The sequence below is a fragment of the Pyrus communis genome, chromosome 3 (assembly GCF_963583255.1).
Source record: "Pyrus communis chromosome 3, drPyrComm1.1, whole genome shotgun sequence".
Lineage (NCBI taxonomy): Eukaryota > Viridiplantae > Streptophyta > Magnoliopsida > Rosales > Rosaceae > Pyrus > Pyrus communis.
Window position 1 is genome coordinate 23,404,902 of NC_084805.1, and position 138,408 is coordinate 23,543,309.

At 37.3% G+C, this 138,408-nt stretch overlaps 21 protein-coding genes, 2 long non-coding RNA genes and 1 pseudogene across 27 annotated transcripts in view; 11 read left to right on the forward strand and 13 right to left on the reverse strand.

The window, feature by feature from the left end:
- The first annotated feature begins 1,948 nt into the window (after positions 1–1,948).
- Positions 1,949–4,497, forward strand: LOC137729789 (uncharacterized). Its single transcript, XM_068468811.1, has 3 exons — positions 1,949–2,114; positions 2,227–2,364; positions 4,184–4,497. The coding sequence occupies exons 1-3, from the start codon at positions 2,024–2,026 to the stop codon at positions 4,198–4,200; spliced, it is 246 nt and encodes an 81-aa protein (XP_068324912.1). The 5' UTR covers positions 1,949–2,023; the 3' UTR covers positions 4,201–4,497.
- A 549-nt stretch (positions 4,498–5,046) lies between these two features.
- On the reverse strand, positions 5,047–8,931 carry LOC137727557 (LRR receptor-like serine/threonine-protein kinase GSO1). The gene is made up of 2 exons (XM_068466401.1): positions 5,526–8,931; positions 5,047–5,417 (listed from the first exon to the last, which is right to left on the reverse strand). The coding sequence occupies exons 1-2, from the start codon at positions 8,929–8,931 to the stop codon at positions 5,047–5,049; spliced, it is 3,777 nt and encodes a 1,258-aa protein (XP_068322502.1).
- Positions 8,932–15,630: 6,699 nt separating this feature from the next.
- On the forward strand, positions 15,631–17,410 carry LOC137727543 (peroxidase 7-like). Its single transcript, XM_068466391.1, has 3 exons — positions 15,631–16,005; positions 16,366–16,708; positions 17,004–17,410. The coding sequence occupies exons 1-3, from the start codon at positions 15,685–15,687 to the stop codon at positions 17,408–17,410; spliced, it is 1,071 nt and encodes a 356-aa protein (XP_068322492.1). The 5' UTR covers positions 15,631–15,684.
- A 9,410-nt stretch (positions 17,411–26,820) lies between these two features.
- LOC137727917 (uncharacterized) lies at positions 26,821–27,857 on the reverse strand. Its single transcript, XR_011067881.1, has 3 exons — positions 27,661–27,857; positions 27,009–27,129; positions 26,821–26,932 (listed from the first exon to the last, which is right to left on the reverse strand). It is a non-coding gene; the product is annotated as an uncharacterized lncRNA (long non-coding RNA).
- Positions 27,858–32,463: 4,606 nt separating this feature from the next.
- On the reverse strand, positions 32,464–33,639 carry LOC137728470 (transcription factor MYB86-like). The gene is made up of 2 exons (XM_068467250.1): positions 33,510–33,639; positions 32,464–33,335 (listed from the first exon to the last, which is right to left on the reverse strand). The coding sequence occupies exons 1-2, from the start codon at positions 33,637–33,639 to the stop codon at positions 32,464–32,466; spliced, it is 1,002 nt and encodes a 333-aa protein (XP_068323351.1).
- Positions 33,640–41,431: 7,792 nt separating this feature from the next.
- On the forward strand, positions 41,432–43,267 carry LOC137730345 (pentatricopeptide repeat-containing protein At5g66520-like). Its single transcript, XM_068469409.1, has 2 exons — positions 41,432–42,851; positions 43,002–43,267. The coding sequence occupies exon 1, from the start codon at positions 41,453–41,455 to the stop codon at positions 42,782–42,784; it is 1,332 nt and encodes a 443-aa protein (XP_068325510.1). The 5' UTR covers positions 41,432–41,452; the 3' UTR covers positions 42,785–42,851; positions 43,002–43,267.
- Positions 43,268–43,310: 43 nt separating this feature from the next.
- On the reverse strand, positions 43,311–45,404 carry LOC137730248 (uncharacterized). Its single transcript, XR_011068107.1, has 2 exons — positions 45,171–45,404; positions 43,311–44,985 (listed from the first exon to the last, which is right to left on the reverse strand). It is a non-coding gene; the product is annotated as an uncharacterized lncRNA (long non-coding RNA).
- A 1,951-nt stretch (positions 45,405–47,355) lies between these two features.
- LOC137729448 (uncharacterized) lies at positions 47,356–49,224 on the forward strand. The gene is made up of 2 exons (XM_068468397.1): positions 47,356–47,693; positions 48,839–49,224. Exons 1-2 carry the CDS (start codon positions 47,477–47,479, stop codon positions 48,979–48,981), a joined length of 360 nt encoding a protein of 119 aa, XP_068324498.1. The 5' UTR covers positions 47,356–47,476; the 3' UTR covers positions 48,982–49,224.
- Positions 49,225–54,613: 5,389 nt separating this feature from the next.
- On the forward strand, positions 54,614–59,448 carry LOC137728896 (vacuolar-sorting receptor 6-like). Its single transcript, XM_068467689.1, has 13 exons — positions 54,614–55,105; positions 55,924–56,616; positions 56,704–56,792; positions 56,932–57,001; positions 57,188–57,271; positions 57,401–57,477; positions 57,584–57,665; positions 57,770–57,852; positions 58,006–58,069; positions 58,212–58,340; positions 58,469–58,572; positions 58,673–58,790; positions 58,870–59,448. The coding sequence occupies exons 1-12, from the start codon at positions 54,808–54,810 to the stop codon at positions 58,787–58,789; spliced, it is 1,890 nt and encodes a 629-aa protein (XP_068323790.1). The 5' UTR covers positions 54,614–54,807; the 3' UTR covers position 58,790; positions 58,870–59,448.
- Positions 59,449–60,167: 719 nt separating this feature from the next.
- LOC137729243 (protein PLASTID TRANSCRIPTIONALLY ACTIVE 14) lies at positions 60,168–64,666 on the forward strand. 3 transcript variants are annotated; one of them, XM_068468107.1, is made up of 13 exons: positions 60,168–60,395; positions 60,493–60,663; positions 60,996–61,133; positions 61,305–61,430; positions 61,582–61,710; positions 61,957–62,046; positions 62,177–62,327; positions 62,611–62,720; positions 63,069–63,140; positions 63,695–63,800; positions 63,901–64,101; positions 64,209–64,251; positions 64,355–64,666. In XM_068468107.1, the coding sequence occupies exons 1-13, from the start codon at positions 60,339–60,341 to the stop codon at positions 64,431–64,433; spliced, it is 1,473 nt and encodes a 490-aa protein (XP_068324208.1). In that variant the 5' UTR covers positions 60,168–60,338; the 3' UTR covers positions 64,434–64,666. The 3 variants fall into 3 exon arrangements, with proteins under 3 accessions (XP_068324208.1, XP_068324211.1, XP_068324210.1); XM_068468110.1 differs by having other exon boundaries at positions 60,176–60,395; positions 60,499–60,663; XM_068468109.1 differs by having other exon boundaries at positions 60,178–60,395; positions 63,904–64,101.
- A 1,588-nt stretch (positions 64,667–66,254) lies between these two features.
- On the forward strand, positions 66,255–67,648 carry LOC137729446 (small ribosomal subunit protein mS33). Of its 2 annotated transcripts, none has more exons than XM_068468394.1 (3): positions 66,255–66,326; positions 66,849–67,078; positions 67,371–67,648. In XM_068468394.1, the coding sequence occupies exons 2-3, from the start codon at positions 66,861–66,863 to the stop codon at positions 67,462–67,464; spliced, it is 312 nt and encodes a 103-aa protein (XP_068324495.1). In that variant the 5' UTR covers positions 66,255–66,326; positions 66,849–66,860; the 3' UTR covers positions 67,465–67,648. The 2 variants fall into 2 exon arrangements, with proteins under 2 accessions (XP_068324495.1, XP_068324496.1); XM_068468395.1 differs by having other exon boundaries at positions 66,857–67,078.
- Positions 67,649–67,842: 194 nt separating this feature from the next.
- Positions 67,843–70,759, reverse strand: LOC137729890 (pentatricopeptide repeat-containing protein At3g57430, chloroplastic). The gene has a single exon (XM_068468940.1). It carries the CDS (start codon positions 70,694–70,696, stop codon positions 67,982–67,984), a length of 2,715 nt encoding a protein of 904 aa, XP_068325041.1. The 5' UTR covers positions 70,697–70,759; the 3' UTR covers positions 67,843–67,981.
- Positions 70,760–74,114: 3,355 nt separating this feature from the next.
- Positions 74,115–76,239, forward strand: LOC137728471 (protein FAR1-RELATED SEQUENCE 5-like; annotated as a pseudogene).
- Positions 76,240–77,816: 1,577 nt separating this feature from the next.
- On the forward strand, positions 77,817–80,991 carry LOC137729173 (uncharacterized). Its single transcript, XM_068468022.1, has 8 exons — positions 77,817–77,984; positions 78,796–78,945; positions 79,428–79,604; positions 79,804–79,892; positions 79,980–80,044; positions 80,232–80,334; positions 80,505–80,615; positions 80,702–80,991. Exons 1-8 carry the CDS (start codon positions 77,873–77,875, stop codon positions 80,825–80,827), a joined length of 933 nt encoding a protein of 310 aa, XP_068324123.1. The 5' UTR covers positions 77,817–77,872; the 3' UTR covers positions 80,828–80,991.
- Positions 80,992–82,493: 1,502 nt separating this feature from the next.
- LOC137728909 (pentatricopeptide repeat-containing protein At4g20090-like) lies at positions 82,494–85,751 on the forward strand. 2 transcript variants are annotated; one of them, XM_068467708.1, is made up of 4 exons: positions 82,494–84,775; positions 85,162–85,254; positions 85,363–85,464; positions 85,580–85,751. In XM_068467708.1, the coding sequence occupies exon 1, from the start codon at positions 82,768–82,770 to the stop codon at positions 84,766–84,768; it is 2,001 nt and encodes a 666-aa protein (XP_068323809.1). In that variant the 5' UTR covers positions 82,494–82,767; the 3' UTR covers positions 84,769–84,775; positions 85,162–85,254; positions 85,363–85,464; positions 85,580–85,751. The 2 variants fall into 2 exon arrangements, with proteins under 2 accessions (XP_068323809.1, XP_068323810.1); XM_068467709.1 differs by having other exon boundaries at positions 85,589–85,751.
- Positions 85,752–86,166: 415 nt separating this feature from the next.
- LOC137727303 (cationic amino acid transporter 5-like) lies at positions 86,167–88,292 on the reverse strand. Its single transcript, XM_068466167.1, has one exon. It carries the CDS (start codon positions 88,125–88,127, stop codon positions 86,355–86,357), a length of 1,773 nt encoding a protein of 590 aa, XP_068322268.1. The 5' UTR covers positions 88,128–88,292; the 3' UTR covers positions 86,167–86,354.
- Positions 88,293–91,483: 3,191 nt separating this feature from the next.
- LOC137728472 (uncharacterized) lies at positions 91,484–93,775 on the reverse strand. The gene has a single exon (XM_068467251.1). The coding sequence runs from the start codon at positions 93,773–93,775 to the stop codon at positions 91,484–91,486; it is 2,292 nt and encodes a 763-aa protein (XP_068323352.1).
- Positions 93,776–95,133: 1,358 nt separating this feature from the next.
- Positions 95,134–97,876, reverse strand: LOC137729400 (uncharacterized). Its single transcript, XM_068468343.1, has 4 exons — positions 97,718–97,876; positions 96,188–96,579; positions 95,740–95,946; positions 95,134–95,617 (listed from the first exon to the last, which is right to left on the reverse strand). Exons 2-4 carry the CDS (start codon positions 96,443–96,445, stop codon positions 95,321–95,323), a joined length of 762 nt encoding a protein of 253 aa, XP_068324444.1. The 5' UTR covers positions 96,446–96,579; positions 97,718–97,876; the 3' UTR covers positions 95,134–95,320.
- A 1,622-nt stretch (positions 97,877–99,498) lies between these two features.
- Positions 99,499–102,361, reverse strand: LOC137728663 (proteasome subunit alpha type-4-like). The gene is made up of 2 exons (XM_068467388.1): positions 102,227–102,361; positions 99,499–100,388 (listed from the first exon to the last, which is right to left on the reverse strand). Exon 2 carries the CDS (start codon positions 100,375–100,377, stop codon positions 99,625–99,627), a length of 753 nt encoding a protein of 250 aa, XP_068323489.1. The 5' UTR covers positions 100,378–100,388; positions 102,227–102,361; the 3' UTR covers positions 99,499–99,624.
- Positions 102,362–102,577: 216 nt separating this feature from the next.
- Positions 102,578–108,902, reverse strand: LOC137728661 (DNA polymerase eta). Its single transcript, XM_068467387.1, has 16 exons — positions 108,783–108,902; positions 108,001–108,121; positions 107,796–107,907; positions 107,529–107,699; positions 106,726–106,890; positions 106,486–106,589; positions 106,172–106,291; positions 105,962–106,085; positions 105,329–105,442; positions 104,981–105,196; positions 104,526–104,634; positions 104,299–104,429; positions 103,780–103,852; positions 103,557–103,690; positions 103,234–103,342; positions 102,578–103,142 (listed from the first exon to the last, which is right to left on the reverse strand). Exons 1-16 carry the CDS (start codon positions 108,856–108,858, stop codon positions 102,850–102,852), a joined length of 2,172 nt encoding a protein of 723 aa, XP_068323488.1. The 5' UTR covers positions 108,859–108,902; the 3' UTR covers positions 102,578–102,849.
- Positions 108,903–119,016: 10,114 nt separating this feature from the next.
- On the forward strand, positions 119,017–120,985 carry LOC137730305 (protein UNUSUAL FLORAL ORGANS-like). The gene has a single exon (XM_068469373.1). It carries the CDS (start codon positions 119,483–119,485, stop codon positions 120,803–120,805), a length of 1,323 nt encoding a protein of 440 aa, XP_068325474.1. The 5' UTR covers positions 119,017–119,482; the 3' UTR covers positions 120,806–120,985.
- A 576-nt stretch (positions 120,986–121,561) lies between these two features.
- On the reverse strand, positions 121,562–125,707 carry LOC137729872 (GTP-binding protein ERG-like). Its single transcript, XM_068468922.1, has 8 exons — positions 125,105–125,707; positions 124,166–124,255; positions 123,596–123,741; positions 123,027–123,185; positions 122,860–122,926; positions 122,532–122,639; positions 122,269–122,408; positions 121,562–122,180 (listed from the first exon to the last, which is right to left on the reverse strand). Exons 1-8 carry the CDS (start codon positions 125,597–125,599, stop codon positions 122,096–122,098), a joined length of 1,290 nt encoding a protein of 429 aa, XP_068325023.1. The 5' UTR covers positions 125,600–125,707; the 3' UTR covers positions 121,562–122,095.
- An 851-nt stretch (positions 125,708–126,558) lies between these two features.
- On the reverse strand, positions 126,559–131,408 carry LOC137728047 (protein SUPPRESSOR OF FRI 4-like). The gene is made up of 7 exons (XM_068466925.1): positions 131,055–131,408; positions 129,912–130,012; positions 129,146–129,272; positions 128,630–129,006; positions 127,850–127,995; positions 127,671–127,724; positions 126,559–126,975 (listed from the first exon to the last, which is right to left on the reverse strand). The coding sequence occupies exons 1-7, from the start codon at positions 131,246–131,248 to the stop codon at positions 126,904–126,906; spliced, it is 1,071 nt and encodes a 356-aa protein (XP_068323026.1). The 5' UTR covers positions 131,249–131,408; the 3' UTR covers positions 126,559–126,903.
- Positions 131,409–136,476: 5,068 nt separating this feature from the next.
- The window catches only part of LOC137729622 (uncharacterized), a 2,193-nt gene continuing 261 nt past the window's right edge, over positions 136,477–138,408 (reverse strand). Inside the window, exons 2-3 of the mRNA XM_068468602.1 lie at positions 137,709–137,818; positions 136,477–136,937 (exon numbers count right to left, since the gene is read on the reverse strand). Coding sequence (XP_068324703.1) covers positions 136,717–136,937; positions 137,709–137,805 — 318 coding nt within the window. The 5' untranslated portion in view covers positions 137,806–137,818 and the 3' untranslated portion in view covers positions 136,477–136,716. The remainder of the gene's footprint in view (positions 136,938–137,708; positions 137,819–138,408) is intronic.

Below are 138,408 nucleotides of genomic sequence, written 5' to 3' on the forward strand. Positions count from 1 at the left end.
TATAAATGGGGTTTAAAACGAGATAAAGAACAAGAAAGAACAAAAAAAAAAAATAATAATAATAATCAAAGAGATAATTAGGAAGAAATTTTATTTTTATAATAAATCTTATCATTGAAGAGATAATTATTGATAATAAAATAATAAGATTTAAGGAATTGGACTTATTTTAATAAATTGGACTATTTCTACTATTGGCTCCAAAAATTGGACCTATATCAAGTTTTCCCTAAAAACATTTTCATAAAAAACGTTTTTTGTCATTTTAAAAGCATATACAAATGAGCCATATGTTAATATCAAGTAATCAAACAACTAATACCCATTGTTTAGTTCCCATTTTACTTTTAGGCTAATATTGATGTTTGATTATAATTTTTAGGGGAAATTACTTTTCCATCCTTCTTTTTTTTAATTTCATTGATTGAAACCTTATTCCTTTTTAATTTTTAATCAAGGTTCCTTAGTTTTAATAAACATCATTAATTATTTCAATAATAAAATATTTTACATATCAAGATAATTAAATTTTATTTCTAAATTATTCATTTAGTGTTAGAAACGTTGCATTTATGGCTAAATTTTGTATCATATATTTTTATTTTTAGTTTGTACCCATTTTAATTTGCAACCTTTTTTATTAAATTGTGCCAATTTTCTATTCAGTTTTAGTTTGTGCCCATATATTAATTGTTTTTTTGTGTCCATATTTTTTTAACCTTTTATTTGTATTAATAATGTACCCATTTGTGTCACATCCCGGCCCAGGCCCCACCACATCTCGGGCTTGACTCCACCGTAACACGATATTATCCGCTTTGAGCCCCGACCACACCCTCAAGGTTTTGTTTCTGGGAACTCACACGAGAACTTCCCAGTGGGTCACCCATCATGAGATTGCTCTCGCTCGCTACTCTCTTAACTTCGGAGTTCCGATGGAACCCGAAGCCAATGAGCTCCCAAAAGGCCTCGTGCTAGGTAGAGATGAGAATATACATATAAGACTTTCAGGATCCACTCCCCTGAACGATGTGGGATGTTACAATTTGTCTTTAAAAATGTACCACTTTGTTATATGTAAAATGTACCAATTTTTTTTTAATGTAAGTACCATCTCTTTTGTGTAAAATGTACCTGTTATTTTTTTTTTATATGAAATGTACCCATTATATAAATCGTATCACCTTTTTTTGTATAAAATATACCAACTTTTTGTATGTAAAATGTATTGTATAAAATTACCAATTTTTTGTATGTAAAATGTCATTAATATAAGTAATGACAAATCATGGGTTTTATTTAAGTATAATTTTTTTTTAATATTTTCAACAAATCATGGATTTTATTTAAAATCTCATTAATATAAATAACTACAAATATCAAATTTTAATTTATAAATTATAATAACCTACATAGAACTGCATTAATTTCAGGGACTTCAATAAACAACCGAAAACCAACAAGGTTTTAATAAAAAAACGTTGATGAATAAGGATCGCATTCAAAATCACCCTAATTTTTATTAATTTTGAGCGAAATTATCTTATTAAAGTTTCACAAGAAAGTTTTAACAATAAAACAATATGGTAACTACTTACTATTTTGGTCTTAGTGATAATTTATATTGTTTATTCTGAATCCCTTTCTACCAAATCCACCTAGTTCGGGATTTGGGTTGTTGAAATTTGTTCCAACAACTACAAACATGAGACCCCTTTCAAAGTTATAATAACTGTGACCGTTGAATTTCTGGACTAAGTGAATTTAGTGGAAATGGATCGAGAGTTTACTGTCTAGAGGACGAAGTATCCAGATTGAAACGGGCGCTAACATGCTATTTGGTGAAAAATTTAAGTTGCTAAATTGAAATTAATTCTCAAAAGGGGCGTTTCGATAGATTTTCTCATTTTTAGGTGACAAATGTAATTTGGCAAGAGGTCAGGTGACAATTTAAAAGTATTCATATATTTTAGCCTCGCACAGAGTGAGAGAGAGAGTGAGCAGTGAAAGAAAAGTTTTGAAGATGCCGATAACTTCAACGATGGTCGGAGCCCTATTGGGTTTGGGCACCCAGATGTACTCCAACGCCCTCCGCAAGCTCCCTTACATGCGCCGTAAATTTTATCTCTCTCTCTCTCTCTCTCTCTCAATTTCTCGTTTCATTTCTCAGGTGATTGAATTGACTTATGAACCCTAACCCCCAAATTGTCGAATGATCCGATTCAGATCCTTGGGAGCACGTTCTGGGCATGGGATTAGGCGCAGTTTTTGTTAACCAGCTCGTCAAATGGGACGAACAGCTCAAAGTGGACCTCGATAAGATGCTCGACAAGGCCAAAGCCGCCAACGAACGCCGTTACATAGGTAAACATTTCCGACCCAATTTGACAATTGGTTCATTTCTCAATTTCTCATGATTCAAGATTGTATCTTTCGACAACCCAACAATCCCATTTGTGTTTTGGCGTCTCAATTTTTGAGCTTGATTTTGATAAGTTCATTTTTTAGATGATTTGCTAAATTTCGAAACACGCTATGATTAATCTTAGAACCCCATGTCTCGTTTGATGGATCAGAATACTGTTTTCAGATGGTATTTGCCTGTAATTGTGGTATGGATATTGTGGGAATGCTGAATTAAAACTTTTTAGGTGAAATTTTGTTGGATATAAACTTATTGTCACTCTTTCTTTTTTCTTTTCCTGTCCCTCCTTGCTCTCTAGCTCAAGGTTGGTTCATTAAAAATGTGGGATCTTTATAGAAATGTGAATTAAGAAGACAATTTTGATATTCCTAATCAGGAAATCCCAGTCCTTGTGATACAGGGCTACCTAATCTCTGAACGTGATGCCAAGGTCATATTGGCCTATCAGTCTACCAGATAATCTTACTGTTTATAAATTCTGTAGTATTTTTTTCTTTCTTTAAATGAGCTTTACTTACTTTTGTTTTATGGTAAGGATGATTGAGAAGAAACATTTTTTTTCTTCCTTTTATTACAGTCATCTAATCGATCGTGTGTCTTGTTATATGCTTTAAAGGCAAAGACTAAAGAATTTGTGCATGCAGTCCCTAATTAGTTTGTCATCTTATTGTTTGGCGTCCCTCTTAATTTCCTATATTATATGGTGAGCTGAAAAATTCGGATCATTTTGAATCATCGAACTGAAATTAGATCTGAAATATTGTCAGTGAATCATTTTCCATTTGTTGACCCCCACATTTACCCCGCCCCTAACTGACAAAACCATGAAGAAGGATACTATTAATAAGCAATTTTTTTTTTTTTTTTCTGAATTGTTAAAATGATTATGGCTCAAAACAAACTTTTGTGAGGGAATGTACTGATCCTTGGGATTATTTATCTATTAGGAGTTCTTCTTTTGCTAATCGTTTGGATTCTGGTTTTGTCCTTACTTTAAGCTGTGTTGTGCTCGACTAGACTATGGTTGAATGCTTTGAATTTACTTTATGCCCTCGTGCTACCCCTGCTTTCAACTCCCTTCATCCCTTCTACCCATCAAATGATTTTTCTTCCACATCTTTTGTCTGTCAGATCCCTTCATCCTTTATGTTTCAGTATATCTTAAGCTTAAAGTTCTGAATTATATCCCTATGCCTCCAGACTTACTAAGCACCCCTAGGATTACTTGCTTTTGGAAGTATAAAAGATATTCCTTTTTGGTCAATATAAAAGATAATCTACTCATCACTGAATAAATGGTACAGTGTACAGTTCTACATGTGGAAGTGATCCGGCATGGAAAACTTGGTAGCAAGTTTTTTCTCCAATTGAGCCCTTACGGTTTGTGGATTTTGTTGGGACACACATTCATTCTTGTATCTTTTGCTTTGTAAAAATATGAGGAAATGCCAAGGGCGTGTAACTTATTGCATACTTGGTGTTACACTAGAATTTGAATTGCTTTAGCAGTTTTGTGTGTTTTTTTTTGGGTGCATAAGTAGTCTCTAGCATTAACAGTTCTCCTTGGTTGGTCCACTACAATTTTTTTTTCCATTAATTGACTTTTATGATGGAACTAATTTGATTGGTATTCTTTTCGTTTTATCATTTCTGTATAATTCAGGAAGTAAGACGAAGACAGTTTTATTGTGATTTAATCTGTGCAAGCATATCGTTACGTTTTTTTTCCCCTTCTTAATATTTCTCGTCTATCTGCAGATGAAGATGATGATTAGCTCGCGTGTCAATGTGTTGTGGCATTTTCAGAAAGGTTCCATCTTCTACGAGACGGTTCGGCCTTAATGTCTTTGGCACTTTTTGTTTTGAAATTAATGCTGATATGTTTGCAAGGCTGCTGAAAAACTTTCCCAATTTTCTGATCTTTTTGTGATGCATAAGCTTTGAAATACTTTCATATTGCAAAGCTGAACGGCGTTTCTTTAATAACAAACGGAATGAATTCAGTTGTTCTCCTAGCTGCAAGTACAAATCCGTCTTTTGCGGATCCTTCGAAATGGTTGCAACAGTTCTCTTTCTTGTTTGTAAAGTGGTTTGGTTATATATTTCCTTTGTGAAGTTGTTTGATCACGCACAAACCTGAATGAATCCGTCTTTTAGTTAGAGTTTTTAGGAACAGTTGGACCAACTCCTGTTTGTTTCTAGGTTTTTTTTCTAATGCGTCAACTGTGACGAAAAGATACTAGTTCCATAAGCATTCACTTTCCGTTTTGATAAGGCTATATTTTAAATTGCTCTAATCTACGAGATTCGGGAGTAGAAGTTCTGTACAAAGGGACGGGTACGCTGCCCTGCCCAACCGGGGGATTCAAACTCGACGGTTGATTCACAGGTGATAATATAAACTTTCACAAAACAATCTTATATAATTGCCCCAAGCAAAAGCCCCATTCGCATCAGTGGCACCCTGTAACAAAATGCTGCATTACAGTTACTAGCCCAAACCAAACCAAACCAAATGAATGGAAACACGACTGAATTGGTCCTAGTTACTCTCTGAGACGGAGTGGTATATTTATTTTAACAACAAATTTTCATCAATCTTCCGAAATATGATTCACTACTTATGTGTAAGAATCTAAATTCGTCTTCTCAAACTCCACTGACCGATGATTATACACATGTAGTAGTTGTTCACACGCTTGTCGTGACGAAGGCCTCTCTGCCGGGCTGGTTTTTGTGCACTGCAGTGCAATTTCAAGAACCTGGAACGTGGCGTTTTCTTCTCCGGACAAGAGTGGTTTCAGTGCAGGGTCTATCAACTCTTCACGAGTAGAATCCTGCATTTCAATATGCATCTCGACCCATCTCACCATGTCCATCTCCACGCCGAAAGATGAATCTGTCGGCATTCTCCCGCTTACAAGCTCCATTAGCACAATCCCCATGCTGTAGACATCACTCTTTTCTGATGCCTTGAGTGAATAAGCATACTCTGAAATCATATGAAATTACAGTTAGAATCAAACGCATAGATCATTCATGTCAAAATCAAACTCTAAATTCGGTATCCGAAGTAATTCAAAGCATAACTGATTAATACCTGGTGCTATGTACCCGTAGGATCCAGCGAACCATGTATTAGATTCTGTATTAGACTCGTAGTTCTCACTAAGTGTCTTGGCAAGGCCGAAATCCCCAAGATGTGCCTCCATATTTGAATCTAGCAAAATATTGCTCGACTTAATGTCCCTATGGATGATCTTTGGCGCGCAGTCATGGTGGAGATACTCCACTCCTTGAGCTAATCCAACCGCAATCTTTAGCCGTGCCTCCCAATCAAGGCTTTTCTTCTTCTTGTTACTTTGCTCCTGGTGTATCCAATCATACACACTTCCGTTCTCCATGTACTCGTATATTAACAGATTGGATCCTGCTCCTTTGTTGCTGCAGTACCCCATTAACTTCACCAGATGCCGGTGTCTTATCCTCCCAAGTGTCTTAATCTCCCTCGTGAAGGTTTTGTTCGCCATAAGATCATCTTTATACAAAATCTTCTTGACTGCCACAGTTTCTCTGGTTCGCAGTTCAGCTTTGTAGATTACTCCCGACCCTCCTGAGCCAATTACAAACTCGTTGCTCAGATTCTTTGTGGCGTCCATGATGTCTTTCCATTTGATATCTGGCTTGACAGAACCATTTGAGAAAAGCAGTCTTCGCTGAGCATGGGAAGAACTGGACGAGTACAAGAAGTTCATTTCACTGGCTTTTCGAAAAGCTTCTCGCTTGTGTTTCAGGAGAGAAGTAGCTCCTAATATCAGTAGAGCAATTGCAGATAGAGTACATATTGCAGCAATGGCTACCACTGCCAATTCTGTTGGATCGGACTGCTGCTTTCTGCCAATGCAGCTTCCAAGAGGGCTTCCACAAAGATGCAAGTTTCCCGCAAAAGCCTCAGCCGGCCAGTGCGAGAGTTGCTTGCTCAACTTTCCTTGCAGATTGTTGTAAGACAGATTAAGCTTTCCCAAGCTAATCATACCACCAACTGGGGAAGGGACTTCGCCAATTAGTTGATTGTGAGATAGATCAAGCACTTCAAGTTTTGACAGAGTCCCAATAGATGCCGGAATCTGACCACTCAAATTGTTGTAACTGAGGTCTAAAATGCTCTGAAGATTTTGGAGTTGTCCAAGCTCATAAGGTAAGTCACCATCAAATCTGTTCTGCGAGAGCCGAAGCTCATACAGCTTGCCTAGTTTCCCAATGGCAGGAGGGATTGGACCTGAAAAATGGTTGTGGTCGAGGCTTAGGACATTAAGTGATTCCAGGTTACCAATCTCAGCAGGGAGGATTCCATTGAGAGAATTCTCACTCATAGAAAGCACTAGCAGTTTAGAACAATTGAACAATTCACTCGGAAGAGACCCGGTGAAGCGATTTGAGGACAGCTTCAGCTCTCCTAACTGAGGTAAACCTCCAAACCACCGCGGAACTGTGCCTGAAAGAAGGTTGTCGTTCAAGTCAATGTGGGACAGTTTCTTGCACGATGAAAGCTCGTCCGGTATTGATCCTGTGAGCGAATTTCCCGACACATCTAGCAGTGATAGCTCACTGATATTCCCCAATGTGTGTGGGATTTTACCAGTAAACTGATTGTTCCCTAATCTCAACCTCTGGAGAGATTTCGAATTTCCGAGCTGGGAAGGAATCTCATGATCAAATGCATTGTCAGTGACATCAAACGAAAGAAACGAACTCGAGCTACACAATGCAGCAATGCTTCCATTCAACTTGTTTCCCGATAAATTCACTCTAGTCAAATTCACCATATTAGCCAATGTATCAGGAAGATTACCTTCAAGTGAGTTGTTGTACAGCATGAACTGCTCCATAGCTCCAAGGGACCCGAAAGTTATCGGTATCCCGCCAGATAAACGGTTATCCGCCAAATCAAGAATAGTTAGCTTGTGACAGTTCCCCAGTGTAGCGGGAATCTCACCCACCAACTCATTTTGCCTGATATGAAGTAAGTTCAAATCTTTGAGCCTCCCAATAGTAACCGGGATCTTCCCGCTGAACCGGTTTCCGAAAAAATCGATCATCTGCAAGCTCGAACAGTTGCCAATCTCCATTGGGATTTCTCCAGAGAGCTGATTGTCGTAGAGATACAGAATCTCGAGCTCCCCAAGCATTCCAATCTCGCTCGGCAGAGGGCCCACCAAGTTGTTATGGTACAGAATAAGTGACTGCAGATTGCTGAGGTTTGATATCAGCGGAGAAATCGAACCCACCAAGCTGTTGTTGTGGAGCAACAGATCGGTCAACTCTACTAGTCCATAAATCTCATCTGGGATTGACCCGTTGATCAAGTTATTGGACAAGTCGAGCTGCTTCATTGATCGGCATTGGCTTAATTCTGCTGGGATTTCGCCAAAAATTCCGGAACTCGAAATCATTAAGAGCTCCAAACTTGTTGTGTTGGAACATAGATTTCTTGGTATGACACCGGAAAGACTGTTGTTTGATAAAACTAAGGTTGCCAGCTGAGACATGGTGCCAAATTCGGCCGGAATACCTCCTGTGAGCTTGTTCACGGATAAATCAAGACTCTGAAGATTTCCCAGTTGAGATATGGACTTTGGCATTGGACCTTCAAGTTGGTTCCCCATGAGATTCATGTATCCGAGTTGACTCAATTCACCGAGTTGACTCGGGATTTGGCCTGTGAGGCTGTTGTTTCCCAAGTTCAGGAGCTGGAGGTTACCGAGACGGCCGAGCTCCGTGGGGATTGTTCCGTTGAGGGTATTGTTGGCAGCTGTGAAGATAGTGAGGCTGGAGCAGTTCCCCAACTCAGCAGGAATCAGACCTTCGAGTTGATTGAGCTGCAGGATTAAGTTCTCGAGTAGGCCGAGTTGGCCGAGTTGGGAAGGTATTGGACCGTTGAGGCTGCATGAGGCCAAACCAAGCGTGACCAAATTGACAAGATTGCCAAAAGTGGCGGGAATGGATCCAGTGAGCCCATTGTCGCCGATTCTCATCACTCGGAGACTCGTCAGCGAGCCGAGATGAGTCGAGATGTCCCCAATGAGCTGGTTTGAAAAGAGAAGCAAAGATTCCAAGGACGTGAGGTTAGAGAGGGTTGGTGGGATGGGACCCGAGAGGCGGTTAGAAGAGAGATCAAGGTGGAGCAGGTTTTGCAAACTACCGAGTGAGGGCGATATCGACCCGGCGAGTGACGAGCCGGAAAGGTTGAGCCCTACCACTTGGACCGAGTTGTCCAGCGAGTCAAGCGCACAAGTCACACCTCTCCAAGTACAGAAATTTGGGTCGCTTTCGGACCAGCCATGCAAAACATTTTCTGGGTCTCCCACAATTGCCCTCTTCACCTTCAAAAGCACACTCAAAGTTGTATTGCCATCGAGCTTCCCCTCGCAGAACATAAACCCTAATGAAAGATGCAGAAACAGAGCAAGAAAAAGTGTCAAAATTGCATCTCTTACTAAAGCCATTTTTCTCAGAACCAAAACAGAGCAGCTCGAAGCTAGATGATGAACTGGTTGGAATCTACTGTTTCACTGATGGATAAGTGTAAAGCTTGCATCTTTAGTTTGGGTGGTTGAAAGTTGGTCTTGGAGTTTGAGTGCTTGCACGTGCAAATGTGCATGGAAGATTGAATTGGGCGGTAATTGCATGCACTGGAAAATTGAGTTTTCTTTTTTCTTGCAGGAGTAGGTTTATGATGGAGGCCTAAAAATGAGTGCAAATCTAGAGAGAGAAAGAGATGGGAGAGAGAGAATAAATGAGGCTACAAGTGTCTTATCAGCTGTACTGCAACTGCAAGCTGCAAATTCCTATCAATGTGAAAACAACACAAGTCTTAAATAATGGGAAAAAGTTGGATTTAGAATTGAGAAGGTCAAACTAGGTCAGAGAAACACCAAGAGAATATTTTTATATTTAAGAAAAATGGTTTTATTATCCAATATAAATGTGACTAGGCACACAAAGGTCAGAGTGTTTATGCAATTTGCAGTGAAAGAAAAAGAAAACAGAAGAAAAGACAGATTGACGGTGCAGATATGGGCTTACACGGGAGGAGATACGGTAGTTGGGTGACCGACAGAGGACGATTTTTGTGGGTTTGACAAACTGGTGTATTAGCTCAAAAATGACTGAGTCCCTACTCCGAAAGTGAGCGGTTGAATTTCTAAATTTTAATCAACCAAACTATGAAGAATATATAATATTTATGCACTTGAAAATTGCAAGCTTTAGAAAGTCAACAGAGTTCCCCCAAACCCTAGTCATTCCCTACGTAACCCAATTAACTTATAGTTCCATCCTCCTCTTTATATATATAATTTAATAATTAATTAATCATGTTTTGGTAGCTTAAGGCTTAGATGTATGATAGAAATGTAATACCATATACTTTATGTCATGCTTATTGGGTTTGAGATACCAAATCCTCATGTCCTTTTGTCCATTCAATAATCATAGTTGTTTGATATACAAGCTTGATTGGTTGTATGCAATATACTAAACCCTATTTTTACTCCAATTTGTGTGTATTATTTGTTTTGTTTGCCCACTCAATAATCATAGTTGTTTGATAATGATTTCTCAATTCTTGTACTTATCATTGATACGGATTTTTATAAATTTGGAAAGAAATTATTATGTGGTACCTGAACAAAGCTACATGGCGTAACCAACGAAGAAAGTTAAGGTTTTATCTTAAAATTAATTGTTGATACTAAGGTAGCCTACATAAGCACATATAAGGTTCTTTAACTTTTTTTATATGAGACGATACTATGCATCCTCAAAATCAATTCATGTGTTATAGTATGAGTGAACGACGAGTTTATAAATACTTTACAAAGATTAACCACATATTCGTGTTTCTAGCTTTCGCGACTCTTTGGAGAAAACCTCTTTCAGAACATTATCTTAATTATTAGTTAATCAGTATAGCGTCATGAATAGTCTTCTTCATATAGTAGGCCATGCTCTTCCAGACTTCCATGCACATTTACATCAATAATTTCATCAAGTTGAAAATAAAACCAAAAACGCAGTTGTCAGTTTATACGAAAGTGTATATTACTTAGAAGTTGATAAGATGTGTTTATTTGGTCAGCATGCAATGACTCAATACACATTCTTCTTCCAGCCACAAAAGCTGCTGATATCTTTTGTATAACTGACACGGTGTTTTGGTCTATTGTGCAGCGTTTGCGATTATTTATCTGTCTGCGATAAAGTCTGATTCAAAGCAAGCTCACATTTTTTTGTTTTCACCTTAACCTCCAATAACTCATAGTAATTGATAACATTCAAACTCCATTCATTAAATATATTTACTGATGTATAAAATATTCAAGCAAGAATACCATGCATGTGAACTTTTTCCCCTCTGTTACCTCCATCAACCTCTTAAAAGATCGAGTGCTATTTTATTGACATGTATACAACTGATCGTTGTTGCATGCATGGAGTCACCTACGTGGTAATTAAGTTCGTGTTCTATCAGACAGTTCATTTCTTATATATTAATCTAAATGAGAGAATATTACTTTCTAATATATTCTTATAAAATGAGATTTTATAGTATACTCCAAGGTATCTTAAACTTTAGAGTTTTAGGCCGTAAATTCTTTGCCAATAATACAACAATATTTAACGACTAAAAACTCAAATTATAGGATACCTCAAAGCGTAATATAATTTTTTTTTTTTTCTAGTAAAAGCATTGCTAGTTTTGTTGTTAACTTGCCAGGCTGATTGTTACCGTTGATGCTGACGGACTGTTGCTGCATGGTGTGAGCCTCAAACAGCATCTCCTCTTAACTATGTTGGAAAATTTAGCAATTGGTGTGTATTGTAGGTCAGGATATTTTTTGGTATTTTATGTCATAAGATTTTCTAGTAAGATATATAATCAGTGTTACGTTGCTTTCTTATTATTTATTAAGGTTTACAATTGATTTCCCCTTTCTTAATAAAAAAAATACACTCTGTAATAAAAGAATGAAATCTTGATAAGATTTTGTTGTTTGGATATGTAGACATCTTGAAATATAGAAACTCGGAAAAGATATATTATTATTATTATTGTCAAATGATAAATTTTATTCAATCAAGTCAAATTAATAAGTTTACATCCTCAGCAAGAATATTAAAAAAAAAAAAAAATTTGAGACCAATAGAATCCCAAATGGTCCTGGACTGATCACTGATAAAAAAGTCTAGCTTGAGTTTCACAACAAGTATGTTGTCCTGGCTTCACTAAATTAAGAGAAAATGATCGTTTTGCTTATCAATCAAATGTTAAATTTTAAACCCGTGATCGCATGCTGAGGTAATACATACAAAAAAATAGGCTTAATTACTATATCTGCAATGGACTATAAATTACGTAAAGATCAGAAGAATATTAACTTTTCACTCGATTAATTATTATTTCTAAATTAAGCAAGCCTGGATCTGCATGCCAATATTCTTCACAGATTAGTATTAATTATAAAGTATTCTATATTGTATTTGTGCATACGCTAGAACCTTGACTAGGAGGGCGAAAGCTTGGACGAATTAACGAGTGGTTAGACAATTACAAAATGGTCTTGTACAATTATATGCTTATATTCTTTGTCCAAGAGAAAACGACAGAGACGATGATACTTAATAGACTACTTAAACCCATGATCACCTGATTCACAATATATCTTCTTTGTTGACTCGTAATATTATATGATCAATATTTGATTAATATCCGATTGCAAAATTTGTACACTATTGCAAAATATGGGTTAGGCCAATTGGCTCAAGCAGTGTAATCTATCTTTCATACTAAGTTGAAATTCTCATTTCGTGTAAATTTTAGAACAGGTATGTGTCGATTCCCCCTTTCTCCCAAAAAACTTGTAAGAAGCTGACAATTTCCCTATGAACTTTAATTTTAGCCATTTACTCTCATGAACTTTATAATTGGCCAATTTATGCCTGAACTTTAATTTTAGTCGATTGCTCCTGAACTTTTATAATTGCCAATTTTCCCACTTAACTTTATAATTGGCCAATTTCTCCATGAACTTTAATTTTAGCCGATTACCTCCTAAACTTTTATAATTGGCAATTTCCCCCGAACTTTAATTTTATAATTGCAAAAAGGTAATTTCATCGCTAATGTGGACAACATATTGTTTCTCTTTTTCTCTTCTCTTTTGTTGGTTCACTCCTTACACTTTTTGTTTGAATTTTAGGGTTTAAGGGGAAATTATAGTTGAGGGGAAAAATTGGTCAATTATAAAAGTTCAAAGGGGTAATCGGCTAAAACTAAAATTGAAGAAGAAATTGGCCAATTATAAAAGTTTAAGAGGATAGAATTAAAGTTCATGGAGAAATTGGCAGCTCCTTGCAAGTTCAGAGAAAAAAAATGCGCCTATACCTCATTTTAGAATGCTGTATTGCCAAAATCGTGCATTGCTTCATTGCTTGTATAATTGCAAGCATCTGTTGAAGTTTACTTTCTGGTAACATGATTCAAACTTTCAAGCCTTTTGCAAATTTATGTGAAAATATTTGACATGCAAATTAAATGTCAAATGATGAGGATGGAACAAATGAGGGGTAAGTATGAACATGCACGATGAAGGGACTTATATCATTATTTTAAGGATTTGAAGTAGACGAGCTTAGCTTTGTCTGATTGAGCTTAGTTTTTGTTCTACTTCAAACGTACATAAATCCGGGATTGAGATTCTCTGGATCATACTCTGGAGCCCAATTGACTAATCTGGATCGTTTAATTTAAATTTTGTGGTTTTTATTAGCTCATCTCATTGACTCACTTCACAAACAATCTCTCTTTCCAAAACCTATATATCTTTCTTTTAAACAGTCTGTATTGCTCAATCTGTAGGCTCTAAAGTGTAAAATCTGGAGAGAATCTCAATCCATAAATCCTGACATCACTCCACACTTTGGAGCGTTCCATATTGGATTGGATCTATCTTACTTATACCTCAACAATTGAACAGTTTTTTTCTGCAACTTTTGTATGATATTAGTGGCAATATATTTGGATAATTTAACCATAAACAATGTGATTTTAACATGATCAAAAGCATTTAATGAATTGTGCTGCCTGCACCTCACACACAATCTCTCTTCAACGCCCAAATATCTCTCTCTTGAACGATCCATATTGCTAAGTCCATAAACTCCACAATGTGAGATTCGAAGAGAATCTCAACACCACTTGAAACTTTTCGAGCATTCAATATTGGATTTGATCTTTCTCAATTTTATCTCAACAAATGAACAGTTTTTTCTGCAACTCTTTTATGCTATTAGTGCCAATATATTTGGTTAATTTAACCATAAACAATGGGATTTTAACATCATTAGCAATTCATGAATTGTGCTCGGTAACTGTGATACTCACCAACTTAAGAAATTTGGGGTCACAGCAGAGCAAAACAAAAAGTGATTTGGACGAGGGGTTGGGCCGAACGCCAAGGTCGCCACCCTGTGGAATTAGGGTCTTCTTCACCTACAAGGTCAATTTATTATAAGGAAAATTAATGAAAATGATTGGAAAACTTTGAGTTTTAACGATAAGGACAAAATAAAAGGTAAAATGAATAGTATCGGGTTTGACTTTTTAGTGTAAAAATGTGGTTTTTCATTAAAGTAAACAGTACCATGGGCTTTTCGTTAAAACTCCCTTTATATGTCGATTTTGTTTTTTTGTTGCCACCTACCCATAGTGGATGGGGCGTTAACAAAAATGTTCATTCCGAGTTAAGAGTAAGTTGGCCTACCCATAGCGTAACATTTCGAGTTAAGAGTTCAAGATATGCAAAGTTTTGGATTCCACGGTGATTTTCCGGGCATTGGTCTTCGTCTGCAAGCTAAATTCATCTCAATTGATCATAGTGATTTGCCTACCTACACATAGTTGGTAGTGTGCCCTTACATTACCTTCAAAGCTTGGGTTTTGGCTTAATCTCATCATACAATCAATCACTTTAATGCCCAACTTAATCATAAGCTCACGCCACTGGACTTGGCAATCATAAAGTTTAATGTAACTCCTATAAAGTTGGGTGTCATCACACTATTCCCCGATGTGGGGCTCCAACCACTTAATATGTAAACAGTGTAAAACAGGTTTAATGTGTAAACGGTGCAAAAAAAGTAATTAGACAAACCCAAGTTTTAACCCTTTGCCTCTGCGATTTGTGAGTAATATGGAGACGACGGACCAAAAACATGATCCCTGCCCTTCAAGAAAGAGCTAACTGGAGCACTTTAGCTAACATTAACTTTAGTTTTTATCTTATCTTTTCTTGTCAAATCTTTTCTATCAATATTTTTTTTCTTTGCTTTCAAACTCATTTTTAATATTTTTTTTATTTTTAATTTTGACAGAAATGGATCTGAAAATTTTGTCGTTGGAGCACAATGATTCTTGGACCTTGGTTTGAACGGGTTTGGCCCTAAAAACTTTGAGTTAATTCATTTGAAGCCGTAATTGGGCTGAGGTTTTGTGACCCAACTTACTCTATGTGCAGGCCAACTTTCTTTTCAGCCTGAAGTGCAAACCGATTTTCTACCTATTTGTGCAGGCTTTATTTTATTTAATCTTAAGAGTACATAACTTTGCAGATATGAGTGATGATAATGTTTCCATCCCGTTACATTCATGTTCAAATTCTTTTATTTTACTTTTTATAAATCATACTAGTTTAGAATATTGGTTTGTGAAAGAGTTACCGAATTTTTCCTTATTTTGAAAGAAAACATCTAGTAAAAATGAAAATTCTAATTGTAGTTAAAAATTGTCTCAAAATCCAATAAAAATCATATGTATCAGGATGAAACCATACACGCGGCATCACATTAGTTCATTGAACAATGAAGAAATATTATTGCATTAGGTTTTGTGAAAGTCAATGTTTTTCAAACTAAATAATTAAAGCAATCATTGTCAAGCTCTACATACATGCTAGCATGTCATCTCCATTTGCAGGGGGTGTTTCCCACGTAGTCCTCAACTAATTAATGATTAACCTAATTGTTGTTCCAATTAGATCCTCTAATCACCAATACCATATGCAATATATATATATATATATATATATATATATATATATATACACAAAGTTTGTCAGCACGCTTTCATTGGAAGGCAAAGCAGCTAGCGTAGTTTTTCAATCTTGGGCATTTAGTCTGTACACTTCTGCAAAAGAAATATGAATTCCATAGTTTCCTTGCTCTTAGTTCTTCTTCTTGTTGTTCAATTAAATGCTTCTTCATCTTACCCAGAACACGATCACGATCGCCATGATGAAGAAACAGATGAGTCCTGGGAGGGAGCCACAACTCTAACTCTAACACTTCCAACAATATCAGACGACTTGCCCTTTGGAGAGTTTCTTTCCAATTCCTACTATCACAAGAGTTGTCCAGACCTTGAAGGTATTATCAGTAGGAAGGTGAAGCAATGGCTTAAGGAGGATTACAGCCTAGCAGCTGCCGTCATGAGGTTGCACTTCCATGACTGTGCCATCAGGGTAAGAATATGACTTAACCTTCATATTATATATTAATTATCAACTAATTCTACTTAGACACAGAAAACTAACCACATTATTGATCATCGCCTTTAATAGAGGTTGGCACCCCAACATTTTATGTATGTATATGTTGTACATGACTCATAATATTTATTTGAAGAATGGATTAGTAATGTAGTCAATTTGTGTCTCTAAATTATTACATTAGTTTTTTGAAGCTTGATGGACCAATAGTAGTTAGAAAAGAGTTGGCCGATCGACTTCCATACATCCATCTGAAAACTAGAATTTTATTTATTTATTGCTTGGTATTTGATTTCTTTTAATCATAATTATAATGAATTGAAACACATGTAGGGATGTGATGCCTCCATCTTATTAAACCATGAAGGAAGTGAGAGGGAAGGCAAGGCCAGCAAGACACTGAGAGGGTTTGAAGTGATTGATGATATCAAGGCAAAGGTTGAGAAGAAGTGCCCAAAAACAGTTTCTTGTGCAGACATTTTGACTGCGGCTGCAAGAGATGCTACTGTTCAAGTTGGAGGTCCATATTGGGCAGTCCCCTATGGGAGGAAAGATGGAAAAGTTTCGATTGCTAAGGAAACTGAGATAGTTCCCATGGGTCACGAAGACATAACTAGTTTACTTGAGATTTTTCAATCACAGGGCTTGAATGTGGTTGACTTGGTTGTTCTCTCAGGTGAACCATCTAGTCCGCTTGCATTTCAATCGCATATGTATTTTCATTCAATTAATTTAACATGTTATGTTGTCACATTGTCAATTTAGACCTCACATTACGTACATGTTTTATTGCCACACTATTACTTTGGACAACACATTAAAACATGAACCAAACCTAATACTAAGAATTTAGATTGACAGTCTGACAACATAATATTCAAATCTGTGTGATAACAAAAAATGTTAAGTTTTCCTACAACTCGAACAAAAATCTGGTTGCTTTTATTGACATAAAAGGTTTTCATCTGTAGGGGCACACACCATAGGAAGGTCTTCATGTGAATCCGTACAACACAGGCTCTTTAACTTCAGTGGAACTGGCAAGCCTGATCCATCCCTTGATGCGCAGTACTTGAGCTACTTGGAAAGAAAATGTAGATGGGCATCAGACTATGCTGATCTTGATGCTGTAACTCCACATAAATTTGACACTGCATACTACATGAATCTGCAGAAGAATATGGGACTTTTATCCACAGATCAAATGTTGTATTCTGATCCAAGGACTAAATCTCTTGTCAGTGCTTTTGCTTCCCAGCCGTCAGTCTTCCACTACCAGTTTGGAATATCCATGGCCAAACTAGGGAATGTTCAAGTCCTCACCGGTCAAAATGAAGGCGAAATTCGAACCAATTGCAACTTTGTCAACTCTTATTAAGACCTTTAATTATAATAAGAAACAGTCTCAAATGCTTACCATGTTTTGCTTAATTAACCATATGATATAAATGAATTTAATCACTTGTTTGCTCATGTTCAACGTTCTTTCTTCTCTCTCTACGAGATATTGTGCTTAGCATATCTCAAGAAAGAAGAACTTAATTAAGTGTATTTGGTTTGTTTTATATCTCTAGTTACTCGATCATATATTTAGAAAGATTGATATATAGGTAGATAACTATACACAAGCGGTTATAGGTAAAATCTTCTCATGCATTAAAAGACTAAAATAAAACAACCTCATTTGATATATTTGGCTGATAAGCCCGGTCAGCAGCCAAGCCAGTTTCAAATGTTGTCTTCCCGCTCTCCTCGATTGCAACACACTTCGATTACAACTCAAAATCCTCAACAAATTGAGTCTGCGAGATAATCCAACCTTCTATCATTATCACATGTAGCTTACAAGACGACCCAAACCCTAATTTGATGGACAAACAATGGGTTTATGAGAAAGAGGCTCTTTAGTCTCGCAAGGCCTGCTTTTTATTTTCCTTTTTTCCTTCTCCTATTGGCTGGGTAGTGGTCACAGTATGAGAAACTTTATATGGTTCTTGAAAAAAAATGCAATAAAAGAAAAGAAAAGAAGGGCTCTGTATTAATTGAATCATCCTCGACCTAAATGACAAGCAATCTTTGACACCTTTATCCTCTAGGGTTAAGCAAGCATCTCTGAGTCTCTGACTCATGCTCTGTGGGCTCTATTTTGTCCTCTTCCCAAGGAACTATATATGGGGTTGTTTGCAGGCGCGCCCTCACTGTGTCAGAAAGGTCAAACCAAGCAAACTGTCCCTTTATCAGGCAAATAAAAGAAAAAGCAAACTGTCCCGTTAATAACATCTTACATCTAATCCAAATTCATTTTTAATTTATCTTAAACTTCATAACTATGAGTTAAATCATACTTTTAGTTATCTATATATATGTATAATATATATTGAAATGAATATGTTGTAATGCAGAAGCCAGAAAGATTACATTTGATGTTTTGTTTTGTTTATTTGTTCATTTCTTAAAGAAATGAATCATCCTCAAAGACATGGGAAAGTAGTCCACAAACATCTTGCTTTCCCCTTTTTATTTTGGACGGTGCTATTCACATACCTCTCTTTACTTTCCACACATTCTATGTTAATTTATATTATTTTATCATCTTCAATTTATTCAACTCGATAGTAAAAAATTAAGAGGTGTGTGTGGAAGATAAAAAGAAGTGTGTGGATACACCATCCTTTATTTGTTAGGTCTCTCTCTCATTTAAACTTTCACAGATATAAACCCTACAAGGATTTCAAATCTTGTACCATTTCTTTTTCTTTTCCATCTTGAGCTATGAGCAGCATTAGTCTACAAATCCAAACCTTCATTTCATCACCAACCTAGAAGCTGCCAAGTCTAGAACTTGCTGAATGATTTGAATACAAGCAAAAAAATCGTCTTGCATGGCTAGTAATGCAAAATCATCTACCACCACTTTTACAACCCTCCTCTTCTTTCTTCTCATCACATTTCAAATCACCGTGGCTCAAAAGAAGCATAGCTTGCCAATCCCAACTATCAGTAGTACTTCCTCGAGATCACTTGGAGTTGGAGTCATCACTAAGAAAAATGCTATCGTGGAATCTTCTACAAGAAGACCGTCACACGGCATCATCAATTCAAAGGATGATCACGAGTTTACAGGCGAATCGGGACGAAGGAGAGGACTAGAGTTTCGGATTCGTCGTGGGAGGCAGCCAATCCCATGGAAAGAAAATATGTTCAGAGCCGGTGCACATGAAGTTCCAAGTGGTCCGAATCCCATTTCAAATAGGTGAGGAGTAATATTGAGGAAGCTAGCATAACAAACGTGATCAAAGTAGATATATATGATCAAGAGAAAGAAATTTAATAAAAACAAAGAACATATAGTCTGTGATTTTCTCCTTCTTTGTGGCCTGTCTTTTCTGCCATTTAATTTATATGTCGCTGCTGTAATGTCACTATAGCTTAATGATCATATGTTATTTTTAATTTATTCCATAGCATATCCTAGATATTTGGAACTTTCAGACAATCATTTTGCCATTATAAGTAGGATGTATATGATCATATTCAAGTAGTAATGGTCTTCATGGTCATCATCATTAAGCTATTTTTGTTTTCTGCACAATTGTCTTCTCTCTTGTCACCCACATTCCCTATTCTTTTGGATGTACATAATAAAAGAAATGTGGTTGATTAATTATTGTTCAAAAACGTAATCTAGCGTTGCCTATCAAACAATTATTAGTATTTTGCTCTTTTCCCGCTTCGAATGGATTCATGCATATAATAATAAATAACACTAGGATGAAGCAACCATCATCGATTACTAATTGGAAGAATGAATATGGAATGAACTACATAGGACTAGGACAAAATGTTTCTTATTTGAAGAATTTTTTCTTGGTTTTTCACTTTTCTTTTTTGAAAAAAAACCAAGCATGTTTGTAGTTGAGGCAGCTGATGTGGGGTTTGCTTTTTTGCTTTGTATCAGTTGTCAAAAGAGAAAAAAGGTAAGAAAAAATAATTGGTTTTTGCCTTTTGAGAATGCTTATGTGAGTGGATTATGTGTCATTTTATTTGCTAGAGCTAGCTACACATAACTATTTTGTTCCCCTGTTGTGGATAAACACAGAGGAGGGACATAATGATTCACAAATTGCGATGGGGTTTGAAGCTTTTATTTGGGAGACTAGACTTCACTGCAAATATATGCAATAATTAAAGGGAAATTTAAAGGTCCTCAAAACCTCAGATCCTCTTTGTGGGGATTTTAGAAATCCTCTGATTACATCCGTTTGTCGTACATTATGCGATTATAAATTACTGTAAATTTTTTTTATTTAAAATTGAATATAAACACTATCTGACAAAAACTGATCACACATTTTACAATAAACGGATGTGATTGAAAGATTATCAGATCCTCACAAAGAGAGGATTGGCGAAGATCCTCACTTCCCAAAACCCCCATTGTTTTGCGTGTAAAGTTACACAGACCTGGCATCCAAAGCAATGGTGAAGAACGAAGTAGGGTTTCTCCTTAAATTTAGGGTAATATCCCTAAATAACCCCTGTTGCTTTATTGGAACTACATCGATACCCTTTATTAGTCTTTGATAGTCTTTTCCTTTTAAAAGCTGAAACTGCTGAACCAAAACCATGAAAGGGTGGTTTTCATCGTCGCGCACCTCATGCAGTTCTCCTCTTCTACTTGCTCTCGTTTGCTTAGAGCAGCTCCACCGTGTGGAGTAGCCCCAACGACAAGCCCCAAAACAATGGGCAGTAGCCTGAGCAACACCCTCCAGGATATCTGGGCTATGGCACACGAGCGGGCCCAAGCAACAGGCCCCGCGAGAGTCACTGGCCCGAGAGTCCGAGGTGGGTATGATGCAATGCTGGCGACAGGGCGACGCCAACCCCGTTTTAATATTCTTTTAATCAGGCACGTGCATTACAAGCGCGCCGGGGGGCATGTCCTCAACAAGTTTTAGATGCTGGGGCCGACGGCTCAGGCTTGCACAATGTTACCGTTGGATGACACGTGGCAGATCCTTGTCCGTTGGATTTCCAACGGAAAAAAAAAAATTCAAACTATCATTAATTTCAACCGTTGGATCTGAGATCAACGGTCCACGTTATTCGGCTTTATAAATTAAAAAAAAAGTTTAAATTTCTAAAATATTACTGTTGTGCCATGTGGCACAATCTGGAGTGTTGGAATTCAAAATTTTTTTAATCCAATGGCAGAGATTAATTATGTGAATAAAAAGTTTTAAAAAAATGTAAAAAATTAATAAAAATCAGAAGAAAAAAATTTGAAAAATTAAAAAAAATGATTTTACTTTTCTATAAATACCTTCTCATTATCTTTTACTTTACACCATAATTTCATATTTTCGCAACTACTTTCAACCACATTCCTATTTTTCTCTCAAAGTTTCAATCCAATTTTTTTCAACAAAATGACTACTGATGCAGGTACGAATTGGACACTTGTTGAAGATGTTGCGTTGTGTACTAGCTGGGTTGAAGTTACTCATGATTCTCTTGCAGGTAATGAGATGCAGTTGCAAGAAATGTGGAGTCTTATTCATACGAATTTTCTTGAGAAAATTGGTGGGAAAAGAACCAAAGAATCGATGTTCAGTCATTGGAAGATAATTAGCCAATCGTTTAGTATGTGGAGAGACGCCTTGGCACAAGCTAGTAGTAATCTTCAAAGTGGGGAAAATTTAGCGGATCAGGTAATAACATATTATTTATTTGTTTGTACTATACCCAAATTTACATTATAATTATTTGTTTGTATTATTTATTTGTTGGCTACTTTGATTATAATTATTTGTTAGCTACTTTGATTATAATTATTTGTTTGTATTATTTATTTGCTGCCTACTTTCTTTATAATTATTTGTTTGTATTATTTATTTGTTACCTACTTTCATTAATTATTTCTTCTCCTGCATTGTGTAGGAATTTCAAGCACAAGCTTGGTATAATGCCAAAGCCAAAAGCAAGGACAAATCATTCAACCGGTGGGAATGTTGGAATATTGTCAAAGATTGTCCTAAATTCAGAGTTGTGCCTGTCGATCCAGAATTTTTCATGAAGAGCACCCCTCTACACTTTACACTTGATCATGCCTCGCATGTTCATGAAGATAACGCAGAAGAAGTGCCCGAAACGACCTGTTATCCAATTAGGCCTCAAGGTAAGAAGGCTTCAAAGAGAAAAAGGAGTGCTTTCAAGAATGATTATGCAAAGTATATGGAAGAACTTGCTCGCCAAGGTGAATTGACTTTGGCACGGGAAATGGCGAAATTTGAGGCTGATAAGGCTAGAGAGGAGGTAAAAGCTGCAATTGTTGAGAGAGCATTTCAAGCTAATGAGAAAGAAAGAGAGCTACTTAGGCAAGAAATGGAACAGGTTAGAGAAGAAAGAATGACTCAATGAGATCGTGACGTTATGAACACGCCCTTAGAAGGGAAGTCTCCAAATTCTAAATATTTTTGGAAGTCGGAGAAAGCGGACGTGGTGCGAAGGAGGCGTGCAAGAGAAGCGAGAGCAAGAGGAGATGGTCCTATCACGACAAGAGAAGATCATCCTAGCACCACAAATTGGTTAAGCGATGATGAATAAAGTACTTTTTGTAATCAGCGCTCATAATTTTCCAAACACTTCGGGTTGTAATTTATTATTTATTGAATAGAGTACTTTGTGTTGATTCCAATTTATTGAATTTAGTACTTTATTTAAAGTGAGAGTAAATTTGTTTAATTTGGTAATTTATTCTAAGAGAATCTTTATTCAAATGACATAAACACATCAAATAAAATTACATAAACATACCAAATAATATTAAAAAAAAACTCACTAAATGAACTAAAAAAACACACCAAATAAAATTAAATAAACATACCAAATAAAAACAAACACACTAAATGAACTTAAGTATCTTGAGCTTGTTTCAATTCACACTGGTGCTCTATCAAGTCAATTTGCCGAGCACTGTGCATATATGGCCTTTGAAGTGCAGTATATCATTGAATGAGCCTTTCATTGTAACGTCCATCCCGTGTTGCACAGGTTCTTCGGTGGCGTCATGAGCACAATATATTTGTGTTCTGGAATTGTTTATCGTGTCTGGCTCATATTCATCAACGACATCATAATCGTACTCATCTTCCACAATCATATTGTGAAGAACGAGGCACGTCATCATGATGGATCGAAGCGACTCTACATCAAACATTCTGGCAGCACCTCTGACAATCGCCCATCAAGCTTGGAGGATACCAAAACCACGCTCCACATACTTCATGCACCCCTTTTGATAGCTTGCAAAATGTTTTTCCTTTGAACTTCGCAGACGTGACACTGTTTTGACAAACGTTGACCACCTTGGGTAAATGTCGTATGCTAGGTAGTATGGTCCATCGTACTTATGTCCATTGACCCAGTACGTGACTTTTGGTGCCTTTCCTTGCAGGACATCGTTGAACACTGGGGATTGAGGAGGACATTGAGGTCATTTTGAGCTCCCGGAACCCCGAAAAATGTGTGCCAAATCCATGTATCAAAAGATGCCACCACCTCCAAAATTATACTTTTTGCTCATTTTCTGTCCCCATAAGCGCGCCTTGCCATGCACTTGGACAACTTTTCCAGGTCCAGTGTATACAGTCGATGATTCCAATCATCCTAGGAAAACCTCACATCTCACCCTTCTTCAGAATCCTTTTCAAGTCCATGTCAGTAGGTTTCCGAAGGTACTCTGCGGTGTAGATAAATTCGACTGCTCCGCAAAACCTCATCAGGGACTCAAGAATTGTTGATTTCCCCATCCTCGCTATCTCACCCACTTGGTCTGCAGATGCTCCATATGCAAGCATCCGCAAGGCAGCAATAATTTTTTGCTCAGGAATGAGACCCATAGCACCAAAAACATCGTCCAAGAGTTTCATATCTCGTCGTTGCCTGCTTTTATCAAGGTTTCTGGAATGGCTGGCCTACAGATCTAACCCACAACTTGTATAACTCAACGGAATGTGAGGCTCTGCCTATTCTTGCTTCGTCATCTCTCCTTATACGTTTCTTATCCTCTTCCCTCTCATTTTGGGCCACCTGGAGATTGAACATTCCTTCTAATTGGTTAAACAATTCTTCCTCTTGCTGATCGATTTCCCACATCATCCTTGAAGAAGAAGACATTGTAAGAAAGAAGCAGAAACTATGAATAATGATACATATTTTGATTTTGGTGAAAAATGACGCAAAAACTATGAATAATAATAGAGATCTTCAGAAAATTGGTGTGAGATTTCTGAGGATGGATGGTGGATTATATGGAGGATTCAAAAAAGATTAGTTGTAGATAATGCCACATGGCATACCGTCATTCGTTAAAAATCTGATCAAAATTTATCCTCAAAGATTGTAAACAGATTGTGACACGTGACGCAACGTGATTGGTTAAAAATCTTATCAGGAATCTATCCTCAACGATTTTGAAAAGGTAACGACACGTGACATGACGGCATTGGATAAAAATCTTCTCGAAATCCATCACCAATAATTGTCTTTTCGGATAATGACACGTGGCGCAACGAAAACGATTAAAAATCTTATCCGAAATTACAAATTAAATTATTTTGTATTATCTTATAAATAAATAAAATATTAATATTTTTTGCCTATTGCCAAGGCTATTCAGTGTAGGGGTCGAGATGTTAAAGATTGTTACTATTCATTAAGGGCAGTTACTGTTCACTAGATGGATTAAATAATGAATAGCCTGGGGGTGCCTTTCCCACGGTGTAACTGCTCTTGTGAGTGAAGCTGCTTCGCACTTTGGCAATAAGGTTACATGATCTTCAATAATCATGGAAAAGATTGACCAAACTCTGCATGTTGTTCAAAATTTCATAAAATGTGGTCATGCATGTGGTCCATGTTATATATGAAACTTCATTTTTTTTCATATTTGTTTTTATGTGATAAACCACTACGAGACCTCAAGTTTGAACTAACTACTCATAAATTATCATTTAACTATCAGTTTATTGTTACCTTTGTACGAAATGTTAGTCGAGGTAATTCTAAGTTCAAATCTCCTTGCTCTTCCATCAAAACTACTCAAAAATTAATCAATTCTAAATTTGTTCAATGGATGGATATGGTTGGGCTTAGTTCTATTTCTCTGTGCAATGTAGATGATCTCTTAATCTCTTTTGTCATTTGGCTATTTTATATATGTGAACGAGAAATATATAATGGAATGTGGGAAAATATCTGCAATGGTATATTCCATCATCCTAAACAACCCTTTGAGAAAGCATGCTTAAGTCAGACAAAGACACATAATTGTTTCCTAATGATTCTTCCCATCTCTCTCTCTCTCTCTCTCTCTGAGGATAGTGTCATTGTCTAGAGGAGAAAGATTCGGCGGTTCCCCTTTGGAATCAAAGCATAATTCTGCCTTCACTTTTGATTTTGAGTGAGTTCTTAATTATCACATTTTTTATCACTTTAATAAGAAAACTTTTGTGTCCAAGACTCAAGCAACCCTTACCCTATATATACACTTATATATATATATATATATATATATATATATATATATATATATATGTGTGTGTGTGTGTGTACCCCTGCCCTATGCAAAAATCTTGGGTATAAAACACAAAGATAGAAAAATCACCCACCAAAGATAACACCAGCAGTCAAGTCATCCAATAAAGAGATGAAAAGAATTGCTCGTCTCCTTTGATCAAAGTCATCAAAGTCTTTTCTTACCTTTCTTTATTACAAGCAATTCTTTCTTTCAAAGGAGACAAGCAATTCTTTTCATCTCTTTATTGGATGACTTGACTGCTGGTGTTACTTTGGTGGGTGATTTTTCCATCTTTGTGTTGGCAAGTCATCCCTGCCCTATGGTCTTTCTACCGAAAAGGTTCTCTCTTGCAACCATTCCACCAAAGTAAACGAGTGCTTTACCTTTTTAATACATGACAAAAAAAGGTTCTCTCTTGCAAACATTTCATCAAATTAAACGAGTGGTTCACTTTTTTGCAAGTGACAAATATTAATTAGTTGTTGACACCATTTAGACTATAAAATGATTGCGAGAGAATCTCTCATTATACAGAGCTATAAACACGAAATGAGTCACAGTTTAATTCCTTGGTTCTAAAATAGACAATTCAGAAAAATAATGATAATTACCATTGTCACTTTACAAAATTTCACAATCATTTTATGAAGTACTTTCTTTGTTACACTTGGTGTTAAGGGAGACCAAAGGCAGATAGTGAGGATTCAAACTTTGACCTAAGTGTGCGGTAAATACTCTTAAACAACGGAGATACAGACCTCAACACAAGTACTATTTTCAGACTCACTATCTACCTGTTTGTATCTATACTAAGGAAATAAAAACAAAACTCCTCGGAAGGCAAAGACCAACAATCGCGCCTTCTTATATCTCCTCACAGTAACGTTGCTTTGCGTTTGGGCCCATAAATGCCTTCGGCATGGTGAGCATTAAGATTGCTACACTCGAGCATCACTGTAAAAGAAATCCCAAGTTTTGCACATTTGTAAAATTTTCGTGAGAGCATTTTTCCACCCTTCACACTTGTCAGTGCATGTAAAACAGTCATTCCTGTGATCCAAACCATCACTTTTGGAATCAAGGCATTCCTAATTTGGCTTGTCATCCTGATCTCCCTTAAACCCTATGGATTAGAAGAAAATTAGAGGTCAATAAAATGGGGAGAATGGCACGAAGAATGAGAGCACAAGAGAAGTAGAGAGTACGTACTTTCAGCTCTTCGCCAGCACACAGTTGAGGGGATTGTCTTACAGAATTTATCCTCGAAAAGCAGTTTACCAGACTTAATACTCCAAAGTCGTAAATTGCGGTCCTCTCGGCCTAAAAGAAAAATATATAAGAAAACGTCAAAGGCTAGAACTTGCCCAAAATAAATGGCATAAGCAATAATATTCACCTGACATGACAAATCTCTCAGATGGGTCAACTCCAAGCAGCAAACGAGTATCGGAATTCACATGCCCCTCGTAAGATTGTACAGCTCCTCTTTGGATTAGGCGTTGGTGGTAAAGCTTCACCTGGAAAAACAAGAACTAATCAGAATGACATTGACCAAAATCGTTGCAGCAGCAACCTTCGAAAAAAAATCATATCTGGATGTTTTCGCCTTTTCCCTGAGGTTACTTACTACCCAGGCATCAACCCAGTTCTTTTTCTTTTAAAAAATTGGACCTCTAGTCATGGAATGCAAAATTTTAGTTGATTGCTAGATATCTGATGTGTTGAGAGGAACAGGGGAATGTATAGATGACAATGAATTCAGCTCAAGCAAGGACCGTTAAAAACATTCATGTTCTTATTAATGATTGTCAAGTGTTACATATCTAAATGCCTGTGTTACGCAGGATGGGCAACGGTTATGGCAGGTGGGTAACCGTGGTTATTTACCCATAACTGTTTATGTTCATACCCACATAACTGTTTACCCGTTGGGTAATTACATAAACGGTTATACCCATACCCATAACCGTGTACCCATTTAACCATAACTGTTTACTCATTTAACCATAACTTACGCAACATAAGAAAAGATGCTAATACTTCCAAACCTGCAATTCATGCGAATCCGCCCCAAAGCACCATCACTTATCTCTTTTGTTTCCTGATACTTCCAAACCTGCAATTCATAGAACACCTAAATAAAACAAAATTACAATTTCCTGCCGTCATTTGTTGCAAGTTTCCTGCTGTAACCTATACGTTGCAAGTTTCCTGCTGCAACCTATATGTTGCTGGATTCTAAACTTGGCCCTGCATGCCAAATAGAGACCCACAGAGGCTTACAGTAAAATTTTGAAAATTAAATGTATACTATTACGTCTAATAACGATATACTATTCCTAATAAAAAAAAAGAACAAAAAAAAATTTCAGTATGAATTAGGGCACTAATCAAGCTGAAAGTAAAACCTGGAAACAAATTGGTGGAAATCATAACGTGGTAATTGGTAAACTTAACTTTAAAATCTTAAACTGAAGGCCTATGTTAACATACCACAGGATGGCATGCTTGTGCCTTTTGGAATTCCTCATTGAAGTTACACCTCCTGAAAGAATGAGATTACCGCATAACTCCCTAGCCTGAAGCATCTTAGAAGTGCTTACACTTGTTTGCCTACATGAGTTGTTCGCCTACAACAATATGAATTAGAGCCAGTGTCAAGTATTTTGACAATTATGTAAATCACCGATATAAAAGCATAACAAAACAGAGAATAAGAAGCCATGGTAATCTCAGAGAAGAAACAACTACTTTGCATCTATGTGTTCAACACGTAATTCGATGCAAAATACATAAAATAAACGGGATGCCTGCCTAGAAATTCACTAGTTTAATTGCAACCTTACAACAGTGGACACAAATATATGATTAAGGTCATTAATATGCTAACCAAAGCAAAGGAAATTATCATTACAAGCACATGATCTTGCGGCTATCGCACTCATTAAACGCCAACAGATTTTACTCCGCTAACCACTCCATTTATCAAAGTCCTAATATGGGAGCTGCAGTTGACAAACCAAAATAGTCATCCAGTATGACATGAAATTCTTGGCATGCCATTTTGGAGTTCTAATAGCAATTCTCTAACTTTAAGGTGTAAATACTAAATACACAAAATTCTCAGCAAGCCATAAAATTTTTCGAACTAGCTTGATTCTAATGACAATTGTAAGTAACCTCTCATTAGTATAACATGAAAAACTCACTATAAGTAACTAAAGAGCTTCAACAAAGCAATTGGAACACAAAAGTGAACTCCCCAACCAAAACACAAGTTGCAACAAAACATAAATTCAAGTGATAACCCATAAAAAATAGAAACATCCAGAGCAATGCCAAGCTTAAAAACAGTAAAAACAACAAAGATACAAACTTTGAAACAGGAAAAACTCCTAACAACATGCAAACCTGGAAAAGCAAAAAATGTGGGTTCAAAGTTCAAATGCAGAACAACCAGAGTACCTTGGCCGGCGTCTGAGCGCTGGAAGAAGCAGAAGCAGTCATACGACGAGAGCCCGGGATGGGGCCTTTGAGTGGGAAGTACCGGTTCTTCTCCCATCATAGTAAAACCCAGGAAGATCTGAAGAGCCCGAATTCATAATCTGATCAGTGTTTCGGAAAAAACGTACAAAAATAAAGCTGAAAAAGTTGAAGGGGTGAGATCTTGTAGTACCTCCTGCCGTGGTTTTGCAGAGAAAAGCAACTTTGAAGCTGGTGTGTGTTTTGTGTTGCTTAGCGCAGAAAAGGAGGGAAGGTAGTGGAAGTGTCGAAACGGTGGAGGGCTTTATGGAATGGTCACGAGTCCCTACCAAAACCGTTGGTATCCGGGTTGCTGAGGTGGCGCTGTGGCGCAGGCAAAATGTTAGAAGATTGGAATGAGGATCCTCATTCGGAAGATTGAACGAGTATCCGGATTCTTTTTGTTGAGAATCTTTCAATCACGCCTGTTCATTATATATAATACGGTTAAAAATTATTATAAATTTTTTATTTAAAATTAAATATAAAAAGTCTCTGATGAAAACTGACCTTATAATATACAATAAACATACATAATTGGAAGTTCCGAGATCCTCTTTGATCCGGAGAGGATCCTCATTCGGAAGATTGGACGTCCCATGTGCCTTCAAATTTTAAGGTATTCTATTAAACTGGGCTGGGCCCTGGACCAAAGGTTGTTGTTTTAGTCCACCCAAATCCAAGTTGGGTCGGGTCATCCAAATATTGAGTGATTTTCTCTAATAAGTGAGCATGCATAAAAGAATGGATTTGTGCATCTTTAATTTATCACTTGTACGTGCAAAAAGGTGATGCTATTCACATAAGTTTTTTTTATCTTTTACACATGCTGTTTATTTTTTTGTCGTCGAATCAAATGAATTGGAAATGATCAAATAACATAAACTAATAGAGAATGTACGAGACGTAAAAAAAGAAATACAGATAGCACCACCCCTAGAAAAATTACGGTTAATTACTCAAACTTAAAATCTTTGGACAATACGTCACTTACATAAATTTTCGTCCATAATTTTGGTATGTTTGATCACGTGACTTGCACCTACCAACTTTTTTCATGTCAATTTCATTGATTCATAACAAAATGAAGGTGAAAAACAGAAACGACCAATTGTTCATCATCAATTCATTTTATCTTGGTTAACACAAACAACTGGATTAGTCAATCGTCAACCTCCAAAAAAAAAATTCTAAAGATGAGGTGGGTACAGATTAGAACAAGAAGTGATGCGATAGATTAAATGATCATAAACCAACTTTTTTAGGGAATGCGAACATTTTATTATGCTTTGATGTATAAGATACTCTATAACATACTAGGTTATACACGTAGTGGCGGATGTCCATTGGAATCAAGGTGGTCCTGGGACTATCTAGATCCTGAGAAATATACATGTGAAAGTTCTTCTGACGATCCTTCAAATGTTTGGTATGGTTCTTTTTGTGTTCACTAAGTGTTTGATGTAATATCTGCTAGGCATATATATTGGCAACACTCGACAAATTCTCTCGATAACACTCATCAAATTGTTTTGGCATATGTCGATATCTGTTAATATGTGCGCAACATAGTTCGACTAACGACAACAAGCCCAATGTTTGACGAAATGCGTCATTAGACAAACTAAATTTTTTTGTGCACTTCGCGCTCTGTTTATATTTGAAAACTTAGACATTTAACATTACAAATTTCCAATGATCAAATCTTAAATCCACCACTACAAACATGAAAGATGTTTTGAGCGATAAACATTAGCAAGGAAGTATCCAAGATGATGACCACCCGAAGCCTCAGTAGGTGGCAATCTTTATTTTTTTGTTTTTAAAAACAAAAATGATACTCTTACTACATAGTTGTACTATCTCTCTATTAGATATAAGACCTACATATGTTGGGGGGCCCTTTATTAGAAAAATGATACAAATATGTGGTAAGTGTAGCATTACTCTTCTAAAAATGAGTTGATGATGAACAGTAACTAATTAGATTTAATTAGGAGAAGAGAGAAAGTTAAATTTTGGTTGATCATTAAAAATTATAAAATTACATTGATTGTGGGCTTCAAGAGAATAAAAAAGATTTGGATTGTTAGGAAAAATTAATATTAAGATATTTTAACTTAAGTTAAAATGGTTAGTATGGTTAGAAGTGGTGACTAACCAAACTAACATTTGGGTCATTTAGCTAGCTACACAGAGACCTTATTTTGGAAAAACCTAATGTGACAAACCCAAGGCAAAGAAGAAAGCACCATACCCCTTTCAACTGTCAACTATTACTTAAAAAAAGAACTGAAGAAAGCCAAGACGTACGGTTAGATTTGAACCCAATACAAGGTATGGTTGAGAGAGAAACTGCAGCACGCGCGAGCCACTCGATGGGGCAGCCATGTTGCATGCTCCAGGGCAATGGCTCCATGGGATCAACTAGATCAGGTCTTTAATTTCCTCCAAGCACTAGGCCCTCATCACTTAAATCAATTTTTAAGTTAATGAACTAGGGTTCGTTTGGATCTACTTTTAAAATAGCTGAAATCGTTTTTAGATAAAGTATTTTTGGGTTCCAAAAGTACTTTAAGTGCTTTATGTAAGAAACATCAGTTATCTACTTCTTCCAGGAAGCCCTTTAAGTGCTTTTTAGGATTTACTTACGTTTTTACTGAAAATTGGTTCCAAAAATATTTTCATCAAAAGTACTTTAAATACTTTCAGTCATTTTAAAAGCACATCCAATCGAGCTTCTAATTTATAGTCTAATAATATTTCTTTTTTGAAATAAATTTTAAGCTCGAATTCTCATATTCCACTCATGAAATGATTAGAAAACAAAAAAAATTAAAGGCAGTTTAATTATAGTATCTAGATACAGCATTGTCCAAACTCGAGTGGAATGCAGTCCATATATTGGTGGTGCGTCCTTCACATTTTGTCAACATAATAATGGTGTTCATTGGCTAACTGCACGATGATTTTAGCAACGAATTTTTTTTTTTAAAAAGTACTCTTAAGTCAACAATTATTATTTGCACAGTAGAGTCAACTAATACTGCGGTTTAAGTATTCATTTTTATTTGTAAGTGGGAGGTTTTAAAGTAGAATTTTGTAAATTGTGATTTGAAACTAATTCATTCATTCTCTCTTAGTGTAAATATAGGGTTTGTGAGTTTGAAACTAATTCATTCATTCACTCCCTTAATGTAAAAATAGCGTTATATAAAAAATTATCACCCAGTCTCAAAATAAAATTACAAAAACAAAACAAAATGTAAAAGACCCCCAACCCAAAAAATGGAAAAGTCAAATTGCTAAAAAGAGGAGTCCCAGAATTTCTAACAATTCCATGCAAGTTGATCCATTGGACTCAGTTGGTAATTATACATTCCACAAGGCAATACTGTAGACTCCATAAAATCCATATCAAAGTTAGAGCTCCCAAATGAAACATCCATGTTTGTCTGCGCACCATCCAATCCATTGGCCTCCTCATCTTCCACCACTTCACGAGCCTCCTCCTGTTGAGACTGCAATTGTATGTCTTCTGGGTTTGTGGATTTAGTTATGGGTTGAAAGCTCTCATTTACAATATTTTCAAGCTCTGATATTGGATATGAGTGAGAAGTGGAGATTGTTGGGACACTATTTATCCCCATGGACTCTGGTAAAAAAATTGGATTAATTTGCTCCTGGACTGGAGTAGTACTCCAAACAATATTAGGGTTTTGGAATTCATAGGTTGATATGGTTGAGCTTTCGTGATTTGCATTTGGAGATGAAGTAGAAGGTAATGTGAGATAAGGTGCTTCCAATATGTCTATGGAAGTATCTGCTGAGACATGTGAAGAATTTACAGAGAAAACAGAAGATGAAGAAAACATATTGCATGCATGAATATTATTATTGTTGTTGTTGTTGTTGATGATGTTACTAGGGTTAGCTTTGGAAGAAGGGAGAAGATTGTGGGTGTTGGGATCAAAACCTTGTGCAATGAGCTTCTTCTTGATGCATGAGTTCCAAAAATTCTTGACCTCATTGTCTGTTCTACCTGGCAAATGCTTGGCTATCTGAGCCCATTTGTTGCCTAAAATCCTATGAACTTCTACGATGGTTCTCTCTTCTATCTCAGAAAATGAACCCCTCTTGAGATCTGGTCGCAAATAGTTTATCCACCTCAATCTGCAACTCTTTCCACACCTCTCCAAACCTGCAATTAACAATGGAACAAGATCACAAAACGACGTTGTTGAAATTATGAGGATAGAGTTTTCAAACTGGTATGTGGAGAAGGAAACACACTCTAGTCAATTTGGCTAAGCGCCCATATCTCTGCTGAGAGAATATTGATAAAAGTAATTGATGGCTACGGAAATATTCGTACCAGCTAGTTGTGGGACAGAGCTCCATGAACCATGACCATAGGTGTTGATGTGATTCAATAGCTTCTCATCTTCTTCAGGAGACCACAGTCCTCTCTTAACTTTCTGTTTGCTGCAACAGTTATGGCCCATCCTTTTCTGTTGATCCTCAGGCTCTTTCAATATTAATTAGCACACACACCATTGATTGTCATCTAGTCTGGATGTGGCTCGTTTACCTTAAATATGTTTCTTAAACATCCAATTTTAGAAAAAGGTTAACATCTTATTGTAATAGAGAGAGAGAGAGAGAGAGAGAGAGAGGACCGCTGAGTCTGAGTCTCTCTTTGAGTGTTTTGGTAGCTTCCTAGCCTGTCTCATTCAACTAAATGGGTCTCAATTAACTTGATTGTTACTTTTCTTTAATAATAGTTTGAATCTTACTTGATGAGTACGAAATTACAGAGCATGGTCCTTCCTAAAATGAACTAAGAAATTACAAAGCATGGTCCTTAAAATGAACTGTTTGATTTGTGGAGTAATATTGCAATTAGTAAGGATCATATTTTATCTCTAATCACACTAATACAGAAAAATGATTTCCCACACTCTTTTTCTTCTTCTGCACATGCATATTTATGTAATTCTTCTCAAAAAAAAAAAAAAAAAACAAATAAATAAAAGTGTGAAAGAAGAATAAAAGCATACGGAAGAAATCACTCCCGTAAATATATTTCAAATGCACATCAATCGTGGTATAATGTGATCAAAGTATGATACATACATACATACATATATATATATATATATATATATATATATTATGTATCTAAGGAAATGGAATATACGACCTTATGGCTAAAGGCTCTTTGATCATTAAGCTTCAAGTGCCTTACATATTATGAGAATATTTTTTGTCTATTGAAAAATTGTTATTAGTATTCTAAAATTTCATTCTGCACCCGAAATATGTAAAATTATAAGAGAGGAATAACACCTAGAAGAGTGCGGAACGATTTTTTTAAATTGTCAATAATATCATCATTTCTGTATATAAAGAAATTATTGAATGAAGGATTGAAGTGATTCCCAGCAAACATAGTTAAAAGATGCAAGTTTAAGAAACAGTGAAAAACAATATATAAAGTAATTACTTTACCCCCTAGGTTAATTAAACGTTTGATTTTGATCTTCTTTGCTTTTTTCTTTAAATTTTATAATGAAATCTTGACAAACTCTCTTTCCCAAACGATATGATGTAACCACATCTTTATCAAACATAGAAACATATATAATTGAATCATACTATTTGGAATGAATAGATTTATAATTAATGGTCATTAGTGGGAAGCCTAATGATTTAAAGGTAACTATATCATTTCCTTCCACACAAACATTTCTATATATGTATACATTTTTATGCCATTTACGTCTTCTAATTTGTAAATCGGAATAGGCCGCATTTGACATACATCCTTGCTTCACTCAACGGTTGCTTGAAGGTTTCAATCATAATTTCTTGGTATCAACGAAGAAGATGATGATTGGATATGTCTCCTTTCAGCGTCTTTCACCCCTGTCCCTTGCTACCTTACTTTCCCTAATTATCCTTTTGTTTAAAACTTAATTAATTAATTAATCGTTTTCCCTCATAAACTAATTTTCTTTAGGAGGAAATCACGTGGAAAAGCAAAAAATTAAAGAACAAACATACTATATTAAACCAGCCAATATATCTTTCCACCTTCTATTATTGTTAAAATTGTCTCCGTTGGCCCCCTAAGAGACCATTACACTGAGGGCAACGATAACTTTTTCTTGTTTAGTACAGAAATTGGAAAAGTCCCTTTGTCTTGTCGAACATGAAATAGCACATGTCAGAACACCAAGCTAAAGTGAAGTAATTAGTCTGCTTAATAAACCAAATTAAGCTTGAGTAATATAATACTGATCCTACAAGACTCATTAGGGTGAAAGAAATTCGTTTGCATGAGTAGCCAAGAAATTAGAAAGGTTTGCTAGCTAGAAGGAGAGATATGTAAAGATTAGATTAAACAACTCAGAGATCAAAAGAACATATAATTCACATTATAATTTAATCAAAACCAAATTGTTGTATAACCTGCATGTTTTCGCATGGCTAAACAGATCAGAGATCCCTCATCAGAACGATCGAGAGGGGCGCTATCAGGCCGTTGTCTATTGATTAAAACAATTTATTTTTTAACTTATTAATGGCTCTTATGTCTGAGGAAGTATATCTCTATGAGTCTATAAAGTTATCATGTGTCAATGTCACGTAATGAGTGTTACAAATTCATAAGGATATATCCGAAAATTAAGAATCTCTTCCATCATAATTCCCCAAGTCCAATCCCAACTTTTCCCTTTTCTTCATTTGTTGTCATGTGTTGAGTCATCACCCACTGTTCTTTGTCTAACTTTTGGAGATGCACAGATATGCATGATGCTCAAGCTGGGTAATTAAGGAGATTAAGCTTTTTAGATCGCATGTTTAAGAGTCAAATGAAATATCCTATGATCATCACTAATATCTAACAAGAATGATATGGACCAGTAGTCCATTATAATCTTTCTGCGCATATAGTAATCTTAGTAAGATTATCTTACCGACAGTTTCTATAATCATCTGTTTCTTTTTTTAGCCTTGTGTTTTGATGATCATAACTTTGAAGAAAGTTATGCAAAAGGCAAAACAAGTTGATTATCCCCACTAGTAAAATTATCAATGTAATATATTACTGTTCATCACTCCTATTATTAATTTATAAATTTCTTGCCCTCGCTCCTTTTCATAATCTTTTTGTATTTAATTTTTAATCTTTTTTACTAGAGCGATCAGTGTTAGTCGGTTAAATAGTAATTAATTGTTAAGAAGGAAAGGAATTGGTGTGATTGAACCTGCACATAATACATACACGATTATTTTCTGCAACATTAATAAAGCGTCATTTGCTATCTTTCCTTATCTTGTTACTTAATTATCCCTTTGAATATCACTATTATAATGACTTTATTTTATTACACTATATATATATATAGACACATATATACAAGCCCCTTATTCAAAGGGATTTCTATTTATTTTTTTTAAATGAGGATTAGATGTGGGGCCTATTCCACATCGAATTTCAATAACCTAAATCGTCTATTTTGTAAGTTTTATTTCATAGATCATCCGTACAAAAATTCAATTCAATCCGAAACTATTTGCCTATTTAATTATCAAGATAAAATTTCATTGTTTCTTAAGGTGCAACATGAAAAATAGACAGTTCGGATCATTAAAGTTTGATGTGGTGTAGACTCCACAACTAATCCTCATTTTTATAAAAAAAAAATAGGGATCACTTTCCTTAAAGGTTTCATTTATATATAAAACAAACGATATTGTCTACGTTAAGAGGAATGTGTGAGCTTAGCCTCACAGTGAATTTACAATAATATGGTTCAAATTCACCTTTAACAATAATCGAACATAAACCTATTTTATTATTATCCTTATCGATCCCACCTTTATTCACCACTCGGGCTAACTCTAAGGGCTTCTAGTGACCTTCTTTTTACCCAATATATTATTTCAAGGTGTCATTGGCTAAAATTTGCCTCCCCTTGTTGTGTGCTTCTGCCCACTTGTTTCCTTTTTGGGTTGTACGGGCGGAAACCTTGTGACCAAATACAATTACATTACCTTGACAAACATAATCTATGCACTCAAAAGTCAAAACACATGCCAATAAGGAAAATGGAAAATATGTGCAGCTTACCTCTTATTTAGAATTAATCTTCACGATTAGGTAAGAATTCTCAATATTGCACTGCCTATCAATTGGATGCAGTGAACAATTTGGGTACGTAGAGGTGGCTTACTGGTCTAAACAAGTGTACCACAAGAACACCAAGAGAATAAAAGATCGGAATGCCTATGATTAATGCTTTTATATTTATATGATATGGGTTTTGAATCTTTTGATATATATCAACAAGGTTTGCTCTATATTTTAGACATGCATGCATGCAGGTAGGTTTCTTATGTTGGCAATTGCCAATGTCTTGTAAACATGATTAACAAAACTCTGAATGATAAACATCACAGCTCATGACCCAAAACCTAGAAGCCTTGTAGAATAATTTCATGAAATACTGATTGACATATACAATGATTTTTTATATATGGATACATATTCTACACTAATTGGGTTTTAGATAGAGAGAGAGGGATCTCAGAAGTGGCAGATACAACTACTAAAAGGATAGAAATACGTTATGATAGTTTCACCTTTGAAGAAACAAGGAAAAAGGATAAGGATATGAAGTGTTCAAGTGAATAATCAAATTGTTTACACTTCAAATTAATTAATGGATATTGTATGCGAAAATACACCTTAATTATATACAGATATTGTAAGAGAATGTATGCTTTTGGTTGTCTAATTTGACTAGTACCCATTGATTGCTTGACATATATTATATCCATTAAAATAATTATTAGTTACATTAATCTGTCTCTATAGTATACGTTGTTCCACTTTTTGGAATTTTTTAGGAGGCCACGCTTTGTTTTGGTTCTTTACAGCTACCGTGTAATGGCTATCTTACAGCTAGCCATGGAAAAAAGAATGGTACTCCAACTGATAGATTGATTCATTTGGATTATTGGATGTAACTTGATTAGTTTCCTCACAACCATGCACATAATGTTGCAGATAAGGGGAAGTGTGAGTAATATTTTCTTGTGAAAAATGAGATTGTTGATTTTTCACAAGATTTTTTGCTTGCTCATAAAGAAAAATGTTACAACTTATTTAGAAATAGTTTTACCATTCATTAAGTCACATAAGCAACTTTTTATCTAATTTTTAAACCGAAACATTAAAAAAAAAGTAAAAAAAATACTAGCAGTATTGGTTTGGCTTCAGTTCGGGACCGTTTGCATTAAAAATACTTAATTATTTGGTTGGAAGTACATTTTGCTTTGATTATTGATTTCTTGCGCTCTTCTCAGTTGGTGCCTTGGCAATTGAGGGTGAGTAGGGAAACTGTTTGCATCGAATTCCCCAAATTCATTTTGGGTCTTCTCACATTTGTAGGGAAAATAATCAAGTTGCTGATGCTCTAGCAAATCATGGCACCTCTTCAACTGATCTTGTTTGGTGGGATTCTCCTCCTACTTTTATTCTTTCATATTATTATTGAGATTACGTGTGTCTTCCAAGCTATCGTTTTCAATAGGTTTTCATTTAGTGACATTATTTTGTTTGCTTGTTTTTCATGGCCTTCTTTCATTGCCATGGTTAGGCTTCATGTACTCCTTGCCATAAATTGTATTTTCTTTTTTATTAATGAAATTATCACTTAATCACTTTTCATGATAGCAATGTTGAAGTAGATTGACTTTGTGAATTTAATTAAAACATATATATATACACACCCACTAAGACGTTGAAAGAATAAAATAAATATATATACTTATCGCTTGTTAAATTATCATTTTTCAGTTTGAATGATTGTTTGCACAGTTGATATATATTGGAAGAAGAACCTAAAGTTAAGTGTTGCATTTTATCTGACGACCTTTTTTTAGGCAGCGATAGTGCATGTGGGGGGTGGGGGGGATTTGAGAATCAAAATGAGGAGATGCAAGTGAGAGACATTACTTCATGTAGATGTGATAAAGTTGTTAATCGGTACTCGTTAAGATCTGTTTAATTTGATATCACCATAATACATATGAGATATTTGTAATGGTGATGATGGTGTTAGGTGAAATCAAACTAGATGAGTCTTAATGAATACCCATTAACAACTCTATGGTTTAATCTGCCACCTCTAACTTCATGTAATGGCGATGATGGTGTTAACATCCGTTTAATTTGATACCCCTTAACAACTCTATTGACGCGTTTACGTACCTGTAATCGAAATCAAAATGTGGAAGTGTTAACATCCGTTTAATTTGATACCCATTAACAACTCTATTGACGCGTTTACGTACCTGTAATCGGAATCAAAATGTGGAATTGAATTCCGATTACGAAGTACTTCAGTGTTTACTAAATCTAAAGGAATTGAAAAAGTGGTGGGACCCTCAAAATTTTTGAAATTCAATTCCTTCTTTTGGAGGAATTAGACTCCTAAGATCTATGAGGTATTTCCATTCCACCTGCTGTGGGGAATCTAGAATACAAATTTTCAACCACTTATACCCTCACTTTATTTTTAAAATTGTAGCACTACCATTTGCATTAACACAGAGATCCACCTACCGCTGTCCAACGATAATGTCCAGTGCTACTCCCTCTCCCAACACCGCAACCACCAATGCCCAGCATGCAACCCAAACCCACTACTCCCACTTTCCGCCATATCTCTATGTTTCCCCCAGAAAATTTTGAAATCAAAATGCACTAGGTTAGAGAGAGAGAGAGAGGGAGAGAGAGAGAGAGAGAGAGAGAGAGAGAGAGAGAGAAGAAGAAGAAGAAGAAGAAGAAGAATAAGAGAAAGAGGGAATGAGGGACTTACAGTGGAGTTTATTTGCCATCAAATGCCCAAGACTTGAAATAGATAAACTTGAAATCATAATAGAATGGATTGAGATAGCGAGAGGTGGCGGTGAGGAGTGGGTTCTTCAAGAAGAGAAAGATAAGATTGATTTGGGGTTGAGTTATTTTTTATTTAAATAAATACATATTCACTTTTTTTTTTTATGAATTATTATATAAAAATTTGTTATATAGATTTTGAATAAGGACATTTTTGTAATCATATTGAATTATATTCTGATTCTAATGAATTAGTAAACACTTGAATAAAATCAGTACTTTTTTTACTTCAATTCCAGAAAATTTAAGTAAACTGCTTTAACAGGAATCCAATTCTAACTCCTTCCTATTCTAACTCCTCATCAATTCAATTCTTCCTCAATTCAATTCCTCTCATTCTAATTACGGATTAGTAAACGAGGCATATGGTTTAATATGCAAACTCTAACTTCATGCATGGTCTGCCATGATCATTGCACGTACGTACCTTATTGCTGTTTCGGACCATGCTAAATGAGAAGGTCCGAGGGATTGCATTCTCTGTTTTATCCTCTTGTTTGTGTGGTTGCTGGGGAAATCAGTTCATGGGCTAATGGTCAAGAACCAATGGGAGCTCAGTGTGGAACTTGGTACTACATTGGTTGACATGTAGGCTAAGGAGAAAATTTTTAATGTGCCTGGAGGACAGGTAGTATACTACGTGTTATTATATAAATAGAGAAAAGTTTTATTTTTTAAGAAGTTAAAATTTTAATTTAAGTATCTTACTACTTATATAATAATACATATTTTATTACCTCGTGTTTTGGACACACAGAAAATCTCTCCTATTCTAAGTGTAAATGTCGCGTCGGGTCATGGAATGCATTGATTTGCGGATCAGCAGAACGTGGCTCCAGCAGAGCAGCATTGTCTTTGTATGGGACCAGGATCCTCTCCTAATCTAAGGATGAAGATCCTCATGATCGAGAGATGTGGACCGTTGGATAAAAATCCAACGGTTACAAACAGGAGATCCCTTTAAAGTTATAATAATTATAATCGTTGAATTTTCATCCAACGACCCATATCCCTTGGTCATGAAGATTCTCATTCTTAGATTAGGAGAGGATCCTGATCCCTTTGTATGAGGAGATGCAACAAACCGGTGTGGAGCCTAATGAAGTGACTTTCACAGGGATTCTTAGGACTTTCACAGGAATTTTTGACAAGGCAAATGTTAGACATTTTGTCTCTAATCAAATATACGCCATAGTGTGATGCTTATGGTTGATCGACAAGTGTCTCCGAAGCAATGTATTTTTTTTTAGCTAGGGATTAGTTTGAATTTATAAAAAATTGCAAGCAACTAAAACGGCAATACCGCATGCACAAGGGAGCGCGCGCTATCTACAAACAAAGCCATGCAATCCCTCGTCATCTCTCTCTCGAACCATCTTATAAAACCCAAAAGCAAATACCACGCCTCCTTCTATTGCTTTCTCAAAACCTACAATTCATGGGCTTCCGCTATCCGAAATGCTTCTTCCCCCCACAATGCTCTGCACATCTACTCTCAAATGCACCGAAATTCGATTCCTTTCGATACCTTCTCCGTCCTCTTTACGCTAAAATCGTGTACCCAGTTGAAGAACCACGCAATCATTCAACACCTCCATGCCCATGTAATCAAACTTGGGTTTTGCTCCCATGTATATGTGGCCACTTCGCTTCTCCATGCGTACGTTGTTGTGTCGTTTGTGGATGCATGCCTACTGTTCGATGAAATTCCTGAGAAGAACACGGTCACGTGGAACACGATGATTGCGGGGTTTTCGAGGTCAGGGGATGTGGAAAGAGCGCGTTTGGTTTTTGAGGAAATGCCGTTGAGAGATGTTGCGTCGTGGTCCGCCATGATAGCTGCGTACGTGAACAATGGCAAGCACGAGCGTGGTTTATCGTTGTTTCGGGATATGGTGATGGATGAAGGTTTGAAGCCTGACCAAGTGAGTGTGGGCTCAGTTTTATCGGGTTGTGCCCACTTGGGTTCTCTTGGTTTGTTGGTGGGGAAATCAGTTCATGGGTTGATGGCTAAGAATGGGTGGGAATTGAATGTGGAAATTGGTACGATATTGGTTGACATGTATGCTAAGTGTGGGTTTTTGAAGGGAGCTGCACAGGTTTTTGAATTGATGCAAGAAAGGAATGTCATGACTTGGACCGCTTTGATTTGTGGATCGGCACAACATGGCTACAGCAAAGCAGCATTGTCTTTGTTTGAGATGATGCAAAAAGCCAGTGTAAGAGCTAATGAACTGACCTTTACTGGAGTTCTGAGCGCTTGTGTGCATACAGGACTAGTTGAGGAGGGCCGGAAATATTTCAAGATGATCGAAGAAAGTGGCTTGGAGCCTAGAATACAGCATTACGGATGCATGGTTGATTTGTACGGCAAGGCAGGACTGTTAGAGGAAGCTTATGAGGTTATTATGAAAATGAGTCTAGAGCCCAATGTCGTTATTTGGACTGCTTTTTTATCTGCTTGTAAGGAGCATAAACAGTTTGAGATGGCAGAACGAGTGGTTGAGCAGGTCATGAAGATGGTAAAACCAGAGAACGATGGTGGGGTTTATTCTCTCCTCTCGAATTTGTATGCTTTGGGTGGGAAGTGGGATGATGCAGAAAGAGTGAGGAATTTGATGAACAACCAACATGTGAGGAAGGTCGGAGCATCTAGTTTTGTTAGAAGTGGATAGCAGAAAGTTTACATTCCATCTGTCCTTGGGCAAGCTATGAAATCTACCTGGATTGTCCTAACTTGGGGTGAGCCTTCAATATTATTACAGGGTTTACTTGTTTGAGCGACAATAATACGTTGTTCGGAAAATAACATTGCCTGATTTGATTGTTATAAGTTCAAATACTGATGAGATGGTGGATAGAATCTGACTAATATCGATACTAATTTTCCAGGTAAATGAACATTGACCTCCGGCACATTGATCAAATTTAAGCTGTCTGTATCACGTGCAAACGGTTGATCGGATTTGTCTCCTCAATGTACTGTAAGAGTTACATTTTGTACCTTCTTGCTGACCACTTTGTTGCTGTTTCCACCCCTTTTTTCCCACAATTTTTCATTCATAAAGGCAATCATTGTTGCTTTAGTGTCCATATTGTATTAGTTATCAGGGAAAAAGTAAAAGGCAATTAGCAGGAATGATCATATTTTGACGTTTAGTTGCAGAAATGATAGTGTTGTTTTAGTGTACATATTCTATATCTTTGTTTCTTCACTAATACCGCAATGGGATCAAAAGAATTATACTCATCTGCATCCTTTATTAATTTGACTGCTAAAATAAGTAGAAACAACCAGAACACATACACCCACCAAGACGGACAAAGGCCGGCACAGCCAGCAAACAACCAAACGTAACCAAAAAGACTATTTCCCAGAGTCTAGGAACTGGTGTTGGCCATCATGGGAGTGCAAATGCGTAGGCCTCTCTCCAAGAACAGCTATCATATGGAGTCTTTGCAGCTATCTCTGACTCTAACATTCCCTCACGAAGGTTGCTCATGACAATGTGTTCATTGAACTTGAAATACACGATATCTTGATTATTCGGGTGGAAACTTAGAATCTCAACCATGCCGCTCCTGTTTACCTGTTCAGAAAACAAAGGAATATCATCTAAAGGCAAGGAAATTATGTCGAACAACCATTCAAATTTCCCATCTCCCTCACGTGCCTCTTGTAGTTTCAGCTCCCAAACACTGAATGGGAAAATCAGCACCCAATCCAACCGTGCACATCCGCAGACACCCTCCGTAGACACCTAGATACCAATTCTTTACTCGTCCACCAAAAAAAGTCGCAGGCTCCTTAATGAAACGGCATTTAGCAATATTATCACCACTACTACTACGAAGGAATGGATTCAACTCAAATTTACATTCAGATAAATTATGCACCCAATAAAACATTCTGTTGTGAGCAATGGCTGCGTATAACGTAAAATCCAATTAAACCATCGTTGTTGCGTATGTGCTTTATTTGTTGTGGGCTAAATGACATAGCCAACTCTTTCCATTCACCACTTGTCTCAGAAGAGATCATCTCCACATGTAGCTACCATCTGACCAATTCCGAATTAATCGTACAATCATCCACCTATACTCAGTATTAAGCTGTATGATATCAAAACTTGTACAGCTACTGTCTTCTTCAGAGGAGTGGTTATAGTATGGATCATACATGAATCCCACTCTCAGAGGTTCAATCTTACCATTGTGGACTGGAGGGGTGGGAGGAAGAGCAACCCATTGCTTGGTGTATGGATTGCAGATGTAGTAATCCCCTTAAACCCAACCTGTTGTACAGCACAGAACCAAGTCATTATAGGTAGCTAGAACAATTTGTTCTCCGTCTTCGTTGTCACCAAAACCAGGAAGGAAACTTAAAGAGAGATTGCTTGTTTGGAACACTGGAGGGTTGGACGTTGTAAAGACTTCAGTTTTGCGCTCCTCCCTATCGCTAAAGGCAAATACAACGAGAGTACTTGGAATGGGGGCTTATGCCGATTGCTTTGGAGACATAGAAAATGGCGAACAAAAGAAGGATCAGAGATGAGATGGAACCAACGCTTCGACACACTTGTTCACTGAAGAACAACTTTACTGCAAGGAAGTCGACAAAGGATTTCAACCAACAATGGGTCAGGAAGATCATCAATACAATTCTTCATGAGCGATCAACTTGGTGGTGATATCTTTTTGGTACCATTCTGCTGCGTTAATATTTACTTTTGGTAGCGGTATCCAAAGAACGCTGATAGGGTTAGGGTTTTCGACTTTCGTAAGATCAGAGAAACATATACTGGAACGAAAGTTGGGGAAATTTATAATTTTATACCAATGCCACCTGAACTTTTACTGATTTGCAAAGTATCACCTGAAAGAAAAATAAAGATTGCTTAAAGAATTCCGTTAAAATTAGCAGGTGGCTCAGTTTCTAGGGATTTAATTTATTCACTGATGAAAAAGCATAAACAGATATATATGGGGTAATCTTTGACAAACAAACACAGGAACTCCAGAAAAAAAAATAAAAAAAACAATATAATGGACTGCACACACCTTGAACAAGCTCTCATGCTGCAGGACTGAAATCTTGTATCCCTGGGAGTGGGAGGTGAAGCAGAGAGAGATGCTGGGGAGAGGGAGGTCGGGAGATCGAAGGAAGCTTGGTGTACGGGGGGAAGTTTGGAATATCTTCATATGACATGTAGATATGGATTCAGATTGATCCGATCCGAATTCAATATAATTAACTGGATATAAATTGAGATTTCCAGTTTGATAATCCATAGATTCTAATATTGATCAAAGCATATGTAATCCGACTTAATATAACATCTTATTTATTTTTATTTTTTTTGAAACCCAACGGACCGATAATATAGAAGCCTACAGGAGGCAAGAAGCAGTAACATCTTATTTATTTGTTATGTAATTTAGAGTTAATCTTAGTTTACTATCATGAAGTTTCGTAGTTTTCAACATTTGATAAATGAAATTTTTTTCATCCCAAAGTCATACGTCTTAATTTTGAGACAGTTTCATATATCCTTTAATTTTTTCGTCAGAATTTCTGTTAACTGATATCGTGGTGCCCACGTAGGTAATAACTGAGCGTCACATGTCAATATGGCCCACTTCAATATTAAAAAATTAAATAAAAAAACAAAAACATAAAAAATAAAAAAAGAAGCCCCACTCGTGTTCTACCTGACCCAACCCCCTCCCTTTCGTCTTCTATGTTGGGGTTGCTGGCGACCCCAATATCAAATGTAGGAACCCCCACCTTCCTTCCTTCATTCCTGCGACATGCATCTACACCTCCCCTATTTAGATCTTCGATTCCTCCACAACCCTGATTCTTCTCGTCCCTTCACCAATGGAAATTAGGTTTTTTTTTTTTTTTTTTCTTTCTTTCTAATCTGGAGCAGCGGAGAGCGAGAAATGGGTAGAAATTAAGATTTTACAAATTATAATTTGAGTGTGTTAGAGGAGGTTGCAGAGAGGGATTTTAGAGAGAGGGGAATGGGGAAGAAATTGTGGTAGGAGGAGAAATATCCACATGGGTTAGGCTTGTAGGGATTTTAGAGAGAGAGAGAGAAAGATGGGGATGGGGAAGAAATTACAGAGGGAAGAAGGAAGGTGGGGGAAGGTTGGGGGAGACTGGTGGTGAAGGAAGGCTGGGGGAGAGGGTGCGGGTTGTAGAATGTAGAGGGAAGAAGAGAGGGAGGGGGTTGGGGGAGAAGAGGGTGGGTTATCCTTTTTTTTTTTTTAATATTGAAGTGGGCCCATATTGACATCTGGTGCTCAGTTATTATCCACGTGGGCGCCACATCATCAATTAACAGAAGTTCTAACGGAAAACTTAATGGTTGTATGAAACTGTTCCAAAATTAAGACTTGAGGTATGACTCTGGGATGAAAAAAAATTTATGTACCAAATGTTAAAAACTACAAAACTTCAGGGTAGTAAACTGATATTAACTCTATAGTTTAATAAATAATTTTAATCCTCAGTGGTAAAATGGAAGTCTAATACTATGTGAATTGTTTTTCTAGTGTGTATTTTTTGTTCTGTAGATAAAGAAGAAGACTACGACATTTATGGCCATTGAACACTATAAACTTCTCAATTCCCTTCCTCTTTCTTTCTACTCCTCACTTAACCGATCATCTAAGTTTTATTCGTTTTGGGTTCCCACTTTAAATTGGAGAAAATTTTGTTTGTAGTTGTAACATTGTCATTAGCCTACGTGTTATAGTATTAGTGAGCGACAAGTTTATATTTCAGAATATAATACACACAAGTTATAACATGGGTAGATTGTAATATTATGTGGCGGTGTAATGGTCAGACGAAAAAACTATTCCTTAAATTGTTAGTGCATTGCCCTTAACCAACTCGGATGAGATCATGAGAGACATCACCAAATCTCATTCATCCCCGAATTTCGAGCACACTATTACTGGTAAATTGTAAGGATATTTTAGGAATTAGTGTAGAGACGTTGAAATCAACATTTTTTTTTTAAGTGAGTAGTGATTTTCACACTTAAGAGACATAAATAAACTTGGGCATATAGGATAAATGGGTGTGTGAAAATAATTTCTCTTATTCAATCCTAATGCTAAGAAAAAGCGAAGAGTGCAGAGGAGAAAACGAGTGCGAAAATCACTTCATTTTGATGAATGTTAGGGTTAAAACGGAAAATTCAAAAGAACAGCAATCCACCCCCAACTAAGGAACTAACTCGATAGGGCTCTCCCGAAGCTATAAAATCAAACGTAAAATCCGAATTTCGCCCTTTTCGCGTTTCGCAGAACCCTAAACCCAAATCAAGAGAGGCAAAGGCGGTGCAGAAACAATGGCGAAGTCGATGAGATGCAAGAGAGAGAAGAGGCTGAGGGCCATACGGAGAGAGATGGTGGAGCCCTACTACGACAAGAAAGACGAAGCTAAGCTCGCTGCCCAGGAAGCTGCCCTCGCTGCCCCCAAGCTGCCCGTACGGCCCCCGCCTAAATCCACCTCTGCTATGGAGGTCACCACCACTGACGGCGCTTCCGCATCCACAAGCAACATGGGTATGCTCTCTTTTGCTCGATACCCATTTCAATTTTGTGCTAAATTCACTTACCCATGTTCTAAGTTGTGCTTAATTTGTTGGAAATTATGTGGTTCCACCCATTTTTCTTCATGTTTTAAATACCCATTTGCTAGTTTTGCTTAAATTTCTATCAATCCGCTTGCTTTTTGTGATGCCCTGCTCTTGCAATGTGATATTTCGATATATATTGGTTGGAAAAAAAAAAAAAAAAAGGTTCTTTTATTGCTAGCTCTTACCATATATGCATCCAAAGATTGACAGATAGTACTTGTTTTCTGATGGAATTATAGTTTAGGGGAAAAAACTGAAATTTATTCAGCAACAAAAGGAGAAAAAAAATTCTTTTCAGTCCCACACTTTCTTTACAAAGTCTATAAATTGGACTTCTTGTGAAGAGTGATATTTTGGTTGTAAAAATAACTAGACTAGGTTTATATTTCCGAAAGATACTATTTGAGAAGTGAGATAACTTGCTTAAACACCAGGCAGAAGCTTTTAGTATGGTACTTTCTTGGAATTTAATTTCCGTTTACAGCATGATTCCGATGCTTGGTCAGGTAGTCTGAATTCACAATGGATGTTAACGTAAAATGAACAAATAGGCAAACAAACAAATAGAATTAGATGGTGGCCAGGGGTGCCTTGTTTCAGCAGTTTATTTCAAGCTACGTGGAATTTTTGTTTCTGCATCCCTTGGTGTTGGATATCTGCTCTAACGTTAACCAACTCGTGTCTTCAGAAAGTTTCGTAAGCGAGATAAATGAGTAGGTCATTTGGTGGGAATTATTGGCACCATGGGTTTGTAGCATAATTAATTAATAATATATTCGATCACGCATTTGGCTAGCTCATTTTTCGAAGAATTTAAGTGAGTGCTTTTTGTTATTGTTTAGGTTGTATTCGCATATTCTTATTCATAAATGTAATTGTATGATGCCTGCATTTTTTATGTTTATATTATGCAGGCAAGACTTGATTTATGAAGTTTGAGTGTTCTTGTTGAGATGCATAGCAATTCGCATTGTTGTTGACATATAGTATTTTCTAGCTACTCAGCTTCAATTAATTTATCTGTCAGCTGTTTTCAAGTTTAACCATCTGGATGTTGTATTCTTCAAATAGATGTGGACATGGATGCTGTCAATGAAAGATTAGCTGCATTGAAGCCTGCTGGTGGGGTAGGCAAGAAATCTAAAAGGGTGTTCAAGGTGGGCAAAAGAAGGCGCCACGGCAAGGGAGGAAAGGTAAAGAGGCGTCATATTTAACTCTTTGAGAGAAGAGCAGAATGCCCAGTTGTAGCCCAATGCGATAACATTATCTTTAAGGGCGTCTTGTGTTCGGGTTTTGTTTTATAGATATTTGAGAGTTATCGTCTGAAAATGTATTCGAGCGCATGTTACATGTTAACTTTGGATTTAAGCAGCATTTATGGATGCCCTTCAGTTGAAATTACCCTGATTCTCTGGGGATCCAAACTGTTAATGCCATTTTGTTCTGTTGCCATTTGACGGACTGGTATGCTGTAATTGATCCCGTTGTGCGTAAACTTTGTCATGCCGAGGTGGTATGACCATGCCCTGTTTGTTTTTGTTCTTCGACTTTTGGCTATGCAATCCCGTATACAATCACTGGAGTAGTCTTCTTGTTTTTAGTTTTTGAATACAAGCCATATTTGGACTCTAGGGAATCGAAGTGTATCCAGTGAATGCTCATAGCCACTTGAGATACCGCTTCCGTTTAAATTTGGTTCTAGCAGTTTGGACTTTTGGGTTTCTTCGGCCTTGCCTCGGCCTTTGCTTTTGTTTCTTCGAGCGATATTCAAATCTAATTTGAACTAAATAAGTAAATTGTAGTAATGGTGCTTCAATTTTAACTTAATTGGAGCAATGGTTCTTCAACTAAAAATTCATTACCATTGGTCCCTCAACTCATCAAAAAGTGCAGCTATAGTCCTTTAACTAAAAATTCATTAGCAATGGTCCTTTCAACATAACTCATTTTGACAAAATTCTGACGAAATTGACAAAAATGATCATAACTACACGTTTTGATGAGTTGAGGGACCATAATGGATTTTTAGTTGAGGGACCATTGCTCTAATTTGATTAAAGTTGAGAGATCATTGCTACAATTTACTCTGAACTAAATTGAGTGGAAAGAGAGAAGCATGTTGCTACTTGATTACACCAATGGGATCCGGATTCCCTCCTGATCTTTAAAAACTAAGCATGTTGAGTAGGCAATCGTGGCCGTTGAAATTTGATCCAACAACTACAAACAAGGGATTCACTAAAGTTATAATAATTGTAGCCGTTCGATTAAATTTCAACCGTCATAATTGTCTGCTGAGCAAACACAGTTTTTTAAGGTCAGGAAGGGATCCGGATCCACGCCAATGTATACAGCCTTAGGACTTGTTGACTGTTTGGTTTAGTTGTATCCAAAATAACTGGAGTCAGTCAATACCTCAAACCCCAAAAAAAAAAAAAAAAAAAACACAGAAAAAAGACCTTTGACTTTGAGGACTCATTTAGGAAATTAAATAAAATCTTTATGTCCCAAAGGTATATTGTCTCAATGGAGTTTCTATAGTATAAATCTTGAATTTGAGGTTTATATAATTCTATTCGATATTTTTACAAAAATAAAATTAACTTGATGTTCTCGTTTTTTTTTTTTTTTTTTTGTGAACATTTCTACAAAAAAAAAAAAAAAAAATTCAAATTCTAAACACTAAAATTTTTTCTTCACAAAAATGAGTGCAACAATGTCCCCAATTTCTAATGGTAACTTTCAAATTTAATTCAAACCGTTGATCTCGAACGGTAAAAAGTGAAAAAAAAAAAAAAAAAACAGATTGCATCTATACCGTTAAGCAGATGTGCGCTGCGGGACTCGCACCTGCCGCTGCATCAGCAACTGCCTCACGAGTATTTGGGCACTCGCGTGTGTGAAGGAAGTAAAGTAGCTGCACAGCAGCTTTCACTTGGGTGAGCCTCATTTCCCACTCAAAACGCCCATTGGGCTCCACTAGTTACTTTCCTATAAAGTTAGGGTCTTACCTCATGTATCTTGGAGTCTCTATACCTTAGAAACTCGATTTCTGATGTGTTGGAGTATCTTATTCCTCAGTTATAGGCTAATACGATAGTGGGGACTCATTTGAGAACAAGCATTGAAGATTCTCTAAACTACTTAGAAGAAATTCAAAGGTTAAGTGCAAAGGAGGAACCAAGCCGCTTAGCGTAATCTACTTGATCACGGGCAACTTTAGGCCTTGTTGGACTGTTTGGTTTTGTTGCATCTGGAATAAATGACTGCTATAGTTGCAGCATGATCTCTACACACACAAAACAAAATTAAAAAAAAAAGAAAAAAAGAAAAAAAAAAGAACATCACGATCGATCGATGAAGTTGACCAACGATCTTTTTGTCCAATGAGATGCATGCAGAGGGTAAGTAGGCTATATTTAATGATTTTATTTTAATTTCTTTGTCCCTTTATGCACTCAAAGTTGCCTTGTAATTTCATTCCCATTGACTATTCTTGAGAAGAATTAATTGAGATGTAGAAATTTTTAAGTCAAGTCTTGCTCTTATTCCATATCCTGACATTTTGTTTAGTGCTATTCTCCTTGGAACAATTGTAGAATTTTTCAAGTCGACGGGCCGATGGCCCACTCTAAACAATATCGATATTGTCTCCACTTAACCGCCTGCACAATCCTCAGGTGTGGGGTTTTATCACAAAAAACTTCGATGTTAATTAGAGTGAGGTAATTCTATTTAAAGTACTTTATCTCTTCCCTCTTGGCCGATGTGGGACAATGGGTGTTCCAACAACAATTGACCTTTTCTGCAGAATATATGGTTAGGAACTTAGAGAATCAAACAAATGCACATTTTATGATCATATTATGCATAGCAATTTCATTGGCATATTATTTTCTTGCTACTCAGCATCGATCAATTATTTTATCTGTCGTTGATTTTCAAGTTTAACCATCTGGATGTTGTCTTGTTCTAATAGAAATGGACATGGATGCGATCAATCAAAGAATAGCTGCACTGAACCTGCTGGTGGGAGAAGAAGGCTAAAAAGCGTCACATTTAACTCTATGAGAAGATCGATGCCCGATTGTAGCTTATTAGGATAACAGTATCTTTAAGGTTGTCTTGTAATTAGGGTTTATTTTATAGAATATATGAGAGTTACCTTCTGAAAATTTAATCTAGAGCCCTTGTCATATTTTTTAACTTTTGAGTTTGAGTGGAGTTGTTATGGACGATCTTATGTTGAGATTCTTTTCTTCTTGTAGCGTTGTGAATGCTCGTGACTACTCGACTCGAGCAATAGTCCTCTTGTGTTAGATTAGAATATTGCTCAAATAAACGAAAAAAAGGCAAAGGAAAGGCCGAAGAAACCCAAAAAGTTCAACCGTTGGAAACAAAATAATCTAAAAGAAAACTAATGAAAATGGTTTAAAAACTTTGAGTTTTAATGATAATGATAAAATAAAGGGTAAAGTGAATAGTACCAGGATTGACTTTTTAGTGTAAAAATATAGTTTTTCGTTAAAGTGAACAGTACCGTAGACTTTTCGTTAAAACTCTCATAATCTAAACTACGTGGAATGAGATTTAAAATGGCACCTATGTGGCTTAGTTAATTTAATTATGCTTAGATATGCAACCTTAGACTTCGTAAAGTAGAAAAGAAGAAAAGGATTAAACATACAATTATGATAAGAGTACATCACAATCGTTGGAACTGACCTCCCCCCAATAGGCTCATAGAATTTTATGATCTTTTATTCTTCTCGTCTAATAAGATGCTTATTATGTGTTTTAACTTCTTTGCCCGCTTAAGCACTCTAACATGCCTTCTTAAGTCAGCCATTTTTCTTGACCATTATAGAGAAGACTTGAGATGTACAATTTTTAAGTCAAGTCTTCCTCTTACTCTATATTTTTTTTCCTTCTCCTTGTCCAATTGACCCGTTCTGCAGAGAATATGGTTACAAACTTGACTTACGAAAATGGATTATTTAGAACAAGAAATTGTTGTCACATTATTTTTGCTTCAATTGAGAGAAATAATGATTAGAAATTTAGGTTTTTATGATTCTATACAGATGAGAAATCACATCCAGAAATTTGTGAAAAATAAAGATAATCAAAATGAGAACAGAAGAGTAACAAATTATATTGGATCGAGGGCTTAAAGTAAATTAGAGAAATAATTTCTGCACATTTTATTTTTATTTTGTACACTTGTTTTTAGGCAAATCATAAGCCGATAGCGTGCGAAAAGTACAAAATGTATACGTAAATCATTCTCAAATTTAAAGGGAATTGTTATTAGCACTTCAAAAATCTCATTCTACACTCCAAACTTTTTATATTAGGAAAGAAAAATATACTTGTAAAGAATGTAGAATGAGATTTTTTGAGCGCCAATAACACTTCCCAATTTAAAATGTCAATTTATTTTTCTACTCAGCCTTTACTTGCCCCGCATTAAATATGACTTAGTTAAGCTGATACTAAAAGTTTAAAGTAATTTTACAAACATGTTAGTGTGATTACATATTCAAAAGGGAACTGTTATTAGTACTTCAAAAATCTCATTCTACATTTCTCACAAATAGATATTTCTTTCTAATTATAGAAAGTTTAGAGTGCCAAATAAAATTTTTGAAGTGCTAATAACAATTCCAATTCAAAACATCATCCAATATAGTTGCACCTAACACATAAAAAATTTAATCTGCTTGCTTCACTGTGCTTTAAATATGAATATTCATATTGCTAAAAAAGTGTAACTTTGATTACCTCATATAAAACTAGTTTAATTAATTAATTAATGGGAAGTCTGTCTCATATACATTGCTTAGCTTGGTGTGCTTTCATTGTTGAATCTTGACGTTTTCAAGGCACGTAAATGCAAGTTCCAAATGGAGATTAGTTTTGAAAGGACAAAAGATTTATAGTTAAATATATAATGATAACATTGATAATTATATATTTATATAAAAGAGGTTGAACTCGTGCATGCAAGTGTTATGCATTTTTTTAGCTACATAAGTGAAACTTGCTAATTATATAAAGTATTGATCGCATCTTTCAATCTCACTTCCTTTCAAATGGGGAGGCATTAACTGCTGCGCATGTTACTAATTCGATTATTACATATATTTTATTCAAAATATATTTTAAAATATAAATTTATCATTCATCTATATTATAAGACGTGATCTCATAACATCATACAATCATGCAAATTCCAATTTCAACAAAAGTCTATAATATCACAGATTTGTCCATATTTATATAAAAGAGAAAGGTCATAGATTTACAGTTCCTATATAAATTCGACATGCACCATTTAAATAAATTATCGTTCATCCATAATGTAATCTGATGTCTAAGTCTTATGTGTAGTTCAGTAGTTCGACTTACCTAATTCATTATCTTCATTTCATTAAAAAAAATTCTAATCTTTACTATCAGAGGATGTGTTAGTTTTTTTATGTTTAACATTAATAAGTACCTTCAAAATGAAGTAAATAAAGTTCAAATAAACATTTATCAACCAACACGCATTTTTGTCCAATCAAAGAATTAAGTAATTAACGACTTCAAATTCATGATAATATTTGTATGTCTTCTCTTTCCCGGTCTTTTCTCTACCATGCCAAGATTCCTAGCAGTAGAAGTGGTTCCAATGACGCAGTCAACCACCCTCCTTCCCTCTCACCAGTCGTTTCCTTTACGTTACAGATTGAAAGAGAAAGTTGAACCCTCCTCTTACACGACAAACAATCTCTCTCTCTCTCTCTCTCTCTCTCTCTCTCTCTCTCTCTCTCTCTCTCTCTCTCTCTCTCTCTGTGAACCAAACCAACCAAAACCTTTCTTATTATCTAGTCTTCCACTCTCCCTCTACCCGTAGACCGTTGCGAGGTTCATTCAAAGATACGCCCCCATTTCTTCCACCTCCACCTTATCTAGCTCTCAAACCCCCAAAACACAGAAAACCCGCTTCTCATTTTCCCAAAAAAAACAGAGGAAAGCGAAAAATCTCTGCTTGCATGGCTTTTCTCCCAAAGCTCGCAGCTTTTTTCGTGGTGTTATTATCATTTTTTGAGAACCATGTGCATGCAAGGTTTGTGGTGGAGACGGGAAGCGTTAGGGTTCTGTATCCAATGAGCCTGCGCTCGAAGCACGACGGAGCTATCGGCAACTTTGGGCTGCCGGACTATGGCGGCTCCTTGGTGGGCACTGTTGTCTATCCTGAAAAAGGGTCTTCCGGCTGTGAAGCTTTTGAGGGTGACAAGCCTTTGAAGTCGAAAAATTCTCGCTCCACCATTGTTCTTCTTGATCGCGGAGGTAAATCAATCAATCTATAATTTCTCTATGCATTTATTAAATCAAAAAGCCCGAGGGCGGTTTGTAACTCAAGTGATTAAGAGCTTTTATAGAGTCAGTGAGTTCGAATCCCCTCTTCCAATTTGTAGCAAAAAAAAAAATAATAATAATGTCTTAGTGGGTTGACTTTACATCATTCTATCAGTGTGCCTAGAAATGAAATTGGTATTTGTCTTTTTTTGGCAACGGCTTCCTTTAATAGTTAAATTTCATTTCTGGATGTGTGTTTTGAGTTTCTTTTAAAAAAGCAAATAGATATAGCAAAAGGGTGATGATTAATTTGCTTGTTGGACTTAAATTTGTCTCAATTTTGCTTATGAAAACGCATATTTTTCTTTTTTCGGAATTCGGATGCTTTTTTGGAGACTGGATTTGAGCATACTTTCTTGTGTTTGCTCTGCTTTGTCCCCTGTTCTTCCACTTTTCCTTCTATTTGAATCGACTTATCAAAAGTCTCTTACCAGTCTTCCTCTAAATTTCTTGTTGGCTTTAGCTTAACTGTTCAATAGATGTAAAAAAGATATTGGCTTCTTTGTATTTAGTAGTCCCTCTGTGCCAAGAGGGGCAAATTCTAGTAACCCGGTCTCTCTCTCTCATCACGTCATGTGAGAGATTGAGAGAAGCGGGTATATAACCCCGGTTGTATGGTAGAATCTCTCGTCAAACTTAACCTTGTGTATACTGTAAGTGACAGTCTGAATTCCAACCGAGTCTTATGTTGACCAAAAAAACCATGTTATTGGGATTGTAGTTTGAACTTTTTGCTATTGCACTTGTAGGTTGCTACTTTGCTTTGAAGGTGTGGAATGCTCAACAGGCTGGAGCCTCAGCCGTTTTAGTGGCAGATAACATTGAAGAGCCTCTAATAACAATGGATTCCCCGGAAGAGAGCACTGATGCAGATGGTTACATAGAGAAGATTGGAATTCCGTCAGCTTTGATAGAGAAAGCTTTTGGTGACAGCTTGAAGGAAGTACTAAAGAACAAGGAAGATGTTGTGATGAAACTAGACTGGAGAGAGTCAGTGCCACACCCCGATCAAAGAGTTGAATACGAGTTCTGGACAAACAGCAACGACGAGTGTGGGGCTCGTTGTGATGAGCAAATGGCTTTTGTGAAAAATTTCAAGGGTCATGCTCAAATTCTGGAGAGAGGGGGTTACACGCTCTTCACTCCACATTATATAACTTGGTATTGTCCTCGGGCATTTGTGCTCACAACTCAGTGCAAGTCTCAATGCATAAACCATGGGAGATATTGTGCACCAGATCCTGAGAGAGATTTAGGAGAGGGGTACCAAGGGAAGGATGTGGTATATGAGAACTTGAGGCAGCTTTGTGTGCATAGAGTTGCCAATGAGAGTGGCCGGTCATGGGTTTGGTGGGATTATGTGACAGACTTCCATATCAGATGTTCCATGAAAGAAAAGAAGTATAGCAAAGATTGCGCCGAGGATGTCATGAAATCACTTGGTAATCGGATGTTTTGATATTTCTCTGTAATGAGTATGGGAAAATGATTGTTTTATGGCCTTAATAGCTTTAATCTGATTGCTGCAGATTTGCCTGTTGACAAGATAAAAAAATGCATGGGTAATCCTGAAGATGATGTCGAGAATGCAGTACTCAAAGCCGAACAAGAAATCCAGGTCATACATGCTTACTGTACATATACTTCAAAACCACAATATTTACAAAGATGCATAGGCAAAATGGATTTGTACAATTGGCTTTTTTAATTTGGCCACAGGGTTATCTCATTTTTCCTTTTCTTTTTGTCATATTTAGGTTGGAAGAGGATCTCGTGGTGACATTACCATCTTGCCGACATTGGTTATTAACAATGCTCAGTTTCGAGGTTTGTCACAACTTTCGCGCTGTTGTGTATTCACTTCTTTGTTACAGTTCGTCCAGTTACTCATGGACATAACTATTAATCTTGATTGATTTCGTTTAAGCTATTGCCAGAAACCATTCATTTCATTCGTTAAAATTTTTTATACTAAATCAGAATCCTGAAATTTGTCATTTAACTGATCTGAAGGAAAATTAGATAGAACTGCTGTGCTAAAGGCCATATGTGCTGGATTTAAGGAGACGACTGATCCTCCTATTTGTTTGAGTGGAGGTTAGTTTTCTTTTTTCACTTTCCAGTCTATTCCGTTTCATATCTGTTTCTTGATGATTGAATAACGTACTGATGTCTTTTCGTGTTCCTCTCCCTTCTCCCTCCCAATCAACCGTGTTATTTCAACAGAACTTGAGACAAATGAGTGCCTTGAGAGGAATGGTGGCTGTTGGCAGGACAGCCAGTATAATATAACTGCTTGCAAGGTATACATAAAATTTTACATTTGACGTGTATGGTTGATGCCACCTATGAAAAGTTCCTATGTGCGTCACAAATTTTAACTCCATGTTAATTGGTTCCTTTTCTCAGGACACATTCAGGGGAAGAGTTTGCGAGTGCCCTCTAGTGAACGGTGTTCAGTATAGAGGCGATGGTTATACATCTTGTGATGGTAGATCCTCGATTTATTAAAAATGCAGCAAAATTCTCCCCTTTATTAAAACGTGTGGTTTTGGAAGAGAGTTACTCCTAAAACATTTACATTTTTCTTGGCAGCTTTCGGACCTGCAAGATGTGCGATAAACAATGGAGGTTGCTGGTCAGAATCTAGAAATGGATTGCATTTCTCGGCATGCTCAGTTCAGTGATCTTTATCATAATCTTTCACTTTATTAGTAGTTCTCTCCATTTTTTTAATAGAGTTCTCTTTCTGTTTCAAGTGCTTAGACCACAAAACTCCACATTTGTTCTTATCAAAATTGATTTTTTTTTCCCTTTCGGTATACAAACAGAACTCTGAGTTATCCGGCTGCAAATGTCCACAAGGCTTTCATGGGGACGGTCATAAATGCGAAGGTGATTTGAGTTCCAGTGTGACCAATAACTATCAAAGAATAATTTTCTTACTGTTTCAGGGGATGGTCATTAATTTCTTCCTGTGACATATTCGTAAATCATGTTTTCATTCCCTCTTCCATTCCTTTTTACTGTGCATCAGATATTGATGAATGCAAGGCGCGTACTGCTTGTCAGTGTGATGGCTGCAGCTGTAAGAACACTTGGGGCGGGTACAACTGCAAATGTAAGGGAGGCCAGCTGTATATGAAGGAGCAGGATACTTGTATTGGTAAGACATCAAATTTGAATCGTAATCACTAATTAATTGTTGATTGGCACCCCACAACGTTAATAGTGGGTAAGTTTGCAATCCTGCAAGACGTATGTCTTAACAATTGTTCATCCATTTAAATGCAGAGAGACATGGATCGAGATTTGCCTGGTTTTTAACTTTCACGGTCCTTGCGGCTGTGTCAGCTGTTGGCCTAGCTGGTTACATCTTCTACAAATACAGGCTTCGAGTATGTTCTCCCTTGGCGAGCTCTACATATCTGTACTGATTAATTTGTTTATTAAATTACGAACTCTACACTTGTTACAAAATTTTGCTTTCACTTGCAGTCTTACATGGACTCCGAGATCATGGCTATCATGTCGCAATACATGCCTCTGGACAGCCAGCAGGCCAGTCAAGTACATACCGCCGACTCAGAACCTCTACGACGAGGCTCAGTATAAGGTAACTAATTATTTGCCTTTATAAGCAGTCTTCTTTCTTGTTAACAGTTTGTCCTTAAAAATGTTACTGCTACCTGCAGAAACACAAGCTATACAACCTATTCCGGTCAAGGGCATCCGCGAGCCGGACTGTTTTCATGCAAACGCTCCCTGCGGATACTCAACTCCATTTACTAGCTCATAGGTAAATCAGGAAAAGGTCCCGTTCGGATACAGTGCACGATAGTATAGGATGAATTTGGGAGATATCTGTATGTACGTATGCAGGAGATTTTCTTCCCATACCACTCTTTTCTGTGTGTAGATAAAAGTGCTCAGATGTAAATTTTGGTTTGAGGAAAAACAAGGATCAATATATATATATGAAATTATAACGACACACATGTATAAGAGGGAAATAAAATAAGACAGAAAAGGAGAAGTTGTGTGTGTAATGTGTATTTCTTCTTCTAAATATAATTTACAAAATCAATAGCTCTTCATATACTTGTGACTTGTGAGTGAAGGTTTTGGATTGTTTTGTATTCATGAATAACGATCATATGCTTAACAATTGTCGTGCAAAGTAAATACCAAATGCATGAAAATTAATTGACAAATAAAGCATGAAATTAAGAATTACACACACGCACATATATATATATATATATATATATATATATATAAAACAAAAATATCATTTGGTAGCTAGGGTTATTTTATACATATAAGAAACTCCAGCAACCGTTTCTATTAACGTCTTCGTGTCTTCAATGATATTCCCAATCACAAACAGATTAGGAGAAGTTTCACAAAGAGCGACAATAATCTGAAGAGAATCGCTTTCAATAGTGAAGTTGTGAAGTCCCTTTTGTATCGCCAAAATTAAATCGTATTTGACTGCCGTCACCTCCGCTTGAAGATGAGAAAAATATGATCGCACATTATCGTTGCTGCTGCCACAAAACCACCCCGATCATTCCTAATTATGATTCCAACTCCCCCCAATTTGAGATGATCATTCCACGCCCCCCCCCCCCCCCCAATTTTTAAGTCCAGTTCTATGGTTTTTTGAGGATGAGTCCAATTATTTAATTATTTCATATCAATTTCATTAATTTATATAAAAACATATCAATTTACGCTTATCAACAATTTGTCAATTTTCTCGTCAAATTAATGTTATTTGTGCCTATTTAAGTTTTAAAAACCAACTGAAAATTAGATAAAATTCACGACCGGAGGCAAATTGGCATGTTAAAAAAGAATAGGGGCTTCAGAACCAAATTGGAAGAAATTACCAATAATTCCAGACCAGAGAAAAAAAAAAAAAAAAAAAAACAAAGATGGTACGGTAAAAGATAAAGAGAGCGCAAAACATGTCTTTTCTCGTACTCTGTGCGGTTAAAAGTAAAAACACTAGAACAGAGGAGGAGACTGTCAAAGTGGATAACGTTCTGCCCAGACTCCTACTTCACTCTTGTTCCTGCTGCTCCTTCGCTTCCCAGTTGCTGCTATCAACTATGTCGTTGGAGTTTCAATCCTAAATCTCTGTCGTCTCTTCTCTCCGATGGCCTCTTCTCTTCCTCTCCATCACCCCTCCCACTGTCTCATCTCCAATCCACAGGTCCCAATCTCTCTCTCTCTCTCTCTCTCTCTCTCTCTCTCTCTCTCTCTTATTTTTCAAAAATTTCTATGTTATTAATTTTGACGTATATGTGAAGAAGCAGTTTAGAGGTTCCAACAATGGATGCTCCCCAAGACCCAGAAGCTATTTCCCCACAAAAGACACAGAAAAAGGCGTTCGCTTTCAACCCATCAAAGCAAAAGCAGCCACGGAGGCTCCTCCATTTTCTCTCTTTCAGCCTCCCAAAGACGAGGACTCTCCCTCTGAGGTAATCTACGCATTCTCCCACTACTTTCTGTTGGTTGCTAAGAAAGTGTAGAGATGGAAATTAGAAACTTCAGCAATTTTCAGATTGTTTAAGGTTTCATTTGGTTAACTACTGATAACTGAATCTTCTGAAGTTTTAAATTGTAAGAATATGTGTATGTTCAAGTGCTTTATGTTCATAAGAAATCAGAACAGCATATTTTGTTTGTAGTTCAATCCAAATGGAGCTATATTGTTCTGTTCTACGTATGCCCTTTAAATAAGGATTGATTTTCTTGTTTTCGATTCGTTACTAAGACGAAAGATCACGCCTTTATCTTCTAATACCTGCAGTTGGAGCCAGCGGACCCCGATTTCTACAAGATAGGGTATGTTAGAAGTATGAGAGCATATGGAATCGAATTTAAGGAAGGGCCAGATGGATTTGGGGTTTATGCTTCCAAGGATGTGGAACCACTTCGCCGGGCTAGAGTGAGTTATTAATTCATTGCAGTCTGTCGAGTTAGATGCACAACACCGTATTTAGTGTCAGTGTCAGTGTCAGTGTCTATGATGGTTTCACTGTCCGTAGTTGTTGATTAAGTGTTCGGTTTCGATGGCTTGTTTTTGGTATTAATGTGTTTTTGTTCTCAATTTCCTTAGGTAATAATGGAAATTCCTCTAGAACTGATGTTAACCGTAAGCCAAAAGCTGCCATGGATGTTTTTTCCAGATATAGTACCAGTGGGTCATCCAATATTTGATATCATTAACTCAACAGATCCAGAGGTAAGTGTGTTTCACTTCATTTCAGATAGCAAGAATTTACTGGAGAAGTTTATCAAGTATTCTAGTACTTCTTCAATTTGTTTAATGGGCAATAGCATTTTCTTCAAATTATGAAATGACATTCATTCTATTGCCTTCATTTTTGTGGCAGACAGATTGGGATCTGAGGTTAGCATGCCTTCTTTTGTACGCATTTGACAAGGAAGATAACTTTTGGCAGTTGTACGGTGATTTTCTACCCAGCGCTGATGAGTGCCCCAACTTGCTTCTGGCTAGTGAGGTGGATAACTTTACAGAACATAATTCTTCTTCATTGTTTCTAAACATTTGCGTAATTTATTCTCGTTTATTTTCTTTGACTAGATCCAAATAAGATTTGGATCCAAGGCCTTGAGTGTGCCTGATGTTGAAGGCACATCCATAGCTGTGATACAGTTTTCGAGAATGCATCCACAGTTTTTGGCCTCTTGAGATTTAGATCCAAATAATCTTGTTTTTCTTTGCTTCTGCTCCATAAATGTTATAGGAGGAGCTTTCAGAACTGCAGGATCCCAATCTTGCTTCGACTATGAGGGAACAGCAACGCCGAGCCCTGGAATTTTGGGAAAAGAATTGGGTAATTATCAGCCTGTATATCTTGTACATCATCAATCATTCTAGTCATCATTATTCTGCAGAAAAAAATTGATTACCCTCAGTTTTAACTCATTATGCACGTGCTTGTATGTGTGCTAAACCTCAATCAGCACTCTGGTGTACCACTAAAAATTAAACGCCTTGCTCGTGATTCTGAGAGATTCATTTGGGCTCTGAGTATGGCACAAACACGATGCATAGGCATGCAAATGAGAATTGGTGCACTTGTTCAAGATGCAAATATGCTAATTCCTTATGCAGGTAAGTTTCTATTCTCTTCAAATCTTCCAAGTTTGATTATAATTTCGCTCTCGTGAGTATATATTAAACTAGATGTAATATTGCAATTGTGAGGGGAGAATCAAGAACTTATCTTTGCTATTATATATTATATTCTTTGTTAATTTGCTCAAGTAACATGTTAATTTGGTGAAGAAGCAACCGTGTTCAGTGGCCAAACCATTCATTTGGTACAATTTGCTACAATTTATGTTCCCTTTTATGTTATTAGGTGGCCGTCTAATCAATTTGCTACAATTTGCAGACATGCTAAACCATTCGTTTGAGCCAAACTGCTTTTTTCATTGGCGTTTTAAGGATCGCATGCTTGAAGTGATGATAAATGCTGGAAAACGGATTAAGAAAGGTGACGAGGTAATGTCTATTTCTATTTTATCAATTGGCTTTGATAAATTCCTTTCAAATTTAAATGCTTGCAAGGATACTTATGCAGGGACGAGTTTCATTTTTTGTTAACCTGACTAACAGTTGTCATGAGTAACTTGTGCTTCCTTAGCACTGTGTTCAGCCATCCTTCCCAATTCAAATTCTTTCTCGTTCAGTTTTTTATTTCAATATTTCACCCTCCCTCAAGTTACCGTTAACCCACAAAATCAAATAACAAATTTAATGCCATGATAAAAGCCTACGATTGGTTATCCATAATATTAATGTGGCACATATATGAAGATGATCTGCTACTGATTTGGACGGGTATTACAGATGACCGTCAATTACATGAGCGGACAACAGAATGACATGTTGATGCAAAGATATGGATTCTCTTCTCCTGTGGTAATGTTCTCTTGCCTAGTAAAAAGAAGTGTGTGTATATATATACTTTATTTGCTGATTTAAATTGTCAGTGTAGTTAATTGGAGTAACATAATAGAAATTAGAGCTTTTGGTCAAGCGGAGGAATAATTTTTTTTTCCATGAAAGAAATTTGTGTTTAAGGTTGATAATTTAGATTAGTACAACACTTATGTACTGTAATGGCACTCTCGGTGCTCTGGAATACTGAATCTTGCGTGATTAGTTTTTGAGTATCAGTTTTTGTAGACATGAAGACGAGAGTCATGATTTATGACCGCACATATAATGGATATGGAAGCACAAATGAAATCTAGACACCGAAAGGCACAACTAAAAGCTGTGTCTGCTGACTTTACGTATAAGATTCTTGACTGTAATGCATAATGTACCCGAAAACTCTTGCTTCAGATTATTTTTCTGTTTAGGTTAAGTATGATGAATATTTGAATATATAGATTCAGTAATTAGAAGCATCATGGTGTCATTTGTACTTTTCTAAAATTGAGTGCTCTTTATCTGGCTTGGAACTGCAGAATCCTTGGGATGTGATTCCGTTCTCTGGAAATGCACGTATTCATTTGGATTCCTTCTTGTCAGTATTCAATATATCCGGACTTCACGGAGAGTACTACCATAACAGTATGAGGCATTTGAATTCTCTCTGTGGCTTGTTCTGTTTAGATTTGTAGTCCTTCAAACCTAACAGCATCGTAGTTAAAAGATCTGTATAAAAATGTAGCAGGTCGACTATCTAATGATGGAGATACTTTTGTTGACGGAGCGATCATAGCAGCAGCAAGAACATTGCCCACGTGGTCCGATAGGGATGTGCCTCCGATCCCAAGTATGGAAAGAAAATCCGTGAAGGAATTACAGGAAGAATGCCGACAGATACTTGCAGCGTTTCCTACTAACTCTAAGCAAGATCAAAAAATCCTAGGTAAGTTGAAACCGAGTTGCCATGTGTTTTTTCTTGTAACCTATAGGTAAGATGAACTTTAATTTGACACTGGAAACTTATGTTTCTTCCCATCATCCCCTCTGCAGATTCAATGCCAAATGCTAGCAGGACGCTTGAAGCTGCAATCAAGTATGTGATCACGACATGATTCATACCGGAGCTTTTTGAACCGAAATTTATGGCAAACTGAAACCACTGTCGATGATTTAACTGCTGATCTCGACCTGTGCAGGTACAGATTGCACCGGAAATTGTTCGTAGAGAAGGTCATGCAGGCACTGGATATATACCAAGAGCGGATACTGTTCTGATAAAAAGCTTACGAGTTTGAAGGCTAGGAAAATTTTGTGGCATTCAATTGTACCAAAACTCTGCTGATTACAGCAAAGTTAATTCATGTTTAACATGTATGAGTTTGTGCAAAGATTTTTATATTTATTTTTAGTATGTCTTTTCTTCCCAAATCGTGGCTGATTAAGTTCTAATGTATTTGTAGAAAAATTACTTTACGGATTAACGATTAAATGATAAACCTAGTTCGACATCTTCTACTTGTGTTTCTGTATATGCAAGGCAAGAATCCAACATTGTAAAATAAAATTAAACAGAGCTTAAACTCTCAGGTTGGTAGGCTTCACCACGTAGCAAATCACTTTAATGTTTTGCTTAGTTACAAGGTCACGAGACAAGGATTGGCAATTACAAGTGTGAAGATGTGAAGGTAAAAGAGTCCCGCATCAATGAAAAGAGAAACCTTGTAAGGGATTATAAGAGGTTGGACTATTTCCCGTATTGTCAATTGATTTTATGGTGAAATTTCAACTTTCTTCATGATATCAGAATATGTTGCCCCTCCATGTCACCTAATCCGGGTTGTTCACGTATCCCACATCGGTGAAAGGAGAAATCTTGTAAGAGTTTATAAGAGATTGTGCTATTCACCAAAAGTGTTTTTAATTATTTTAAAAACACTTTCAAATGAACTTAAAGGCGTTTTGATGCAATTTGTCAAACAGTTATAGAAGCACACTGCTCTAGAGCTATTTTGGCAAAAATCTAAGTCGGTCAATGTAACATCCCACATCGTCCAAGGGAGTGGATCTTGTAAGCCTTATATGTATATTCTCATCTCTACCTAGCATGATGCCTTTTGGAAGCTCACTAATGAACTCCAAAGTTAAGCGAGTTCGCGCAAGAGCAATCCCATGATGTTTGACCCATTGGGAGCTCACTGACGAACTTCGAAGTTAAGCGAGCTCACACGAGAGCAATCTCATGATGGGTGACCCACTGGGAGCTCACTAATGAACTCCGAAGTTAAGTAAGTTCACGCGAGAGCAATCCCATGATGGGTAACCCACTGGGAAGTTCTCGTCTGAGTTCCCAGAAACAAAACCGTGAGGGCATGGTCGGGGCCCAAAGCAGACAATATCGTGCTACGGCGGAGTCGAGCCCGGGATGTGGTGGATCCCGGGTCGGGATGTAACAATTTGGTATCAGAGCTAATCCCTAGCCGGAAATGTGCCGATAAGGACGTCGGGCCCCTAAGGGGGTTGGATTGTAACATCCCACATCGCCTAAGGGAGTGGATTTTGTAAGCCTTATATGTATATTCTTATCTCTACTTAGCACGAGACCTTTTTGGAGCTCATTGGCTTCGGAGTTCATTGGAACTCTGAAATTAAGCGAGTTCTATTGCGAGAGCAATCCCATGATAGGTGACCTACCGGAAGTTCAACAGGCGGAGTCGAGCCCGGGATATGGTGAATCCCAGGCGGGGATGTGACAGTTAACATAATATATTTTGACGAATGCACAAAAATTTTAACTTCATTTTTTCAAAAAAAAAATGAATCCATTGCGATTAAATTAATCAAATAAAATTTAATTTATATATTCAACTTTTATTTAAGAACATAATGAGTTATAGGTGATCCACTAGGAAGTTCAACCGGCGGAATCAAGCTCGAAATATGGTGGATCCTGGGCCAGGATGTGACAGTTAACATAATATATTTTGCCGAATGCACAAAAATTCAACTTCATTTTTTTCAGAAAAAATTGAATCCATTGAGATTAAATTAATCAAATAAAATTTAATTTATATATTTCAACTTTTATTTAAGAACATAAGCATAAAGGCTTCCATCGTAAAAGCGACGGACTCCAGCACCGCACCCGTCGTATACCGTTCCCATTTAAAGGTATCCCTCTCTCCTCTCTCTCTCTCTCTCTCTCTCTCTCTCTCTTTTTCCGGTTCTAGTAGATAACAAGAATGGTTTGTTCATTACTGTTGAATCGTGAAAACAGTTAGGAACATTTTGATTTGTGGGTGTCTTACACCAGATGAATGTGCTGCACACCATATGTTTGATAAAATTTCAATTCGGTGGACCGATGAGTTGCACATTAGGTGTTTGATAAACACTAGTTAAGATCAGTTTGATTTGTGGGTTTTCTATGTATCGCTCTTTAATTGCATCAGTAGAGTACCTGATTGAGTTGCACATTAGGTGTTTGATAAAATGTCAATCTGGTGACTGATGAGGTAACAATGGCAGTGTCAATTGCAGTGTGGTATATAAGCACTAGGGTAGTGTCAAATTGTTTTGGATAGTCTTGTAACTGTGAAAGATTTGGACTTCGCCTTGTGCTCGTAAGGAAATTTGTAGAACCCCACAAATATTCCTCAAATACTGAAAGTGTGTATCTTTTTTGAATTGGAGAGGTGAAGCGAGATGGCTACTGGTGGTCTAAAGAGCATGTTGGTTGCGGCAGTCAGTACTGGGGTGACTGAGGCTAGGGCAAGGATATTCGGGCACATACTCAACCCAACGGGCCAGAGATCTGCCCATAAGATTTTGCGCAAGAAGTTGATTGGTGAGAAAGTTGCCCAGTGGTACCCATATGACATCAAGAAAGATGACCCCCGAATCATGGCTATGGAAGAACAAGAGTACTCTCTCTACCCCTCCCTCTCTCTAATGTCTACTAAACGTCTGTTTTTATGTTTTAGTGTTGTATTCTTCAATGCAAAACTTGTGATTTCCGTAACAGATCATGATATTCTTTTTCCGCCTCTCATTCAAGTGTTGCAACTTAGCGTTTGATTGATGTATTTCATCTTTGTTCTACATCCAAGTTAGCAGATGTAACTTGTGCTGGTTTCATGATTTTGTATCATAACAACTGGTAGTAGCCTTTGGTGACTAATAGTCCTGATGATTCTCTACTTGGTATCTCTCTAGGCGCTTATCCAAGCTTGAAATGTTGAAACGTCGAGGAAAAGGACCACCGAAGAAGGGTCAAGGAAGGCGTGCTGCCAAGCGTAACAAAAAGTAGTATTTTGACATGTTGGATTTGGTTCGTGAGTAGCGTTTTGAATAAGAAGAGACTACTAGTATTTAGACATCTTGTAACAATTTGTTCCTTAAATTCTGTTTCAAGTTCCATTTTTCACTTTTGTAACGATGGTAACTATTATATGCGGGGAATATATTGCTCAGTCAAACATTTTGGCATCCAACATTTTCCAGGCTTCAGCTGATATGATACAAGAAGATTTAAGAATTCAACCCGTTTTCGTTTGTCGACGATACTTGAGCAATGAATTTTGAACCTGTTTACTTATCTGTGATGTTAACCAAATCAGGAATTAACGATAATACGGGCTGAAAAATGACACAAACAAAACTCTTGTAGAAAATCAAGCGATGGCAAGACACATAAATAATCACTTTTATCACGAAACCTTCGAAAAGGATTCTCGAGCATCAAGCTTGACATGTATACAAGAGCTTCTGGGAACTTATACAATCAAAGGAATGATACCAAATTTACAAAATAATTTACATTTTTCTTACCAATAATCTCCGCATGAACAAGTTCCCTTTTTAAAGTGATGGAACCTTCTTACATCTCTCAGAATGATCTCCCTGTCCGTAATCTTGGAGATATACTTTGACGCAGTGTGGCAGTCATTACAAACTCGAAGGTTCTTGGAAACTCTAATGGTAGTCCCGGGACGGGTATTGAGAATGCCAAACGCTATTGCCAGTTTCTCGCTATGCCCACAGAGTAGAGTTTCTTTCTCCTCCTCGTCAACATTGTGAAGTACACAAGAAGTATCAGGCACATAACCCTCCTTTTTCATCTTTTCTGACAGGGTTTCGAGAAATTCATGGAGCTGCTTGCTTTGTTGGTGTGACAAATCTCCAGCCAAAAACCTATGAACCTCATCGCCAAACTCAATCCAACTATAACCAGGTTCTTTTCTCACTCCCAATTCCCTCATCTTTCTCCGAACATCCATTGCCTTTTCCCAGAGTCCGGAAGATGAGTAGATATTAGAAAGTAGAACATAGTGACTAGCCACATCAGTCTCCAATTGCAGGAGATGATTAGCTGCAACTTCTCCAATCTCTACATTCTGGTGAATTCGACAAGCACCAAGCAAGCTACTCCAAGCACCTGCTTTATCGAGTTGAGAAGGCATAGAGTTGATGAGTTGATATGCTTCCTCCACATTACCAGCCCGACCAAGCAAGTCTACAACACAAGCATAATGATCTGGTGCAGGTTCAATTCCATAGTCCTCTTTCATTTTTCGGAACAAATTCAGGCCTTCATCAACCATCCCAGAATGACTACATGCTGCAAAAAGTGCAATGAACGTAACTTCATTAGGCCTTACCTCCTTGTTTCGTCTTCCTTCATCCACCATATCCCTAAGTAGTTCTAATGCTTCCTCCCCTCTCCCGTGCATTCCATAAGCCATGATAAGTACATTCCAGGTTATCACATTCTTTATTGGTATCTGATTAAACACAGCTCTAGCTAAATCTATACAGCCACATTTCGCATACATGTCAACCAGCGCACTTCCTACTGCAACATCAAATGCCAATAAGTGTCTAATAGCATAAGCATGGATCTCTTTCCCCTTAGCGAGTGCTCCCAGTGCAGCACAACCAGGAAGAATTGTCATGAATGTTATTGAATTTGGTTTAAGAGGAATCCTTTTTTCATTGTCATAACCAGTATAATCTGTGTTCTTCTTTTCTTCTACTCTTTGCATATCACATAGCAGATTAAGCGCATCACCATGGCGTCCAGAAATAACATAACCAGTGATCATGGTGTTCCACGACACTATGTCTTTTGCCTCCATGCTGTTAAATATGATTTCTGAAATTACTGTCTTTCCTAACCTGGAGTACATGTCCACAAGTGCATTTTGCACGTACCTGTTCTTCTCCAGACCCCTCTTTATTACATAACCGTGGATACTCTCTTTATCAGCGAATGCTTCAGACCGCACACAGGCTGGCACAATACTCGACATTGTGGTGGAATTTGGGGAAAGCGCGGAGGCAGCATACATTTCAAGGAACAGTTTCAATGCCTCCTCGTCGTACTCATTTTGTGCATAGCCAGTAATCATTGCATTCCAAAGTGGAATTTTCCGCTCCAAGACAGCGTCAAAAACTCGACGACCACTTCCAACTTGTCGGCAGTTGCAATACATGTCAACTAAAGCACTACCAACATAAGAATTTTCACTTAATTCAGTGGTTCTTAAGGCATAAGCATGAATTTCCTTCCCTGTATCTAACATCTCCAGATGAGAACAGGCCGGAAGAACACTTGCAACTGTAACCCCATCTGGTTTGAGTCCTGCAAGAACCATTAGGCGGAAGAACTCTAATGCTTCCATAAACTGGTCGTTCTGAGAGAACGAACTTATCATTGTGTTCCACGAAACCATGTCACAGTCCTCAAACATCTCGAACAAAGCTCTCGAGTACTCAACTAATCCTAATTTAGCATACATTGCCAATAAAGCATTGATTGTAAATGTTTTCCAATCACTCACTCTCAGACTATACGCATGAACTTGCTTCCCAAGCCGCAATCCATCACGCTTATGCAAATTTGAACAAGCATGTGCCACACTCACCAAAGTAAAGGAGCTAGGTTCCATATTCTCCAATAACATCGACCTAAACGCATCGAGAGCAAGTTCCCATTCCTCGATCCGACACAACGCAGCAATCATGGAATTCCAAGAAACTTGGTCTCTGTCAGTTATTCCATCGAACACTTTGCACGCATCTCCAATATCTCCACATTTCCCATACACATTAACAAGGGTATTAGCCACCGTCACCGAGGATAACCCATACCCGAATTTCACAACATGGGCGTGAATCTGTTTCCCCAAATTCAAGTCCTGAATCCCCGTGACGGCCTTCAGAACTGCAGGAAAAGCAAAGTTGTCGGGTGCCACACCTGAAAGAGTCATTTCGATGTACGTCGAAATGGCTTCTCGGAAATGATTGGACCGGGTTTGGGAGCGGAGGGTCTCGACCCATGTGGCCGGAGTGCGAGAGTGGGATGCGGGTTTCGGTGCAGAACCGCCGCCGGCGGTGGTGGTGGGTGGGTTGAGTAAAGGAGAGGGCTTTAGAGTGTGTGTTTTGAGAGTTGTGGGTTGGTGGATTTGGAGGGAAGAAAGTGGTTGGGAAGGTAAGGGGCCAGAGAGAGGTGTGAGCAGTTGAGTGTAGGAGGAGGACATTTGGTAGTTATTACAGTTGGAGCAGTTACTGGATTAGTTCTAAAACGGAAAAGAGTTGCACGGTTCATGTACTGAAGGGATGGAAAGGGATCCCTCCGGATCCCTTCCACCGAAGCCTTGTGACCCACAAATCTAATCTCTTAAAATTTGAGCCAATGCACTGAAGGGATGGGAAGGGATCCCTCCGGATCCCTTCCACCGAAGCCTTGTGACCCACAAATCTAATCTCTTAAAATTTGATCCAATGATTACAAATAGGAGGTCTCATTAAAAGTTATAATAACTTTAACCGTTAGATCAAATTTCAAGAGTCCGAATTTATGGGTTATGAGGATTAGATGGAAGGAATCCGGAGATGATCCCTTTCCGAAGGGATAATGATTGGGCCCACTTGATAGAATTTTATCTTTTTTTTATTTTCCTTTGATTATATTTTGACCAATTTTAAAAATTTATTTTGTTGTTTAATGAGATTTTCATAAATCAAACTATCCAAAAGAAAAAAAGACCTTCAATTTATGCTTGCTTGCTCACTTGTCTTTCCCTAATTTTGTTACTCCATTAGTGTTTAAATGCAATTTGTTATATTCTTCAATTGAATTCAAACACAATTATCTGAACTTGAAACTTCTTTCAATATTGATAAGAGAAAGTATAGTTAAAATGCTTATCAAGTTATCAATAAGAAAATACGATTTGCATAAGTATCATCTGAACTTGCAAATATGTGCGCTAATACCACCTAAACTTTTAATTTTTAATTTTTACCACATGAGTTCTCTCAACTGTTGGAATTTACCACCTACGTTACTTTTCATCTATTTGATGTTAAAACATGTCACACACCCTTCACATGGAGGTATATTTTTTTTTCGATTTAGTTCTCAGGGCTCGCTGGAATCAATTTGTACAAAGGCAAAATGCATTGTTTGTGTAGCGGCATTGGAGTCTAGTCATGAACAGAAATGAGAAGTTGATTTCAAGTTTAATTTTGGCAATGGTTGTTGAATAATTGAAGTGAAAATTGATTGTTGGCATCTACATTGGCACTAAGTGAAAGGGGATGGAGGATAATGAGTTCAGATTTGCTGGGGAACTCCCAAATTATGGTAAATACTACATGTTTTAACGGTAAAATGGATGGAAAGTAATGTAGGTGATAGATTCCAATAGTTAAAAGAGTCCACGTGGTAAAAATTAAAAATTGAAAGTTCATGTAGTATTATTGCACATGCTTACAAATTCAGATAGTACTTACACAAAATCCCTTAAGAAAATATACTCATTGAGCATTTCTTCGTTGTAGCACCATTCTCACATGTATCTACATATTTAAGTACGAGAACATGCACATTTTAGTATTTCGAGCTCTTTCGATGTCTAGAACTGGCAGACTCACTGCATTCATATGAAAGTTTATTTATGCATACAAACATGAGTTTGGGCTCGTTGGATGTCTTGAACTGAATAACTCATTGGGTCATATGAAAGCTTGTATGAGCACCCAGAAATGTGTCCTCATCCACACCTCTACATTTGGGAGCTCTTTCAATGTGACATACAACAAACATGCGGAACCATTCTTTCACATGTGTTTGCATATTTTCAACATGCATTCTTATCATGTCACATGTTTTGCACACCCTTTTCATGTATGGAAGCACCAACAAAGTTTTGCCTTTTTCGAATAATGTTTGGCTATTTAAAAACTCTTTGTATTTTAATCATAAACTTTATGTCTATGATCAGAATCGTTCATATTATGATTCACATTGTAAAATTTTTTTGCAAGAAATGAATTAAAACTAAAGTTGTTTAGTCAATCTATTATAACAAATACATAAACGGTTCGTAATGCTTTTACCAATTCCATTCATTTGTTTTTATACAGTTGATAACAAAACAACCTTAGTATTATGAACGGTTTTGATCCTAAACACATAATTCTATAAATTAACAATGAATCATTTTGAATAGAAATAACTACTCATCGTTTGAGTAATCAAGTAATATTGAAAGGACAAAACTTGACTGCTTAATAGTTAGCAGGAAGTCCTGTTGAATAACTACTGTGGCTGCTTACCAGTTTGACACTTGTCCACTGTTTTTCTCCCTTCTATAAAAATTATGTAATATTAAAACATTATGTAAAGACCAAAATAACCTTATGCCCTGGTTCAATTTGTCCAGTCTTCTTCCCTTCCTCTTTTTTGTTTCGCAGACCCCAACTTTTCTTTTATTCCTCATCTTAGACAAAAGCCAATCCTCTTAATCATGGATTCTCTTTAATCTCCATATCTCATCAGCAACATCAGGTATATATGCACCCATTTTAATTTCAAGTTTTGGCAAATTTAATTAGTCGGTTTTTGATATTTGGGAATTATGACTCTAATTCTTGTTATTTAGGGTTACTGTTCTTTCACTTGTTTTTCAAGCATCTAATTTTCTTCTCATTCGATGCTTGTTCCCCGTACAATGTGCATATATAAATCCATAATTTATTATTTTGAAAAGTGGCTGATTCTTTTTCATGTATATGGTTCATTGGGTTGTGTAGTTAATCCAAAGTTGTCTTTTTCGATTCATCAATTTGCAAGCAATATGTTTGAAAAAAAACAAAAAAAATACTCATGTGGTGGTTGTTTAAGTTTAAAAACTCATTTGTTCACAATATTTTTGTTTTTCAGATTACTAGAGATGGATAGGGGTGGTTCGGTATGGGATACCATACCGAAACTAGTATCCCGAATCCCAAACCAAAATTTTTCGGGACGGGAATTTGAAGACCAATCCCAAACCAAATTTTCGGGAGTCCCAAATTTCGGGAATCCCGAAATATTTTCGGGATTTTGGGACAAATCGGGAATCCCAAATTGAAATATGAAATTATGAATTGTTCTTCAAATATATAATTCAAGAACACATTCATGAACTAGGAATTTCATTTCATTAACACTAATATTTAATTGAACACTGGCTGACTGTTTTTATCATAGTCAAAATTCAAATTAATTAAACCCTTTTTGCAATATGTTGAGAGACAAACTAATCAAGCCTTCTAAAATCATCAGTCATGGCAGCAGCAATAATAAAATCCACATGAATATCAAACAAAACATGAAAAATATGCAAGGTGTAGGGTATTCTAGGTTGCAGAGCATGAATTATAAACTACTAGCATCAATTATAAAAGAATAATATATATATATAATAATTAATATTATATATTTTCGGTTTGGTATGGGATTCCCGAAATATCGAGAAGCCAATCCCGAATCCCATACCGAAATTTTGGGATCGGTTCGGGATAGCATCCCAAAAATTTCGAGAATTTCGGCTTGGGAAATTTTTGGTTTGGGATCGGGATTTTTTTGGTTCGGTTCGGGATTTTTGGGAATTTTTTCCACCTCTAGAGATGGACACTTCAGGTTTAATCAATGGGCCATGTGGTGATTCCGGAGTTGATTTACAAGCTGAGGCCCAAACTAATAATCCACCCGCGAATAATCTGTATAGGGCGGAAGTTCATGTGGATGTACTTGGAAGGGAATTTAGTTCGTGTGATAGTGCATATAAGTTTTATGTAGATTATGGTGGAAAAGTGTGGTTTCAATGTACGGAAACATCAACAGACAAAAGGCAAGATGAATTTGGTGTCACGAGTAAGTTATTGTTGCTCAAAAGAAGGTTACCGACAAAAAGACAAACAACATGAAATTGTAACTTATTCGCAACCAATTTCAAGAGTTGGTTGCCGAGCACATATGAGAAGAGTGGAAAATTTAGGGTTGTGTCATTTGAGGAAGGCCATAATCATGATTTGATTGCAACACCAATGAAGCATATGCTTAAAGTCAATAGAAGAATGTCTGAGGCTCAAAAAACACACGTTGATGATGCAGAAAAGGCAGAATTACCTATTAAAGCAATTGCGGACCTAATGAGCATAGAAGTTGGAGGTCGTAACAATCTTGGATTTTTGGATAAAGATTATAAGAATTATATACATAGCAAGCGAAAGACTAAAATGAAAAAAAGGAGATGTTTGTGCTATATTGCTGTATTTCCATAAAAATGCACTCGGAAATCTCCTCCTATTTTTATGCAATGCAAGTTGATGATGATGATATGATCACAAACATATTTTGGGCTAGTGCATGTTCGGTAAGTGATTATAATCTCTTTGGTGATGTTATGTGCTTTGATACCACTTATCGAACCAACGAATATGATCGACCATTTGCACCATTTGTTGGAGTTAACCATCATAAGCAAACTGTAGTATTTGGTATAGCTTTGTTGTATGATGAAACTACAACTTCTTTTCGGTGGCTATTTAATGCTTTTCTTTCAGCAATGTCTAGAAAACAACCAAGAACAATTCTTACAGATCAATCGGTTGCAATGTCAAGGGTAATATTTGAAGTCTATCATGAAACTTGTCATTGATTATGTGTTTGGCACATTTATCAAAATGTAGCCAAGAATTTGAGCCATGTTTTTCACATATCAACAGAATTTGCTCATGATTTCAGTACATGTGTACATGATTATGAAGATGGAAATGAGTGGCTACTAGCATGAAATAATAAACTTGAGAAATATAGCCTTCAAGACAACAATTGGTTGCGTGACATATTTAACTTGCAAGAAAAATGGGTTTTGGTGTATGGGCGGCATACTTTCACCGTGGACATGAAGATCACACAACGTAGTGAATCGATGAACAAAGTCTTAAAAAAATATTTGAAGCCTAAACATGATTTTCTACGATTCTTTGAGCATTATAAGAGAGTGTTGGTAGATCGAACATATCAAGAATTACTTGTTGATTTCAAGATGATTGAGGCTAGTCCTATATTATTAGCAAATGTAGAAATGTTGTAGCAAGTGGTGGAGGTTTATACCCCAGAAGTATTTAAACTTTTCCAAAAAGATTATACATGCTTTCTTGGTTGTAGTATTCACAAAGTTGACAAGTCTAAGATGATTACGGAGTACAGAGTATTTTGTGCTAGTAAATGTCAAGAACACTTGGTTAAATTTGAAGCTTCAACACATATAGTTGATTCTAGCTGTATGCAATTCTCTTTTGTTGGGATTTTATGTGGTCATGCAATCAAAGTGCTTGATAAGAATGTGAAAAAAAAAATCCCATCCCATTACATATTAAATCGATGGACAAGAGTGGTGAAGGCTAGAAGTATGAAAGATTACCATGGAGTGGGTGCTCATGACAATCCTAAAGAGTCTGGGAAAGTGTTATAGTCATTTGTCGTGAAATTGCTTCCTTAGCTGCAGAACATGACAAGTTAACTGAGTATGCACGTCATCGTTCAATTGAGATGCTTAAAGGCTTGGAAGAAATAAAGAAAAGTATTGGTGAAAAGGATTGCACTAGTGGTGTTCAAAATTTGAAAGGCAAGGTTGATTCAACTGGTAAAGAACATGTTGAGATAATGGTTGAGCCTAATAATTGTGAAACAATAATTGTTGGAGTTAAGAGAAAAGCTACAGTCAGCATCCACGCGGTCGACTGAAGGATCCGCTTGAACAAAAAAAGTCTAAATCGACATCCAAGAGTCAAACAACTCCTGGAAGACGACAAATAGCTATGGAGGTACCTAAATTGTATTTTGTGCATGTATGAAGTGATTAATGTGTTATCTTGCAAATGGTTTTTTTTTTTTTTTTTAATCAAAATTTTTGTAGGAATTTATTTGCATAGGTGAAAGTTCACAAACACTCCAGGGTGTAGGACATGAGGCTCATTTATTTGATAGCTTGTCTTAAGTAAGGACTTTTAACTCTTTTAATTTTAATAAAGTTATATCAAAATTTAATTTCTAGACATAAGAATTGAGCTTGAGAATCCAAACTTACTCTCTAAACATAAATGTAGGGATATGTCAATATTGGTATTGGTTCAGAACAACAATTTCAAGCTACACATGGAATTCAATGCACCAATGTGCTGCCTTACTTTGAAAGAATATTTAGCTTGTCAACTTTTTTTTTTATTTCGTTTTTATTTTCTAATATATTAATTTCAACACTCATTTTTTTTCTTTTGTCTCTCATAGTATATACCAAAGGAAACCAAGTTTTCATTTTGAACTTCTGGAAGTTTGGACGAGATTACATGTTGGCAACAAAATATCTCTTTCGCTCAATTGTTTAATGTGAGTATTACATATACGACAACTATAATACATACAAACAAATATAGATGTGTAGAAAATGTTGATCCTATTATATATTTAGCCGCTTCACTTTTTGTTTGTAGGAATCAACAACAAATTTCCATGCCTTTTCACAAGATGAAAGAGCCAAACAAAATGGAAATTGAGCAGGATTTTCATTTTTAGATTTTTTGTAAAATGGAAAATCGGAGGTGTGGAGTATCCACCTATTATTTTGGCGTCCTCCAACATGAAGAAAAATTTGGAAGATATTTCTTTTTGTTTTTGGCAAATTTTGCGCAGTATAGAAAGTTGAAGTGGAGGTTGCACCATTTTCCTTTTGAATTGTACTATCTTAAGTTAAAATAACTTGTAATTGTCTTTGAATTGGCATAGCTCCTTTCTAAAATAGTTATTCTAATCTTTTATACAAGTATTTTTAACATTGCATAAAAAATAAAAAAAATTAAAGAACCCATTAATTAAAAGGAAAACTAATGAAAATGGTTTGAAAACTTTAAGTTTTAACGATAAAGATAAAATAAAGGGTAAAGTGAATAGTACCATGATTGACTTTTTAGTGTAAAAATATGATTTTTCGTTAAAATAAACAGTATCACAAATTTTTCGTTAAAACTCCCTTAATTAAATTTGCTTAAACTTGAAAATGAAAACTGGTGCGCGCATGTGCTTTTGCCAAGAAGAGGAACAAAGCAAAGTTGGGGCCTATGAACAAAAGAAAGGAAAGGGAGAAGACTGGACAAATTGAATGGGGGTACAAGGGTATTTTGGTCATTTAATGATATTTTCATATTACGTAACTTTTTTAAGAAAGAAGAAAAACATGGACATATGTCAAACTGGTAAGCCGCCACAGTGACTGTTCAACAGAACTAAAACGAAGAGATAGCTCGTCACTCCAAAAGGCCATTTTCTGAAATTTGAACGCTAGAGAGAGAGAGAGAGAGAGAGAGAGAGAGAGAGAGAGAGGATGGAGAAGGCAGGAGCAGCAGAAGCCATAGCCAAGGTCTCATCAATCTTCATATACCCAGTAAAATCATGCCGCGGAATTTCAGTGTCCCAAGCTCCTCTCACTCCAACTGGTATGTATTAATTCACAACGGTCAATCCTTCTCTCTATTACTCTCATTTCTTCCACTTTCAATTTCACTAGTGATATTTCTGTTGAACCAGTTGAATCTATTTAACCATATGATTGAAAAGTACATGAAAGTCTGTTTCTTTCTTGAGGCACCAGAAGGAAATGATCATTTAGCTTTTAAATCAAATTGCTTGCATGATTAAGTTAAATTAAGGATCCATATTAAATTGACCCAATTGAGTTTCCTCCCTATTTGTTGAAATTGTACATGAAATTAATTATTTTTATTTCCATGCCTTTTCGAGTCGCAGAAACAGTCTCTTTGCAAAGGTAAGGCTGCGTACATTAGACATCTCCCGACCCTCGCAAAGCGGGGAGCCTTGTAGGCTTGGGGTCGCCCATACTTTTTCTAGTGCTGTTATCAGTTTGTTGGATTATTCTATTTACATTATTCAAGCTGGGAGTTTTCTTTTACCCACTGATTTTCTAGGAGGGGAAAAACGTATGAGAAGAGTATTATGCAGGAGGCTCTAATTGGGTTTTGGAAAATATGGTTTTGTAACATTTTGATTATCCTTGTTACTCGAATTCGATCACTTTTAGTTATTCGGTTAATCCATAGGAGCTGGCAAATGAATGCATCCACAAAAGCACAAAATTTAGCTGAATTTACGGTTTCTTACACTATTGATTGATGGTCCTTTATATTTCTTAATTTGGTAGCAGGGAATAAATTATTGAAATGAAGATTGTTGGTTGGATTGTGAAGTGCAGGGCATGTTTGATTTTTCCAATATGTTTTGGATGTACAGGATTTCGATGGGATCGGCAGTGGTTAGTTGTAAACTCCAAAGGAAGAGCATATACTCAAAGAGTTGAACCAAGGCTTGCTTTGGTTGAGGTAGAGCTGCCAAATGAGGCGTTTGTCGAGGGTTGGGAACCTACCAAAAGCTCTTATCTAGGTAAAAAGAAAGTAATTTTCTGTTTTGCTACAAAGTTTGTTTTCCCTCATTTTTTTACTGTGTATATGCTCTCTGTAGCCGAAAAACTTTATCCTTAAGCAGGAGATTTGGTGATTTACTCATGTCTTTCTCCTAACTAGTGATCAAATTCTCACGTGATATGTTCTTGTTTCTGTAATTAGCGATGCTTAGTTGGACGTTGAAGTGGAGCTTTACTCTTTTCGGAATTTTAATCTCCTTCTTATACTTGGAAGTAGTCACGTTCTTTTGTTGTATATTATATTATCATTGTTTCTTCACCCATATAGAATGTGGTTGCAAGTTCATTCACCCTTTGTAGTAAAAAATATTCATTTTGATGATGTACTGGCAATCAAAGTAGTTGTTCATATCATATGGTCATTGTGCTCACTACCTTTCAACATTCAGTGAGTTCTGTTGAAGTTATTAAATTGAATAACGAACTGTCATTCTTTTTGCAGTACTAAAAGCACCTGGCATGGATGTACTTAAGGTTTCGTTGAGTGCACCACGAGAAATAGCAGATGGGGTTTCCATGTGGGAATGGTCTGGTTCTGCATTAGATGAAGGAAATGCTGCATCAAAATGGTTTTCAGATTATATTGGGAAACCCAGTCGACTTGTTCGCTTTAATACAGGTAGAATTTATAATGGTGCTTTCAAAGAATTAGGCACTGAGCGCACCAACTAGGGCTGATCAATCAAAACCTGAGATTATCTGTAAAAACATAATTCTGGATGGGAAAATCAATTTGAAGATGCAATAGCATCCAGTGTGGTGCACACAGGTACTATTAGGACAAAACTAATTAATCTGCCCACTGTGTTCCAATGCAGTTTCAGAAACTAGGCCTGTGGAACCCGAATATGCTCCAGGATACAAAACCATGTTCTCCGACATGTATCCTTACATGCTAATATCTCAGGTTAGTCAAGTTGCAATGTGAAAAGTATGTCCTTTTGCTTTTACGAGGGAGGCTCTAATCTGGAACTTGTCATTACATATTCCGTAGGGATCAATGGATGCACTGAATCAGCTTCTGATGGAACCCATACCAATTAACCGTTTTAGACCCAAGTAATTCTAAATTTATCGTTCCATCTGTTTATTCTTTAATAAGCATCCAAATTTCTGAACTTTCAATGACATGTTTCAGCACCCAAGTAATTTTCTATTCTACCAAAATTGTTATCAGTGTTATAACATATATTTATATAGATACTCACAGTTTTGAATCTTGAAAACTCTTACTTGCATGTCACAGTATTCTTGTTGATGGTTGCGAACCATTTTCTGAGGACTTGTGGACAGAAATCAAAATAGACAAACTCACATTTCTTGGTGTCAAGCTATGCTCCCGTTGTAAGGTTAAGAGTCTTGCCCTTTCTGCATTTTTTTGCTATGTGGTGACACTCAAGCTAAATTACATAAGAACATTTATGTAATACTCGTCTCAAAATCATACTAAGAGCTGAGCGTTTCAGAAAGACTAATATGAATCGTCTGATGTTTACAAATGAATTTTCGTGTTTTTAAGGTACCTACGATCAATCAAGACACTGGCATTGCAGGGCCCGAGCCAAATAACACTCTTAAGAAAATCCGATCTGATACAGTTTTGCGTCCGACGCGAAAACAGCAAGGAAAGGTGAGTACAGGTAGTAACTGTAGGGCTTTGCACCATATTCCTTCAGTATCCATGCAGTGATTCACATGTAGTAAATGGATTTCCAGGTTTACTTTGGGCAGAACCTAGTTTGCAAAAGCTTCCTTACTGGGCAGAAGGGAAATGTCGTAACGGTTGGAGATCTGGTTTATGTCCTTAACAAAGTCTCTTCTACTGATGAAGCAGCAGCATGAATGTCGAAGAATATGTACTTTTCTGTTACACGCTAGTGCACAATAACAAGTGGGCTGCTTGTATCATGATGAATGATATGTGATGATGCCTTTCTTGGCGTGTGGCCAAGCTAAACTCTCCAATAAATTATAATACAATTGCATTTTGCCGTAGTGTTCTAAAAGCTTGTTTTACATATTTAAAGAGCAAGAGGGACATCACCACCCTTGTAGGTTATATTTGCGAGTCCTCGTAACTGTTAGGTTATAAAAGTGGTGAAACAATTAAGTTACAACAATCAGTCCACCACAACCAGAGCTTGAGTGGGTTGGTCAGAGATGGCTGCTTCCATGGCATGGTACGGACATATTTCCCAATCATTTTCCAAGAACAACTTGACTAAATTGTTGTCGTAACCGCTGAATGTGGCCACCTCTGGCTTTGTACAAGGCACTGACGTAGACCTGGAACTGAACTTCCTAATCCGGGCAGTCCATTTTGCTTACAAACTCGCACTTGGACTTGAGACCATGGCCTCCTAGGGAACGCAACACGGGGGTTCGTCTGAAGTTGATCACCGCCTCTTTGTCAATTCGGACACCAACAGTCCCAAACCTATCGATACATCCCTGCCGAATTGGCTTTCGGGGGAGACATCACGAACAGCCAAGCAGTTGCTCAAATTCTTCTTTCGACTTTGCCCTTCTTTTGGTTTTTTAAGTTGATCCTCATGTCCTCCACCTTTGCCTTCCACTGACGCTCGGCTGCTTGCCCGACATCCTCATCATTCACATATTCTACGATTTTATGTGGAGTAAATTGTAGCTACATTCTCTTAATTTTAACTCAATTGAAGCAATAGTTCCTCAACTAAAAATTCATTATCATTGGTTCCTCAACTCCTCAAAACGTGCAGCTATGATCCCTCAACTAAAAATTCATTACCATTGGTCCCTTAACTTTAATTTAACTTGAGAAATGGTCCCTTAACCTTAACTCAATTGTAGCAATGATCTTTCCAACATAACTCGTTTTGACAAAAAATTTTACGTGGTTGATGAAAATGACCATAATTACACACTTTGATGAGTTGAGAGACCCTAATTGTATAAATGGGCATTCCAACATAACTTATTTTGACAAAATTGATTAAAATGACTATAGCTACACATTTTGATAAGTTGAGGGACCAATGGTAATGGATTTTTAGTTGAGGGACCATTGCTCCAATTTGATTAAAGTTGAGGGACCATTGCTACAATTTACTCTTTTATGTGGAAGTGAGTGCCAGCTGCAGTGTTGTACTGGACACCGCAGCAATCGGTGACGGCTTTCACGTTCTGTAATGCACCGTATGAGCGACACTTGCACTGCATCTTAGCCAAAAGGTCGAGACAAAGAAGGAAATTTGAACTCAAGTGCAATCATGCAAGAGGACTAACATAATGTTCTATCCAACTTACCCAAATCACAAAAATATCTTTCAAACTCAGGAACAAAAGAATAACTTACATAAAATGAGTTCATCTTCACGTGATATTCTTATTCAATAATTTATCATTACGTGAAAAAAAACTTACACATAATAATATATTGTTTTATGTAACAATCGTGTTTTCGACCTTTGGTATTCAAATGGGATCGCTGAGGGCGTGTTTAATTATTAACCGCACGATCTCATTAGAAGGAGATCTAACGGTCCCGCATGTAATCCCTTACTAACGGCGTCTCCTTCTTCTTCCGACCAGGATTTCTTCACGTTACCTTCTTTCTGCTGCTCTGGTTTAAGGGACTGTGTGATATTCTGAGACCACTCAGCGAGTTCACTCGGAGACTTCGCCTCTATCTGAAACGCCAAAAAACGCATCAAGACCCAGTATTTTGATTCCGGTATCTCTCTACCCATTTGGAGATTTATGCAGGTTTCAATCCAAAACCCAGAAGAAACCCTTCTAATCCCATGCCAAAATTCTCAACTTACTACTCGAAGCTCCTCGGCAGCTCAATCCTACAGGGCGTTTGGAAGCTGGGTCTTTATCCAATCCCCCTATGTGAGTTGTTAACTTCTTCACTTCTCTCTCACTATTCAGTTGTTGCAATTCCATCCAACCAAACTCTCGAAGCCGAACCTGTAAACAATGACGAAATCCAGCCCCCAATTTCTGATGAAATGTTCAGGAAATGTGCCAAATTGGGTTCTTACAGATCGGGTGATTCGACATTTTATTCACTCATTGAGAATTACGCGAATTCGGGTGATTTTCGGTCCCTGGAGCAGGTTTTGGATCGCATGAAGCGCGAAAGGCGGGTTTTTATTGAGAAGAGCTTTATTCTGATGTTTAGAGCTTTTGGAAAAGCGCATTTACCCAATAAAGCTGTAGAATTGTTCTACAGAATGGTGGATGAATTTCAGTGTAGACGAACTGTTAAGTCGTTTAATTCGGTTCTTAATGTCATTATACAGGAGGGCCATTATTCTCATGCTATAGAGTTTTATTCCCGTGTTGTTGGTACTGCAAACTTGAACATTTCGCCCAATGTACTCAGTTATAATCTGATTATCAAGGCCATGTGTAAGTTTGGATTGGTTGATAGAGCAGTCGAATTGTTTAGAGAAATGCCGAGTAGGAATTGCACTCCTGATGTGTTCACGTATTGTACATTGATGGATGGATTATGCAAGGATAATAGGATTGATGAGGCGGTTTTTTTGTTGGATGAAATGCAAATTGAGGGGTGCTTGCCGAGTCCTATGACTTTTAATGTGTTAATAAACGCATTGTGCAAGAAGGGTGACTTGGCACGTGCAGCGAAGCTTGTTGATAATATGTTTCTCAAAGGCTGTGTTCCAAATGAAGTCACTTATAACACCCTTATTCATGGTTTGTGTCTCAAGGGTAAGTTGGATAAGGCAGTTAGTCTTTTGGATCGAATGATTTCAAATAAATGTGTGCCTAATGATGTGACATACGGAACAATCATCAATGGACTTGTTAAGCAAGGACGAGCAGTTGATGGGGCTCGAGTGTTGATCTCTATGGAGGAAAGAGGGCGTCATGCAAATGAGTATATTTATTCGGTCCTTGTTAGTGGACTGTTCAAGGAGGGAAAATCTGATGATGCAATGACATTGTGGAAGGAGATGATGGAGAAGGGATGTAGACCCAACACTGTTGTCTATAGTGCTCTGATAGATGGCCTTTGTCGAGAAGGAAAACCAGATGAAGGCAAGGAAGTATTCTGTGAGATGGTGAGTAATGGTTACATGCCCAATTCCTTCACTTATAGCTCCTTAATGAGGGGGTTCTTTCAGACGGGTCAGAGTAAAAAAGCCATTCGTTTGTGGAATGAAATGGCAAACAAGAATTTTATGCATAACGAGGTGTGTTACAGTGTCCTAATTCATGGTTTATGCAAGGATGGGCAACTCAAAGAGGCCCTGATGGTGTGGCAGAAGATGTTGGGAAGTGGACATAAACCTGATGTTGTGGCTTATAGTTCAATGATTCATGGCCTTTGCAATGATGGTTTGGTTGAGCAGGGTTTGAAACTTTTCAATGAAATGCTTTGTCAGGAGCCTGAATGTCAACCAGATGTTATCACTTTTAACATACTTTTCGATGCTATCTGCAAGCAGAGTAATATCTCCCTTGCCATTGATATTTTAAATAGAATGCTGGATAGGGGTTGCGATCCCGATTCAGTTACATGTGACATCTTCCTGAGAACTTTGAGAGAAAAGCTCAACCCGCCTCAAGATGGAAGGGAGTTCCTAAATGAGCTTGTTGTCCGTCTATTTAAGCAGCAGAGGATAGTAGGTGCTTCCCAGATTGTGGAAGTAATGCTGAAAAAGTTTTTGCCACCCAAAGCCTCTGTGTGGACAAAAGTTGTGCAAGAGCTTTGCAAGCCTAAGAAGGTTAGAGCAGCCATTGACAAATGTTGGAGCAGCCTATATTGCTAGTCTTAAAGTAAGGCTTTTATTTATTTTTCTCATCAAAGCTTGGTTAGACGGTGACTGGAACTATTTCTTTCTTACTTTGGTTGTCGGAGCTAGGTATTAAACTCTTTAGAGTAAAAAATAGGAGGTGATGTCTTTTCATTTCAATCTCCCATATTTTCTCACATACTACAATCTAAACTTTACTGGCATGCATTACGCTTGCCTTATATAGTTGGCGGTCTACGCTGTAACTTAGAAGATTGTTGATAATACAAATTTGTCTTTGGATATAAGGGCACATAGTATGCCAAGGATTGGAAAATCAATATTGGTTTCTGCTGCGTAGAGTAATGTTACTTTAATATCAGTGATCGTTCTACAACATAATTTTCATTTTCGGTTGGCATATTTCAGTTTCTGTCTATTCTTTTGGAGAAGGAAACCAGAAATAATGAGGCTAACTTTTGGTTGAAGGATTAATGATATAAGTGATCCAGCCTTTCATAGGTACTTAGAATTACTACCATTGGCATTATCTGCTTTACGTTTCTTTCTACCAAATTGTTCTCATATGAAACTTCTGAAAAAGTGGATTTGCTTCACGGTCTCTTACAGTCGGCACTCTTGCAAATTGTGATGTTTGGACAGCTGTTTTATGAAGTGAGCAAAATAGTTCATTCCTCTAAGCAGCATAGGTCAAATCTGCAGATGACAAAGGTACTTGACTGAAACTATACGAACTGCAATCAAATCTCTCATTAGGCATTTACTTCTTTTTTTTTTTCTTCAGAAAAGACAGACAACTAAATTTTGATTTTTCCTTGGTTCTAAGTTCGTGCAGGTCGACCTGGGGCAATAAGCTTGTTGGAGAATATTGAAATGTCTGTTGGTAAAAAGGTGAATTTGGAGTCAGGTACAGACTTGAAGACTGATCTCTTCATCTTATGCCTGACATGTTATGGTAATCGATTTTCTTGAACCTGGAATTACTTTTATTTCTTCTTCTTCTTTTTTTTTTTTTTTTTTTTTTTTTTTTTTTTTTTTTTCATTTGTTCCATTTTGTGTCTACGACTAGATGGCTATTAATGTATTAATGCTAAAATGTGGAACAACTTTTACTAGCATAACGAATTTCCAATATCTATTTGCGTTGTAGTGACACCGTTGGGTTAGTGGTGAAATGTGTCTGAGAATTAACTCTCTCTTACTATTTTGTACCGCTTTCATTGCTGACAAGACTGAGCGAAAGTGAACAACAAACTTCAACTGTCAATTGATTGTAGATTGCATATTACCAAACAAAATCTCCACATAGCTATTTGTATCGGTGCGCCTTCTTTCTTCCTACTGTGGCAAGGATGCCATGAACCCAGCCTTGTATATTTTAACTTTTGTACGCAGATTAATGCATTTGTTCAGCTTGCATTCTATTTCCAGCATTATTCTGACATTTGATACTCATTTATAAGTAATCATCACATTGCTGCAAGTAGTATAGTTTTGTTTACTGTTACACTAAGAACAATTTTTACTCGGAACACGTTGCATCATAACATGAAAAGAAACTGAAGCAGCATTCATACAAACATTCAGAGAGTGCTATGATTTCAAGGCTCTGCCTTCTCTCTGATATTGCCGCCATCGACTTTCAGGGATTCTGGCGTGTCTTGCTTATGCGCCATATCGTAAGTTGCATGCAGACCAAAGAAGACATAGTAAATAAGCATTACCACAGTACAGATTCCAAATCTTTCAAAAGCTTCAGGACCCAAGGATCCCATAAGGAAGATGTTTGTCGCAATTGACAAGGATGGCAACCAAGGAACCAGCGGAACTCCCCAAACTTTTGGTGACCTTTGTTGAGGTAAAAACACCGCCATCGCCAAAGTCCCAAAGAACCAAAGAGGAACCGTCACGACGTAGCCAACCCAACCATTGGGATTCAGCCCCCAGTAAGCTGAAGTCCCCATTGAGGAAGCAATAATGATCAGCAAGAAACTTGCTAGCTTCCAGAGGTGTTGTTGTGGGGTGATTTCTCTCACATAGTATCTCCTCACTAGAAGTGCGACTGCCATCATCATGAAGATAAAGAGCGTGCTCACTGATAACAGGCTCGCCAAGACATCCAAGCTCGAAAAGAAAGCGATGCAGCCACTTGAGATGGCAATCAAAACTGTAGCGTTTATGGGGGTTCCTGTCTTTGGATGAACAAGAGCAAACCATGGTGGAATCATGTGGGCTCGTGCAATATGAGTGATATACCGTGCCTGTCCAAGTGTCCCAACCAGAAGAACAGTGGTCATTCCCTTAAGTGCACCAAGAGCTACCAGGTACTTGGCCCATGTCATGCCAACGCTTTGAAATGCCACAGAGTAGGCTGCATTTGGGTCTATATCTGTGTATTTCTGCATCATAGGCAGTGAAAGTGCCATTAAACAGTATACGACGGTGATGATTGTCATTGATCCAAGCAATCCGAGCGGTATGTCTCTGGATGGATTTTTTGTTTCTTCGGCCATGGTGGCGATATTGTCAAATCCTCCATAAGCAAAGTAAACAATTGCAGCTGCCTGAAAGACTCCTTTGGCCCCGAAGGGAAAAAAGGGCTTCAAATTCGACGGCTTGGCGTGGACAAACGCTGCAACTATCACAAACAAAATGATAACGTTATTGACTGCAGATGCTATCCAGTTCAAGTAAGAGGTCTTCCTTGTGCTGATCATTGCAATTGTTGCAGCTACTGCTAGTACAGCGACGGCTATCGGGTCCAGCAGATTGAACCCCTCCGCCAGATTTGTGTGGATGCGTAGCGAGTTGGAAGGACGATTCAAGAGCGTTGTGAAGTAAGAAGTCCATGCTCTAGCAACTGCTGCACTTCCGACAATGCTCTCTAGAAGTATGTTTCCTGCTGTTATGAATGCAACAAAGTCCCCCAGTTCTATCCGCAGGTAAGCAAAAGCTCCGCCGGCCACCGGGACTTCTACTGAAAACTCTGTGTAGCAGAAGACAGAGAGCATTGCCGAGATACCAGACGCAACGTAGGACAAGACAATAGCCGGTCCAGCATGCTTATGCGTTTCTTGGCCAGTAAGCACAAAGATGCCTGCACCAATGACCGAACCAAACCCGAACCAGATGAGATCCCACCACGTGAGGCAGCGCTTCATGTCGTTCTCACTTTGCTTCCGAAGCTCCCGAATCTCATCGTTGTCATTCGATCTGCTGAGGAGACGGTTCTTGAACCTGTGGCCTGTTTGCGACAGGGCCGCTCGGTATGTGCTCCAATTCTGAAAGGATTCTTCGGGCAGGAAATCTTGTTTGCTGCATCTCCAGTAACTTCTCGGCTGGACATCTTCACCCACTACTTCCATGGAACCCATTACTCTCTCTTGTCCCTTGTAATTTGCTTAGCACTCAAGGCGCTGTGGAATGCTAGATACTTTTGAGTTCTGTTTAACGTATTGAAGGTCAGTGTGAAATGATAGAATATATGTGAACCAGTCACAAGATTTGGAATCTTGTCAACAACTTGCCCTTGCCATTTCTTTTTAAGTTAAAAGAGGTCCACCAAGCTAGGCTCTAGCGGTCAAAGCGTCAAAATCAAGACCCATTATTATTATTTACTATTGTTATGGAAAAAACTATAATAAATTGATTTTCAATTTCAAAGAAAAAACCATTATATATATGCTTCTTGGAAAAAACACTTCAAATGCGTTTTTAGGATCCACTTTGATTACTAATGATTGATTTCAAAAATATTTTCATCAAAAATCGTTTTCAGTTATTTTAAAAGTACTTCCAAACAAGTCTATCATCGATAAGATTGATATTCAAATATCTTCTTAGAACGTATTGATTTGATCCCATAAGCTGGACCACCACCCCATAGCATGTTGCTGCCAGAAGCCAATATTTCTTCAATTCCCGATTTCAATTCCTATAATTTAGAGACGCCCTTATTAATTTAATAATTTTTATGATCCCACTACTATGAAAAAATATGCTAGACGTGCTCAATTGGGTGAGATTTTTGAATTAGATCGTGCTACTTTGAAATCCGATGGTGTTTTTCGTAGCAGTCCACAAGGTTGGTTTATGCAGAATGCGTCCATAAACACGAAAAATACTAGGCTAAAAATAATAAGCTAAGCGTAAATTGATATGCTGATATTGTAAATAAGGACCAATGAGATAGAAAAAAGAAACTGTAATTTATAAAATTCAGAATTTTTTTTGCTAAAATCGAGCCTAAATCTTTATCTTAGTAAAAATAAATATTACTACAAACGGCAGTATATTATTTTATGGTAGATAAGATAAACAATACCGCTCAAGCAGTGGAATCTGCAGACTAAAAGTAAATGACAATAATGCAAACATTATTCAAGCCAAGTGGCACCGCATAAATATGCCAAGTCATCACAGTAAACAATCCGACAAAACCAGCCCACTCCACTGGATTACCATATTGTCCGCATCATTTGAGTCACTTCAAATAAACAGTTATTATGCAAGCGCGTCGTAATTCAAGTGGTTACGATTATTTATCACCGCATACCAAATCTTACCTTCGATTTCTCGTCCTCACGCTATCGATTGTACGCAACAATGTAAAAGTCAAGAGTTCTGAATGGAGCACGCACAACCTCAGCTTCACTATCAATAATTGAAGGCAGTCGCGTGACAACAACAAACCAAAAAAGTCCAAGTTTGATCCTTCAAAAGCAGAACTAGATTAATAAAAGATGAACCCAACACATAAAAAATAAAGAAGTTTAACGAAAAGCTTATAATACTGTTCATTTTTACGAAAAATTACGTTTTTACACTAAAAAGTCAATCTTGATACTATTTATCGTTGAAACTCAAAGTTTTCAAGTCATTTTTATTAGTTTTTCTTAAAAAAATAAGGAAATAGATCCTCTCTGGATCCCTTCCTCTGAATCCACTAAGTTCGGGAATCCGGACCGTTGAGATTTGATCCAATAGCTACAAACAAGTGCTCACTTTAAAAATCATAATAATTTTAGCCGTTAAATCAAATTTCAATGATCCAGATTCTCGAACTTAATGAATTAGGACAAAGGAATTTGGATTCCTAAAAAAATAACTACATATACTCGAGGAACAGTGAAAAATGTGCAAAGCCAAACGAGTTGGCAGAACTTCATGTCACCTAACACGACTAGATTGGTAAGATATTCTTATATTCGACAGTAACGAATCGAAGACAAAAAGAACATCCTGAACAAAATGTTGAAAACTAACATAGTAAACAAGTCATTCTATTTTTCAAACTTTTTCGGAAGATGACAGTAACAAAAACCTTAAACATGTTAAAAAAAAAAAAAAACAAAAACAAAATTGCCTCAAAATGCCTTTAAATATTTACAAAAAAAATGCCTTGTTGTGTTTAGTTGTGTCTTGATTGTGTCCAAATTATTGACCTGTCTAAACTGTCTGGAGTGTTTTTGCCCATCGAGATGTCCGACACTTTGATACTTCGAAATTGCAGAGCGTCTGTGCAACATAGATCAGGGGTTTAGGGTTTTGGTGGTTCGATTGGGTACTGGATGCTAGATGCTGACATGCTGGTTCGGATTATGATGAAGCTAAAATGGTTTAGTTTTACTTGTGAAAGGGGAAAATGATGAAGACAGAAATTCTCAAATTGCTATTTGACAAAATATTGCAGCAAAGGTGTCACATGAATAAATAGTTAGGTGTAATTTGCCACCTATGGTTACCTCAATTGGCGTAAAAAGATAAATCAAACACATGAATTAACGAAAATTTGAAATTAATTGGGTAATTCAAGTGATTCAAGTGGTGGAATGAATTTGTGGTTATAATTTTAACTTTATTACTCGAATTCAAAGTTCTCCCCTTAAATAAATTAGTAAAGAATACCATTTGTAAATCAAAAAATGAAAATTCACATGACAAGTTGTAAATTGGGTAAATTTTCTGGTGCAAATTCGAAAAATTTCCCCATTTCTTACTAACAAAATTGTTGCGTTTTTTGGTAGATAATAAAAAGTGTCGTTTTGCTAAATGAACCTTGTTAAATGGCACATCACTCATTTAGGCTCTTTAGCCAAAATGGTCTTTGAAATTTGAATAACTCATCACTTTAATTCTTGAGATTTGAAATCAATAGAAAGTGGTTTCTGAGTTTGTCTACCATCAATCATTTTGATCATTCTTTAAAAAATTATGTTAAATAAGGATCAAATGACAAAAATACTCTCAATTTAATAAACAATAGGCCAAAATGGTTTGACAAAAATTGAGAACATTTATGTCATTTTATCCTTATTTAATGGAGATTTTTCAAGAAATGACCAAAATGATTGATGGTGAACAAACTCAATAAACACTTCTATTGATTTCAAATATCAGGTATCAAAGTGAAGAGTTATACAAATCTCAGAGACAATTTTGGCTAAAAAGCCACTCTTTTATTTCGTACTTCTTTTGCGTGCGCAATTACTTTATTACCCTTTTTTCCAACGGAAACAGACCAGAATCTCATATCCAAAGACAAAACAAGAACTTACGAACACAAAAACAAGTCAGATACATTTGCACTCAGTCCATCCCAATCACAGTGCCATGCACGACACCAATCTGTAAAGATCTCAGACATCCCGGAGAGCCCCTAACACAAAATGCAGTTGAATCTCCTCTCACCAAATGTAATTACAAAACCAAACACTCCCTCCCAAAAAACCTAGGACCCTCCACATGTTCCTGAGGACTCAGCAACATCCTTCAATCTCAACGTTACCGCCACTTCTTCGATCATTTTACCCCTATCTCCGACGCCGTCCACGGCCCTGCTGAATCTCTTCAACCATATGTCATAGTCCACAGGATATGGTGTTCCACAGAGACTGTCCACGTAGTCTGCAAATGCCTTGAGGAGAGGTGAAACCTCACCCAGCTGCTGTTGGATCGAACGCTTTGCCCAGCTTGTCTCCCTCCATTGCAAGGTAGATTCGATTGAGTCCTGCTGCTGCATTGTTCCCCCGCTCACGAACAACATAAGGTAAACAAGGCTTTCGGCGTCTGATGATGGACAAAGTTTCCCATGCTGCAGTGCATGAGATGAAGAGAACTGTAGGTTTATAGCTGGACTGTCCCGGTCTTCCAAAACTGCACGGCCCCATGATATTGGAACGTAGAAACCACTGTTTCTTGAACCTTGTTCGTCAACAACACGAATTATGTTTTCCGGACAAATATCACCATGTTGGACATTTGCCATTGTGGCACTTCTTAGAGCAGCTAGGCAGTCTCTGCAGCAGCGAATTGCCTCGTTGGGGGAAAGAGGTCCATCTTGAGAAACAACATATGAAACAGGTTCACCAACTGGAGATGCCACTAGTATTGGCGTCCCACACAACGGATGATCACATCGACCCCCGGGGGTCTGCTTCTTGCAAGGGCCAGAATGCAAAATTCGCCCAGAGGCAATCATTTCCGGCAAATATTTGCTTATAATTCCATGATGCTTGAATATGTTTAGCACTTTTGTTTGCCTCTGCACTTGGTACCAAAGACTCATGTCCTCCCAACAAGGTTCAAGTTTGGTCGGATGTGCGCCAATGTATAAAGTCAACAACTGTGTCGGATAATCTAGACAAACTGCACTATAGAGGTAATGGTTCCCTGCCACCAGAGACTCTTGTACTTGAAAAGTTTTCTGCCCCTGCTGTTGATCTTCCAGCAGCAAAACCTCACCCTGATTAAGCTTTAAACGCGAAGCACTGTGTTTGAAAACTTGACTATTAGTTTGGTCAACTTCAACAATCTCTCCTTGTTGATGACCAGATTGTTGTAGGTAAGGAACCAGACCATTCTCATTCCCACCGAGGCAGAACTCCATCCTACGCTTCTGAAGGCGAAGGCTGTGATTCGAGACTAATGAAGCTATTGACTTCCTTGGCGGTCCATTCCATTGTACAATAGCGTTGTAAGTTGCCAAAAGTACCTGCAGAGTTCCTAGGTCTCCCCAATTTGCATTCCCGAATTTGTTCCATATCCGGTCCACTGGAGACACAGAGACTTCAGCATGGTTCTTGATCCATTCAACCGCAGACTTGTACGGGTTAGTTGAGTTTAATTCGAGTTTACTAAGATCACCTCCAAGTTTAACCACCCCTCCATATCTAGAATCCAGAACCAAAAGGAACACAGAACTGCTCTTTGTAGCTTTAACCTTGCTCAAACACCTAGAAACAAGTATATGAATACCATAAAAGAGGGCTTCGCAGACAACGGAAGCTGATAATTTCAACTCATTTCCTGACAATATATCAGGTTTAAACAGGGCAAACTCCATGATTTGATCCCATTGGACTTGCTGATCACTCCCAATTTTCGATATCAATGCTAAACCACAGAGCTTTCTAAGCCCTCCCCTTGAAATCGCCTTCTCTACACTATAAAACCTGGATCCAAGAGAACGCGGACAAGATACAAATAGCGGAAGCTCACCTCTTTTATGCCAAAATGCATGCCACAAACCACTAACTACAGCATGAAGGAAGTCTTCCAACGCAAGATATTCGTCTTCATTTGGATCACCGGAAACATAAGGTGAGCATGGCATCCGGACAAGTTGCTGAAACAAAACACCCTCCAATGCCACATCAAGCTTGCGCAATTCATCGATCATAAAGGGAGGACCAAAACCAGTTGCTGAATCTTCGCACGAATTCTCCAAAACCCAATCCCCAATACAATCTGTGAACAATTCGAGGTCAACAAGTTTCCTTGAATAGTCCTTTAGCCCCTTGGACACTCTTCTGGAAGAAGAGGCAAACTTGCTTGAAGCTGAAGCGCCGGAATGTGTGGACATAACGGAGTTAGACCTCCGAAAACTACCATTCGAGCTATGGCCCGGAGACAGCAATCCCATATCATTTTGTAGCAAACCAGATGTAAACTTTCTAAAACTTCCACTCAAACTTTGCTCAAAAGACGAATCGAAATCGTTATGTTGATTACCTAATTTCATTGCTAACATTCAACAAAACCCAGAAGCAGGAATACAACAACAACAACGAGCTGATGATTCAGAGTTCTTTGGGGAGTCTGAAACTTGCATTTCTCACAACACAATATATAAAAACATGGTTTGCAATGTCACAACATGGAGATTTGAACCCTCATTGAATTAAAAAAATGTGCAGAAAAAATGAAAGGTGGGGCAAAGATTGAAACTTTACTGAAAACCCAAGAGCATCTAGAGTCCCATCCAGATCTCTGAAGCATTGATGACTGAAAAAGTGGATGGAAATGTGAAAAACATTTGAAAAATGCAGACGGGTTCTTCTCCTCCACCTTAAAAAATGGTTGCTTGTTTTACCAGAGAACAAAAATGGCTGGTTTTTAACCCCAAAAAACGGTTGCTTTTCTTGTCTCTAGTTGTAGGCGTGCTGGTGCATTGGCTTTGGGAGGAGGGTCCAAAAAACTCTCACCACCTCTCAGGAGTCGGTAGGTGAGAAGAGAGAGAGAGAGAGAGAGAGAGAGAGAGAGAGAGAGAGGAGAGAGAGGGAGAGGGAGGGACGGAGGGGGCCTGTAAAGCTGGGATAGCAATAGAATAATAAAAAAGGGAGGAGGGAGGGAGGGAGGGGGAAGAAGCGGCAATGAGCGACAAGAAGCAAAGGGGTTGGAGGCTGAGAGGAACCCAAGTGAGCTTTGTCTATCCCCACAACAATGGGGCAGTCTTGGTAGCTGGCCCCTTTGGTCCCATTGGACCCAGTGACAATGACCACTCTCAAATGTAGTCAGAAACTGAATCAACTTCCGACCCAAAAAGGAAATTATAAAGAAAAAATTCTACATAGTTTTCACTTAAAAACATTCTAATTTTTTTGACAAAATGATATTCAAAACCATTCCAAATTATGGAAGATCAATTCAAATTTTGTTGTAGGAGCAGTTATACCATCTTGACCAACTAGTCTGCTAAATATTTGAACTTAAGTACAAAATAGTGAGTGCATTACTCTGAACAACTTGCATATCATCTCTAATATATAAAAACATTCTTAAGGGTTATAAAGATAAGGAAATATTAAAAGAAAAAGGGATAATATAAAGTTTGAAGAGGGCAAAAGAGGGTCAATTAGAGTCAACTCTTCATCTAGTGATGTATTTTGTGTCATAGAAAATTAGGTAAAGTTCTCACTTTGGGTGGCCAAAATTTGCAGGCTCACAGCTCCCCTTTTTTCCTGTAATCATCAGACAGTTGGAGTGCAAAGTTGTAGGCTTGCTTTATTAACGTGACTGATTTCCGGATTAACCATCACTATCTGAATCTCAGAAAGATCTTAAATTATTGCTAGTTGTTTGCAAAGGAAGCAAAAATGATTGAACCAAAAGCATCTCTTTTCCATTGTAATTTTGCTGCAAATGCTACAGCCTTGATTCAGATGGTACAGAAACAAATTGCACAAACGCACCGCCGGCCAGGTACAAGTTAACGGAATTGCATCGATTATGGGTAAGAGATTACAAGTTAACAGCAGCATCACCGGCGAAAATGCCCCTCAGCAGCTCAGCTTGCTGACTTCTCTGAAGTAATCCATTCTTTTGCAGCTTCTAAGTCGGGAAGGACAACTGCGCCAGATTTCCTCCACTCATCGGCATCAGATGTCTTGAACCTATCCAATAACAATGCATGCATCCCAATACTTGTTGCCGGGACATAGTCTTTGCGCATGCTGTCCCCTATGTGCAGAACCTCGTCCGGTGACAGATTTCCAGCCCTTTCGAGTGCAAGTTCATAAATCTTTGGGTTTGGTTTCTCCACACCTTCTACACCAGAGAACACTCCAAAATCCCAATCGGTTCCCTGAAAAAACCATTGATATGATACAATCAGGATGAGAAAGACATGAAAGCAAACCAAAACTAAGGGATCTGCATACCCAAGTGTCAAGTAATGCTGCTGAAACAGAGATTTAACTAATTTACCTGGTGCACACCCAAGGCTGGAAGAATTACATCTCGATAACGGTATTCTGCATTGCTAATAATTCCAACTTTAAGACCTTGTTCATGGACCCATCTTAGAAAGGGTTGGGAGTCAGGAAAGATGGAATAAGGAGCAGAGGAACCAAAGGATGCATATATACGTCGGAACACTTTCTCAAATGTCTCCTCATCGTAATGATATCCAGCCTATTATAAAAAATAAAAAAAAGATGTCCATTTCACAATTCATTATTAAGAAAATTATTCGAGAAAATTTGTTGGAAAGTCCTAGCTGATACTATTTATTGTCTAAATTCTATTAGGGGGATGATGTTCTCAGTTTTCTAGATTAGCAAGTTCTGTTAGTTATTTAGAAGCACCACAAAACCTTGGCATCAGATACACAGAGAACTGGATCAAGATCGAGAACCCATGTCAAATATCTTACCCTTATAAAGGAGTCTCTGACACAAGTTTTCCACCATACGATGTTGGGCATTTTCGCAGCATGCCCGAAACATGGATACTTGGTGGCCATGTCTTTATATGCATATTTGAAGCCCTCATGCACCCTTTTGTAGTCAGGGCATTCCAGCCCTACAGCTTTGGCTGCCATGCAATAGTAGTCACCAAGCTCCCCCTTGTAAGCTAGCAATGTGCCAGTAACATCCACAGTAATGCACCGCAACTTTGACAACAATGACATTGTAAAACTGTTTTGTAGTGAATCCCAAAAAATGAACCACTAAATGCCTATACAGGAACTTTCAGTATACGTTGGGATCAAAGCACCAAATATTGATGCAGTCAACCAACCTCTTCAAGGAGTTCCAGTTATCACTGCATTTTCACAGTAGATTTATTAGGTTATGATGTGAACGTTCCAATTACAGATACTTAGTACTGTCAAAATAGCATCAGATTCAGATTTGTAATCCTGCGGCGTTTATCTTATAGCATTACTGTCATCAGACTCGGAATTCTATACAGAGATGAAAACAACTCAAACAAATTACAAACACTCCATGAATACCACCCCGTCTAAATATCATTCTTTTCTTCTTTCTTCCTAGTACAAATAAAACTAAGATGAATTTCCTACTTATGCATTGCTTCTTGGTCTACAAAACTGGAATGGAAAAAGATGACCTGCGTCAGCTATATCTACATTTCCTACTTATACATTGCTTCTTAGTATACAATAACAAAAAAATGTAAAAGGCACTGCTTCTCAGTTTCTAATAACATAAAAACCCCGCAAACATAAATCGGAATCAGATACAGATGCAGATCACAATCACTAATTACAAAATTACGAAGGACCAAAGCGAGTTAGCCCTTCGCCGGACACCCTTCAACAAATGACAGATGTAACAAATGCTATAAATCAAGATCAAACGATTTCTGAGTTGCATAGTTAATAGCATTAGATACTTCGTCAAAGGCACACTTAAAGCAATAATCAAACAGATAATACATCCTATGTTTTGTTTTTACATAGCATCTTGATGATAACAAAATGCCCTTCCCCCAACATATAATTTTAGATTTACAAAAGCATTAAAGGATGAATCTGTAACAAATCCAACTACTATATCAGACTTCCAACTTACCCAGATGCCCAAATCACACCAAATTTTATCTGTATCATCAAAAGTTTAGCCTTTCTGTTCATCCCCAATCACCACAACTAAAAAATTACGAACTTGCCGTAAAATGCAGATATTCCAATCCATTTAATTTTAATGTTCTAATTTTTCAAGAAACATCCAATATAAAGCACTCCAACAAAAGATTCCAAGCAAAGATTAAAACCGAATAAATTAATAAACACATCAGATTCTGACGGATATAGAATAATCAGAGAAAATGCAGCTTTAAAAAAATTATGAGATACCAACCAAATCAAACTCAAATTTCCACCAAAATAAATTAATAAAATAAAAAATACTGCGCAAGAAGAGATTTTGAAGCTTACCCAGATGCCGAAATGGGCGAGAGAATCTGAATTAGGAGAAAACGCAAAGCCGTTTATGGTTATAGAGCTTCAGCTGCACGTTCATGGAGAACGAGGAAATAAATAAATCAGTCACCTTCCTAGCTTCTCAAGCGGATTACATCACATACAGCAGGCGCAGTTAATTGTAATCTGCGTCCGCGGATTTTGGTTGACTGCTTTATTTCTTGGTTTTAAAATTTTCACCCCGCACTTTTACTATTTGTTTCTTTTCGGCCCCTCCTGCTGACTTGCCGTGTGACTTTGTTTTTTTCAAATTGACAAAAAATAAATGTCTTTTCAAAATTATATTTTCTGATGTTTTGAGATTTATCCGAAAATCTTGGTCAAGTTTTTCTTGACAATGCGGCATTTTAGATTACATGTTAGATACTTAATTATGATTGACTCATATAATTTGAATTTTTATTTTTTGTCCGATATCGTTGTATTCATTAAAGCAATAAACTTGTAAATAACGGGAAAGTTAAGCAGAAATTGAAAGGGGCATTTTTTTTTCTTGATATAACTATATAGTTGTACTAAGGAGTGGAGGAAGAAATTTGTATCGAACTCGCCATTTACGAGATTCGAACTTAAAACATTTCATTTACAAGTAAAGATGAATAGTATTAGACTGTACATTATTGTTTAAGCATCAAAACATTGAGAATTCCAATTAATATGGTTCAACTTCCTCTCTAATTGGAAACGACTCAAGAAAAATGCTAAGAAGACTCGCTTAAAAGTGGAACTCTTTATGGAACCTTTGTCGCTTCATATTTTTTACATAATATTTTATAATGCTGCCACAAAAAATTAATTGAAATGGTAAAGAATCCGTAGAAAATTTCACTTTGATATATTAAACATAATATAATTTCCTCTTGTATTTACTATTTAGTGGAAACATATGCTTAGGAATAAATAAAGCTGTCACACATTTTCTGCCATGATTTGGAATCTGATTGCGATGTGGCAAAAGATAAACTATTAAAGACTAAAGTCCCGATTTCTCATAGGTGACCAAAAATATAAATAAAAAAAGAAGTTTAGGAGTTGCAAGTATAAATAAATGAAATCCGAGGGTCTTAGTGAAAAGTTGAAAACTATGGACGCTCGCGGGCTGGTTTGGGTTGCCTGTGGTATTGTGCACCGGGAAAACATGTTCCACGCATTCCCGGTTTCTGGTTTTTGGTCCATCCAAAGTTTCGAGACCAAAACTCGGCGTTTGGTGGCACTTAATGCGAAACCTGAAAATTAATCAGGCACCTAAAGTTAATAGGACTTTTGTCCCGGACTCTTTTCAAATCACTTTATTTTATTTGCAGATGATGCTTTAACGCAGTGCAGATTACAAACTTGGCGTTTTGACAAGAATGGTATCAGTTTTTTGTTCGTAATGCGTATTTTGGCTCGCTATCGAGAACAAGTACAGATACAAAATGAAGCGGATCTGTCTACTGTATGTTGTCAAGATGCACTACGTACCTGCTCGAGTTATGACTCATTTGAAAATACTTTTAAAATGACTTAAAATGTTTTTTGAGTTCTAAAGCACTTCAATTGCTTTTTAGAAGAAGCACCAAATATATGTTCCTTGCAAAAAGTACTTAAGGTGTTTTTCCACGATGCACGTAAATTTTTACTAAGAATTGATTTCAAAAATATTTTCACCAAAAACGCTTTCAGTCATTTTAAAAACACTTCCAAACGAGCCCTTAATCACCGGAAGAGAGCTTATTCAAGATGCCTCATGTCTGTGTGCAAGAGCCAAAATCCATCATATGTTTTAGAAGAAAGTCATACAAAGTGAGGAAACATGCAATTCAAATGTTATAATGCCAAAACATTGTCTGAAAATCACGTCTAATTGGAACAAGGAAAAGCTAAGAGGCCTCGGCGGCAGGTTGAGTCACTCCACTCTTCACCAACAGTTTGCTCAGTGCATTTGGGGAGCACACCTGGTACTTCACTTTACCCGAAGGCAAGACAAAGACTTCCGCCAACTCGAGCTTATCGGATGTCAGGCTAGTGCTGTCCATTGTCTTGCTCAGCACCTTCAGCGCAAGCTCAACTGCCTCTTCTCTTGTTATTTCATCCTTGTAGTCCTGTTTCAGCATTGACTGTGCCGCCTGGTTGTTTGCCCCAATGGCTGCAGCCTTCCAACCGCCATAGTTTCCACTTGGGTCGCTCATGTACAGCTGAAAACCGTAGTTTTTATCCCAACCTGCAAACAGAAACGAAACGCCAAATGGGCGGAGCCCACCAAACTGCGTGTAGCCTTGTTTGGTGTCACACAGAGATTGGACTAGTTGTTCAACAGGCATTGGCTCTTGGTAAGCAAATGTGTAGCGCTGTGCTTGGACCCTGGCTGTGTTGATCAAGATGTTGGCATCAGACATTATCCCAGCCACTGCACATGCGACATGATCATCAATCTTGTACATCTTCTCTGTTGATGTAGAGGTCTGAAGAAGCTTGGAAGTCACCTTCTTTTCACCTACCAACACAACTCCATCTCTCGACAATATCCCAATTGCGGTCCCTGCGTTTCCAATGGCCTCCATAGCATACTCAACTTGGTAGAGACGACCTTCAGGAGAGAAGATCGTCGTGCGGCTGTCATACCTTCGAGACATTTGATATCAAACTGAAGTATGTAAAACAATGAAACTGATTAAATACCAGCTCATAAGAAGTATCAATGGCAATTATCAAAGTTTATTTAAGAACATGGAATTACAAATGAAATTTCAGGAATTAAACGAGTCAGGAATGCATCCAATAAACATGTCAATCTTCAGAAATAGTATCTATAGAAACAATGAAAACGTATTCGAACAAATTGAAATGGCTCTTCGAATAAACCCTACAGTGGAAAGGAAGAAAATAATAGTTCTTGTAGCTTCAAGTTAATAAAGTTAAAATAATTAAAACAGAACATATATCAGTAACATCACTTTTTCCAATGGTGTGCACTCAAATTTGGACTCAAAGGGGTAAACTTCTCACAAAGTAGTCAGATTTAGAAATGATATATAAAAGACTGAAATTCACTACAAGTTTTTGCGGCTGCATTTTGACTCTAGCCGCAAAGAGTTCCTGCTTGTTCCCAACAGCTGAATGAACATGAAGGTTCCAAACAAAATTGCATACATTTATACTACTGAAACTTTATGTCGCTAAAAGTTCAAAATGTGGTAATATTTCCACCCCTTTTTCTCTTTCCATGGACTGGGAATACAGTTAACATTGGTCAAAATTAAAGTATATTAACCCATATTTTAATAATTAGGTATGTGTCTGCAAATATTCTAACTTCCTAACAAACAGACGTAAATAACGATCTAGCATTGTCCACTTTCAAGTTACTATCTGCCGCAATCACTAATACTTGCAGTAAGAAAGTTACTATCCACTCTTTAAGACCATTGCTCAACTACAGGGGCAACAGTTCACGTACTATGTACCAGAGGCAAACAAGTTTTACAGCAGCAGAAAAATCACACTAATTTCCACATTCAGTAAAGATATTGTAAGTTGTAACGTGACCCGTCAAAGAAAAAGGTTTAATTTTATACGGCATCAATACACATCTTGACACAATGGACAAGGCTACTGGGTCAATCATAAGCAGAGTTTAGGCGTAGACTACTTCTGAGCATAACTAGAAAAGGAAAAAAATGGAACTAGACCAAAACCAATAAACCTGATATTAACTTAATTTACGAGAAGATTCTACTTTAAACTTGAAACTATAAAAATTGATATCAGTATCCACTATCCAGGCTAAAACCCTAGACCTTAATTACAACCATAGCTTATTTCCAGTCTTTTCTGACTCTAATTTCCTTCCAAAACTATCGGGAATCAGTCAAAAATACTACAAGTCCTGTAGCAGTAGAAAACTCGTACTAATTTCCACATCCAATGAAGATACTGTAACTTAACCATTCAAGGAAACAAATTGAGTTTTATTTAGCACCATCGACGAATCAGCAAGGCCGACAAGCCTACTGAATCAAGAACAAGCAACGTTTAAGCATTGACTACAAAGTCGAAAGGAAAGCATTGGAATTAGAATCACAACCAATAAACCGGATTTTCGCTAAACATACGAAAAGATTCTGCTTCAAAACCAAAATGATGAAGAATTGATCTCACTATCAAAGCTAAAGTGCCGAAATTCTCAGGAAAGATCAAAACACTATCAAAATATGACCTAGAAAAACCAGAGAATAACAAAAAGCTTCATCTTTTACCTTATTCAACTTCTAAAAAACTCACAAAAAGAACCCAGTAAAAATTGTCACTAATTCCTCCTAAACGCCGAGTAATCCGACGGATTGAAAACAAATAGACAGTACCCTGCTGTGGTTCTCTCTCTACAACCCCAGAAATTTAGCACGAATCTACCATGAAAAGAAATGCGTATGTAAATTCAAGACACAAAAATTCAGATATTTCAAAGAGAGAAGAGAAGCGGACCTGATTGGGTAGATCTTGAGGAATAGAGAATCGGAGATAGTCTGAGAAGCACGAAATCGGGGAGAGAGAGAGAGAGAGAGAGAGAGAGAGTGGTGAATCAACCATGGAAGGTGTTTGTATAGTCTCTCTCTCTCTCTCTCTTCTCTTGTCTTGCGCAAAAGGTTAGTGCACATCAATCAATCTGGGCCGTTGGTTTAAAGCACGACTTGGATCAGCCCAAATTTATACCCGACCCTTTATTTTCGACCCGTTATGTTTAGTATTTTTAAAGAGTCCCGTACCGTTTTCTTGATTTACAGATAGAAAGAATACGTTAGTATCGAATTTGCTAACCACAAAATTCAAACCTAAAATCTCGTACTTACAAGTAGATCCGATCACCAACTTTCGGTTATTTATTAAATTTAACATCGGGTGGAAGATAAGTAAACTATACTGTGCTTATAATGTTATCAGCAAAGCTGATGTGGTCCAAGGAAAGATACAAGTGCACTATAATATACACAAGGCACTGCCAAGAGCTACCTTAAATCTGTAAGGTTCTTAGGTTCTCTCAGATTCTATACAAGTATTTACTAATTACTTAGATTTAAATACAGCAATGTGCAGAACGACATCATATACTATGCGTTCTTGGTTGGTGAGAAATAATGAGCAATACTGGAACCCCGTTTTACTACATTATGCCGCTTGTGAGGCCGGAGCAAGGCACGAACTTCTTGTTGTATTTCCGGTGGCAGCTCATCGATGACAGAGGGGTCAATCTCATCGACATTGTAACTCCATGATGCTCCTGTTCTTTGTTCAATTTGAGATGAACCACCCACAATGGAAGCCCCAGCTTCTTCGAAAGGTCTTTCTTTTGGCAGCTCAGATTGATTACTATCCAAACTGCTATCATTTCTAGACTGGGAGCCTGCAATATAACTCAAGTTTAGCAAGAGAGGCAAGGACGAGTCTTAATATTTTCGATTTTAAAGCGAGACAGTGGCAGGACACAAATTTACCAACAGATAGCGGTGCTTTAACATCTTCAGTATTTTTAACACGTTCTGGCTTTTGTGGAGCGGAATATGGATCTTGATTCTTAAAGAATCTCAATATCGAAGATGTTCCCTGCCATACAGTATCATCATAAAGTTAAGCCAAATCTTCTACAAACCCAACTTCCCATATACGAGCACTTGATGGCTAAAAAACAGGAAGACGACTACTTTGTTGCAAAATATATTCATTCTTCTTCATCCTAGATTTTAGGTAGCATTCATGACATTATTGCAATGCCATAGACAAAAATGAATTAAAGAGATGGTAAAAATGATTTAAGAACCTTGTCTTTCACTGCTTTTCTTTTCTGCTCCTGTCTATTGGAACTAGGCACGTTAAATGTAATAACACATGGTTCTTCCCCATAATTAATGTTCATCTGTCGACTTTGATTCATTTGTGAGCAGTGCTCGCTTCCTGCATGGATATCCTTAATTATACAGACAGAAGGAAAAGAAAAGCAGTAGGTGGGATAACCAAGAGTTACATCCTGTGCAAGATACTACCTGAGGTCGACAAGGGTACAGATTCTTGGGTGAATTCATCTTGTATTTGATTTTCTGAAGAGCAACATGGATTCTGCAAATGAAAGAGTAAATCATGATTCTCATATTCCCGAGCAGAATCGTTTCATAGGAAATGATGACAAATAAACGACTAAGCATGCAATTAAATCATTGTAATTAGCATCGCACAGCATAGTATAATTATCATATAAAAATAGTGAAAATACGAGAAGTGCTATTTTCCAGTGAAGTAATGCCATGGAAAGTAACTAAATTAAACACAACTGAGAAAGTGGGTAAAAAGAAAGTAAAGCAACTGTAGATTGGAAACTGAGGCCACAAGAGAAGAGTTATAATGGAGTCAATCTCATAGTCAGTTGAAGCACAGAGAATCTAAAGATGATATATTTCCGCCCATAAGACACAATTACTATTAAATCTCATAGTATATACATTCTGGTTGCTTAGATTTCAGGTGCACAATTAAACGTAAACCTCAAAAAAAAATAATTGAAAAACCTGGTCATTCAACAAATCCTTTTTGTCTTCCAGTTGATCCGAACTAGGCACAGCATGCTTGATCGTGGTTTCTTCACCAGGGAACTCAATCTGTGGCTTAGTTACATTCACCTCTAGGTTGCTTTCTTTACCTAAATCCACAATTCGCTTCCATCAGAGTGATTAAGACTGATTTGAAACTATATTTAGTAATTACACACAAAGGACAACTAGGAGACTGGAAATACCTGCAGGTGACAGAGGATCAGCTTCTTCAAAAATGGTATCCTGTGTTTGCATTGTCGAAGAGCAAGACGTATGATTGCCATGAAAGTATTTCGTGATTGAAGCTGTTCCCTGCAAGATGACATATCCACATAGTAAATACGATGCTATAAAAAAATGGATTTCATTTGTCCAAATACTTCTTTTCTGATAGAATAGTTCACTTTCTTTAATATGCTAATATTCTGAAGCATCAACCAGCAGATAATGATCGCAAATGTTACAAGGCGTTTTGAGAAAAAAGAATCAATATCTAACGGTTCTTGTAAAGTTCTTTCGGGCATGCTGCAAATGACCATTTGGAAGTGTTTTAAGCGGTTGTAAATAGGGCAGAGAGACCTAGAAATCAAAGTGGAAAGGTAGAAACAATGGATGAACCATACACTATATACTAGGAACCAAGTTTGGTAAAACTTACAGATGGTATAGGAACAATTTTACTTGCTGAAACAGAAAGTGACGTTATTCCCCATTGGTTGTTTTGATTTCCTTGTATTTTGGCTGTGTATGATCCCAAGTATTCTCGTAATGCAGCTTGAAATAGACTAAAAGCATCCTCTTGTATCTTGGCAGTCCCATACCTTAAGGGACAAGACTTCGAAGGAAACTTCTTATGTGAATCTGAATCACTTGCCTGAAGGGTAAATCATGGTCAGAACAAAGCAAAATGGAAAGAAACCATACCCAAAATTTAAGAGTATCTCCACTGGTAGGGGAAAATTTAATGGTAAAAAAGAGAAGGTTCGAATACAAAACAGATAGGTACCTTGTATGCAGTACCATGCATCATTAGTGTGTGAGCTATCCTTTTGTTCTGGTCCAAGTCTGATTGAAGACGTTCACTCAATTCCTCACAAAGTTGATTAAGCCAATGCTGAACCTGCAAAGAACCAAAAACCTGGTATGACGACCAATGAAGAGAATATATTATAGAAGCCCCTTTCATTCCATGTGTAACACAATGAGGAATTTCCCACATCCCCTTAATTTTGGTAAATATATGATTACTTGAAATAAAACTGAAATTTTGTTATGCTCGAATACCTATAAGTCACATTAGCCATTTCTGCATGCAATTTCTTGCGATTGTGTCATTTCAAATGAGACTATGAGAGAACCATAAGTCTGAAAAACTGTAAACCAGTGAGTGCAGAGTTCCAGTACAACAAAGAATGTGCGCAGCTGAATTAAATAGTGACATTCATGTAACTTCTCATGATGCTTATATTGAACTAAAAATTTTCAATAGAAGCAAGGAGACTTGGCATATTTACATTTCCCATTAGTTGAGTGACATTTACAAGATTAAATCCCATGATGGCCTAGTACGTGAGATCAAAATCATTCACCGCTAGTGCAAGCTACAAAGCGAATTTGTCTATTGGAGAGCATTACTTACAGAAGCAATCGTCTTCAAAGCCTGAGGTCCAGGAAATGTCTTCCCAGAACCATGGCTTTTCGGAAGAAGGCGCCCCTCAACTTCTTCCCCGCTGACCCCTCTAGCAATATTCCATAACCAGGTACTGTGATTCATGAATTATGTAGAGATCAGAAATGAGATCATGACAAGTTGTCATTCAAAGAAAATAATTCAATGATAGGTAGTCACCCGGTATTGATTCCATAGAGTTCTTGTAGTTTTGCCTCTGAAAACTGCAAAAGGTCACCAACAGTGTTAATACCCAGGTCACTTTGTAATGAACTCCCCAACTTTCCTCCAAGCTGCTTCCTGAAAACAAAGATTTCTTTACAACTATGCACTGTTTATTGGGAAATATAAAACTAAGAAACATATAATTAAATCTGGTTTTATTTTGTTCATGCTTCAAGCAATGTAGTTTTGCAATGCAGGTTGTAGTCACGTAATGGGCATATCATTTTGACACAAATCTTTTATTCCGGGTAGAACAATCTAAAACTCACATTTTCTTAATTGGCAAGGGATCTAGCAATCCTTTTACAGATGAGAACGGAACAATAGTTTGTTGCGCAGGTTTATTCATACCACTTGCAAGTTTAGCCAGCATCTGATAACAAATCACACATAGTTGATGACACAAAAATCAAAATTCGTCATAAGGGTAAGTGTCCTTGACAACATGATAGTCCACAAAGGAAAACAAAATTAGAAAATTTGAGACTAAGGACCACTTTGGTTTCTACCTTATTATGAGCAATGCCAGCTGAACAAGTAAATTCAGTCTCCTTCAACACTTGCAACCTGAGTTCTGCAACAATGAGTGCCCCACAAGCTAATAGTTTATCACGTCGATCAACACTGCTCCTGCAAAGCCATTTTTGCACATTTTCTTTGGCATCACTGCTGTCCTGAATGAACCCAATTTCAGTATTATAACAGATTTCTAATGCAAGATGAGCATATATAAAACTAGAGGATCGAATAATCCTGCTTTTGAATAAACAACGTTAATAATAAAAATTGAGAAGCAAAATTAGGCCTACTAGAAATTTTCAGAAAGTACACCATTATCCCCAAGTTCATTACCTAAGCTAAAACTTCTATACTATACTAAATAGTCAAAAACTGAATAAAAATAAACACAAACTCCAACACAAAGGAATAAATGCAGTAAGAGACTCAAAAATGGTGTGTAAATGGATTTTAATCTGGGTATGTAAATGTTTAATATTACGTTGTTCTATTCTGCTTCATGGTGCATGTTAGAGAGAGAGCTAAGAGGATGGAAAGAAGAAAGATAATCAAGAATCCAAGATCCATGTAAAACGTTAATGTTCCCTGAACTATTGATATATCCTGCTACTCCAAACACGCACAAATAAAAGAAAAAGAGACCAACTAAACATGTTCATCATGTTATCTCATAAGGGAATTGGAGACATATTATCTCTGCCAACTTATGCTATTTATGATAATTCAAATTGACACTACGCATTAACATTAAAAATAAACATAATTCATTGACATGTGTTAAGTTTTAACTAACCTCGCTTTGAAGCCCCAAAACATGCGACTTGAGAGCTTCCTCTTCAATTACTTCCAAGCTCTCGGGAGGAGCTTCCGCTAACATGGTTTCTGCTGCATCAGTAAGATCAAGATACACTTCGTCAATTGATGCCCTCTCACATCGACCCTTCATTGCCAGAATAGAAACCACCTACACAAAATAAGTTCACTATAAGTACAATTCTCTTAGAGAGTCGCTAATGATAAGAAATCCATAAGACATTAATGTCTCTCAAACCATAGAGACCTCTGATCCCGCATTGCGGTATGTGCTCAGGTCAGCTTTACCACGAGCTACTGGGACTTGGACCAGCTGAATTTGTGGGCAAACTTGCTTCGACTCAGAACCTCGCATCGAACTGAAAATCATGCCTCAGTTGTAGACTTGACACAAAAAAACCTTTTTGTTTATAAAAAAGGCACTAGAAGTTGTAACAAGAACACTATTATACCGTTTCACACCACATTTTCGGGCCTCATAGCTGACAGCAATCAAGGCCCCACCTTTCCAGGCGTTATACTGTACCACAGCTGTTGGTAAGCCCCTTAAATCTGGTTGTTTCCTTTGCTCCACTGTAAGTGAGATAGACGATATGACTCCACGACAAAACCATGGATACAATTCTAAGATTTAGCGAAAATGGGGCCGTAAGAAGAGAAAAATTCTCCCAACAGTGTTAACAGCATTTAATGAAATGTCCCAAGATAATGTGTAAGTTATATAATAACGACTTATCCTAATTTATCTGAACGGAATTAAACGGGTGTGTGGAAGCATTTTCCAATTTCCATAAGCTAATCAGTTCAACAACAACAACTTTAATCCCATAGAGTAAGGCAAATTCCCTTCTCAAGTCGGAAAATGTTTCATTTCTACGTGTTATTCATTGTCTACTAGTTTTCGGCCAGCCTGTGAAACTTCAAGAGTTTACAACAATCAACAATTCACATTGACAAGATTACATTTCAGCATTGTTCTGCTCAGAAAGGCGAAATCGGTCTCAATTTTCTCGATCAAAGGCCGGAAAGCTATGGTTTTTAGTAATTACATCACAATTTAATACCAATTAACCAAAAACTCACATGGGAGTATCTAAAGACTGCATTTTTTTTACTACCATTTATACATTTCCAAACCCTAACAGTCCCCATTAAAAATACAATTACAGACCCAGAGAGAGAGAGAGAGAGAGAGAGAGAGAGAGAGAGAGAGAGAGAGGAGAGAGAAAGGGACCTTGAACGTAGAAGCAGTCCATGTCGACGTGAGCAATGACTCTGGAATCAGAGGTTTCAGGCCTTGCCACCGGCATTTTCTTCTCTCTTCTTTTTCCCTCCAAATCCAATTTCCTCCAGTAATAGTGTACGACCGGCAAAGATTGTAGTGGGCGTAAGTTAGTAAAGACGCCATTTGTCTAAAGGGCGCACAAGGTTTGCTCTCTCACATTGCCTTTGGGCTTTATGGAAAGCTTCAGCATTCAGACTACTTGGGCTTGAGTGGGCCCACGAAATATTGCAAACGTCATGGTCTGAACTAGGGTGTGATATTCACACAATCTATTTTACTTTTCACACACTCTTTTAATTTTCGAATATCGGATTGGATGAATTGAAGAAAATCAACTGATAAAAATTAATAAGGATATGTAAGAAGTAAAATGGAGTATGTAGATAGCACACCTCTCTGAACTATCCATCTTTTTTTCTTTCTTTTTTTATCTTCGTGGAATCATCTTGAGATTAATTAACTTAATTTTAGGACCTTTTAGCTCTCCACATGTTCTGAACAAACCAACGGTTATAATAACAAATAGTATTTTTATAATGAATTGTCAATTTGTTTGATTCATATTGATGACCAAATAGTCTCCAAATCAAATAAAACTTTATTAAGATGGTCTTTAGAAGATAATAAAAGGTTAAATTAGGATCTCATCCCTTGTCCGCGATGTTTTTTACTAAAACCTTTCAATTTTTTTTTATCAAAGTTCTCTTACTTTTGTTCACAGCAGCATTTGGCTCGCCGACTCAACGTTTTATATTAATTTATTAAAATAATATCTTTCTCTTTCTCAAACCGAACCTAAAATAGTATTTATTGCCTAAAGTTAAGGCGATTAATTTATATTCTCAAATTTTATTCATCTCTCCCACGCAACTCCACTCCATAAGAAGCTAAGCTTATATATATGCAACTAGGTTATCTTCACAAAACTATATGAATATATAAAACTCGTATGACGAAGGCGGCATAAGAATTATTCCAAACAACCAGCAAAACCAAAGCGTTTTAGTTGAAGCCTTGTATAAGAGGTGATGAACCAAAATTATAAACTTTTCATTGTCTAAAGGTGCTTCCAGTCACCAACCCCTAAACCCTAATATTCTGTCGAGGGGAGGATACCGGGAGTGTAATTTGCACGGTGACACCAACAACCTTCATCTTTGATCATCCCTTATTTCTCTATTACTAACAAAAAGTGAAAATTAAAACTTATAACGGGTCTTAAGGTTTTTAAGAACTTCGAAATGACGAAACGTGAGACAATTGAAATTTGAGTCAAGGGTAAGAACGTGCAACAAGAACCACAGATATCCAAATCGCAACCACCAAGGAAAAGAAGCCAGTGGAAAATCCCACAAGCAACAGCACCGAGAATGGTGGACAAGTGGACGGTAGTGTAGGGATGACAACGGTTCGGTTTTGGAACGGAAATGTTATATCCATCCCCATAACCACGAAAATTAACCATATTCATAACCGCAAATGAACTATCGGGGATTATCCATAATCATATCCATCAGGTAACAAATTTTCAATCGGTTATCAGTTATATCCAATATATATATATATATATATTTATCCAATTGACACATTATAAATTTTAGTAGATACTAGTTCCGTCATTAAATAGCAACATCCAAATACAAAAAACTAACAATATATTTGAAATTGTTCATGATAACATGGATCAATTTTTTGACGTGAGACTCTTGAAGATTGATGAATCTGATAAACTTGTAATATTTGATAATTGATATATAAATAATTCAATGAATCAATTTGGTTGAGTATACAATAAGAGTATTGAATTGATGAGGTTGTTGGTATGTCTTATGCATGATGTTTGATGCATAATAAAGATGGTATAAGGTTTGATACATGCATAATAAATTAGTATAAGGAGAGTTCGATAAATTGAATAAAATTATATTATATATCAAATATATACATATATATATTTATATATATTCGGGTTGGATTTGGGGATGGATACGGATTGGGAACCCCTATAACTATATTCAAAACCATAATCGAATAAAGTTCATGGTTTTTCCCCATATCCATACCATTCCCGAATTTACATATTCAAATTCAATTCATTCAAGCGGTTATCTACAGTTATCGAATTTAATAGATGGAATTGCCATCCCTATCCCTGAGCTGGAACTCTAAGCACCATCCGATTAACCCACAAAAAGTGGAAAGGGGAAGCAAGTACAGATCTGGAAATTTGTGGGAGTGAAGGAAGATAGAGCCAAATGGAATAGACAGAAGATGGATTTATTAGAACCATGTAGGTGAAAAAATAGTAAGAAGAAGATGAAGGGGAAGGTCGGAATTTGGGGCTTACCGATCGAAGGCTTAAGGGGATGGGATGGCAGTGAAAAAGTAACAGGAAAACAGGGGAAGCACAGATAAAAAGAGAAATGAAGAAAAGAAATAAACAAAGAAAAAGGGGTTGCCGCCGACCCTGACCACTGCTAGGGCCGGCGACCAAGCGATTCGTTGGAATTTTTACCACTCACAACCCAGTGAGAAGACCTCTCACGCAGATAGAAAAACTCTCACCTTTCGGGAGAGAGAAGCGTTTTTTGACTTCCTAACTTCAATTTAACTTTTTTTTACTTCCTAACTTCAATTTAACTTTTCTATCAAAACCCATATAGGAGGATGGTGCGTCTTGTGTCTTTGGAACTTAGTTGAACTCTTAAAAGGCCTATAGGGCAAACTGTTGCACCGGCTCCTGCCATTGTCAGGGGAAGAGAGTGAGCTAGATGAATTTGAACCATGGTAAATCCAACCATGAAGAGATAGCTTTCATCAAAAGCCATATTATATAGGGGTGTGTTATCTATGCACATTTTTTTACTTCTCACACATCTTTTTAATTTCCGATTGTCGAGTCAGATGAATTGAAGAAAATCAAATAATAGAAATTAACACAGAGTGTGAGATAAGTAAAAATAGATATGTGGATAGCACACCTCTTTTATAAATACAGTGGTGTAGAATTTTAAAAAAGACGGGCCAAATGGCCATTTCCAACAACATCTATATGGTACCCAATTTCGTAATTACCACATGCACAATTCGTCACGTGTGAGATTTTATCACAAAATGTCTTGGTATTAGTTGGAGTGGGGTTGAGATATTTAAACTTTTCTTTTCACATAATTTTGGTCGATGTGGATATTTCAACAGGTGGTGTTGCTGTAAGATCCCACATTGACTAACAGAGAAAGGGTGATGTGCTTTATATGTACATGCTCACCTCCATATAGCACGAGGCATGGGTAACCCACTGGGAAGTTCTCGTATGAGTTTCCAGAAACAAAACTGTGAGATTGTGGTCGAGGCCCAAAGCAGACAATATCGTGCTACGGTGGAGTCGAGCCTGGGATTTAACAACTGCTATTCACACATCTCTTTTTACTTCCCACACACCTACAATTGAGATGTTCAGTGAAAAGTAAAAATGAATGTGTGGATATCATCCAATAAAATAATTTAAGGGTGACAAATAATGTAGTGTAATTTCAAATCTAACTGCTCTAAACAAAAGTTGCATTGGGGTTTTTGTATTCATTAATTTATGTATTTTCTGACTAAAAATTCGATTATCATGAGTTTTTTGTTTTTTAATTTTGTTTTCGTCAAATTTTGCTTCTTTAATTTTGACTTTTTACTGATTGCTTGTGCATGTCATATGAAGCGAAAACTGATTTAACGAACTAATAAGCATGCGATTCATCAAGAGCCTAGAAACCCTGAGCAGCAGATCACATGGATGGATGTGAACCACTCTCTCCCACAGAACTATCATCATAAGAAGCTTGGACATGAGTGCAGCTATCTGACTAGTAATTAATCAACTTTTTGAAGCCTACTGAAGAAAAAAAAAAAAAAAAAAAAAAAAAAAAAAAAAAAAAAGAGGAAAAGAAATTGAAGGAGCATATTTAATTCATGAATTTGACTGATTTTTTTTTTTAACAAATTTAATATTGAAAAAAGAGAAAATTTGGTTCCGGTCTCTAATCAACCAATTGTTATAATTAAACCTTATTTGTTTAAATAATTTGATCAAATTTAAATAATATTTGTCACATCCCGGCCCGAGGCGGATCACTTCCCCGGCCCGAGGCGGATCACTTCCCGGGCCCGCTCCACCACCGTAGCACGATATTGTCCGCTTTGGGTCCCGACCACGCACTCACGGTTTTGTTTCTAAGAACTCACACGAGAACTTCCCAGTGGGTCACCCATCCTGGGAATGCTCTCACGCGCTACTCGCTTAACTTCGGAGTTCTCATGGAACCCGAAGCCAGTGAGCTCCCAAAAGGCCTCGTGCTAGGTAGGGATGGGAATATACATATAAAGATCACTCCCCTGAGCGATGTGGGATGTCATAATATTCGTTTAAACCATGATATTATTTAATATATTTAACTCCTACATTTATGCATACAATATCCCACAAATTATAAAATTTAAACAAATTTAAATAATATTTTTACAATATAACAATTACTTAAAAATCAATAATATAGTAATATTATGCTTCACATAGCTGTAGAAAAAAGATAATGTGACACACCCCGACCGAGATCAGGGCATGCTGGCCGTCACACGAAGGTGACGTAGCCATGTGCGCGTGCGGAAGCTATTAAGATAGTAATAAAAGTACGAATAACTAAAAACTAACTAGCATACAAAGTACTAGTGTATGTGAGACACAATTCAGAGCAAATCTACAACAGTCCAAAAGGAAAAGATACGATATATTTACACCCGAATGTGACCCTACAATGGTGAATGTCTGTCAGAAATGCCGAGACGCCCTCTGGGATAAACCACCGAACTTGCTAGACCACTAGAACCTGGAGGGGCGCAAAAACAAAAGCGTGAGTGGGCAAAAACAAAGCTCTTTGAAAACTCTTTAGCAAAATACATTCTAACCCCTCGCCGTAAAACCTGTATACTTCCCAGAAAATGAACATATATACTTATGTATAGATATGTCAATCATGCTCCATGATATGCCATTCATGCTCGAGAATATGCCATAATGGAATCTCATAATCAAATATAAATACTCAAGCGTAATTCACATCAATAACATATAATCTAGCAGCCGGGAGTCACCTAACGTGACCTGTACGGCTGCATCTAAAGCTCCACTCTCAACTCAATAACTGAATCTGCACACGAGTCGGAACCACCTAACGTGGTCTGTACGACAGGCTGGGTGTAATATATATATGTATGCTCTAGTGCTACGATCACGTGAAGCTGGGCGATAAATCGCGGGTCACCTACAAGTCGGAACCACCTAATGTGGTCTGTACGACAGGCTTGCACCTAACTTGGATCCAAGGCGAGCATGCGGTGCTGGTGAACATACACGTGAAGGCTGTGCCCTGGCCTCGGGCGGGAGCACTAACACCGGGGGTGCAGATTATGAGCTCTCTAAACATCTCAAACTACCATTGCATAACAACATGAATACCGCTTACCTGACACTTACCTGTGCGTCCACAACACCAAATACAAATATATATATAGGTATGCCACTACTAATACATGCGATGATGCGTAAACAACATTCATATGATGCATGGCATAAAACAAATAACCTTTTCTATTTAATTTCTGGGAATTAATATGTATATAGGTATATACGGAAAACAAAAGCCCACTCACTGATAATTGGAAGGGTCGTAGCCCTCCTGCCTCGAGTGTGTACGCTCGTCCTCGGAATACGAATCACCTAAACGCGAAAAAGCTACGAAAACGTTAATTTAAAAGCACATAACCAACTTCTCGTAATAACTTCTCATACATTGCTCAAATTGGACAAATGAATATACCAACGTGCTCTACACAACCTCAGGATCACACCCATATTTTTAAAATAATTTTTGGACCACGCACGCGCCCCTACGCGCCTGAATAGGCACGGACCCACGCGCCCCCACGCGCGGCCACGTGACCTGCACACTGACGGCGTCAACTGACGCCGTCAGGAATATTCCGTTAAACTGACGGAATATTCCGTTAACCTTAACTGACGCCGTCAACTGCCGTTAGGAATATTCCGTTAAACTTAACGGAATATTCCCCTTCCTTCTCCGGCGCCGGCGACGGCGCCGGAAAACTGGGAAAAATTCAAACTTAGTTTTCTCCTTCGTTTTTCAACCATTTTTCACGATCTTTATACCAAAATGAAGCTTAGGACTAGTGGAATCACGATAGGCTAGTTTCAAGGCCTAAAAATTAAGGAATTATACCTGCAACAACGATCCAAGTTCGGCCAACTTTGAACAGGACGATCCCGACGTCCAAACTCGTCCAACGAAACACTCCCAAGCTCCTGGGAACCTCACAAACACAACTACAAGCTTAGAATCTCCTAAAACAAGCTAGATTAGGTTTGCATGAACAGTGCTCAAATCGGCCATGGTGATATCGACGTGAAAACGTCAAAGTTCTTACCTGGAAATGGCACCACTGGACTCCTCTCAGCCTCACGAGCACGAGGGTGGTCTTGGTTTCTTGATTAGTGAAGTATTGGGTGAGTTTGATGTTGGTCCGTGTGTTTGCAGAAGGAAGAAGAAGAAGAGAGGAACTCGGGGAGAGAGAGAGAGAGAGAGACAGAGTGACAGAAAGTGAGGGAATGAGGGAGGGAATCCCGGGAGAGTGAAAGTGATGTGTGAGTGTGTGTGTGGTCCTACAACACCACACTACACAACACTTAACGTACACAAACAAATTAGGGTAAAATTATAATTTCAATGTACGTTTCGATATTTCCGGGACGGGATGTCACATAATGTACCCATGTAACTATTGATATATTTTAAGAAATAACTATTAACATATTTAAAATATAAAATAAATACGTATAATCAGCATGGGGACATTCATAAAAAAATATGGATACAAATTAAATAAAAAATATGAGTAGATATCACAATTCAAAATTATGGGTACAAATTAAAACTAAAAAGAATATTGGGACAAATTTAAAAAACGGATACAAATTATAAATAGAAACATATGAAAAAAAAAAATACTAAAAGGATATATTTGGAAATGATTAATAAGTTTTTCATTTTCAAAATTAACAAATGATGACTTGTAAATAATTTTAATATTCAAATAATGATATGGAGATTAGTCAAGGGACTTTGATCAAAAATGAAAAAGAAATAAGGTTTCAATTAATGAGAAGAAAAATAAGGGATGAGAACCTAATTTATTCTTAATAAACCCTAATCATTATGCTCTAGTTTTGGTTTAGAACGTCTCTAAACGACTGACTAGCTAGCTAGCTAGCTCAAGGAAGAAACCCTAATTATATACTTGAATTTTGGAAAGAAAGAACATCTACAAATGGATATTTGTTTTCCTTAGATTGCTTGAAGGTATATGTGTTTTAGTTAATCTTGCTTTCCCAAAAAGAAGGTAAAGTAAAAGTTTAAAAAAGCTTCATGAAATTTTGGGCAAGTCAAAGTGCCAAACCAAACTTGAAACTAACGAGGAATCGAGACCAAACTAGCTAGCTAGCTAAAGGAAGAAACATTGACAGGCTAGAAAAAAGAGAGGGGAGAGAGAGAGAGAGAGAGAGGTACTGTACTGACCTACTGGGTTGCTTGAAGGGAAAACACAATCTCCAAATATGAGGAGTTTGCCTTTTTCTGTATATGGAAGTTTCTTGAGGGAAGAAATAAATTTCCAAATCTGAGCGACCCTGATTTTTCCATTTTTGAAGCATAAATTCTCAGACAAATGATAACACTAAATAGATTGACGCAAACAAGACACGGTGATTGTCCTGACTCAGATTTGCTTCTCTAACAATACCAAACAAAAGCCAAATGGCCTACGGAAAGAGAATATGATGACTCAAAGAAAGGAGAAAGGAGAGTAGTCAGAAGGAGCAGATTACACAGCTTCTTTACAGAAAGTGAAATATTATATATAATTATTATATTATAATTTGAAGCAAGTTTGTGAAGCTACTCAACCGTCTTCGAATAGGAGAAGGATTCTATTCTTTTTATTCTCATTTTATTCTCTTTTTTCTTCTTACATATTGTTTTTATAAAAAAATTAATGTAAGATATTGACGTATTTAAACCATATCTATTTATATAAAAAAGAGTAAAAAAAAGAAAGATTAAAAAAGAAGAAAATCCTTTATTCGAATAAAGTTTTTCGTTGTTCACGCCATTTGTCCAACTACTGCAGCAAAGCCCTTCATCAATGGGATTGGATTGGACATATGACCCGACAAAGTCTTTGTGTCGTACACACCACCTGCGTTTAGGGTTGCATGATGTCTTTTTCAACCAAGTACCAAGCAGGAAAAGACTTGGCTGCAGATCCTGCTTACCTCCGATTCCGATTGAATACTTGTTCAACTTTTGATTAAAACAATCAAAATTTAGACATGTGTACATTTAGAATTGGGTGTAAACAGCATGTACTGCTGAATTTTCAACAACCAAGTCCAATTCCCAAGTAAAACAGTAGTGATAATACCAACTTATCCAAATAATATTAAAATAATTACTCTATTTGCTTCCTTAAAATAACAACTTACACAAATGTTGTTAATTAAGTTTCTCGTTTTACTAACATATATGTTAGTTGTTGAGATTTAAAAGAGATACATGTGAAATTTATAGGACATGTTAGTGTTGAATTTGAGTTTTGTCGCATTGTCGGAGATGTAAGGTTCGAGTTCAGTGTCAGATGGTTCAGGTTTAATGACTATGTCTAAATATGTGTCATGAGAATAAAGTTCAATATGAGCTAAATTCTATGTTCAAATTAATATCTTAAATTAGAGAAAAACTTGCATGAACCTATATCACTTGTTTTAACATTTCTTATCATGTGATATGAGGATCTACATGTGTGTTTACTCGGGTCTAACTAGGGTCCTAGACTCCTATATTGTAGCTAGGTTCAAGGCCTATGTTTGAGGAAGGGGTGAACTACAGCACATCAGCACGTGAGTGGATTGGAGCATGAAGTTCATGGTGCGAGTTTACGCTGATGATCTCAGGTCAACTAGGGTTTGAGCTGTGTTTGAAGGTTTAGGTTGGGTCATGGGGTCTGAGTCTCTGGTATGGGTAAAGTTTTCATCTGTGCAAAGGAGGATCAAGAACTTAAATTTCATGAAATAAAGTTGCTGAATATGATATTTAATATGAGACTTTAAGACACTATAAAAAAATTATCATTTGCTTGACGAATAACGATTCGTCGGACAAAAATGGTCAACGTTTTGGTTTTTACAGAGACTTTGGCTAAACGAATAGAGTCCACGAGCAAAGTTATAGTCATCAGATAACTTTACCTATGAAATTTTGTCAAGCAAAATTAGAGGTGACGAAATGGTATTTTGCCCGAGAAATTTTTTTCATTTAAAGGTTTCTTTCTTTTTTTTTTTTTTTTTTTTTTTGTGAGATTACATCTTAGACTAAAAATTATGAAATTCTAAATTCACAAATTTCATGAACCTAGGTGATATACTTTTTCCAACACGATTGAATGCACTTCTAAGTCCCTTCTCTTTCCCTCAAGATGACACTTGACTACAAGGAGAAAAACACCAGATAGTATACACGTGTTTCTTTCTAAAGGTTTATCCAACCGCTTATTGCTACGCATACAAATCAGTCTTCACGGTGCATGCTTGTCCGCTCGTTTCAGACTTCAGAGGCTTCCAACTCGTGGAAAGTTGAATTGGTTGCATTCACTTTGATGAGTTCGTACTTGTACTGTGAACAATGATCGGTTTTAATGCTAGGATCCAACTTCTGTTGCCTCCAACTGTTCCTCTCTCCCTCCCTCTCTCCTCTCTCTCTCTCTCTCTCTCTCTCTCTCTCAATAGTTACACGTCTTAGCAACCTCGGCCTTGACAAAACAACACCAACTTGACTGATGCATCCATCAGAATCACTGCGCTCAGGAAAAAGGTAATATAAAAGAAACCAATACGCAAAAGCGAACATTAAAGAGACCATCCGAAACAAACCAAAGCCCCTTGAGCTATTTTGGGCACCATATTTTTAACACGCAAATGAGTTTCACACACTATTTTTTTCCTTTGATCATACAGATATCTGTTTAATTCTTATTTGTAAATCGAATAAAACAAAAGAAAATCGGAGGACAAAAATAATGAGTTTCAGAAAAAGGAAAAATACGCAGAAATCAGTTTACTATTAAAAAATTCACCTCTCCAAAATTTTCTTCTATATATGTAGTGAAGTTTCAGCTCCATTCTCCTAGCCTTCAAACCCTTCATTCCAATCCCATGAAAGTTAACAGCAAACCATCCTTCAGGTGACTGCCTTCACTTGCCTCTCTTGCAGTTCTTTCTTCTTCACCCAATAGAAACCCATGCCTTTACTAAAACCCACCTGAGAGATTTTCCATTTTTATGTTCACATCTTTCAAAACAAAATTCCTACTTTTCAACTTGTGAAAAAAAGCAAGCCTGCATGTAAGCACTTATTTCCCAAATTGGCTTACTCTTCAATTCCCTCCAATTTCTTTGCTTGCATTCCACTGAACAAGAACTAAAATTTAGAGGCATATTTTACTTATAAGCCCTTGGCATCCAACGCATAAAAAAGATGGAAGCTTTTCATCCTTCTCTCACCTTTCCCTTCTCCTACACCTTCAACACCACTACTAGTGCACTTGGTGGTGGCATTGCTGAAAATATCGCCACATCATGTCCTAATCCATGGATGGATGCTAGGATATGGTGCAAGCTCCCCCATCGGCTCCTCGACCGTGTCATCGCCTTTCTCCCACCACCTGCCTTTTTTCGCGCTCGATGTGTTTGCAAGAGGTGGTATGCTCTCTTATTCTCCAACACCTTTCTTCAGCTCTACCTCGAAGTATCTCAGGGCCGCCATTGGTTCTTGTTCTTCAAGAACAAGAGCCTCAGGGGAAGCTACATATACAGGAACAACAACATTGGAGGAAGCAACGGTGACAGCAACACGGGTGGTACTAATTGTGATGGTTATCTTTTTGATCCTTATGAACTTTCATGGTATCGCCTTTCGTTCGCTCTACTTCCCTCCGGCTTCTCCCCAACTTCGTCTTCCGGCGGTTTAATCTGTTGGGTTTCGGATGAGGCTGGCCCGAAAACTCTCATTCTATGCAACCCAATTGTTGGTTCTATGTCTCCATTGCCTCCAACTCTAGGACCAAGGCTCTTGCCTTCCATAGGGTTGAGTGTCAACCCTACATCCATTGACGTAACTGTTGCTGGAGACGACTTGATCTCTCCATACGCTGTGAAAAACTTGACTGCCGAGAGCTTCCATATCGACGCAGGCGGGTTTTTTTCGCTGTGGGGAATCAATTCTTCCCTCCCAAAACTCTGCAATTTCGAATCAGGTCAAATGGTTAATGTTCGAGGAAGATTCTACTGCATGAACTACGGTCCTTACAGTGTCTTAGCCTATGATGTGGCAGCAAACAATTGTTGGACGATTGAGGCCCCCATGAGAAGGGCCCTGAGATCTCCAACCTTGATGGAGAGCAGTGGGAAGCTGCTTTTAGTCTCTGCAGTTGAGAAGAGCAAGCTCAACGTGCCGAAAAGCTTGAGGATTTGGGGGTTGCAGGCTTGTGGAACAACTTGGGTTGAGATGGAGAGGATGCCACAGCAGCTCTATGTGCAATTTGATGACCTGGAAAATGGGAATGGGTACCGTTGTGTTGGACATGGAGAGTTCATCACCATCATGATTCTGGGTTCCGACAAGGCGTTGCTGTTCGATATGTCCAGGAAGAGGTGGCAGTGGATTCCTCCGTGCCCTTACGTTCATGCTGGGGTTGATGGGGACTTGCATGGCTTTGCTTATGAACCCCGGCTCGCTACGCCGGTCACCGGGCTGCTTGATCAGCTCACTACAATTCCTTTTCAGGCTTTCAGTGCTTAGGAAGGTTCAAATTGCAATGTGATCCAAATACGTAGCCGTAGGAAAGTGGCAGCGAGGTCGGTGTTAGTAGGTTTAACCCAATCTACTGAGGAGCTACTTGTTATATTTGAAGTAATCTGCTGTGTGCTTTGTCGTTCTCTTCTACCTGGTGTATGAAACAGGAGATAGTTTGCATAACTATTGTGATAAATGTAATAATATTTCCTGGAATTAACTACAAGATTGAAAACGGCTAAACCACCCATTGAACCGATTATAATAACGTACCATTTCTGAAGGTCGAAGCTAAGACCTCCCGCTTAAAAATAAAGAGGAATACCAATTTTAGGTAAAGGGGAATGTTTCAAAGCTTCTCTTCCCTGCTTAGGGTTACCACTAGGATGACGCTTGTGCCGTTTCCGAGATCTATCATATTTCTCCATTCTTAAGCTGCTGTTTCAACTGTTAATCAAATTGATCGACAAGATTTCGATTGATGAAACGAATGATTAGTTGACAACAAAAACTGCCAGCCAGCCCTTACTACTAGGGAATGGGGACATATACGCGACGACTAAGACATTCACATGGAGATTATACGGTTCTCTTAACAACACATGACTTTGCATTACGCGGTTCAAATGAAAGTGAAACAATGCCATGAGTTCAGGACGGAGACTCCATTTCCATACAAACAAGCATGAAGCGTGCGGAGCATACAAATCAATTCCTGCACTCCTTTAACACATGTTGAATTTTACAGTTCCACAAGCAAAGTAACATTCATAAATGGCTTCTTATCAATTGCAGATACGAGGATTTCGAACAGTATAATATAAAAGGTACAAGTTCAAATTAAAATCAAATGAAAGAACGTAGCTTAAGCTTTCTTATGTTCCTATGTTCGTACATAAGCACATATTTAAGGGAAGAAAAAAAACAAAAAAACAAAGGGTTAGTATATGATGAAAAGATCAAGAGACTTGCTATTGTATATTCTCAAAAATTTCGGGACTAATGTGTTTGCCTGCCAAGTTGGGGTCTTCCAGTTATTCGTCACCCGCCTTCATCCCCAAACTAAAGCTGACAAAGTTTCTGCCACTCAAAGCTACAACACTAGATGGCCTTCATAAAGTTGATGAAACTTCCTTTATATACACTTCAAAATAGGGTGGATCAAAGGGTTGCAATTTTTGATATTCAACTCTATTCACTAAACTTGTCGTTAAGTCTGACCTTACAAATAAGGTGCGCTTCCATCTCCTGATGGATCGTATCCCTTCTTGACATTCAACTCGATTTTCCAATGTATCATTTAAGTCTAACCTGGAGAATGAGATGGACATCCCTCTTGAAGATGGACCGTAGCTCCTCATTAGCTTCCATGCCAATTCTCCTGTTTCAGAAGCATGTATTTCAATTCAAATTGGCTCATGTTGAAAGCAAAAGCAGTGATTCCAATATGCTAGGACTTCAGTATTTACCCTATTTTATTGCCCTTCTTTCCTACAAGAATCTTGCGTTGACTTAATTTGTTCGTGATAAGATGTTGTTCAATCCGAAGAGAGCCATCTCTCAACTCCTTCCAGTCCATCAACCGATGTTCAATAGTGTATGGGATTTCCTAAACAAGCAGAAATTGCCATTACTGAAGATCCTCAAATTGCTTATAAATTCAGACCTTGGGAATGAAAATATAATCAGATAGAAACGATAGCCTCAAAGTACTTCGAAACTGAAGATATACCTGATGCACATGGTCTAACAACCTTTCTCGGACAACTTCTAATGATATATTCTTCATAACTTCCTCAGTCATGATGAATGGATCTTCATCCCAAGACCGTTTAATGGCCTAAACATAAAAAACCACTGAAGAACTGAGATGTGGGATATAGTGGACACCAGTAACATTAGCTAGAAAGATGAGCAGATACATGTAAACCAGGCATATCTTGAAAACTCTTTCCAACCGAAACATAAATCTAAAGAAGGCCTTTGTAATAGAATATTTTTGACAGGTAAATGTCACAGGAAATGATGACAATGAAGGCAATACTAAAATGCTCACATGCCTGATCCATCAAATATTGAGTAAGATCTTTCACTCCAGAGCCCTTCAGACCAGAAATCATGAAACGCCTACAAGGTTAAAGAAAGAAATAGATCGTCAGATATACTTTTAAGAACCCTGGCGAAAAGAGAAAACACACCATCTTTGATTTTGTAAAAGGAAACACACCTTTCATAACCAGGAAGATCTTTGAATTCCTCAGCAACCTTTAACAAGTCTGTCTTCTTCTCAACTAAATCAACCTTGTTCATACATAAAATTCGCTTTTGTACTGGGTGTGGTAGTGCTCCCATACGCTTGATCAATCCTATAACCCTTACATCAGGCCTATATAGATGGAAATACAAAGAACCGGGTGATTAGGGACAAAACACTGATGAAATTTAGAAAAAAAGGGGGAGGGGTGGCATTTAGCTAGCCGAACAACAAATTGTTAATAAACTTGAGTGGCTGAAATAATGCAGGGAATGAGGATAATGGCTGAAATAAAAAAAAAAAATGCACTATTATCAAAAGCGATAAACATTTGCCCAAATGGAATACGCCTGCCATATATATCTAGCTCTGATGCCTATGTTTCATGCATATTTAGAACCATAACACTTGTGAGCTATTGTAAAATATGACCATCTAATAGCTTGCTAGGATAGGTTTCCTTAGAGTCAACCATGGGATTACTTCAAGAAAAAAATAATAATAATAAGGTTACAGGGTATCATATGGAATAAATCACTAACCTGGTAAGATGCCTATGGACGTCAAATATAACTATGAGCACATCGTATAAAGTAACTGAACTCCAAGCACTTTCTACGCGAACCTTGAAATCCTTGTAAGGACATCCCTTGTTGCTTAATGTAAGACCTGGAGTATCAAAGAAACACTGCATAGGCACACACGAAGACAGTCAATAAATGGCTCAAAACGTGGACAAACAACTGCAAGATATGTCATACGCCACAATTTCTGTGCTCCAGTCTGTGAGGAGAAAACATAATAATAACATGTCTACACATCACTAGATGAAAGTAATCGACGAGAATAATATGCAAGGACAACCCATCACCATTACCTTTCCTGTATTAAACACACTCATCACTATATGAAAGTAAGTGTCGCAAGCTCATCACATTTTTTTTGTACCATAAATTCATAAACAAAGAACTAGGTTAAAGAAATGAATTGCATATTGTAATTCAAATGATTGTGAATAATTTTCTGAGCTCATTAGGACATAATATAACTTAATCAAAGCATTCCCATTCCAGAAAACCTGGTTGATTATAAGCTAAAAACAAGAAACATACAATTTGTGTGTCTCCTTTTGTCATAACTCCTAATACTTCATGAGTTGTGGTGTTTGTCTTCCGTGAAACAGCGGAAACCTTCGTCCCAACCTATAAGAAATGCAGAAACATGTGATAAATCTGCACAATCTGTCACCAGAAAGGTTCTGGTTACAACAAAAGCCAGTAAAAAGTATACAATCTTCTGATATGGTAAATATTTTTTTTTTAAATATTACCACAAAACATTTGTATCCTACAAATTACATAGTTTACGAACAAAGTATAATCTCCCAAGCCAGTACATATCAGGAATTTCAAAGCTTCATCATGTGTTTCCCTCCAAAGAAATTTTTGTTGGGACAACTTTGGACATATTAAGAAGCTCAAGCCTACTTTGGCCTTAAGAACTATTTGATATCTATCTGAGAAAAGTGCAGTGACCATGAAACAGCTATTGATATCGCTTTCAGACAAATTAGGCAGATTGTACCATATCCATGGTGAATATAACATAATACTGAGCAACACAGACGAACCCTAGTTGCCATACAATATTAAACCATGACCAGTTAGGCAAATGAAAGAATCCACAACACCAAATTCACCCAGACCCTTGTCCAACGAAACAATCAAAGGCCTCCAACACTTCATTATACTCATCCTAAGCACCTGCTTATACCCTACTGAAAACCCCATCACAAAATCATCTTCTTCTTTTCCGGAAATGAATCGCCAAATCATCAAACAAACTGTTAATCAACTGAAAAACTACTTAGCAGTTCAAACCAAATCATAAACCACAGTAACAGTCATTTAATATCATCATTAACTAAACCAACACCATATCCAACAGTTAATTAAACCTCCCTCACCCCCCCCCCTCTCTTTTTTCTCTTCTTTTTTCTTCCTCACTTCTAAATTAACCACATTTAAATCGTAAAATCCAAAATAACAAACCATATAATTAGTCAGAGCAGACTTTCCGGCATTCGGAGCACCAATTATCCCTACAGACAGCGCCTTTTGGTCCTCCTCCTTCACCATTTCCTTCTCATCCCCTGATTCCTCATCATCTGCGCGCTCCAATGCCGCCTCGAGAAGCACCTTAGCGAGCACTCTACTCTTTTGCTCCTCCTCTTCCTCCAAACGCTTCAATTTCTCCTTCTGGGTGTCCACCCCAATCAATTTATTAGCTTTTGATCTGTACTTGTTGTCCCAAGTCGGTTTCTGAGGAGGTTTGTGTTTGGAATCCGAACCAACGGATGGAATGGCGTAATGGGTACTGTCAAAAACCGAGTCTGAACCATTTTCGGGGTCTGAGAAAGATGGGTTGTGACCGGAGTCGTCCTGTTGCGGCTGAGCTGCGTAGAACCGGTGGAACAAGGAGGCTGGGTTTAATGGGGTTTTGCTGGGTTTTGAAGAGAGGGTTCTCAGAACTCTCAGAGCTTTCATCTCAGCAGCTAGATACCAAGCATCGAGAGAGGGAGACAGAGATTGACTTTGTGTGCGCGCGGGCTGTTGGGGTTTTAGGGGTTTAGGCTTGAGGGTTCGTCTTGTCACTCTGTAGTGCCACGAGCAAGTGTTTATATTTTTATTATTTTTAATTTCTATGGTCGAATTTTTTTTTTTTTGGTTCATTTCTTTCTCTTTCTTAGACCATCTCCAATGGTTGGGCTAAAAATCAAATATTTTAATCCGAAAAATTTAGCTTTTAACCCAGAAAGAAACAGCTTTTCTACTCCAACCGTTCTAGCCTAAAATTTTAGCCTGGGATTATTAAAGAATGAACTCAGACTATTTTCTTTTTTTTTGTTAAATTAATTTAAAAAAAAAAATATGTAGACTATCGTAAATTAATTTTATGAACATTTTAATCTAAAAAAATTTAAATTCAGATAAATATTGGGTGGAGTCCACTCCGATTTTTGGGCTAAATTTTGGGAAGAATTTGGCTTTGGTTTAGCATTTAGCATTTAGCCCAAATTTTCCCCTTGGGTTGGAGTGGGTTTGAGGGGAAATTTTGGAGGGTAATTTAGCTTTTAGCCCACCATTGGAGTTGGTCTTAAAGTTAAGTCTTTTTTTATTTATTAAAAGGATCGGTGGTTTTGTTTTGGCAGTATTACAACTACTTTAAAATCCAAGGCCGCAGGTGTTATTCTGCTATGACGAGATGGATTTTAGTATGCCGGGAACATAACTTGATCCACTAAATATCATAATACAAGTAGTTGAAAAGATATATATTTTTTTTCAAATATCCAATTACTTGTACTATAACAGTTGATCTACCAGACTGTAATTTCTCCTTGGATGATGCAGCCAAAAATATAATGGCATTGGAAAGTCATAGCTAAAAGTTCAAAAGTCCTATAATAACATCATCATTCATAAATAATACCAACCAAGTTACAAACCACATTTGAAATATTAAGTCAACTGAAGAATATTGTCGATGAACAAAATGGAATCCTTTAAATATCCCTAATCCTAAAAAGTTTGCAACAAAATCTATGGGGAGTATGAAAAAGAATATGAAAGTTACATTACAACTTGACATTTTTGCTCTTCTACTTCACGTTCTTGCAAAGAATACAACACGAATCTATGACTGGTTAGTCCTGTAAACCGCCCTTCACTTCGAATAAACTCTGCAGGACATGGAGCGTGCATCGGCATGAGATTCCCAGGTCCATACGCCAGCATGAGATTCCAAAGGCGCAAACACTGTCATCGTCGTCCCATTGCTGCTATTTGATCTAAAATGCCATTCGACCAGCAAGCCTGCCCTCCAGAATCCTTCTGTCTATGGCTGCATCAATTGAACTCATCTGAAAAAGAAAACCGCAATGAGATCATCAGAGAGGGACCGTGTACATGATTCACTTGGTTAAGCCAGCTTAAATGGATTGGTCCTATGATCTAACCGAAGAGATACAAAACTTTATGAAAGAATCTGACCTGGCCAAGTCTGGTTTCACTGTTCAATGATAAAATAATGTTGCTACAATTAACAAAAAATTTGTTGATCTTGACATTGTTTCACTCGAACCCCCACACCGCAAAAGAAAGCATGGGGAGAGTGAACAATGGATAAATGTAAATTTTAAATGAGCAAATATATACATTCCGTACTTAACTGAGTACGATGCTAGATAGGAGAATCCTTGAGCCCATAGAAGCAAGCTTGTCAAAATTGTAATCACTAACTAACAGCAAAATTATTGTAAATACCTACTTGAACCTTTTGATGCAGTTGCGTGGAAACCGGAGAATGGCAGTATAAACAAAACAGCATGCCCATCAACCAATTGGGTTGAAAAGCAGAAAGACAGACGATTAAAGGTTCACATGTTCTTTGTTAATTTGTTTCGTTTCAAAAGTAAAAGTTCAAATTCATACAGTAAATACCTCTCTAATCAGGAAACAATTGGTAAACAACCCAATCTGAAAAGCCTGAACATAAAGCCTACCTAGCTGGTTAGGGCAATGCAACTCCGTAAATTAAAGAGGTAGTATGACTTACCTGGCTAGTTTCATCATGCACCTGATACTTTGCCAATGACATTCTTCTTTCCTCCTGCAAATAAAATTAACCAATGTAACAAGTTAGCAACAAGTTCCTAACAAAAAACAAGTTAGCAACAACGAACAAGACTAGCAAAGTGGAAAAATAATCATTTAGGAAAATTAAGAACGACTTACCATGGACATAGCCTCATCATCCCAAACTAGATACACCTCATTAGCAGCTGGCTGGGGAGCAGGAGCTTTGTTTGCAATTACAGGGGGTGGTCCAATTGATGGACCACCAGTGTTTGGACCAGATGCATAAGAGTGTGAATTAACACCTGTAGTAATTAAATGAAAAGGATATGTCAGATTCACAAGCCTTGCACATACGGAATCAACAATCCAAAGGCATCAACATGGAGAATTTAGCAATGTGGGAGGTATTCATTATTGCAGTGGGAAAATAAATAAGGCTTAGCATACCAGAACAATTACAAGAAGGAACATAAAAGATGCCTTTGCAATATTCAAACATTTAAGATAACAAAGCGAAAACTAGCCGTTGATAGCATATCCAAATTTGAAGTGACTAAAACAGAACTCTCTACAAGGATCTCAAAAAGCAATGCTAAAGAACAAAAGAAAATCCGAGGCATCTACAACTTATTTTATCAGATATGAGGGATAAGTCGAAGTTAAAGCAAGAAGACAGCTCTGACACCATACTGCTATCATGAACGCAAACAAAAAAAACATATTTTTGAATTTTTCGAGACTTTAAACGAGTCGAACTCTTCCAATACTAAAATAATCTTCAGTTTTGAAAATTTCGAAATGCAGACAGTTTGAATTGCTTTTAAACAATAAAACAATTGTAGAAAAACAATAACTAAATGAGCAATTATGTAAATCAATAATAAGAAATCAAAACTGAGACACTTAGATAGCTACTTGTTTGGAAAGTTTTAGCACCTTGATAAGCATCTGTTGAGCCTTTAACTTCAGCTGGAGAACTAAAGGGAACACTGGTTGAAAGCAAAGGAGGAGAAAAGGGAGAACTTTGTGTTGGTACATTATTTATACCAACAACAGGAAACAGGGGTTGTGATACAGGAGCAGGAGGCATGGATGTAGTAAGCCCAGGAGGAGCTACATGTGGAGGCAGAGGTCCGGGGATTGTTGTTGATGGTAGAGGTGGCCTCCCATTCTGCACAGGGAACAATGGTTGCTGCACATAACCCAATGAGGAAGGAGGAGGTACTGAGACTGATGGAGGCTGTGGATACCATGGCTGGGGACGAGGTGGAACTTGCCAAGCATTCGGAGGCACTGGAACTGCAGAACTGTACCTGGAGTGAACAAAAACCAAAAGAAACAAACAGATAACTTGTTTATGTAAATGCTAATTATGTACTGCAGACAACATAATTTTAAAATTTCACAAAGCTGGTTAGAGAGGACATGCAAGAAACCTGACAGAACACATACATTGGCCGCATTGCACCCAAAGGTGGTTGGGGAGGATATGCAATCCCCATTGAACCTGGCACCATACCACCAACAAACTGGGTTGTTGGGATGTCTACTTTAGCTACTTTTGATGGACCGTCTTCATCTGCATATAAATAGAGATATTTTGAAAATAAACTTAATATACATGATTAATGCTATAACTTCAAAAGAAGCCATAAACTACTCAAAATGATAGTTATTGTACACTTTTTCTTGGTTTGATTTATCTTTAGCTTATAAATGAGATATCACTTTCAAATTTTATTGCACAGACAAGATAAAACCATGACAAAACATTTTATGCAGAATTCATATATGCACAGATTAGGACATCCGGATCCATGTGAATGTGTATTTGCAAAAGTACACATAAGCACAACTTGGTTCAACCAAGAACACATGAGAATTTGAAAAACTATTACATGGGCAAAATACAACCTACTTATATTGAATAAGTATTACATGGATACTGCTATGAACACTCTGATGGTATGTCTAATTCAATACAAACAAAGAAGTTCAATATCAATGAGTCCATCTATGCATAGTCGCATGTACCAGCACATCCAGGTCATAATTTAATGTGAGTCAAACCCAACGACATCATAAACCAGTTGAATTTGAGCATTAAAATAAAATAAAAATTCACACGTCATCAAATACCAATGATGTTAACATAACATTAAAATAAAATATCAAAAATTGTCTGGATAAACATCAATTACTTGTATGGATCCTTTACCTTCCTCTCCATAATGTGCAGCCAAGACGTGAGGTGGGATTCCTTGCATCCCATATATTTCAATATCCGTTGACTCCCTATCAGCCTTTGCATTGGGAACTCTATAAAACAGAGTTTTAACAGTTTGAAAATCAGTAGAATGAAATTATGATAAGGAATTATTTGAGGCACAACTTATATATAGTCAACATTGTTTAACCCTACTCTATAATAGTTCATGAAAAAGATCCAGTGAGATAGTGTAACTACAAACAATTAGTAACTACAACCATCTATGACAAACTTATTATGTTCCAGTTAGAAAAATTGAACCATGGCTTTTGATTATGTTTTTTTCTTATTAGAAAAATGGAAGACAGGTAACAGTTCAAGTAGAAATATATTGACAGTTACATTTTGTTCCTAACTCCTAATACAGTAGACAAAGTTTAAGTTTAACTTCATCATCAGCATATATTCATATCCATTACAGAATTACCTATGGGCATAAAAACCCTCTTAAACTTATACGGGTAAGAGTATAAAGCAATAGATTATCTTCCTGAGGTTTCATGGGCTCTCTTATTATCAAGCAGGCCCCATATGTATATGAGTTCAGATTACAGTATACCCCAACAAAAGGAAACCCAATTCATATTAACAGCCTCATTGTTTCCTGGATTCCCAATTGTACCAAAATTACAAGCACTCACAAAATATTCCCCAGTCCCATACCTTTGCACTTGATCCACCTTCAAGCTACCAAAATTATAAACATCTACAACCCAACTTTGCTCGAAGATCTAAGAAACGGTCAGAGCCTATCAATTCCATTGATTATTAAGTTGCCCCTATGCAGCTAACAAAAAGCTAAAATCCCAAACTATCTTCAGCTAAAATGTTCTACAACTGCCGAGCCCGCATTACAAAATTCACACCCAAGTCCCAAATGTCCAAATTGTGCGATTTTTCGAAACCATGAATTTCTTTGAAGACCCAAATCTAATTATAACAAAACAAAAACGATAAATATCATAAATTTACACAGCAAAAAACAAAAACTGATCAATATCATATTCTAAAATAACAAATTCAGCGACGAAACAAAAAGAAACAAAAATTAGGGTTTTTGACAATTGGGGGAAAAGGTATAGAAAGCCATACTTGGTGACGCTCTCTTTGTGGACCTGGAGGACGTGAATGGCCATGCCACCGGCGGTGGAGAGCTTCTTGTGGCAGACATGGCACTTAAAATGCTTGGCTTTCTGGTGCTGCACCAGTATCTTCTCATCGTCGAACTCTCTATCGCAGTAGTAGCACCACACCTTCGACGCCACTCTCTTCTTCTTCTTTCCCATATTTCCCTTCTTCCCCCTCTACCCTCCTTCTGCAACCCCTCTTCTTCCTCCTCTCCTCTGGTTCTTCTCCTCCTTGTCTTCCTCTCTCTCTCTCTCTCTCTCTCTCTCTCTCTCTCTCTGTGAGCCTTTGGTTTTGGTATTTGGGTTTTTGTTTTGGGGTTTTTTCTCCCTGTGATCTGTGATTTGTTGAATATCATGTATTTGTATTTATAGTTTATAAATTTTTATTTTTACCCAGTAAGTAATTGGCTAGGGCTTTTTCCAATTGGTTCTAGTAGATAAGAAATAAATATAAGGCTGGGCACATATTGGGTTTACCCGAGTTGAGGGCCAACTCACTTCTTGCCCGCTCACGTGATGCCATTAATTTACGTATTATGTCTTATGACAACGTGATAGTCACACTTAAATTTACTGAAACACATGTTGTCTCGTGAGAATGTAATTCATCATTTTTCTTTCCTTTAGACGAAAAGTTTGTTACTTGATAAAGTTTAGACCGGATATTACTTAATCAAACCGCCATTGGCAATTGATCTTGTCTAATTATATTGCGATTTAATAACGCTCTTTCAAGAACATATACGACATGTTACTTACCAGGAATTGGTATTCATGGGTATCATTCTCATTCCCGACAATCTTGCATTTACTGACCCACGACATGCCCTTAGAGCAGCTCCACTGGAGCTTTTTTTGCCCAGCACCAAGTCCAAATAACAGCCCGGCATGCAGGGAAAGTGCTCCAGCCCGCCAACTTGCCTGGCACCCAGCCCGTGCCAGTCAAGAGCCCAGCCCAAAATGGACAGACCCATTCCCCGGTCCGTTTCTGGCGCGTGCACAACACGCGGGAGCGTCGCGAGTAGCCGACAGCTTTGCAGGCGGTGGGGCCCGCGCGGCAGGGCAAGTTGCAGTCGTCCGGGGTGAAGGATACGTGGCCTCCTCATAGCCGTTGGATTTCCAACGGCTAGTTTTTTAGGCCGTTGGATTTCCAACGGTAAAAAAAATTTGAATTTGAATTTTAAATTGGACCGTCCGATCACAGATCAACGGTCCACGTTTATTTCACCAAAAATTTAAAAAAAAAAAAAAAAAGGCCCAACGGTCAGAAATTTGACCGTTGGCCACGTGGCGCAATGAGTGCTGTTGGATTTGATTATTTTTCAAATCCAACGGTCCCGATTAATTACAACATTAAAATTTATTAAAAATTAATTAAAAATGTCAAAAATTTTTAAAAAAATACAGAAAAATTTTAAAAAATTAATTTTTTTTTTCTATAAATACCTAACCCTCATCTTCCACCTTACACCACATTTCAATATTTTCTACACTTTCTACACTTTCTACATTTGAATATTTTGTACACTTTGAGAGAAAAAAATGACTTCGTGGAAGCTCAGTGAAGATGTTACGTTGTGTGAATGTTGGGTTCGCACTACTCATGACCCGATTACGGGTAATGAGATGGATAAGCGAGAAATGTGGAGTAAAATTACGAAATCGTTCAACGATGTACATGGAAAAGATGTACATGGAAAAGATGCCAGATCTAGTCAAGGTCTTCAAGGTCGTTGGAAAAAACTCAACGCATCCTTTACCTGTTGGAAAAACGCCCTCTCTCATGCTTCTGGTAATTTGCGTAGTGGGACAAGTTTAGCGGATGAGGTAACAATATTTTTATTTATTTATATGCATTCCACCCGATTTGATTATTTTAATTTATTTAATTTCTTATGTAATTTTTATGTAATATGCATTCCAAATACTTATGTAATTTTTATGTACTTTTTATATAATTTTTATGCATTCCACAATTCTTATTTAATTTCTTATGTAATTTTTATGTAATATGCATTCCAAATTATGTAATTTTTATATAATTTTTATGCATTCCACAATTCTTATGTAATTTTTATGTTATTTTTATAGACACTACAAGCACAAGCATTCTACAATGCAAAGAACCATAACAAATCATTCAACAAATGGGAATGTTGGCAAATTGTCAAAGATTGCCCTAAATACCAAATTGTGGCAACCGGTCCAGAAGTTGTCATGCACGGTATGGGTCTACACAGTTCGCCAGAAGCAGACACAGCCGAACAAGAAGCCAACACATTTGAAGACACGGAAGGGATACCTGAACAAGTGCCAGAGACCCAACCGACTCGTCAGTCCCTTAGGCCTCAAGGTAAAAAGGCATCAAAGAAAAAAGGTAGTTCTTCCAAAAATGACTACACTAAATATATGGAGGAACTTACTCGTCAAGGTGAAATGAACATGGCATGGGAAAAGGCTAGAGATGAGGAAAAAGCTGCTGCTGTGGCAGCAATTATTGCAGCTACTGAGGCTCGTGATGCGGCGTCTGAGAGACAAAGAGAAATAGTTAATCGAGAGAACGAGATGATTAGAGAAGCACTTCATCGAGAGAATGAGATGCTTAGAGAAGAAAGGATGGCTCAAACAGATCGTGACACTATGAACAAGTCTCTAGTAGGACTGTCTCCGAATTCAAAATATTTTTGGACATCAGAAAAAAGAGATGTCGTGCGAAGGAGGCGTGCAAGAGATGCCGAAACAAGTCAAGGGGGTTCCAGCTACAGAAATTCTAGCAACCAAGATCCTAGCACCACATATCCTAACTCCACAGACTTTGTATAATTTCGCATTTATTTGTACTACTTTACTTAATTTCTTATGTAATTTCTTATTTATTTTTAGAACTTTATTTAATTTCTTATGTAATTTCTTATTTATTTTTAGAACTTTATTTAATTTCTTATGTAATTTCTTATTTATTTTTAGAACTTTATTTAATTTCTTATTTATTTTTAGAACTTTAAAACACCATTTAAACTTAAAACACCAAATAAAATTACATAAAACACCATTTAAACTTAAAACACCATTTAAACTTAAAATTACATAACCTCACCATTTAAACTTAAAACACCAAATAAAATTACATAACCTCACCATTTAAACTTAAAAAAAAAGCAAACACACTAAATAAGATCACTTAAAAAACAATACACTTTATTCTTCAACCACAAGCCTTATTTTAATTATCTTTGCCTTCGTGCAATCTCCACTGATGGTCAATCAAGTCATTCTGGCGGGCTATGTGCCAGTATGGCTCTTGCAATGAAGTGTATCGTTGAACGATCAATTCATTGTAACGTCCATCCCGTTCCAACGGCTCGTGTTGCACGGGATCTTCGGTCCGGTCATGAGCATAGTAGATTTGTGTTCTTGAGTTGTTCATCGGATCCGGCTCGTATTCATCGACGGCATCATAATCATACTCGTCTTCAACAATCATGTTGTGAAGAATAATACACGTCATCATGATGGATCGAAGAGCCTCGACATCAAACATTCTAGCTGCACTCCTGACAATGGCCCAACGAGCTTGCAGGATGCCAAAACAACGCTCGACATCCTTCCTACACCCTTCTTGACACTTTGCGAAGTGTTTATCTTTTTCACTCTGCGGGTGTGGCACTGTTTTGACAAATGTTGACCACCTTGGGTAAATACCATCTGCAAGGTAGTATGGTCCCTCGTATTTAGTACCATTAACCCAATATGTGCATCTCGGCCCACGCCCTTGTAGCAGTTCGTCAAACACTGGAGATTGGGCAAGGACATTTAGGTCATTCTGAGCTCCTGGAACACCAAAAAAAGCATGCCAAATCCATGTATCAAAAGAAGCCACCGCTTCCAAAATGATGCTTTTGGCTCCTTTTCTGTCGCCATAAGCTCCTTGCCACGCACTTGGACAGTTTTTCCATGTCCAGTGCATGCAGTCGATGCTTCCAATCATGCCAGGGAAGCCTCGCATCTCACCCTTCCTCAGAAGCCTTCGCATGTCCCTTGGCGTGGGTTGCCGAAGGTACTCATTGGTGTAGAGGGCTTCAATTGCAGAGCAAAACCGCATCAGGGACTCCAGAACTGTTGTTTTTCCCATCCTTGCGATCTCATCCACTTGATCTGCAGATGCTCCATATGCAAGCATTCGCAAGGCAGCCGTAATTTTTTGCTCAGGAAGAAGACCTAACACATGAAAAGCATCCTCTTTTTGCACAAAATATGGATCATGGTTGCAAACATCACTCATGATTTTAGCGAACAAACTTCGTTGCATTCTAAAACGACGTCTAAAAACATGATCAGGGTAAACGCTGTTGGGAATAAAATAATCTTCCAAGAGATCTTTACCTCGTCTTTCCCTTCTTCTATCGATGTTTGCCGCACGTCCGGGTTTGGCTATCTGACCCATAGCTTGCATGATACGGCGGGAATGTGAGGCCCTCCGCCTTCTATGGTGATCATCCTCATCCTCCTCCATTGCGAAGACCTCATCTCCACCTCCATCTTGGTCAAGATTGACCAATTCTTCCTGTTGTGCCAACAACCTTTTCTGCTGCTCTTGCAACTGTTTATACGCTCTCCTTGAAGAAGACATTGTAAGAACTCAAGATTTGAAAACGATAAAGAAGAATTCTGAGCTAAAAAAAAGGATTGAGTTTAGTGTGAGGATGGATGTAGGGATGTAGGGTTTATATGGACAAAAAAAAAGAAGATGAGGTTCTGGACAATGCCACGTGGCACTACGTGATTGGTTGAAAATCTTAGCGGAAATCTATTCAAAAAAATAGTACGTTCGGATAATGACACGTGGCGTGACGAGATTGGTTAAAAATCTTATCGAAATCTTGCCTAAATTATTGTAAACAGGAAGTGACACGTGGGTTGTCGGGATTGGTTGAAAATCTTAGCGGAAATCTATTCAAAAAATAGTACGTTCGGATAATGACACGTGGCGTGACAAGATTGGTTAAAAATCCTATCCGAAATTAAAACTATTTTTTTTTTTTTATTTTATAAAAAAATTATTTAATATTTTAAATGGACTGGGTGCCAGCGCATTTTGTAGGGGTGGAGATCGTTTGTGCCAGCGCATTTTTAGACTAGGTGCCAGCACATTTTTTTTTGGGGTGGAGATGCTTTGGCCTATTACTGTTCATTGAGTCTGTTACTGTTCAATTAAGTGGATAAATGGGCTGGGTGCTGGCACAAAGTGGATAGGGGTGGAGTTGCTCTTAAGGTGACTTTCCATCATATTTTGCACATAAAACCCATCTCAGATTCTCGGTTAGTTCCATCCAAAATGTTTGACAATTGCCATGAATTAAGAAAAAAAAAGGGTAATTGCACCATCATCCTCCAACACTAAGATTTAACTGAAAAATAAGGGGTGATGAGTACACCTACAGTTGCAAGTGAAATTACAACCAGAAAGAAACTTGTGATAACATCGTCTCAGGTTCAATAGCAGCCGGCAAAAACGAAAGTAAGCGTACATGTATATGGATTCTTAACCAGTATCTAATCTGCAGACTGCAGCATTTAAATTTGAGTTCTTCGTTCTTCTTACAGTGGAAACGGGGAAACAGCATATCCTACTCTTCTTTCTTGGAGGATTGGGAAGAACTATCAGCGCCACCTTTTAACTTGCTTACACTAGCTTCGGCTTCAGCAAGAAATGCAGGATCAGGCTTGTGTTGGTCTGAAGGCTCTTTCATTGCCATATATATGTAAAATGCGATAACTACGTTGACAGATATAACAGCAAGGAATCCGCTCAACAATGTGAGTGAATAGGGAGACATGTCGCTTACACCTGCTTCAAATGAATAACAGCCTTGCTCAGAGAACCCAAAAGGAAACTGAGGCAAGAAAACAATTTAATCCTAGCTACAAAAATGTTGATCCAGTTATCATATACTTCTCCAACAAGGCAAGTCACGAGATCAAGTCCTAAGATTGTTGATCACAGACATTCACTCACAAGATTGTGATAAGGGCATGCCTTCTCGGTAATTTTGTTATATGCACGCAAGGGATTACGTTTTCTCTTTAAGTTTCCTACAGCAATAGTGCCTTAGACAAGATTACCCACTATTGGAAATATAAGTTCTAACAGTTGGCACTAGTTATACTTGACAATAGGATGGAATCTTCATATTATAAATCACATTCACTGTAGCCACTACGTAATTCGCAAACACAATATAGATCCTAATGACAATTTTTTCATGGGAATTTAGGGGTCATTAATTGGAATTTGGAAGCAAGATTTAGAAAACCTGATTGAGATAAAAATTTCAATTATCACGGCACTAAGCGTGAGATGTACAAACTCTAAGGTGCTGTAGGAACTACAAAAAGGTCATAAGGACTTAAATACAAAATGCGAACTAGAAATGGTCTGCTTATGTAGAAAAAAATTGGTAAGCATGCAAACATTATAAAAAAGAATATTTAGGTAGATAATTGGATAGTAATATAGCACAAAGAAAAAATACCCAGCATAACACTAGTGCAAGTTTTTTTTTGAATGACTCTATAAGGGACCTCAAATAAGATGCAGCACTTGACACAATAGACTTACCAGGAAGCAAATTATTGTTAAACGCATATAATATTGCAACGGGAATGATCCACATAAACATTGATGCTGTAACGAACTTTTGTATCACTCCTGCCATTGTTATCTCCAATCTACAGAAGAAAGGGGAAAACAATCAAAACCAACAGAACAACAAATCACAGAGAACAATAAGCCATAAGCAAACATTACAAAGGGAAAGCTGTACAAGACTATCAAGCCAGATATGCAACAATAGGCCATAATCATAGTTCATTGGCATCATTGCTAGCATTTAGCTTATGCAAGTGAATTTCGGGACAAATAACTGAAACCAGTTCCTATCTGTACCTAAACATTATTTTTAATGATCCTAAATTCATCGAATCGAAAGTTATATCAATTACCCGGAAAAGAAAGAATTACAAACATGAGTGATATACAAATTTGTTACAGACATGAGTGAAATACAAATTTGATCTGGATGTCTCTTTAGGATACTTCTATGCAGGGCATAACTGAAGTATTAACTACAAGATTTTTACTGGGATATGAGATACCACTTGAAAGCAATCTATATACAAATAAAGACCAAAACTTTTCAGTGCAATCAATCAAGAAGCAATCACCAGTGAACAAAGGCACCCAAATTTCAAAACTTTACAAGGTTTCTGAACAGGGTAACACAGTTTGAGATTGACCCAGAAAGATCTAAGCTCACACA

Excerpts from the sequence above, each read along its gene's own strand:
- LOC137729789 (XM_068468811.1), top strand. The coding sequence starts at position 2,024 with ATGCCGATAACTTCAACGATGGTCGGAGCCCTATTGGGTTTGGGCACC. Across the intron at positions 2,115-2,226 it reads CAAGCTCCCTTACATGCGCC|ATCCTTGGGAGCACGTTCTG; the intron begins GTAAATTTTATC and ends GATCCGATTCAG.
- LOC137727557 (XM_068466401.1), bottom strand. The coding sequence starts at position 8,931 with ATGGCTTTAGTAAGAGATGCAATTTTGACACTTTTTCTTGCTCTGTTT. Across the intron at positions 5,418-5,525 it reads CTACGGGTACATAGCACCAG|AGTATGCTTATTCACTCAAG; the intron begins GTATTAATCAGT and ends ATATGATTTCAG.
- LOC137727543 (XM_068466391.1), top strand. The coding sequence starts at position 15,685 with ATGAATTCCATAGTTTCCTTGCTCTTAGTTCTTCTTCTTGTTGTTCAA. Across the intron at positions 16,006-16,365 it reads TCCATGACTGTGCCATCAGG|GGATGTGATGCCTCCATCTT; the intron begins GTAAGAATATGA and ends AAACACATGTAG. Across the intron at positions 16,709-17,003 it reads TGACTTGGTTGTTCTCTCAG|GGGCACACACCATAGGAAGG; the intron begins GTGAACCATCTA and ends TTTCATCTGTAG.
- LOC137728470 (XM_068467250.1), bottom strand. The coding sequence starts at position 33,639 with ATGGGCCATAACTGTTGCAGCAAACAGAAAGTTAAGAGAGGACTGTGG. Across the intron at positions 33,336-33,509 it reads CTCTGTCCCACAACTAGCTG|GTTTGGAGAGGTGTGGAAAG; the intron begins GTACGAATATTT and ends TGTTAATTGCAG.
- LOC137730345 (XM_068469409.1), top strand. The coding sequence starts at position 41,453 with ATGCAATCCCTCGTCATCTCTCTCTCGAACCATCTTATAAAACCCAAA.
- LOC137729448 (XM_068468397.1), top strand. The coding sequence starts at position 47,477 with ATGGCGAAGTCGATGAGATGCAAGAGAGAGAAGAGGCTGAGGGCCATA. Across the intron at positions 47,694-48,838 it reads CGCATCCACAAGCAACATGG|ATGTGGACATGGATGCTGTC; the intron begins GTATGCTCTCTT and ends TTCTTCAAATAG.
- LOC137728896 (XM_068467689.1), top strand. The coding sequence starts at position 54,808 with ATGGCTTTTCTCCCAAAGCTCGCAGCTTTTTTCGTGGTGTTATTATCA. Across the intron at positions 57,853-58,005 it reads TGCATTTCTCGGCATGCTCA|AACTCTGAGTTATCCGGCTG; the intron begins GTTCAGTGATCT and ends GTATACAAACAG. Across the intron at positions 58,070-58,211 it reads GGACGGTCATAAATGCGAAG|ATATTGATGAATGCAAGGCG; the intron begins GTGATTTGAGTT and ends ACTGTGCATCAG.
- LOC137729243 (XM_068468107.1), top strand. The coding sequence starts at position 60,339 with ATGGCCTCTTCTCTTCCTCTCCATCACCCCTCCCACTGTCTCATCTCC. Across the intron at positions 63,801-63,900 it reads CGGAGAGTACTACCATAACA|CAGGTCGACTATCTAATGAT; the intron begins GTATGAGGCATT and ends ATAAAAATGTAG. Across the intron at positions 64,252-64,354 it reads ACGCTTGAAGCTGCAATCAA|GTACAGATTGCACCGGAAAT; the intron begins GTATGTGATCAC and ends CGACCTGTGCAG.
- LOC137729446 (XM_068468394.1), top strand. The coding sequence starts at position 66,861 with ATGGCTACTGGTGGTCTAAAGAGCATGTTGGTTGCGGCAGTCAGTACT. Across the intron at positions 67,079-67,370 it reads ATGGCTATGGAAGAACAAGA|GCGCTTATCCAAGCTTGAAA; the intron begins GTACTCTCTCTA and ends GTATCTCTCTAG.
- LOC137729890 (XM_068468940.1), bottom strand. The coding sequence starts at position 70,696 with ATGTCCTCCTCCTACACTCAACTGCTCACACCTCTCTCTGGCCCCTTA.
- LOC137729173 (XM_068468022.1), top strand. The coding sequence starts at position 77,873 with ATGGAGAAGGCAGGAGCAGCAGAAGCCATAGCCAAGGTCTCATCAATC. Across the intron at positions 79,893-79,979 it reads CTTACATGCTAATATCTCAG|GGATCAATGGATGCACTGAA; the intron begins GTTAGTCAAGTT and ends CATATTCCGTAG. Across the intron at positions 80,616-80,701 it reads CGCGAAAACAGCAAGGAAAG|GTTTACTTTGGGCAGAACCT; the intron begins GTGAGTACAGGT and ends ATGGATTTCCAG.
- LOC137728909 (XM_068467708.1), top strand. The coding sequence starts at position 82,768 with ATGCCAAAATTCTCAACTTACTACTCGAAGCTCCTCGGCAGCTCAATC.
- LOC137727303 (XM_068466167.1), bottom strand. The coding sequence starts at position 88,127 with ATGGGTTCCATGGAAGTAGTGGGTGAAGATGTCCAGCCGAGAAGTTAC.
- LOC137728472 (XM_068467251.1), bottom strand. The coding sequence starts at position 93,775 with ATGAAATTAGGTAATCAACATAACGATTTCGATTCGTCTTTTGAGCAA.
- LOC137729400 (XM_068468343.1), bottom strand. The coding sequence starts at position 96,445 with ATGTCATTGTTGTCAAAGTTGCGGTGCATTACTGTGGATGTTACTGGC. Across the intron at positions 95,947-96,187 it reads TCAGAGACTCCTTTATAAGG|GCTGGATATCATTACGATGA; the intron begins GTAAGATATTTG and ends TTTTTATAATAG. Across the intron at positions 95,618-95,739 it reads CAGCCTTGGGTGTGCACCAG|GGAACCGATTGGGATTTTGG; the intron begins GTAAATTAGTTA and ends TGGTTTTTTCAG.
- LOC137728663 (XM_068467388.1), bottom strand. The coding sequence starts at position 100,377 with ATGTCTCGAAGGTATGACAGCCGCACGACGATCTTCTCTCCTGAAGGT.
- LOC137728661 (XM_068467387.1), bottom strand. The coding sequence starts at position 108,858 with ATGCCGGTGGCAAGGCCTGAAACCTCTGATTCCAGAGTCATTGCTCAC. Across the intron at positions 103,853-104,298 it reads AGGATTTGTTGAATGACCAG|AATCCATGTTGCTCTTCAGA; the intron begins GTTTTTCAATTA and ends TTTCATTTGCAG. Across the intron at positions 103,143-103,233 it reads TAAAGCACCGCTATCTGTTG|GCTCCCAGTCTAGAAATGAT; the intron begins GTAAATTTGTGT and ends GTTATATTGCAG.
- LOC137730305 (XM_068469373.1), top strand. The coding sequence starts at position 119,483 with ATGGAAGCTTTTCATCCTTCTCTCACCTTTCCCTTCTCCTACACCTTC.
- LOC137729872 (XM_068468922.1), bottom strand. The coding sequence starts at position 125,599 with ATGAAAGCTCTGAGAGTTCTGAGAACCCTCTCTTCAAAACCCAGCAAA. Across the intron at positions 122,927-123,026 it reads GATCTTCCTGGTTATGAAAG|GCGTTTCATGATTTCTGGTC; the intron begins GTGTGTTTCCTT and ends TTAACCTTGTAG. Across the intron at positions 122,181-122,268 it reads AAGAAGGGCAATAAAATAGG|GAGAATTGGCATGGAAGCTA; the intron begins GTAAATACTGAA and ends CTTCTGAAACAG.
- LOC137728047 (XM_068466925.1), bottom strand. The coding sequence starts at position 131,248 with ATGGGAAAGAAGAAGAAGAGAGTGGCGTCGAAGGTGTGGTGCTACTAC. Across the intron at positions 129,273-129,911 it reads TGCACATTATGGAGAGGAAG|ATGAAGACGGTCCATCAAAA; the intron begins GTAAAGGATCCA and ends ATTTATATGCAG. Across the intron at positions 127,996-128,629 it reads CTCAACAGATGCTTATCAAG|GTGTTAATTCACACTCTTAT; the intron begins GTGCTAAAACTT and ends TAATTACTACAG.